Source organism: Xyrauchen texanus, chromosome 13 (assembly GCF_025860055.1).
Source record: "Xyrauchen texanus isolate HMW12.3.18 chromosome 13, RBS_HiC_50CHRs, whole genome shotgun sequence".
NCBI lineage: Eukaryota > Metazoa > Chordata > Actinopteri > Cypriniformes > Catostomidae > Xyrauchen > Xyrauchen texanus.
This window is the reverse complement of record NC_068288.1, coordinates 12823418-12967596: the sequence shown is the minus strand read 5'-3', so window position 1 is coordinate 12967596 and position 144179 is coordinate 12823418. Positions and strand designations below refer to the sequence as shown.

Here is a 144179-nt window from a genome sequence, read left to right as displayed (position 1 = left end):
CTGTTTATTAAAAAGATAGCTGTCGATGGGGCCATATTGAAAAAGGGGATAAAACAAAATATAAAAAAATATATAAAATGTGTTTTCGTACTTATTTGAAGAATGAAAAATGGGCTAATGAAAAACATAATATATAATAACTTGTAAAAGGTACAATGAAATACAACAAATTAAATATGGTAGAGGCTAATGTCAAAAGAAAATATAAACAAGGCATTAATCTACCCATATGCTTCAGCATACATCACCTTAATACATGCTTATATCATTCAGTGCATTTTACGCATTTAACACATGCTTAAATCACTCAAATAACTTTACTCACGTTTAGCCAGGTTTAAGGACATGTATCAAAACAATAGAGATCTCATCACACATGTTCTCATTACACATGATCTCGTATTACAGTTATAACACATATTACAGATATTCAATAAACTGGAAAACACTCTGGGCTACAAATAATTAAATATGATATGATTAATACCAAGTTCACATCTCAGTTCTCACATATATGCACCAGAATGTGGTCAAACTCCACACAAATTAACCCATTTCAAACACTCAATTTTTGACATATGATTCTTGTGAACTAATATTTAAAGCAATATAACAACATTTCGTGTAGGTTTTATATTTACCGAATTAATTCTCAACCAGAGGACAAAACCGGGAGCTCTCCTGCACAGCGTGTAGTCTCACGTCTCTAACAAGCAGACATGTGTTTACACAGCGAGCGTTGCAAACTCATGTGTCGGAAAGCTCTAGTCTTAAAGGGGCCACATCCAATTTATGACCAGAGTTAAATTACATTACATTTTTCCACTTGGCTACAAACACAAAACCTTATTTTTTTTTTATTTCTTTTTTGTATTATTAAAAAAATTAAAAAAGCTAAAATATGGGTTTCAGTGAATGGGGAGCCATTTTAAAATCACTTTCTAAACTTCATTGCCATGACGATGTAATTTCAAAAAACCTAAAACCCTAAAATGACTGTAAAAACGACAATTTAAACAACTTTAGAGCTCAAATAATACATGAGTTGTTACAGATGAATTATTGTAAGTGTTTCAATCAAATTATAAGCTTGTCATTTCTACCTTTTAATCCCGCAAAAAATTGGCCAAATTAACTTCCATTGTAAGTGCTTCACTGTAACCTCGATTTTGGATTCTTCTTTGTTTAAAGAAGAGGATGGGCGAGTCGACATGAATTGTTACGGTAATCAACATTATGCCACGATTTCAAAACGAGTCATTTTTGCAGAGTGGAAACATTAAATGCTCTTTTTGGACTGGAAAAGAAGTTTTGATTTTGTACAAAATATCAAGGAAAATTGTATTCCTCACGTCATGGACCTTTCAAAGAAAATTTTCAGGAGTTTTAAGAAAAGTGCATTAACAAGATTGAGTCAATCTTTTATCTGACGTGCCACTTGTGAACATCTCCTCAAACATGTCTCTGTTATGCCCAAGCATACTTTTTTCAAAAGATGAAGCTCTTGATCTGTTATTAAGTTTAAAAAGAAGGAATGAGGGACAGATTGAAAGAAGAAAGTGAGTACCGTGTAAGGAAAATTATGGAAGATGTTGTTAAGCTGTTACATTAAGCAGAATAAGCTATAGTCATTTATGCTCGGTTTTATATTTAAAGCACTTTGTGCTACATTTCTTCTTGTCATCTTGACATCGGGCTGAGCTGTCAGCTTCTACAGTCAGTTTTTTTTTCTTTTTGCCTCATCTTTCAAAAGTGTTTAAAACATGAAGCTATGTACCCCTTGGCCAACTGAAAATGATTAAACCTCAATTATGTCTCCCTCTTCATTTATGTTTTAAACACTGAATGACCAATTATGTCTCATGTTCAACCACCAGCCAAAATACTGTAGGGGACAGACATTCGGGATTTCTTTCATAGGGTCATGTGTGTGACAACAATCATAATTACATTAATGTTACTGATGATGTTTGTGGCATATCTATATCATTCAAATGATCAGTGACCAACTCAACAGTGTAGACAGAAAGGTGGCACAAGCTTCTGAAATTTATCATATTTAACATTGAAATGCAGGAATATTTGAATGCTTTTATTTTTTGGGTTCTGGCTGACTGGGCCAATATTTGAAATGTCTTTTTGTCTGATTTGTTTTGCTTCAGATCAAAGTTTATAATGTTGTGATTCACCTCAGAGCTGGCTGGTTTGGTTCATGTTGGTTGTTTTATGCAGCAAATCCCAATGGGAAAAAAATTATAGAAAGTAACACTTCCGGAACCAAGATGGCTAAAGAAGTGGGAAGGTACTGTTGCGCTCTATTGCAAAAGTAATGGCATATAATGGCATAATAGCTAATATAATGTGCCACTCAAGCCATTGGTTGAGCCATTGTTGCTATGTCTAACTGGTCGGTATCCTCAAACAAACAGAGTTTTTACAGTGCCACAGAACAACAGTATTTTTACTTTCCAGGGGAATCAAATTTAACATGCAAAAATTACATACATCAACTTTATCGCTTCTCATTGCAGCCAATAATGAGAATAACATGTCTGAAAATATCATGCTTCGACAGAAGCAAGAGAGGGAAGTATCAGACACTCCTGATCTAATTTGACCTCTTCTCTCTCTTTCTCTGTTTGCATATTCAGTGTTTCTGTTGCATGGCAGTGCTTCAGTACAGGGTCATTGACTAAAACAGACACCCAGTTTCACAGCACGCTGTTCTGACAGTTAAGCAGTCACTGTGCGGAGAACACCATTGATTTTCTGTCACAGAAACACACAAACAGAATCATCTCAACACCCTGATGACTGATGGACACTCTCAAGTGCCCAAAGGCTGGTGTGCACAACTATACACCTGTACACACACACACACACACACACACACACAAGGGTACATGCACAGAAATGCATGTGTATTACTTCGCAATCATTTGGTGCCCATATTATGATTTACCATTTTCTCCAGTTTCTGCAAACTGTGTCATGGGGAAGATTCCTTTGTCTACTGAAAACCTCTGAAACACCAAACATATGATAATTTGACATTTTATGCCCGCAATGCAAACTGATCTATATTGACATTTGCCATGAAATGTTACGCAAATATGGGCACAGCCAGACCATCCATATCAATGAAACTGTAGATTCAATTAATTCATTTTCTCATGAATGAGAAGAGATCTTAAACTTAGATGAAATTGTGTAGCTTTTGCCCCTCAAAGCAAATTAAAGGCTGTTAAAATGCTTAATAGCTTGCAATCACCTTCGTAAATTGCCTGTGGGCAAAGGCAACGTGCCAAGATACTTTGATTGAATTATTCTGAAGATCACACTTTTGTTTTAGGGAGCACCTTGAAAAACAGATTGTTGCTTAAGGTAAAAAGAAGTGTTGGAATAAATTAACAGATTCAGGTTGGATGGAAAAAAGGTTAACACATATTTCATATTCAGTACTGTAGGGTTCAATAGTCTGAGACCACTAGAAAAATGCTTATTACGTACAAAATGTAGCAAATTATATAACGAGAATAACGATTTGAGTGTCAACTTTATAGGAAAACATTTACATACAGTACATCAGAAATGTTCGTATTTGGTATGACCATTTGTTCAAAGGAGTTATCGTGGTAAATGTCCAAACTTGCTTTGTGACTTGAAACAGTGCATCTTTGTTTTACGTTATATTCTACGTTTGATTTCAATAATCTATAATGTCTCGGTTACTGTCGTAACCTCCATTCCCCATTGGAGGGAACGAGACGTTGTGTCAATGTAGTGACACTAGGGGTCGATCTCGAGAGCCCGAGATACCAGCCACGGCCTTTTCTCTCTAAGGACTCTCCACAGAATCTTATATTCGACTGGGGCCTTTAAATGCTCATAAAAAAGGCATTATTTTCTGTTCCATTCTTTCGGGGGGAAAGACCCTACGGAGGCCAAACCCTGCCCTGAAGAGGAGGGTAAGAAAGTGGCGAATACATCATATGGGCCTGAGGGTGCACATAGAAGAGGCGCTGCTGTAGGTCCTGCCCTTCATAGGGGAGGAGGTGTACAAACTCAGCGACCGGGGCAGAGAGTAATGTGCCAAGGGAGACGTCTACTGAAGAAAAAGAAAGGGAGACCGTACTGCGGAAGATACTTCACAGGAGAAAGGTGCCACCCACGATCGCATCAGCTCGTCATCCAACTCCGAGAAACAGGGGACTGGATGGAGGGTTCAATCATCAAGCCGCGAGTGCTCAGGGGCTGGTGGAGGGTTCCACTCAAGCCCAACACTCGCGGCGGCCCGGGCAAGAATGGCGGTCAGGCTCCACGTCGGCCTCAGACTGGGCTGCCACACCCCAAGGCAGCAACCCGGTGGAGTCCTCGGCATCTGATATCACCAAGACACTCTCTAATGCAGCAATCGACATCTCATCTGGCTCATGAGTTCCAAAAGAGACATTGGACTGGCACTGATGTGAGCTGCCTGTCTCATCCCAGAACTGGATGGACGCAATTGAGTGTACCGGGGAGTGGGCGGTCCGTGGGGTTACACCCGGCGGAACCGTACCCACTGAAGTCCCCAAATCGCTTTCAGCATCAACCGGGGCGGCCTCGTACCCATAGGTAGAAGGACCAGAGCGGGGGACAGCTGAAGTGGCCTTCCCTCGACAGAAAGAGACATTCATCTTCACTGTGCTTGCTCTAATAGAATACTGTATATACTCTTTTAGAGCGCTGTCGAAGCGCCCTGGGGCATAGTCTGCAGTGGAGTGCAGAGTGGAGAGAAACAATTGGAATGCGCCGAATATCCAACAGCATATGCTCTGAAGAGGTGAATGGTTTTGGTTTTCTCACTCGAAAGGTAAGATATTTTATTGGACCAACAGTTAGCCAGGAAGCTCTCTTTGTGCATTAGTTCATTAGATAGCGTTAGCCACTCTAATGAGGCATGTTATTATGGATTGCGGTACTGCAGTGCTTGATTACATTTTCAAGGAAGGACAATCAAGAAAAATAAAAAAACATTATGGTGGTAATAATGGCAATCTCTATACCAGTGTAACAAGGTTAAAATGGGAAAGGAGGAGGCGGGAACCGGCTGAATGGTCAAAATATTATTTAATGAAACAAAAAGACACACAACACAAATGCACACATGGCAGCTGCGTGTGGCTCTCTCAAACTGCCGCATCCAATAAGTCAAAACAGCAGAAGAAATGCTACTTACCTGCTAATAAGACATATTTTCTTCCTTTCGTTATTTAGGGGGCAGCTATGGCTCAGGTGGTTGAGTAAGTTGTCCACAAATCGCAGTGTTCAAGGATTAATATTTCTGTTTTCCTTTTAACATCACGTGTTGTTCTAAATGCAAAAAGAAACAAATGAAACACGGAATGTAGGCTTTCATCTGCGCAGTTTGACCGAATTAAATTGGGCACGTTTATTCACGTACTCCAGGTAGGGAAGCAGGTATTGCCCCAGTTGAAGGAGTTCAAGTACCTCAGGATCTTGTTCACAAGTCGGGGACAATGGAGCGGCAGGTTGGCCAGAGAATCGGGGCAGCGGGGGCGGTATTGCACTCGCTCTATCGCACCATTGTCACGAAAAGAGAGCTGAGCCGGAAGGCAAAGCTCTCGATCTAACGGTCAATTTTTGTTCCTACCCTCACCTATGGTCATGAAGGCTGGGTCATGACCGAAAGAACTAGGTCGCGAGTACAAGCTTCCTCAGAAGGGTGGCGGGCTTCTCCCTTAGAGATAGGGTGAGGAGCTCAGTCATCCGTGAGGAGCTTGGAGTAGAGCCGCTGCTCCTTTGCGTCGAAAGGAGTCAGTTGAGATGGTTTGGGCATCTGGTAAGGATGACCCTGGCCTCCTCCCTAGGGAGGTGTTTCAGGCACGTCCAGCTGGGAGGAGGCCTCGGGGAAGACCCAGGATTAGGTGGAGAGATTACATCTCCACACTGGCCTGGGAACGCCTCGGGGTCCCCCAGTCAGAGCTGGTTAATGTGGCTCGGGATAGGGAAGTTTGGGGCCCCCTGCTGGAGCAGCTGTCCCCGCGACCCGACTTCGGATAAGCGGTTGAAGATGGATGGATGGATGGATGGACGTTTACTCGCGTGATTAACCGAAAGTGAACTGAACACTGATGAGTGAATGGCTTGCACATGCTCCACGAGTCTGTTGAGTCTAATGCAGTCTCGTCACATTTTAACTTTTTGTTTAGCCTCCCATTCAGCTCATGAAATCACACTGTATGATCATAAGGAAGGATTGTATCAAGATTTAAATTGGAATGCTGGTGTGGAATTTATATAATAAAATAGTCTACACCTCTCTCGCCATTGCTGCCATGCCAGTGATTACCCCTGATTATGCGTGCCATAGGTTGTGACCCCTGGTTTAGGGTAAGGTTGTCTGTTTTGTTCACCTCTTATCTTTTACAACCCTAAATTGTTTAGGCAAAAGTTGTAGGTTTGGGAATTACATTTTACTCATTAAAACATCCACCAAAAATGAATCTTAAAAACCTCATCTGATTACAACATAATTTGACTCGCTTTTGGCGCATCCTGCTGGAAACATTTTACTGGGAAACTGCAGCCAAACGTTTAATACAGCACAACATTTTGGTTTGCAAATATGTTGCCATGGTCATGTCAGTTTCATGAGATCAAGCTGTTAATATTGGAGGCCTTTTTAAAAACTTTCTGAGGAAGTTTGAGTAGGAAATTTCTTTAAAATGACCTTGGTCCAATGCAACCCAAGAAAAAAGAACATAATCATGTCACAATAAGCAGCAAATTGCACAATGAAAACAGGCGTTTAATTAGTGATTATGATTGCTGGGGTGATGAAGGCCAAACACCAGTGGCTAATTACAGAGAGAAAGGAGTCCTGCTGCACTGCACAACAGGAGAGTTTCACAAACCACATGGAGATAACAAGTAAAATCACAATATGCAGATCAGAAGGAGATTACTTAATTAAAAGTGATTTAAAAGTTTTTTGATTAATAAAGTGTTGATTAAGTACAGGAAAGAAACTCAGCGACTCGCAAAGGTTTTGTTATGAGACAGAACTGACCACTGTATGGACCGATTGATTGTCGGCACAAAATGAAAATTCACCATATCTATTTTCTAAATGCATATTATTGATCTTGAACGATTCATCCCTTCATGTTTTTTTTTCATTATTTATATTTTTTGACCTTATAATCTTTAATAAAATATAATAACTCGATCTTCCGGTGTAACGACAGACTTCTCTCTGGGGACATATGCAGGACTTCTCCAATCATTTAGTCTGCTTAAACCCCGCCCCTTTCTTATAAATACCACAACCTTGCGTAGAGTTGAACGAAGTATCAATCGCATGTTGGTGAAAATGGTGTATTTACTTCTGTTGTCCTTCAAAACTATCATTCCTTAACTCAAACGTCCTTGGTTACGCGTCAGCTGGCTTGAATTTACATTTTGAATTAGGAGGAATAACGGCGAATTTGTGGATGTGTTCTAGACATTTCACGCTTGAATTGCTGAGGTGATCACTAATGAAGACAACACCTCGGATTATAATTTAAAATCGCTTTATATAATCATGCCATAGTTTCCTATGTACACTTATCTATAAAATATACCAATTAAACAATAATAATTCAAATTTAGACATTTATCAATCTTCCTTAAATATTCAGACAGAAAACATTGTGTACCAAATACAAATCAACTTGCTGCCCCCTCTTCTATCTTTCCCCCTTCTTCCATTCTGTAGGTCAGGACCAATACAAAGACACAAGATTTATATGTAAAAATATAACAAATAGCATGAAAATAATGAATGCACTTATATGTGTTTGATATCATTTAAGAGGTCTCTTTGCAACTGGTATAATGTTCTCATTCCCATGTTGGTAAAACTAATAGTGACAAAGTTATAAGGTCTTTGCCAAATACTACATTATTCTGGAGGTCTTTCCCTTTCCTTGACCTCCAATTTAAATGATCTCCTGTATGTTAATATGGTTAAATCCCAGAAGTCAAGAACCCATTCACCCCCAAATTCTCATTGTTCAAAGGATGCAATTTATCACACTGTGGTGATATTCCGGTGTAGATTTTAGCTTTTGTGAGAGAGTTTTATGACGTTGGTTCTCACAGAGTTCTTTGACTTTTAACAGAATGCCTTTTGGGCATAGACATCCTGGTGCCAGCCTTACTATATTTTCGAATGCAGTTATCTTGGGATGCACAAAATGTGTGTAACCCGCACACACACACACAAGACGAGACAGTCACAATGTCGGAGGAAAAGCTGCTTTAATAAAAATAAAGCAGGCAAAAGTACATAACAGGGTAAATCCAGAGGGAGAATCGTCGAGGGAAGCATAGGGTCAAAAGCCGGGGAATCAAAGTATAAACAAGGGGCAAATCCAATGAGAATGTTCGAGGGAAGCGAGGTTCAAAGCCGGGGTAATCAGAATAGAGTAGCGGGAAGGCCTAAACAGGGGAGCTAGGGGAACAAGAGAGCTGGCAAGCTAAGGGGTAACGAATCAAGGGGGGGTCAAAACTAGACGAGACTAGCGGGGGGCAAAGACAGGGGAATCTAAATACAATAACCAACCCCCATGCAGCGAATGTGCTGTGGTATTTATAGGGGAAGGTGCAGGTGTAAACAATGAAAGGTGATGAGACGAGTGCAGGTGAAACTAATGTGCAGGAGTGCAGATGATCGCGAGTGCAGGTGGTCATAATGTTCTGGGGATTGGAAGCACGTGATAAACTCAAGGAAGGGAGATTGCCTACGAGCATGTGAGCGAGTAGGAGCAAAGTGGGCATGAGGGCTCGAGCGAGCAAAAAGAGCATGAAAAGCTCGAGGGGGCGGAGTGAGGGAGTGTGCGTGTGTGTGCTAGACGATGCGGGGAGAAGCAGAGGAGCGGGGTTCGTGACAGTACTCCCCCCTCTGAATAGGACGGCTCCTGACAGCCGCGGGAGGTGGTGCAGGATGATCGGGGGACAGACAAAGGGAAGTGAGACAGTCCATGGGCAGTTCAAGGTAAGGTCAGGGGGAACATAGTGGACAGGCGGGTGGTTGGGAGATCTAGGGGGCAGCCATAGGGCAGAGACTGGGTCAGGGGATCTGGAAGGCGACTGGAGGACAGGGACTGGGTCCGGGGGTCTGGAAGGTGACCACCGGACAGGAACAGGGTCAGGAGGCCAGGGAAGAGGCCACAGGACAGGGAGAGTGTCAGGGGCCACCGGACAGGGTCAGGGGGCCAGGGAAGAGCCGTGAAAGGCGGAGCCATGGAGGACTTGGGAGACGGAGCCTTGGAAGATGGAGCCGTGAGAGACTCGGCAGGCGGGGTACTGAGAGGCTGAGGAGGCGGCGCCATGGGGAGCCCAAGAGACAGGGCAGAGGGAGGTGGTGCCGCAGGAGGCTCTAGAGGCGGAGGCCTGGAAGGCTCTGGAGGTGGAGCCGAAGGAGGCTTTAGGGGCGAAGGCCTGGAAGGCTCAGGAGGTGGAGCCAATGACGGTGGCGCCGTGGGCGGCTCCAGCGAGGTAGGCCTGGAAGGCTCTGGAGGTGGAGCCGAAGGAGGCTTTAGGGGCGAAGGCCTGGAAGGCTCAGGAGGTGGAGCCGATGACGGTGGCGCCATGGGAGGCTCTAGCGAGGTAGGCCTGGAAGGCTCTGGAGGTGGAGCCAAGGGAGGTGGCGCCGTGGGAGGTCCCCGAGGCGATGACCTGGCAGGCTCTGTAGTCTCGGGGGGTAGAGCCGTAGCAGGCTCGAGGGGCGGAGCTCTAGAAAGCTCTGGAGTCTTTGGGATCAGAGCCGTGAGAGGCTCGGGAGGTGGAGCCGTGGGAGGCTCTGGAGGGGGAGCCGTAGGAGGCCCGAGAGGCGGAGCCGTAGAAAGCTCTGGAGTCTTTGGGAGCAGAGCCGTGAGAGGCTCGGGAGGTGGAGCCGTGGGAGGCCTGGGAGGCGGAGCCGTAGGAGGCCCGGGAGGCGGAGCCGTAGGAGGCTCGGGTGGCAGAGCCGTAGGAGGCTTGAGAGGCGGAGCCGTAGGAGGCTCGAGAGGCGGAGCCGTAGGAGGCTCGAGAGGCGGAGCCGTAGGAAGCTCTGGAGTCTCTGGGAGTAGAGCCATGAGAGGCTCGAGGAAAAAGGTCGTGGAAGACTCGAGAGGCTCTAGAGGTGGGGCCCTGGAAGGCTCGAGAGGCTCGAGGGGGGGAGCCATGAAAGACTCGAGAGACGAAGCCCTGAGAGGTTTGGAAGGGGGTGGAGCCCTGAAAGACTCGAGAGGAGAAGCCCTGAGAGGCTTGAGAGGGGGAGGAGCCCTGAGAGACTCGAGAGGCGAAGCCGTGAGGGGCTTGAAGGGTGGAGCCATGAAAGACTCGAGGGACGGAGCCCTGAGAGGCTCGAGGGGAGGAGGAGCCCTGAAAGACTCGAGAGGGGAAGCCCTGAGAGGCTTGAGAGGGGGAGGAGCCCTGAGAGACTCGAGAGGCAAAGCCGTGAGAGGCTTGAGGGGTGGAGCCATGAAAGACTCGTGCGGAGAAGCCCTGGGAGGCTTGAGGGGAGGAGGAGCCCTGAAAGACTCGAGAGGGGAAGCCCTGAGAGGCTTGAGAGGGGGAGGAGCCCTGAGAGACTCGAGAGGCGAAGCCGTGAGAAGCTTGAGGGGTGGAGCCATGAAAGACTCATGAGGAGAAGCCCTAGGAGGCTTGAGAGGGGGAGGAGCCCTGAGAGACTCGAGAGGCGAAGCCGTGAGAGACTTGAGGGGTGGAGCCATGAAAGACTCGAGGGGCGGAGCCCTGAGAGGCTCGAGGTGAGGAGGAGCCCTGAAAGACTCGAGAGGCGAAGCCGTGAGAGGCTTGAGGGATGGAGCCATGAAAGACTCGTGAGGCGAAGCCGTGAGAGGCTTGAGGGGTGGAGCCATGAAAGACTCGTGAGAAGCCCTGGGAGGCTTGAGAGGCGGAGCCCGGGGGGGCTCGAGAGGAGGAGCCCGCGCGGGCTCTGAGGGGCGAGCAGAGGCTGGCAGAGCCGTGGAAGACTCTGGGGGCGGAGCAGAACCCGGCAGAGCCGTGGAAGACTCTGGGGGCGGAGCAGAACCCGGCAGAGCCGTGGAAGACTCTGGGGGCGGAGCAGAACCCGGCAGAGCCGTGGAAGACTCTGAGGGAACCTCTGCGGTCTTGAGCACAAGACGAGACTGGGGAGAAGGGGCCCTCTTCCTTCTCTTTCGTCTTCGGCCAACAGGGGATGTGGCCATGGGGATGGTCGAGGCTACAGGCGCTGGTTCTGGGTCGGTCGAGGCTACAGGCGCTGGCTCGCTGACCGTGGCGGACATGGGCGCTGGCTCGCCGGCCGTGGCGGGCATGGGCGCTGGCTCGTTGGCAGTGGCGGGCATGGGCGCCGGCTCGTTGACCGTGGGCGCTGGCTCGTTGGCCGTGGCAGGCATGGGTGTTGACTCGCTGGCCGTGCCAGGCTTCGAGGCTGGGGCCGTGACAGGCTTCGAGACGGGGGCCGTGGTAGGCCTCGAGACGGGGGCCGTGGTGTGGAGAGCTGGTTCAGTGTCTGCCTCCCCCACAGTAAACGAGGAACCAGCGTACAGTAGGGCGAGGTCAATAAACTGAGCCAGGTTGAGAGAGCAGCGACCACCAGGCATGAATGATGAGGTTGGCTCATTCAGTCCAAATTGAAAAATGGTTTTCAGAGCCACCTCATTAAAATTCACCTGGTTGGCCAGGGCACAAAAATCCACAACATAAACCTCCAAGGGTTGACTCCCCTGATGCAACCCCACGAGTCGGGCCGCTGGCTCCATAATGTCGATGGCGGGGTTATGAGTTACACAACCGCTGCCTCGCATAAAAAACCCTTGGTCAGCGTCCGAAGAGCCATAAAACCTCTCCGGGGGTGGAGAGTGCACGGCGCTCAGAAATGCACTGGAGGCATAAACGGGCTCAGGGGCAGACACAGGTGAAATAGGGTGAAACAAATCAGAAAAAGAACATACCTGCTGCCCCTGGGCCGCGAGCACTCGGTCCATTCTCCAAACTGTAGCTCCTCGCGCCGAATGTGACGTGCACCTCCGCTCTAGTGAGCTGAGCGAATCCTTAGCGCGGGGCATTGTGACTGTCAACGGTGGGGTTGGTTATTCTGTAACCCGCACACACACACAAGACGAGACAGTCACCAATGAATAAACTCAAATCCCCACCTCATAATTTTTCTTGTTTTCTTGTTACTTGAAAAATAAGCTTGGAAATAAAAAATTTACCTTTGCTAAGAAATTTATTTATATATTTTTGAGGGGCTCCAGTGGCATTAGAGCTGCACGATTCTGGATGAATTGGGAATCCAAATTTTTTGGCATGGGCAGACATAATCATGTGAGCCTTTGAAGCAGCCAGCTGAAATCAAACAATGCATGGGTACCGAACTGAGTCAAACTTGATCCTTGCGGTCTTTTTTTAGTATTGGTAGCTCTTAAAACAATGCATTGAGCAGAGATTTCATGGTACCCTTAGCGAGTTGTTGCGGCACCCTGCAGTTTGGAACCACTGTGCTAGACTAACGTCTTTGGCCATTACATATCCTTGTTTATTCAGCATCTCGTGCAGGAATTTTTAGATGCCATTTCAAGTTAAAAAGAAATTCACCCTTTAAAAATGCATCTTAAAGAATTTGAATTCCAAAATTACATTTGACCACCTTATAAAGGCATGCCACGGGAACATTCATGTACCTAGCTGAATCGTTGTCATTTAGGAATAAGATTGTGTGGGTGTCTGATTCAAGGTGGCGATCTTTTAACAATTAATCGTGCAGCTCTAAGTGGAATTAATACATCAATGGTGCATTAATGCACAGGCTTATGTGGGCTGAACCGTGTGGGCCAAACTACAGATCAGTATGTGGCTGCGCTACAAGAGTTAGCTGCTACCTGTGAATACGCCGCTGTGGAGTATGAGCTGATCCACGATTAGCTTGTCGAAAAGACGAATTCAACTCGCATCATAGTGCGGCTTCTGCTTGAAATACCACTCAACCTTAAAAAAGCCATGACTGTCATTCGCCAGATCGAAATGTCAATGGTGGAAGCCAAAGCAATGATAGCAACCGCGGACACCGCTGTACAAGCGGTTCAGCGTCATAGTCGGCCTTGATGGGGAAAAGGTAAAGGCAGTGTGATACCGCAGCAACGTGGACATTCCAAAACTACACGTGGACTTAACTGCTACAGATGTGGATCCTAGCAACACACAGCTAACTTTCCAGGATGTCCTGCAAAGGATAATGTGTGCAGGAGCTGAAACAAAAAAGGATATTATGCAAAGGTGTGTTGGGGAAGCAAACTGGTGTGTGAGATTACGGTGCCAGAGGTGACCGTGTTGAACATTGAACATACAGCACGGGACTGTGGAAAAATAATGTGTTTGGTACATATAAGCGTCAACACAGGACAAAAATGTGAGGTTGAGCTAATGGTAGATACAGGCTCAACAGTGTCCATATTTCCCATGACCATTTACACATAAACAGTCGTTCAATCATACTCCGCTCTCACCACTGATGCTCAGCTTAGTTTAGTTTAGTTTTGGGGGAGATGCAATTCAAGTTAAGGGATGTTTCATTCAGTGACCGTTCTACTGTTATGGATATTTATATTGTGCAACGAGGATCAGCTATGCTAGGCAGAGACTTGTTTAATGGACTATGTTTACAACTATGTTATGGCTGTGTCAGCTCAACCCCATGTGCACACACAGCCTCAACTGTAAATTTGGGACAAGAAAACACACTTGGGTTTGCAGTAAGGTTTGTACACCGTGTGAAAATCCATCCTGAGGTCCACCCAGTACAGCAGAAACTGAGGCAGTTACCCTTCACAGTACATGACAAGGTGTCCGAAGAACTACAGAATCTAGTACAACAAGATGTAATAGGTGGTTCCGAGTAGGTCTCTCCAATAGTGGTTACCAGAAGAAAAATAAACTGGAAAATTAGGTTGCGTGTGGACAGTTGTAATTCAATGTAAGTTGTTCAAATGTAAGCAGTGGTAGTGGATGGTTTTCCTCTTCCACACATGGAGGAGATGTTTGCAAAACTGTGTGGAGCAACGTTGTTCTCTACATTAGACCTTGCATGCTGCACAAGGACAGTTGAAATTTAACAATGTTCATTACACATGATGGACTTTTCCAATATAAAAGGTTTCCGAATGGGCTGGATTCAGCCCCAAGCTGCTTTCAGAGGATGATGTCTAAAATCCTTAAGGATCAGCCGGCAGTCCAGTGCTACCTGGACGACATTATGTTGGCAGGAGTGGCAAAAGGGGAACACGACAGGAACCTGAAATCAGTCTTGCAGCATATAGACAAGTCTGGGCTCACACCGAACATGTCAAAGTGCCACATTAGACAATCTGAACTGTCATTCCTGGAACACAATGTCAGCAAAGGGACTACAGCCTGATACTCTGCATATATCGGTGGTGGCAGAAGCACCACCACCTGCTGATGAGGACAGTATTTGTTCATTTCTGGGCCTTACATCATGGTTCACACCAAAATACGCCACTTTGGTGGAGCCACTGCGCCACTTACTATGAGGCTCTAATTCATTCACATGGACCCCTCAGGCTCAGGAGGGTTTTGAGACAGTAAAAGAACTGATTGTGAACAGTGCTGCCCTCATGCTTTTTAACCCAGATCTGCCTACGATAGTGAATACTGATGCATCAGATTATAAAATAGGAGGATTTTCCTATTCCCAGTGTGCCCAATTCCCAATGTGCTCTAGGTACTTGTGGTGGCATAGTGACTCGCCTCAATCGGGGTGGAGGAGGATGAATCTCAGTTGCCTCCGCTTTTAAGATGTCAATCAGTGCATCTTTTCACATGGCTTGTTGAGCGTGTTACTGCGGAGACCTAGGGCTTGTGGAGGCTTGACGCTATTCTCCGCGGTATCTATGCACAACTCACTATGCACCCCACCAAGAGTGAGAACCACATTATAGTGTCCACGAGGAGGTTAACCCAACATGACTCTACTCACCCTAGCAATCGGGCCAATTGGTTGCTTTGGAAGCATGACTGGAGGCACGCCCTGGATTTGAAGTTGCGACTCCAGGTGTGGTAGTCAGCATCTTTACTTGCTGAGTTACCAGGCCCCCCGGAATGTGTTTTGACTCAGTTGCATGCAGACAAAACAGAGAGAACAGTGGCATTTGCATCACGCTTACACACTACAGCAGAAAGGAAATATTCTACTTTGGAGAAAGAAGCATTAGAATGCGTATGGGCAACAGAGAAATGAAGGACGTATTTGTGAGGCCGACATTTCACGTTACAGACGGACCATAGCCTGCTGACCACCCTTTTGTCATCCAAAAGCCAGAGCAGCTATGCGCATAGCAAGATGGTCAGCTGGCGGCTGGTATTCACATACGACATTCAGTATAAGCCAGGATGCAAAAATGTGACCGCAGACTTGTTTGTCTCACCTACCATTGTACTGAATCTAGTCTGGAAAATGATGTTGAGTTGGTTGCACTCACCTCCACCCTCACTGCAGTAACAGGTGCTGAGTTAAAAGCTGGATGCATGTCATGTCCAGTTAAAAAACTAAGCTGTGTGAACTACTTCCAGATGGCCAAAGTCTGCAAAAACACTGAACTATGCCTTAAAATCACACTTTCAAATACGACATTAACTGTCTCTTCAAGATGGCTGCATGGTAAGAGGTACAAACCGCTTCATAGTACTAGAATTCATATTGCTCGCTCATAACACACATCAGGGCATAGTGAAAACAAAAAGGAGTCTGACAGAAATGTACTGGTGGCCTGGCATGGATTAGAAACAGCTGTCAAATCATGCACCACATGCCAATTACATGATAAGTCAGCTGTCACACATAGTACACCACTACAGCCGGTGCCATAGCCTACAAGTACTTGGGAAAAAGTGGGCTTGGATATAATGGGCCCATTTGATACAACACCTGTGGATTGCTGTTTTGTGATCACACTTGTAGACTATTAAAGCAAATGACCTGAGATTACATTTGTTTCACAAGCTACCACTCATACTGTGAAGTAGGGAGGGAAATCCTAAAGACCTGATTTCTGACAATGGAGTACAGTTAACTTCACACAACTTGAAAATGTTCTTACAGGATAGAGGAACTGTGCCCAGGATAGCATCTGTGTATTACCCGAGAGCAAATGGGGAAGTTGAAAGTAGGGATGGGCGGATCGATCCTTAAGTATCGATATTTTCGATACTGCCTTTGTATCAAAAGGATTGATTCTCAAATAAAAGTATCGATACTATCTGTTTGTTTAGCCGCCTATTTCAAATATGTCAGAGCGTCCACAAATTGTCGATAGCGCTGTTGACAGGTTGGCCAGAGCAAATTGTGACGCGCTTGCGACAATTAGTACATGTTCTGTGAATTCCTACTGACCGCCAGAGGCAGTAGGCATATAAAAACTCTGGCGATCATCACTAGGAATTAATGAAGCAGAACGTACAGCGGTTGCACCAGAAACTACCTCAACATCTACCCTAAGGTCTGTGTCAGACTGTGCATCATCAGTGACTCCTCCAATGACCCCATGTACTGATGTACCATGTACAACATCTACAGCTAAAGGAGGCATATGGGGGGATTTTGACTCGCAGGTTCTATCAGCACAACAACAACAATCAGGAAGCAGCGATTCCATAATTGAAATGCGTCGCTATGCTGAGGAAAAAGTAGTTCCCCGAAACCAAGACCCATTAGTTTGGTGGAGAAATCATGAACAAACCTTCCCAGCTCTCAGCAAACTAGCTAAAAAATATCTTGCGGTCACTGCATCATCTGTCCCGTCAGAGAGAATTTTTTCTAAAGCAGGGAGTTGACTAGTCAAAGAAGAAACAGACTAAAGTGGAAAAATGTCAACATTCTATTGTTCCTTAACAAAAACCTATAAATAACACATGAAGATTCCAATTAAAAATTCTGTTCAGGTTCAAGTTTTACAATTAAATCATTTGAAGTGTTCTCAGCCGAACTGTCATCCCTGGTTTGATTTCCAGTGCATTCCAGTCTTTTATCACGGGTTTATTTAATTTAATTTAATTTAATTTTTAAGTTAAAAATTAACTTAATCATTCATAGAAAAAACAGGCTCAAGAGGAAAATGTTAATGTCAACTTGTTTGGAAGAAATGTTGTAAAAGTTTTCAGTGCTTGTTAATAAATGTAAGCAAAACGTTGTCATGTCCATGTTATTTATTATTAATAATGTTGCAATCACAATACTCTATAAAATCACTTACATATAAATAATTCATAAAAGTATCGGTATCGGAATCGGCGATACTTGTCTTCAAAGTACTTGGTATCGGATCGAAAAGAAAATAACTGGTATCGCCCATCCCTAGTTGAAAGGTTCAATCACAGCTTAAAGGACAGCTTACAGTCAGCTTTGCTATAAGGAAAAGCATGGATGGAGTTTACAAAATACTTTTTGCAAGCATAACGTGCAACTCCGCACACCACTACACAGTGCACTCCAGCTGAACTTCTCCATGAATATTCAAATGAATATCGCTGGTCTTCACTTATCGTTTGACTACGTACCACCTTCACCTCTAGAGTTAGGGAAATGTGTTTTTCTACAGATCTCTAGAGGGAGCTCTCAGCTAGAAAGACTGGCAGAAAACATGGTAGGGTAAAGAGAAGGAGTTGATGTCATGCACATGTGGAAGTAGAGTGTGAATTGTTCTAAGCTGTAGTTGTTGCCTGTTTTCTTTATTAAATGAACAACACCACATGCATGTTCATTGAATAACAGTCCACGCACCATTTGGTACACAAATACACACACACACACACACACAATATATACACAATGAAGTGACATTCAAAATCTACTTGGGGTAAAAAAAAAATCTGATGGGGCATGTGGCCAACTGGTGTTTATTTTTGGCCAAAAATAATAGTTTCAATTAAAGCTAGTTTCAACACATGAGTTTTTGCATGTTTGGGAATGCTATTGACTGGTTTGGGTCAACTTGCTCACCGTCAGCACTATTTTCAGCCAACACAGCATTCAGAACTGCTAATGCTATAGCATTTTTTGCCTGATTGAATGGTGATTCATTATGCATCATTAAAAATATGCTCTGCATGCAAAGCAGAGCTCTCTCAAGAGTGTTTCATTTCTGGCTAGTTACATCACACCACAGGTCAAAGGTCATTACAACTATTGTACTAAGAACATTCCAGATAAAAAACAACCTCCTTGGCTATATTTATGTGTTCCTTTGTTTCCCAGGTATCAGTTTTCAAATACATGACACTTGCATTGATCAGGTTGCATTCCAATGTCTATGCATTTATTTAATTTAAAGCGTTAATATAGAGTATTGTGCAAGTCTTAGGTGCATATTATATAATATATATAATATATAATATAATTAAAATAGATATTTTATATATTCTGCTTGTAGTGTATCAGTTTTAGATTTCAACATTCCTATTGCAAATACAATTAGAACAAATTAGAAGAAGAACAGGGTACCCTACAACAGATGGTATGGCCTCCACAGAACCCGGATCTCAACTTCATTGAGTCAGTCTGGGGTTACATGAAGAGACAGAAGCAACTGACACAGTCTAAAAAGATAGAAGAACTGTGAATGTTGAAAAGTTTTCCAAGATGCTCGGAACATTGGCTAGTATCTATCAGAAACCAAGAAAATTATTTGTGCTGTTTTGAAGGCAAAGATTTGTCTTGGCAAATATTGAATTACGCTTGATTTTGTTTGTTGTTGTGTTCCAAAATGGTTCCGATCATAACTCAATGCAAGTTCACGTTGCATTCACAATATTGCCACAAGGGGCGGCATAGCCAACATTGAAGTGAACTGTCTGCTGCTACTAGGGGGGCAGGAATTGGCTGGTTACCAGGGCTGCGTTCCACTTCCAAATTTGTATGCCCTTCCTTTGCAAACTTCCCTCCATCTCACGGACTCGGATGTATGTCATTGCTTACGTTCCGTGAGTGTCCACTATTGGCGGAAGACGTGCAATGGGTTTAACTGGAACACCCTAACCCTCAATCACTTGGAGCACGTTGAAGGCTGATGTCAATTTGTGTGATTTTGCACCTGAGAAAACAACATTTTTGGAGATTGATGCAACCACAGATTTAGACAAGTTGTAATTTCAGAGGCTTATGTATAAATTTCACATGTTTATTTTTATTTTAGCTGAAAGGCGGGACTTCCTTTTCTACATCCGTTGGCTGTTGGGAATGTCAATTTCTCCCATTCATTTTAATAGCAGTTGTCCGTCTCTGCTAAACGTTCTGTGAATTTACCCGGTTGCATGTGAGAATGGGGCAATTGAGGCACTAAATTACATCACTTCAAGTGTGATTGTGTCACTCAAGGCCAGCTAGAAGGCCTCGACCGGGACATATCCTAAAGAGCACACCCACCAAGAACAAATAAATCAATCTGATTGGCTGATGAATCTGACAATCTGACTTTAGTTCCTCATACATTTGCACTGTTGAGGGATTCTGTGGAACTTCTGAAGGCCTGACGGGGTGGAGCTCAAACTCACGAGCTGCTTCAGATTCGGGTATGTGATTTGTGAAACATTCGTCTTGTAAACATCGAGGAATAAATTCTGACTGGATAAACTTTTAGATTTTCTCTATTTGTTTCAACCTCAGGATTCATATTCCTGCTTGGTGTCGGACTCCACAAACTACAGCCTGTGCCAGCCAGACATCACTTCAGTCTTTTAGGATGAACTGATGCCAACTCCAACTGGAAGACATCAGGTACTTCATATGCCATTGTCTGAACCTTGGACTTAGGATGGACCTCACCGAAATTAACTGCTGGTTGAACAGCGATGCACCTCACCGATCTCTGCCTGCATCACCTCGGTCTAATGATGGACTACACTCTTGAAATGGAATATATAGGCTATCAATTGCCAACAAAAGCCTTCATCAGCCAACTAACAAGGACAATTGCATCTATGTGAACTTCTGCAGTTAATCCAGGATGGACTTCAAAGACATAAGTCATTAATCATACAGTTCAAACACAATCTTTGTTTAACACTGACCCTTAACACTTACTTGGTGGTCTGAGCAAATAAGAAGCAGACCTTTATTTTATTCTGAAGGTTATGTAAACAAGCAATGACGAATGACGTAAACCTAACATTTATCGCCAAATTGAAACTGACAGCTCTTATTGTAAAATCATTATTTGTAGGCTTAGCATATAGTGACTCATGTATGTCAAGAAGGTGGTTTGGAAACAAATTAAACTGGATATCCTTTGTAATTCACCAATCAGAGATCCCAGTATCCCAGCAATGGAAATAAGTGACCACCCGCTTGCTACCAGGCGCACAATTCAACCACTGTTGATTCATTTTAAATGACAGTTTCTGTTAATAGGTGTTAATTAAAATGTTTGTGTAATACCATAAAACATGATTCCACTGTTCTTCTTTCCATCTCAGATGCGACTGACCGCAGAGAAGTCACCGCCGCTTCTGGACAGTGCTGATGTATGGCTTCTGCTTTGCATAAAAAAGTCTTAAAAGTGCACTCAGCGATTCCCAAAAGAAACACTGTTGATATTCAAACTCAACTGTCAAAACAAACACACCCCTCCCTTCAGTGATTCTTTGATTTATCATAATCCTTCTTTTTTTTGTTTATATTCATCTGAACTTTTTCTCTTGGTCTGTTTCTCAACCATTTGTCCTCCATGGAGTTTAGAAAGTTCACAGCAGCCAGATTTGCCATCGCTCTTCTAATGAATTTCACTCTCGCTCTGCCCCCACCCCCCATCCTGTGCACGTGCAAGAACCACCCCTATTGCTGATTGGCTGGAGTAGTGTTGTGTGGTTCGGCCCGATCCACTTTGTTTTTGTCCCATTTACAGAGCCAGGGAATTACTGAGTGCACCTTTAACTTGCATCTGTGGATGCTGTGGGGAATGGAGTTGACTGAAAGTTTTACCAAAGTATTCCCAAGCCCATGTCATGATATCCGTTACAGACGCATGACGGTTTTTAAAACAGTGACAGCTGAGTGATTGGAGATCATGCGCATTCAGTAGTGGTTTTCGCCTTTACACACTGAGAAAGGATTCCTTGAATTAACTATATTGTGCACCACAGAGGGTCAAATGCCCAAAATCCTAACCAATTTGTCTTTGGGGAACATTGTTCTCAAAGTGTTGAATTATTTGCTGATGCATCTTTTGACAAGCCTCGACCATCCTTGCTCTTGAAGGACTTGGTTTTTTGGAGCGTGTTGCAATTGTCTGGTTTGAAATTAGTATAATAATAATTCCCAAGGTAAAATATAAAATATGTGTATTTGTAGTGCTTTCAATATAGGGTGAAATGGAGTGATTTGTAAGAATATTTACAAATCACTCCATTTTGTTTTTATTCGCATTTTCCTTACTGTCTCAACTTTTTTGGAATTGGGGTTATACATAGACAAATGAGCTGTTAATCATTGTATAACATTTGTAGGAAGAAAAAAACATTTGTAGATGTTAAAAAGTGCAAGACCATATATAAATGAAAGTTTAATAACAGTTGAATTTACACTAATGATCTGTTGTTCAGCATTATGTAATTTTAGTTGAATTCATTAGTAAACATAAAGCATTATCTCTTATTTCTAGCTATTTGAATGTACCGTATATTAACTAATGATCTGTTAAGCATGATATAATGATTTATTAATGAAAGTTATTATACAGTGTTACCAAATTTGGGAAGGTAGAGTTTACATTGCACAGTAATGTTTTTGTCCTGTGTCATCTTTAAAGTCAAATGATTTTTGTAAATACCATGGTCAAATCCTAAAAGTGAGACCGCTCCATCTTCAGTGTGATTTTAGCCACCAGGTTAATGGCTAGCATCAGGTCTGTGTGTGCAATTCCACAAACCTCCCCTCTCCTCCCCTCTCTTCGGAAAACACCTGAAGACTTACTGAATGTATACCAGACATATATCTGATGTAGAATTAAAAAGACATAATCGATAATAACGATAATGATCGATTCAATAAATTAAGAACAATTTACTGTAACTGTAATTTAATCTAATTACAAATACTTGGTTCTTGTAATCTAATAACATAATCCAGATTACAAGTAATCCATTACTACCCAGAACTGCTGATGATGTAATTGCATGATGACATAAAACAGACTTTGGTTCAACAGCCAATGGAAATAGAGCATGTGGGGTGACGAAACTCAAGGAATGGAGATGGAAAAATGCTCAAAGTGGAGCTAACTTTTAAAGCCATGCACCTCCAGCTCACGTTGCAGTCTCTAGAGGTCATACTGGCCTTGTCTTTCCACCAAGGCCTCACCCAAATGTGTTTGGCCCATGTCTTTCACGATTCAAAACATGGAGGAGCAGCAACAGTATCAGCAACGCTCCTGTACATGTTCATTTACACCTGCCACATGTCTCCTAGAACAGGGAGGAGTGTGTTTTTATTTGTAGCCATTTACAAAATCGGTAAGTGCATCGCACCAAGTATTTTTAGAACCTGTTCAGATTTTAAAAATGGTGTAGTGTGTTTCAGCCTTTAGGACGGGAATCATTATGCTGAATCATGGCTGCAACCAACCGAATTGGCACACATGAAATTACAGTAAAATCTATTTTTCATAAAACTTAATTATTATAATTAATTATGCCCCAAAATTATTAAGCTCACAAAAGTTTGTAACAGAGCAAATTTGTGCATCCACCATAAATCTTAGAGTTAATTTCTTAAAAATGTTGTTTTACTCTAATAACAGCTAGCATCCTAAAAGTGATTTAGAAGTTGAAGTGTGGAGTGGAGGGGGGCCGGGGCCGGTCAGAATATCGCGCGCCCGGTCCCCAATCGGCCTGATGAGGCGCGCGAGGGATAAAGGCGGCCGGTGACGATGGTTCAAGAGAGAGAGAATTACGGGCATGTCCGTCATGTGTGTGTTTATGTTTGTGCTTTTGGTTTGAGTTTAATTAAATATCATTTATTTTGACAAGCCAGTTCTTCCCACCTCCTTGCCCATCCTTTAACTGTTTTACATGAAGTTTGTGCACTTTTAAGATGATCAGCTGCTTGTGGAAGCAGGGGCGAAAATTCCATCAAAATGTTGGGGGGGGACAATAAACATAACAATTCTCAAGGGCAATTTTTGAAGGGGACACCAAGGTTTTTTTTGTTGTTGCCCCGTTTGCATTTGTATTATTTTATTTTTAAACAATTATTTTAAGAATATATCATTATATTATTTACAATACACATATTTTAATTATAATTTAGGGGGGGACAACCCTCAGATAGGGGGTTGTCCCCCGACTCCCACGATTTCCGCCTATGTGTGGAAGTGACAGTATTTGTGATCTGTCTGATAACTGACGCTAAAGAGCACTTCGCCACTCCGGTTCAGGGCCCTTGTCCACAAAGTTAAAACAATCTGTCCACTTACAGTTAGTTAGCTTTTTATCTTCACTTGACAGTAAAATAAAGTGTAGCTATATAACAAACTTCAATGGACCACAGTGGAACACATTTTGGAAAATTGCACTGTTCCTATTGAATTATTTATTACTGAAGTGATGTATATCAGCGGCAGCAGATGGTTACAAAAGTAACAAATGTAAATTTTGTTTTCACATCCATATGTTTTAAGCTCAGTTAGTAAAACTAAAAGCAGCCATTCATTGCCCAAATGTGTGTCTTTCTCTTCATTAAAAGCCTTCTGTTTGTGTAAAAAGAACATACAGAGACAGGTGAGGCATGAAAAACAGATTGTAGGATTCTCAAACTAACAGGATCAACTAAACAACCTGATCTGCTCTCACAGATTTTACGAGGGTACATTTGGTCTTATTCTACAAGCTTTCCGCTTCATGTTGTTTTCATTTATGAATATTTAAATGCAAATGTAAATTAGTTTGTTTCTCAGACAATCCTGCTTTCTAGCATCCCATCTCCCTCTCTCTCAGCATCTGATGAGGGCTGCAGACCTTCCCAAACATTCGCTGCACTCAGGATTGAATTCAACAACAGGATTTTCAAGATTTCCTTTAGCTTTAACGTTTTCTGCCTGTCATTCGATTAGCAAAGGGACAGTTGGGCTCTTCAAACAGAAGTATGTAGATGATTCAGAATTTCAATAATTATTCCTCTGCTTCTTAATAATGCTTTAAGAGTCCATTAAGAGGATATTAGTGTGGTGGAAAAGACCTTTGTGTTTGAAGATTATTCTGAAGATGCCAGGTCTGTGAAGTGGAGTGTTATAATGTGTTCAGAGTGCAGATTCTCTGGGCTTTTCACTTAACACAGATTGCAAAACAAGCACAAGATAAGCCTACATGCTAAATGCCCGATATGCATGCATGACTAAATAGTCCTGTGTAACGGGCAGGGACAGATTATGACTTGCAAAGGCCGTGGGGCCAATTATCTCCAAGGGCCCCCTTGGGGGTGTTCGTTGTTCATGCCCAAAAGTTGTTAAGCAGGGTGGGTGTGCGTGGTAGGGTGGTAGGGTGTTTGTTGTTCATGGCCAAAAGGGTTTTCGAGCGGGGGATCACCAAACTAGATCACACAACCTTAAAGCCCAGGACCCCCCCCCCCACCCCCCACCCGGGCAGTCAAGGGCCCCCTGGTAGTCAAGGGCCCCTGGGCACTGGCCCAATTGGCCCGGTTGGTAATCCATCCCTGGTAACGGGTGAGGGATGGGCAAGGAGAAGGCGGGAACTGGCAGAACAGTCAAAGTAAACTTTAATGACAGACATAAACATAAAATAACATAAATAAATATAAACACACATACTGTACACAGCACGGCCGCATGTGTGTGTCTCTCTCTCTAAAACTGCCATCACTGGATCCCCTTTATATCTCTCCCACTGATTAGGTGACTCAGCGTCGGCCGTGCACCTTCACGGCCTGCCCACGTCCTCCTCGCTCATTCAGATGGAAATAACTTGATGCTCACTCTGGATATTGTGTATATTTGGTGCTAAAGAATGTATTACTGATTGGTTATGTGTGCAAATTGGAAGATATTATTGAATAATTGATACACCACAAGCGAAGTTCTCAGGAATGTCGCTAATTTGGGGATCTTGTTTTGTTTCCACTGAAGGAAAAATCAGATTTTTCCTCAGTTCAGATTTTTTTTGAGTGTCTGTTCAAAATGCAAGATATATATGGCCAGATCAGAAATTACGACGTCTCGTACGGGACACCTTTTATCTTGGGGCCATGTATTTTAGCAGAGAGCGAAACATCCTGTGTTGTAGGCTTTTTTTCCCGTATTAAAGCATTAAAAGGTCAGACGGTGAGATGAGGACCCACGCCCTGCGATGAAACATGACATGTCCTGTATTCACGTGACATTTACAACTTTCTCATAGCCGGTATGAGTTACTGTACCTTACTATCTCTTTGGGTAAGTCAAGCTAATGTCTGTATTATTATAAGAGGTTTGCAGTGCTTTGCCTGCCCAGTAACATATAAATGACATATGGGTGTGTTTCATTCAGAAGTGATGAGCTCTATGCCCTGTATACCTTCCACTGTGAGAGTTTTCTAGGGCTGAAACAAGCTGAACTCACTTTAAAATGTTTTTTATTCTTTTTGTAACGATCCTAATGTAACAATCATTATTGTATTCAAATTGAAGTGGCCAGTGAAGACTTTAATTATGCCGTTCAGAGTGCAGTAAGTTTTCTCATCACTAAACCTTATGACGTTTAACAACTGTCGTGCACCGCAAATGATAAAGAAAAAAACACGTGAAGACACGTTAAGAAAAATCTGATCAAAACTACCTAAGAAAGTGGTTTGGATGAGGTTTGTAAAATCTGATTTCATTTGTTTTTGTCCTGTTCAGACTACAAAAATCTAAACAGATTTGTGTGACAGCGTCCAAAAAATTGGATGTCTTCTGCCTGTGCGAACATAGCCATTGTGATATGTAAGCTATTAAATGAGCCAGTTTAACCTACAGCAGTCATGTCTGCCATAGAAAAAGAAACAATGCTCCGTATGTTAGGCCCTTGCACATTCACTCACTGCATCTCGTTCTTTAAGTGCATGTCACCACTTCAAAAACATATTATTTTCTCGTCAGCAGACAGACGGACACAATTTATATCTCGACATCTACCTCCAACTGAGCCATTAGAAAGGGCAGTGAGTGGGTGAGGAAGAACTGCAGTTAATGCTCCATTTTAAATCTTTAAAAGCTTTGTGTTATGAAACAGTCAAGTGAAGCCCCTTGCTTTTACCTCAGGCTACTTTCTTAAGAGTTATTGGTGAAGAACTTTATTAGATGCTTTAGTTAAAGGTGCTGTAAGCGATTGTTTTATGGAAAGTATGCATAAAAAGTATTTTTCGTACTCCCATAAAGATATTAATGAAATAAGTTTCCTGAGATATCTCTCTGGTCTCAATGACAGCTGTAGCCTTTTAAACAGCAAAGAAAAACGAGACTGCGGACCACGGACATTGACGCTTTTCTCCTGTCAATCATTGTGCTCGTTCTCATAGTGTTATATTTGAAGCGGATCATTGAGGCTGTGATTCATAATATTTGTCAGTTGAGGGCGCTATTGTGCCACTGTTGAATTTAACAGCCACAGGAACAAACAATGCTGCTCTTTTGCTCGGTTTTGGTCTCAAAATTATCTTTGGAGGGTGGGGTTTTGGAATGAGGGGGCGTGGCTAATTCAACTGCTCAGTCACGTGAAAGCTTCAGAACGCTTGCGTACAGCGCCATTGATAATTCTATTAAAGGATTTATGATTTTAAGATTAAAACACAAAAACGATTATGCAAATTAGTCTCTATCTAACTCAAAGGCAATGTGTCCACCAAGGCGTTTTTTTTAATTGTTTGCAATGGGAGCACCACGTATTTAAAAAAGCCAAACTGTCTGCCTGCCCCCCCCCCCACACCCTGGACGATTTTGTTTCTTGTTTTTGTTTCTTGTTTTGTTTGTCTTTTTTTAGGATCGTCTGGAATCCGATCCTTTGAGGGGGGATTCTGTCACGATTCCCTGTGTGTCTGCCCCGTGTTTTCCATGTCACCGTCACCATGGTTCCCGGTCTCCAACATTGTGCAACCAAAGCGCTCTCCAGTGTTCCCAGCTGGGTGCTTTCAGAAGAGCGCCTGGCATTTTCAGCTGCCAAATAAATGCTTTGGTGGACACACGGCCTAAGGACACTCAATTAGTCATATTTACTGATCTAAAACGAACGAACGAATTATTTATTTAATTATTAACTTAACCCTTGGGTGCTGTTCGGGATGTTTTCAGCCACTAGGGGGTGCTGTTGAGTCGTAATTTGGCCATAACTTTCTTCGTGTTTCAGCAAATGGAATGATTTTTGGTGACAGGGCTTCCATCTCCCAGCCCACGCCTGCCTCGGTCTGCGAGCCAGAGCCCACGCCTGTCACTGTGAACGAGCCTGCGCTCACGTCAGCCACGGTGAGCGAGCCTGTGCCCACGTCAGCCACGGTCAACGAGCCTGAGCCCTTTGATTTTTGGTGACAAATCTTATTTTCACACATATTTTAGGAAAATGCTTTGAATATTTTCAAAAACTCAACAGTACACTGTGGGCAAATTCACTACCCTTTCGTTATGTTCGTGGCTGAAAACAGCCATTACTTTAAACTGCTGTAAAAATGTATCAGATAAATATTTTTTCAAAAATGCATGATTGTTTGTGGTTTTCCCTGTTGGGAAGAGGTAAAATTTGTAATTTTTACTGTTGATAACCACGTGGCACCATTAACCCTTTAGATAGGCCTGTGCAAAAAAGAGCTTAGTTTCTGGCTTTTACATGGAGTTATATGGAGAATAATAGCATATTAAAAAATAACGTCTGTGGCCACCGATTGGTCCTCCTTCTGCAAAAATAAAAGAACAAGAAAAGAACAAGTACAGATTTCATAATAAGTATTTTTGAAGCTGCACATGACAATGAGAATAATCATGCAAACATTGTCAAAACACAAACAGTATCTCCTAAATTTATCTCTAACAAGCACATGAATTCAAGTAAATATTAACAGGAATAGGATGCATGTAGTAACAAATGTGTAATGGCACATACCCTGTCTAGATTGTCGACACCTCCCTTGCAGAGGTTGTAATCTGCAATTATCTCTGGCTTCTTTTTTGGTCCCTCTGTCACCACTGCTTTGCTGACAATGAGGTCAATCATCTCCTCTGTGAAAAACAGATTAAACACAGAATCCATGTTCTGGACCCTTGCGATGGCATAGCGCGTCGGCCCTGGAGTCACGCCTCTGGCAGGCTGAAGAAAGGGAGTTGTCTCCACGTTGGTGGAAAACCACACTTCGCCGTTTCTTCCAATCCACCCAGATCCAGGATCCTCCGAATCCTCCTCGCCTTCAGTGGAAGCTAGAGAGGATGATGAGGGTGCCACATCCAAATCAGGATCTGACTCTGCTGAGTCTGTGGTTTCAGAGGGAGAAGACAATACATCCTGCAGCTCGCTGGAGGGGTCAGGCTGCATTATCATCTCTAAAACTTCACTACAAGTCAAGCCCTTTCTCATGTTGCTTGCTGTTCTTCTCACCATCAAATGACCAGCAGGCTTGCATGCAAGTGTTTAAATGCACTTACTTTGTTTTTGATTACTCTGCATTTCTCACCATCAAAAAGCACTTTGTTTTTGTTTACTCCATGTAGTTCTGAGAGCTGAGGTGCATGTTTTGATTTTCTCAGACGCAACAAGGTGAGTTCTCACACTCTCTCTCTCTCTCTCTCTCTCTCTCTCTCTCTCTCTCTCTCTCTCACACACACACACACACACACACACACACTTTAATATGCTATTATTCTCCATATAACTCCATGTAAAAGCGAGAAACTAAGCTTTTTTTTTTGCACAGGCCTATCTAAAGGGTTAATGGTGCCACGTGGTTATCAACAGTAAAAATGACAAATTTTACCTCTTCCCAACAGGGAAAACCACAAACAATCAAAAATGCATGATTATATGGTGTCATGGCTTTGCAATCAAAAAATGTGGTTATAATGGAAGTCAATGGGGCAAAAACAGCCACGTACAGTAAATGAGGGAGAAAAAGTTAAAATCTGATGCTGCACAAAAACTAACAATGCATCGAAACCAATGTTGTTTCTAATCTTTGACATGTCCAAGACTGTGATAAAAGGTAAAAAAAAAATCCAGTCCACAATCACATTTTATATTGAAAATACGTCATTTTGTATGTTTTTTTCCCCAAATCAGTGACATCATTTATGAATTTGGCAATTAAAGAGTTAAACTCCTGATTTTTTTTTTTAAACCTTTAGTAGTTTTGAACAGGACTGAGGTTGATTAATAGATTTATGCAAAAAAATTTGAAATAAATATTTATCTGATACATTTTTACAGCAGTTTAAAGTAGTGGCTGTTTTCAGCCACGAACATAACGAAAGGGTAGTGAATTTGAACAATGCACAAGGGTTAAAACAAATTATTTATTGATGAAAACTAAGTTAATATACATTCAAGTATGCATGTGTGTGTGTGTGTGTGTGTGTGTGTGTGTGTGTGTGTGTGTGTGTGTGTGTGTGTGTGTGTGTGTGTGTGTGTGTGTGTGAAACGGTCCCATGCTCAAGGGAATCAGACAAAGTGGTGCCAAATGTGTCATGACATGGCTCATTACATTCAATTACAGCTTAATTTAAGCTCATTTAAAACCCCTTGATTCATCACAATGTCATAAAAAGTGAACTATTAAAGTACATGACTAACAAAGCAAACAATGTCAATGACCTAAATCAAAATGGTACCCTAAACAGGAGCAGAGGTGTAACGTTCCTGCTAATCATTTAATATAACGCTGAATTTAGGATTAGACCAAATGAATAAACAAACTGCCACTGGGTCGGTCTGAAAGCATCACTAATGTGTTCACTGTTGCGAAAGTGCCTCAGATAAACATCGCCTTAGTAAAATAAAGCTCACATTAATGTGAGAAAAACAAACTGATGACGGTCCAGCTTGGAGCGTATTTTGTTGTGTAAGATTTAGTAAAACTTAGGCAGGTGCTATGGTTCAGTTAGACACCCATTCACCCCACAAACCCTTTTAAACCTTATTAATCTCCACTTAAAGGGCCGTTTCTTGCCATTAGCGGTATAAGCGGCCACTTAGGGCCCCTAAACCACCATGGGGCCCCCCAAAGTATGGTATTTTGTTGTGTAAGACTGAGTAAGACTCAGGCGGGTGTTATGGCTTAGTTAGATAGTTATAGAGGGGACCCCTCGTGGCCAGAGAGAGAAGGGAGAAATTGGAGGAATGTAGTAGGATTTCGCTTAGGGTCGCCATTTGCTTAAAAACGGCCCTGTCCACTTAACACACCTATCTCTAATGGTGGACTTCACTGTTTAAGTACAGCTTTCTATTCTCAAAACATGAATAGATGAATAAAGCTCTTTCCTTACCCACAGTCAAAACTACAAAGACAGGAGACTTCAATTAAAATTCAAAGCGAGCCATGGGAACAAAAGGCCTTAAAACTCAGAACTCTGACAGGTACCACTGGAAGAGTGAGTTAAGCACTATGGACTTAAGTTATCTACACTAGAGAGAAGATAATCACGCCTGACACCCTCTGATCTCCAATCAAAGACAGAGAGTTTGTAAATATCACGATAAAAGGAGATACTCCTGCCAAATCCACACACCCTGAAGCTGTCAGATTAAGTGATTATGTGGAGACATATGCTTAAGAGAAGGGCAGAAAAAGCTGTCTCATCAAAACAGGACAGAGGATCCAAATGAGGACCACTGTACTAAGCTAAATGCTTATAAATTGACTGGCTTTGGAGCTAGCTCATGTGAACTTGATGAAGAAAAGAAAGAAAGATGATGAATAGTGCTGATGCCTCAAAACTAACTGGCTTGATGATCATATTTTGTGTCAAGGGAAACTAAAGAGAAGAATTCTAATGCTCATAGAACTTTATGCACATCTAAGAGCACAGATGCATCAAGTTTGTGCAGAATTTTTTTTTTTTTATAATGGTCAATTGTCTGCACTTATATAGCGCCTTTTTTAACCTTAGAGGTTACCAAAGCGCTTTACACTGTGTCCCATTCACACACCAATGACGGCAGAGCTGCATGCAAGGTGCTAGTCTGCCAATGGGAGCAACTTGGGGTTCAGTGTCTTGCCCAAGGACACTTCTGCATGTGGAGTCGTGTGGGCCGGGAATCAAACCACCAACCCTACGATTAGCAGCCAACCCGCTCTACCACCTAAGCCATAGGCGTCCCACGGCTATAATTTTAAGGTGTTTTGTGTCATTAAGAGAGCCCAGAGCATTACTTGAGGTGTTATAACATCATAATGATGTAAGCCTTAGATACACTTCTGTTTCTCATGTGCATTTAAAATTTGGGAGTTTTTATATAACAGGCCAATGGCTTTAAAAACACATCAATTGTGAAAAATGAGAAAAGACCTCATCTATGAGTAGTTAAACATTCCTAGCTGAAATATCACCACTTTAACCTTTTATTTTATTTATTTATTTATTTTGGTCCCACGTTCATACTCAACACCCTTGAAAGTCCCTTCTATATGAACTGATCCTCACACTCACTTGTGCGATTCCCCAACTGACCATCAGAGTTCAACAATCAACGTCCCCAGTCCATTTTACTTTCTCATTAATACATAAATGACACTGTTGTGTTTACCGTAATGTGTTATCTGGGACGTCCCATGGCCAGTAGTGCTGTTAACCACCAATGCAATTGCATGATTCCCCAGACATAGAGTTTCTTATCTATACACAACCCAGTCTCATGAAAATTCATACATATTTCACGAGTTGGCTCTTTCGTATCAGTGGCGGAGCTAGGGGGTGGCCAATGGGGTGGCCGTGGTGAAATCATCTCTGTACAAATGTACAAACGTAACATGTGCGCACACCAAAGTCACCAAACCCCCCCCCCCCCAAGGTCTGAAGATTAATTTGTTATTGATCAGTTTATTGTTGTCAATACATTCTGAACAGTATATTCCTTGTCCCTGCTGGCTCACAATTATGAGTCTGGGCTGCTATGCATCCAGTGCTACTCTCTATTTCATAGAGAACATAGCCAGCAGAATATTTTTTTTATTTATTTTGTATTTAATTTTTTTCAGATCTTACATGAAAAAGTTTTTAACGAGAACACAGAACTCTATTTTCAAACTGGAATTATGTGCTGTGTCTGACGAGAGTAGGAGTAAAGAGAAAGTCTGTGCACAAAGGAGCCATTAAACCTCTCCTGACCCAATCCACTCTGTGAAAAATCAGCATGTTTACAGAGGGAGGAGGAGGCTGTCACCTCTCTGAATGACATATTATCGGTACAGCAAAGATGCATTGTTTCACATTTAAAAGGTACTCTGTGGTTACTTCTTAAGAAAGAAAAAAATGGCAGACTCCATTTTTCTGTCAGAGTTAATGCTAGTGTGTTTAATACAATAAATTGCTGTTCTGTTGTATCTTGTTACTTTCTTGTATCCTGACTGCAAGGGAAAGTTAAACAGAGTTCTGATGCAAGTTGCCATATAAATTAGCCTGGGATCCTTCCCTGGCTTAATGGTCAAGAATATTAACTGCCATGGTTGAATGCTCTGTCCGAAAGACTTTCACGTCAAATGAACGTGACACCTTCAGGCATTTGGAAATTGCTCCCAAGGATGAACCAGACTTGTGGAGATCCACAATTTTCAATCTTTCAATTTTCCCATGATGTCAAGCAAAGAGCCACTGAATTTGAAGGTAGACCTTAAATACATCCACATGTACACCTCCAATTGATTCAAATTATCCTAACTAATTTGCACTGCACTTTTTTTAGTACTTTTCCACTGCAGTTTAGTGCCGCCTCAACGTGGGTGGGATTATAGGCTGATCTTCATAGTTGCATCGCCCCATCCAGCTCTCAGTGGATCCTCTCCTCGGCTACTAACGAGAGGAATGTCTGCATCTCGTTTATTGACCACGGCGTGGTTTTGCACACAGCCATTTCTTTTAATAATTTGAAAGTCGCATGAACAAATGATACTGTTATCGCTGTTGCTAACTTTAAAACTAGTGGGTTGATGTCTCGTGTTGCAAATCCAGTGACGCTGGTAGTGACGATTCTCTCTGACCAGTCAGCGATCTGCAGGGTTTTGACGTCACATTTAGTATCGGCTCGGCTCGCTTGGAACCTCGACCGAGGTGGTACTAAAAAAGTACCAGGTACTATCCACAATGGAAAAAAACCCAAAAAGTGAGCAGAGTCGAGTTAAGTCGAGCCGTACTGTGCAGTGGAAAAGACCCTTTAGTGTATGTAACCTTCTGACCTCAACTGTACCCCAAATTGTTCTGCATTTTCCCTGGCTGACATAAGACACAGAGGCACTTATTCAATCACTTACAATCACTTCTTAGTGTTTTCCTTTAGTCAAACTGGTCACCCATACAGCCCTGCCAGATTAAATTTGTTTGTACCTGTTTGTAGCTGAAAAATATGTTTAATTTAAACATGAACAACATGAGTATTAAGATCCATTCATTTGACAAGATTCATTTTTTTATTTGATTTATTTTTTAAGTACAGAAAAATCAGGCCACAGTCTGTGCTAATTTTGGCATAAAACTCATCTTGTTTCCTGTATTTTCTTAGATGATTTAATGCACAGTCGTTATGTTCTCCTAAGAGAAAACAGGAACAGTTAACAGTAAGCCCTCTTCGTTAAAAAGGCTGAACCCTTTTCTATTCATGCCCTTGAGGACCCACGATGACCAGCACAATATGTGAACTACTGTATACTATGTGCCTCCAAATACATAAGTTTTTAATCAAAACTTTATTGCTCACTCCCCATTATATTTTAGTCATTTGTAATTAAGGACTAAGGACTATTCCAGCTAATTAGACCTCCAGAAATCAGAAAAATACAAATCAGATAACCACACAGATTTATGCTGTGTTGTGTTATCCCATGAGGACAAGGCCAGTGCTTCAGCATAACATCAAGTACGAAATTCCAAGTCTTGGAATTATCAGAAAAATGCATTACTGTTTAACCGTAATATGCACCTCATTCGTTTTCATAATACAATCGGATCAAAACATTTTCAATGATCTGTGAATATCAAATACAGAACCGATAAAAATTAATAAATGCTTTGTGCAAATTGTAGGCTATATACTTTCTACTTGACCCAATGTTTTTACTCAGGAGTCTCTAGTCAAAACCTTCTATAAGATAATCTGGTTTTTGAAGCTTCGGTTGAGATCTTTATGAGGCAAGACGATAGAGTTTCGGATGATGACCTCTGAAGGAATATTCACATTGCAGCCTAAAAGGAAAGAAAGAAGAGACGTTGGATAAATTGCTGAGTAAATGCAGTAGCACAATGCTGCAAGATGATTGGTTGATATTACATCTTGAAACAACAGCTCCACCTATTGGACAAAATCTACAATCACACCTTATTATATATAACAAGATATCTGTCTATGTTGGCTCTACATTGTAGCAGAAGCAAGAGCTTTGTACCAAGGATGGTGATGGATGGAGTCAGTCCTCCGTCCCTGAACAATGTCTCACTGTCAATCTTGGCAAAAGGGTCATTGGGGTTCGGGTCACTTGGGGTTCCCTCCACTCTTGCCCACTTCCCCACTGAACTGTCCCACCCAACAATACTGTTTAATACACAGCAGTGGTCCTGAAAGAGACAACCAAATATTTCCTTAAGACCATTTTAATTTCAGTTGTCTTTCAAATGTCCGCTTGAATTTGTTGGCAAATTGAACAGTTCATTTCAATGACATTGACCGACTTGTACCTGTAAAATGGCTCCATGTAAAATTATGGATTCTCTCACTCTTACACCTCCGCCAATTGTCACACCTTTCCCAATGGAAACATTAGGACCCAGCTGAAGACAGAAAGAGAATAAGTACAATAAAGAAACACATCTTTAGTTCTGTCAAATCCTTGTGTTTGAGGTTGTCTGTGTTCTTACCACAGCTGAGGGGTCGATATTTGCCGTAGGGTGAATGTAAACATCTCCTGAAGGTGGAACACAACCAAGGTTCAGTGACTTTCTAGCCGTCACAAATGGAATTTATGCAATACAACTTTCTAGTGCTACACTAAGCTGGGTGATATACTGTATCCTAATATGCATAAATTTGTTCAATAAAGACTTTGTGACAGGGCGGCGGGGGGGCCGGGTCGTGATGCTACACACCCAGCCCCTAATCAGGCTGATCAAGCCTCAGAGAGGGATAAAGGCCGACTGGAGTCTGCAGTGCGACAGAGAGAGAGAATGATGGGCAGCTGCCCTGTATGTCTTTGTGTGTGTCTTTTTATTTAATTAAGTATTATTTATATTGTTAAGCCTGTTCTCCTCGGGCATCCTTCTTGCCCATCTAAACCCCCTTAAACTAGTGCCGAAACCGGAAAGGAGGAGGGATGCCCGTCACAGAGTCCTCGACACTGACGTCCACCAAGTGCCGCTCCCCGGCCTGAAGCAACGCCTGGAGTAGTGTAGAGCAGAGGAGGGCAGGGCTGGAATGATGCACACCCCATCCCCAATTGGCCTAATTAGGGGCCGGGTGTGTAGCATTACGACAAACTCTGACTGAAATGCAAATTTAGACCATATTGACAATCCTAGAAAATTTGTATCAGTGGACTCGTTTCTACCAGTACATCACTTCAACCAGTATCTCGCCCAACCATACTAATGTTGATCAAATCTATTTCATGAAATAATCACAGCTTTATACAGGCATACTTAATGAAAAGTAATGCTTCCTGCAGCATATTCCTACCTATTATTTGTGGGGTTCCATCCTGGTTTGTGGCCAGTCTCTCAGGATGTGTCTGATGATACTGTTTGAGGTATAAGCGGCTAGCATATATTGCTGACCTGACAATTACATAATATAATGTCAAAACAGTGGCAGAAAAAGGAGGGTAGAAGATAAAACTGAACAACTGGGGAAAACTAAAGACTGACTGAAAGATGTTCTTTATTCACCCTGCAGACTTGATCTGACTCCAGCAATGCTGGGTTTTATAGACGTAGAGTTTTTTCTGTCCTGCTAGGCTTGTAAAGATGTCCTGTTCCAGACGAATCACCTCTGGCATCTGTCTACCATAGGTGAGCTCTTCTCTGTGGAAATAAAAAATCATGCATTTTTGCACAAACAGGTCAGACTGACCAACTATTACATAAACCTCTAAAGGAAACAAAGTGGTTTAGGAGCTGAACTATGTCAGTGACACTCACTGGAGCTTCTCTTGTTGGTTCGTCTGGAAAACCTTCCCAATATGGCTGAAAATGTCTGGTGTGAATAAATAGATGCCACAGTTGATAATGTCACTTACGAATGTACTGGGTTTCTCGACAAAATGGAGCACCTGAAAGAAAAATTTATTATAAATAGTATCATGTGAATTATTTTGAAGATTAGGTACCATCTAAATGGAAACTATAAAACTAATTAAAGGGGTCATGTCATGAGGAATAAAAATGTCCTTAAACGGTTAGTTCACCCAAAAATGAAAATTTTTAGGTATAAAGGCCGACTGCGGACGGCGGTGCGACAGAGAGAGAACATTTACGGTTAGCTGTCCGTCCTATGTGTGTGTTTGTGTTTTTGTTTGTGTGTTTTTGGTTTAAGTTTTTCATGAAACTATTATTTATATTGTCAAGCCGGTTCTCGCCTCCTCCTTTCCCTTATACCCTCTTTACACTGGTGCCGAAAACCCGGGAAGGAGGAGTTATAGTGGAGTTTTCCACACAGTGGAGTTTTCGCCGCTACCATCCACCCCAACGGAGCAGCCGCAGACAACTGCAGAGGGATGGAGGAGCCCGGCTGCCTGGAAACGGAGGAACGGCCGCCGACCGCGAGGGGAGAAGGGGCTGCTAACAGACCGCCTAGTGTTCTCAGGGCCGTTGCCAGGGGCGGAGGAGTCCCCTACCAGCCGCTGAAACCGCCGACCATGAGTGGGGAGGGGCTCACTGCCGACCGCCGGGAGCGGAAGAACCGCTGCCAGGGGAGGGGGAGACCCCTTCTGTTTCACGAGAACGCGGTGGGGCGTTCCGTCCACCAGGGGCTGGAGGACTGCCTCCGTTCTGCCCAGGGAGGCATGGCTGTTGTTCGTTAGAAGGTGGAGGAGTGGCCAAGGACCAAGCTATGGTGTATCGGAGAACCGGCGAGTAGGAGTTTTTTCTTTCTTTCTCTCTCTTTCTCCCACTGCCGCCCCACGTTGGCCTTTTCCCTCTCTTTTTTTTTTTTTTTTTCTGTTTCTTTGTTGGGGGGTACCGCGCTGTTACAGGGAGTAACCCCCTATTTTTCATTATTGTTTCCCTCCCCCTGTCCCCTTCCTGATTCAGGAAGGCGGGAATGACCTGCCGGCAGATGGGGCATAAGGCACCCCCAGGGAAAGAAGGGGGGGCTCCCCGGCCTGAGAGAACGAGGGAGGAATGTGACTGGATGGAGGACAGGGCTGGGTCATGATTTTACACACCCGGCCCCTTATCAGGCCAATCAAGCCTCAGAGAGGGATAAAGGCCATCTGCAGACGGTGGTGCGACCGAGAGAGAACGTTTACGGTCAGCTGCCCATCCTATGTGTGTGTTTGGTTTAAGTTTTCCATTAAACTATTATTTATATTATCAAGTCAGTTCTCGCCTCCTCCTTTCCCTTATACCCGCTTTACAGAATGGTTTAAAATATTCGGAAGCAAGGTGTTAGATGTGCGTTATGTGTAAACACTGAAATGTAGAGTTTTATAATATCGTAGGGTTGTTTATACTCTTCCGATTGAATTTCAAATATGGATGTATTTGATGGGCTACACGATATTAGCCAATCAGAACAGTGGGCGTTTACATTGAAGTTTAAAAGAGGAGCTGATACCAAAACTGAGCGTTTAGACATAGGGTCAAAGAAAGGGTGGAAAATTATCATTTATTAATACATTATGACTGTTTTGGTGAAAGAAAATACATCACTAACATTATCAGTGGGCCTAAGAAAAGATAATAACACTATTTAAAAAAGAAAAAGAGCATTTCATGACACTTTTAATATACGTGCAATCCCTAAAAAACTATTCTTCCGGCCAAGAAGTGTATCCTTTCAGGACTAAAAACAGAGAACGAATACGAAAAACTTTTTAGCAGAACGTAACCGAAAATGGGAAACAAATTATTTTCAATTGTTCTGGAGAGAAAACGTTATTTTTAAATTCTGGTGACCGGTTATAATTCTGATCATTTGTTCATGAAACCAAAGGCCAAAGAGTTCATTGCAGTCAATTTCACAGTGCATTTCTGGAACTACACCACTTCATGTTGCCTGATGAACATGAACTTTGATCCTGAAACTGCTGCATCACACATTTTGCCTACTTTCCTGTTATGGATGTCACATTCTGTGATTGAAGACCTTTAAATTACTACATACATGTATAGAGTTCATGCACGGTTGATCCAGACACAAGGAAAACATTATTAGAGATAAAAGTCAATTTCTCAGTTGTTTCTTCACTGAATTATTGTTAGATGTGATACATTAATACAGATTTGATGCTGCCGGATTTTTATTGGAAGCAGATCTGTAATTAAAGTTATACTTAACTGTTAATTTACTGTACGCTTGTTATGATTTCTATGCTGATACATACATCACACAGGGGGAAAAAATGTATGCTTATTTTCACTTATTTTGGTGAGGCAAGTGGCTTATTTTGGGCTTGTTTTTCCTGACCAGGTTGCTTGTTTCTCTTGCGAGATAAGGCAACACTGCAACTGGTATTTCACCCACCCCTTAGCACACGTTATTAACCGTTCCTTTATTTTGCTCTTCTAACTGGTTACCATTTGGAAAGGAGGCTGCAGAACTTCTGAACCGGAACATACAAATACAGTTATAGCTCAGAATGAACCAAAATGAAAAATATTTCATTTTTAATCTCTGTGTCCCTCATCAAATGCAGTAAATACTCTGACAGTACGTCATTTTGGATGCATGGTCACACCCATATGTACAAGCATGCATGGAAGCAAATATCTGTATTCTTATTACCTCATTTGTTTGCTGGTTTTCAACAATGCAACCGTAGTTCAAGGATTGCTTTCTATTGGCCTGCAAAAAGTCAGATAGTTTGGATTAAGACTGTTGGAGTAGATTCCCAGATCCTATTATACACTATACCGTATATCCATCCATATTCTCATTCATTAAACTTAAACTCACTGTGGTTCCAAGTATGACACCACAATGACTGTCCCCATGTTGTCGGTGGAACCGGAGCATTTCTTGCAAGGGGAACTCAGAGCATACATCTGCATTCATAAGGAAAAATGCCTTCGTCCCTCCTGACAGGATCTGATCACGAAAATGATAGATCCCACCACCTGTACCCAGGGCAGCAAACTCCTGCAAGTACCTCAGTAAATAAAATAAATGAATAAAATATCTGATTAAAAAAGAAATAGATTCTGCGTTTAAGCCCTGAAATGCTGTGCAAATGCCTCTCATACTGCAATTCTGTTTTTTAATCATACAACAGCACAAAGATCAGATATGTGAATATATCAATATAGCAGCAATCATATTAAATAATAAAGAACAGTCTCCAAATATGCATTAATTTAACATTTCTATTGATCTGAACTGCTCTTGCATCTACCTTATTGAGACTTTAAACTCCTGCTGAGCAGAAGAAATGAAGTGGTTTAGCTCCTCGTTGGGCTGATAAAAACCTATTAGGATGATCTCTTTCACATCAGGAACCTGTTAGAGAGAATAAATAAGTGGCACTGATATTAATGATGGTGAATGATGTGACTCTACATGTGATCTAACAACAATCAAGAGTTCTGTCAATCCAGTGCGTGCTGAGTGACTCCAGTCAGGTCTCCTAAGCAACCAAATTGGCCCGGTTGCTAGGGACGATAGAGTCACATGGGATAACCTCCTCGTGGTGGTGATTAGGGGTTCTCGTTCTCAATGGGGCGTGTGGTGAGTTGTGTGTGGATCGTGGAGAGTAGCATGAGCCTCCACATGCTGTGAGTCTCCGCGGTGTCATGCAAAACGAGTCAAGTGATAAGATGCGCGGATTGACGGTCTCAGAAGTGGAGGCAACTGAGACTTGTCTTCCACCACCCGGATTGAGGCGAGTAACCGTGCCACCACAAGGACCTAAGTAGTGGGAATTGGGCATTCTTAATTGGGGAGAAAATGGGAGAAAAGAAAATTAAAAGTTCAGTCATAGACTTACTTTGGAACATGCTTCTATATGATGCTGCAGCATGGGAACCCCTGCCACAGGAAACAGTGGTTTGGGCACCTCGAATGACAGAGGACGGAACCTGGTACCTGAATACAGGTGAAACAACAGTACACAAACTCATTTTAATAAGATCCGTTTCATGTTAAGATATAAATCTCCATAGCATTTCCCAGGAATTTATTTAGTATTTAAAAAAATTATTAATTAATATTTTAAAAAAAACTTTATGTTGTTGATGAATTTATTTTAGTTTACCTTGTGTTGAATTATTTTTTATTATTATTCATTTCTTGCATATAACACAAACAAGGAACAATTAGCACTGCATGGATGATAAAAGTAATATATATATATATATATATATATATATATATATATATATATATATATATATATAATTTATATCATAAAAATGAAGAAGTATAAAACAAAAACTCAATCAGAAAGACAAACAAGAGATCATAATATTTTATAAATTATTCTTGTTTTTATTTATGATTTTAAGAAAATGCTAAGCTTTATTTTCCAAAAATGAATCTTCAGAATCATAAAGGATCATTTATCTTTAAGTTACAAAGTTGTGTTTAAAATGTACTTAATAATAGCTCCACTTCTACAAGAAAAATAAACGGGGAAATGAGGGCAATCTTGACACACAAGTGGATTGTAAACTCACAAACCGAACTTTTAATGCCCTTTCAAAACTATCTCACAACGTTTTGTCTTGTGTTAAAAGCGGTTACGCTTGTAGCGGTTATGACGTCATTCGCGCCACGTCATCATATTGTAATATTGTCAATAATACAAAACAGATTAATACATATCTTCGTATAATAATAATACAGAATAGTCTTACCTTTTTGAGGGCCCCCAATTAAGATAATCGCTTTAAACATATTCAAATTATGATTCAGTACAATGTTCAAGACGAGGAAATATACAGATTTATTAACGCTGTTTAATTCCCGTCCAATTATTCTTCTTATTATTATTATTACCGTAGCCGATTCAAATAAAACGTTTTATGAAAACGACCGAAACGTTTACGACTGCTTCAAAGTTTGACAGTTTTGTCAAAACTGAGCAGTACATTTGGTTAACGCTGACTTGTTTCATTGAATCCGGTGCCTAAAGCAATGCGGAAGTGTGTACTGTATTCACGCCCATTACCCCGCCCACTGTGACGTGTCTGCTGTTGTTCTGGCCGTCTGTCTGTGTTGATGCTTAGAGGGGAAATGGGGCGGCCTTTGTACAATACTGAGTGCAACAGACGGTCCACTTGTTCCATATTTAGGTCATATGGGCATTAAACAGATTCAATAAAAACTAAAATTCTGTCCACATTATATTTATCTACTGTTGGTGAATAAAAGAAAACACTTCTTAAAGGGATAGTTCACCCAAAAATAAAAATTCTCACATCATTTACTCACCCTCATGCCATCCTAGATGTGTATGACTTTCTTTCTTCTGCAGAACACAAATTAAGATTTTTAGAAGAATATCTCAGCTCTGTAGGTCCATACAATGCAAGTGAATGGTGACTAGAACTTTGAAGGTCCAAAATGGAAATAAAGGCAGCATAAAATTAATTAAAACAACTCTAGTGGTTAAATCCATGTCTTCTGAAGATATATTATAGGTGTGGGTGAAAAACATCAATATTTAAGTCCCTTTTTTTACTGAAAATCTGCACTTCCACTTTTACATTCTGGTGTTGTAGTGACTTTCACATTCAGCCACCTATTGCTTGGAGGTTTATTGTAACAAAGGACTTAAATATTGGTCTGTTTCTTACCTACATCTATTATTTCACTTCAGATCTTTTATGCTGCCTTTATGTCTGTTTTTTGGACCTTTGGAGATCTGGTCACCATTCACATGCGTTGTATGGACCTACAGAGCTGAGATATTCATTTTGGGGTAAACTATCCCTTAAATGCTTTCTCTCTTGAAGGCTACCCCACTTTGGAGTTCACAAGAGGAAAATGTCAAAGAAAACAATTAGACCACTAGATGGCAGGCCTAGTCTTTTGTTCTGGATGTACTATCAACATCTTGTAGTCCAGTCAAGATTCAATGATTCTGTGTGACTTAAAAGTGTTTTATTCAACAATGGCAACTAACTTTATCTGCCGTGTAACAGCCATAACTAAAAAACGTATGCTATAACTCATGAGCCCTTGCATAACCAAGTGTGCGAGCAGCTTGAACAGTATTTATACATTAAAAAAGTTCTACCGTTGAACATTGTGCAGAAGCCCATATTCACGACTGGTTTGAAAGGCGCTGATTGATCTGCAAGTCCAAGTCTCCATGAACATATAAGGTTCTGGTATCAAAAAGAAGATCAGAATGCTTCGTAAGCATTGCCTTCCCCAAATGAGAGCCTCACCATTCTCAGACACAAGCATAGAGCAGTGTTTCTTTGACACTGAGCTGTGTCCTCTCTCCTGTCACACCCACTGATATTTTACTGCATGTTCAGAGTGTTAATGAATGTGTTGCCAGCATACTTGTTCATTCATCAAAGAATGGATGAGAAGTGGAGAGGAACATTTGTTGTGACTTCAAGTCAAGTCAAGTCAAGTGGTTTTTATTGTCGTTTCAACCATATACAGTTAGTACAGTACACAGCAAAACGAGACAACGTTCCTCCAGGACCATGGTGCTACATAAAAACAACAAAGGACCAACATAGGACCACATGAGACTACACAACGAAATAAAATACCTATATAAACTACCTATATAAAGTGCACGTGCAAACATGTGCAAAAAGTACAGGACAGTACAACAAATTACTGACAATGAACAGGACAATAGACAGTGCAGCGCCGACCAGTACTCAGTAGTGCAAAAGATGACAGTTTCTAAAATGTAAACATAACATACTATGAGATAATGTTCTATGCACATAGCAGTTATTGAGGTAGCAGACAGTTATAAAGTGACAGTAATTAAAGTGCAACTCAGGACACGTGTGTGTCAAACCAGTCTCTGAGTATTGAGGAGTCTGATGGCTTGGGGAAGAAGCTGTTACACAGTCTGGCCGTGAGGGCCCGAATGCTTCGGTACCTCTTGCCAGACGGGAGGAGGGTAAAGAGTTTGTGTGAGGGGTGTGTGGGGTCGTCCACAATGCTGGTTGCTTTGTGGATACAGTGTTTTTTGTAAATGTCTTTGATGGAGGGAAGAGAGACCCCAATGATCTTCTCAGCTGTCCTCACTATCCTCTGCAGGGCTTTGCGGTCCGAAGCGGTGCAAGTCCCAAACCAGGCAGTGATGCAGCTGCTCAGGATGCTCTCAATAGTCCCTCTATAGAATGTAGTGAGGATGGGGGTTGGGAGATGTGCTTTCCTCAGCCTTCGAAGAAAGTAGAGACGCTGCTGGGCTTTCTTGGTGATAGAGCTGGTGTTGAGGGACCAGGTGAGGTTCTCCGCCAGGTGAACACCAAGAAATTTGGTGCTCTTGACAATCTCCACAGAGGAGCCGTCGATGTTCAGCGGAGTGTGTTCACCTTGTGCTCTCCTAAAGTCAACAACCATCTCTTTTGTTTTGTCGACATTCAGGGACAGGTTGTTGGCTCTACACCAGTTCGATCAGCCGCTGCACCTCCTCTCTGTATGCTGACTCGTTGTTCTTGCTGATGAGACCCACCACGGTCGGTGTCATCGGCGAACTTGATGATGTGATTCGAGCTGTGCATTGCTGCACAGTCGTGAGTCAGCAGAGTGAACAGCAGTGGACTGAGCACACAGCCCTGGGGGCCCCAGTGCTCAGTGTGGTGGTGGTGGAGATGCTGTTCCCGATCCGGACTGACTGAGGTCTCCCAGTCAGGAAGTCCAGGATCCAGTTGCAGAGGGAGGTGTCCAGGCCCAGCAGGTTCAGCTTTCCAATCAGGTGCTGGGGAATGATTGTGTTGAATGCTGAGCTGAAATCTATGAACAGCATTCGAACGTATGAGTCCTTATTGTCTAGGTGGGTGAGGGCCAGATGGAGGGTTGTGGTGATGGCATCGTCCGTTGAACGGTTTGAGCGATCACGCAAACTGCAGTGGGTCTAGTGAGGGGGCAGCTGGGTCTTAATCTGCCTCATGACGAGCCTCTCGAAGCACTTCATGATGATGGGTGTAAGTCGCGACGGGACGGTAGTCGTTGAGGCAGGACACTGAAGACTTCTTTGGCATGGGGATGATGGTGGTGGCCTTGAAGCACGTTGGAACAATGGCGCTGCTCAGAGAGATGTTGAAGATGTCGGTAAGAACATCTGCTAGCTGGTCTGCACATCCTCTGAGCACTCTGCCAGGAATGTTGTCTGGTCCAGCAGCCTTCCGTGGGTTGACTCTACGTAGAGTTTTCCTCACATCTGCCGTGGTAAGACAGAGCACCTGGTCGTTGGGAGGAGGGGTGGACTTCCTCACCATCACGTCGTTCTGCACTTCAAACCGAGCGTAGAAGTCGTTCAGCGCATCTGGAAGGGAGGCATCTTTGTCACAGACAACTGATGTTGTCCTGTAGTTGGTGATGGCCTGGATGCCCTGCCACATCGCCGCGTGTCACCGCTGTCCTGGAAGTGACTGTGGATTCTCTGGGCGTGTGCGCTTTGCCTCTCTGATTGCCCGTGACAGTTTGGCCCTAGCTGTTCTTAGGGCTGCCTTATCGCCTGCTCTGAAGGCGAGTCTCGGACCTCAGCAGCGTGCGCACCTCCGCAGTCATCCACGGCTTCTGGTTGGAGCGTGTGGTGATGGTCTTGGAGAAAGTGACATCATCAATGCACTTGCTGATGTAGCTGGTCACTGATGCTGTGTATTCCTCCAAGTTGGTAGAATCGCCATATGTTGCAGCCTCCCTGAACATGTGCCAGTCAGTACACTCAAAACAGTCCTGAAGAGCAGAGATGGCTCCTGCTGGCCAGGTTTTCACCTGCTTCTGAAGCGGTTTTGTGCGTCTGACTGGCGGTCTGTATGCTGGAATTAACATAACAGAGATGTGGTCTGAGTAGCCGAGGTGGGGGCGGGGCTCCGCCCGTGCAGCGCCTGGGATGTTTGTGTAAACAAGATCAAGCGTTCAGCCCCTCTCGTTGCAAAGTCCACATACTGATGGAATTTAGGGAGCACTGTCTTGAGATTTGCATGGTTGAAATCTCCGGCGACAATAAACAGTCCGTCGGGGTGAGCGTTCTGCAGTTCGCTCATAGCCCCATACAGTTCACAAGAAGACTTGTGTGCTTTCCTCCAGGGCATCACTGAGACTACCTGTTTTTACAACCCTTGAGAGACTTTGCATTTGTATGAGCATGTTTACAGGAGATTGAAGCATTCTGATAACTTGGGTTGACTGATGCTTTGACAGAAATTTGACAGATTTTATCTGAGATTTTAGATTGGTGTGTATGATCACGACCCGGCCCTGCCACATTCCTCCCTCGTTCTCTCAGGCAGGGGAGCCCCCGGCATGACGTACACCGCCCCCTCTTTCCCTGGGGAGGGGCGTGCCTCTTGCCCCGTCTGCCGGCAGGTCATCCCCATCTACCTGGACGAGGGAGGGGACAAGGGGAGGGAAACTGAAATAATTAAATAGGGTACTTCCTGTAACAGTGCAGTATCCCCCCCCCCCCAAAAAAAAAACACTGTAAAATTTAAATGAGAGGGAAAAGGCAGTGAGAGAGAGAGACACTTACTCGCCAGTTCTCCGATACGCCGTAGCTTGTTCCTCGGCCACTTCTCCACCCTCTAACGGATGATAGCCGCGCCTCTCCGGCCGGATCAGAGGCAGTCCTCCAGCCCCTTGCGGACGGATGCCCCGCCGCGTTCTCAGGGAACAGAAGGGGTCTCCCCCGCCCCTGGCAGCGGTTCTCCCGCTCCAGGCGGTCGGCAGCAAGCCCCTCCCCGCTCGCGGTCGGCGGTCTTAGACCCCGCTGCATCTCAGCGGCTGGTAGGGGACTCCTCTGCCCCTGGCAGCGGCCCTGACCGTTCCAGGCGGTCGGTTAGGAGCCCCTTCTCCCCTCGCGGTCAGCGGCCGTCATCCTCTTCCAGGCGGCCGGGCTCCTCGTCCCCCGGCAGATGGCTGCAGCTGCTCCGTTGGGGGGACGGTAGTGGCGAGAACTCTACCACGGCGTATCCCCCCTCCTTCCCGGATTTCGCCACCAGTATAAAGCAGTCAATGGAAAGGAGGCGGCGAGAACCTGCTTGTCAATATAAATTATATTTTTTATAATAAACTTAAACATACAACAAAACACACACTGACGGACATGTCCGTAAACTATCTCTCTCTCTCCCGCACAATCCTCCACAGTCGGCCTTTATCCCTCTCGGAGGCTTGATTAGCCTGATAAGGGACCGGGTGTGTATGATCACGACCCGGCCCCGCCCTCCACCCTGCCACAGTGTTCCATGTCTGTTTTATGTCTTGTGTCTGGATTCCTGTTTTGTGAATGCACTTGGTTTTGTATTTTCTCCTTTCCTTGTGCATCCGTGTCTGGGAAATGATTATGTTTATGGCCTTAGCTCTTATTAATCTGATAAAAAGTCATGTGTGAAGGCATGTGTTTGTCATCTGGCTGCTCTTTAAGGAAAGATGAATGAACACTGGCATGCTTCAGAAAAACAAAGAATTATTTTGTACATTTAACTAAACTGATGACAATAAATTAAATGGATAAACAGTCATAGATTACAAGTTAGTGGCCTTGTGTGTTTATATCAAATTGTGTTTACTTATAAAGGTTTAATAAAGGCTATGTTATGTGTCCTTTTGGGAAGTTTAAACTGCATTTAGCTCCTTTTAAAATGATTATGCATACATGTTTTATGACTCCATATTAATGATGAGATTTTGGAAGATTTGTAGTTTTAATAATTCATTTCTCACACCACAGGACCATTTAAAATGAACATAGTTTGGGTAAAATGGTGTTTAAATATGATGCTCATTAATAATAGCTATGAACATACTGTATCCATTCAGTATAGTCATGATTCCAACTTTCTTTCTTTACCTTTGAAACTTGGCTTTATTTTGCACAATAAGGAATTTGTTTTTTTAATGATTACATAGTGTATTTGTCTTCTCCCTGGAAAACACTTTAGTAAACCATACAAGGACACGTGAGCCCAGATTCCAAGCCAAGAGAAACGTTTACAGCAGAGTAAAGAAAAGTTTGAGGATAAGAGGTATACGAGTGGCAGTTAAAAATGAGATGCGCTCTCTCTGTTTGCTCCTAATAAGTCTGCTTAACGCTCCTGCAGGGAACGCCAAAGATATACTCCCAAAAAGGAGCATAACATAGGGTCTTTTCATGATGTAGGCTTTAATCATTATTTCATTATTTACAGAATTAACCAAATGAGGATTTTGCTGACAAGCGTTTCAAACCCACACAATAGCATTGAGTTTGATTTAACAGAATGAGGCTCAAATGTGCTATTTGAAACCGGTATTGGCACTTCAGAGCTGTTTCCCCTGATGGTTCATCAGATTATGCAGACCTGCCATTATGACTCATGACGTCACTTCCAATAAGAGTTTAGAGTGCACTACTGTTGGTCTCACATGAAAATCTCATCATTATGGTTGTCTCTAATCCAGGATTGGACTCTCGCAGAATTTAAGGGAGATCCATCCAAAGGTCTTGTGACGTGAGTTTGTAGGAATATTCAAGCTTCAATACAAGTTAAGCTCAAAAATTTATTTTGACATGCCTCTCCTTTTCTTTTATAAAAGTATAAATCTGTGTTCCAGTGAGACACTTTACAATGGAAGTAAATGTGGGCCAATCCGTAAACATTACAATTCTCACAATTTACATGTGTAGCCACAAGATGTAAACAATATGTGTGTAAACATGATTTTAATGTGATCAAATTGCCCACTAACCTTTTATGTGTCAAGTTTTTTATGTGTAAATCCAATTTTACTACTTTGTTACCATGACAATGTTATTATATACACAACATCACTGGGACCCATCATCCAGTCACATGGTTTCTCTTACCACTGCTACGCTGATGATACGCAACTCTACTTGTCTTTCCAGCCCAATGACACCACAGTGACCGCTCAAATCTCTGCCTGTCTGGCAGACATCTCGATCTGGATGAAGGAACACCACCTGCAACTCAACCCTGCCAAGACCGAACTCCTTGTCTTTCCAGCCAACCCTGCTGTTGAACACAACATCACCGTGCAGCTGGGTCCAACTACAGTTTCGCCTTCCAAAACGGTCAGAAATCTAGTGGTAACCATTGATGATGAGCTAAATTTCACAGACCACATCTCAAAGGCCGCAAGATCATGTAGATTTACACTCTACAATATCAGGAAGATAAGACCCTTCCTCTCTGTACATGCCACACAACTGCTTGTTCAGTCACTTGTCATAACTAGACTGGACTACTGTAATGCTCTCATTGCAGGCCTTCCTGCATGTGCTATTAGACCTCTCCAAATGATCCAGAATGCAGCAGCACGTCTGGTCTTTAATGAACCTAAGAGAGCACATGTTACACCACTCTTTGTCTCTCGCCACTGGCTGCCGGTTGATGCACGTACTAAATTCAAGGCCCTGATTCTGGTATACAGAACAGTCACTGGGTCTGTTCCAGCATACCTAAAAAACATTTATGCAGAGCTACATTCCCACCAGAAGCCTGCAGTCAGCTAAGGAACGTCGCCTTGTCGTACCAAAACAAAGAGGCACCAAAACACTTTCCCGGACTTTCAGTTTCATCATACCACGATGGTGGAATGACCTTCCCAACTCAATCCGGGAAGCTGACTCACTCTCTATCTTCAAAAAACGGCTAAAAACACATCTTTTCCAAATGCACTTAACCGGTCACTAAAAAAAAAAAATATATATATATATATTTACAATTCTTGTTGCACTTAAATCTGTTTTGAATGCTATTCTGATGATAGTGAAACTTTGTAGTATGGCACTTTTGGTACCACTGTCTCCTTAAGATGATTCGCTTATGTTTTCCTCTTTTGTAAGTCGCTTTGGATAATAGCGTCTGCCAAATGAATAAATGTAAATGTAAATGTAATGTCAACAAACACTAAAACTTTTAAATTATTTAAACAACATTACAGCTCAAATAATGCATGAGTTTTAACAGTGATAAGCATCGAATTTCTGCCTTTAAACCCTCCAAAAATTGGCCCCATTGACCTCCATTGTAAGTGCCTCACTGTTAGAGTACGAAGAGGAACGATTGTAAATACATTTTTGTGGTAATCAACATTCCACAAATGCTGCCGATGGACCTTCACTTGTACTGAACCTGGCATATTCCTTTAAGGACTATGTTCAAGTCAACAGCAATGGAAAGTTGTTCACCTTTTCCCAAAGCAAAAACAGTACAGGATGAAACTATTTAATCGAGGAGACACTCTCGTGTTGTGTCCACCCACCACACACACACACACACACACACACACACACGCTCAAAAACATGCACAGAGCAGAGGGGTTCATAGCCATATAAGGCCGCCCATGTAACATTTTAACATAAACTCTGGAAGACATGCAACTCTACCCTGGTCGGTGAAATGCATCTTCGAAATTTCCCAATGAGGGGGCCTCGTTTCTTGACAGGTCAAATGGTTAGGCACATCCAAACAAACACCCACGTATAAACCAGAACACTTCTTTTCTGGTATCTTTCCAAGTTCAAAGGGAACAGTGCTTGAAACGTGGAGGAGCCTGAGATTGCCTTTCACCCTGTTCTCCATCTCCCTTCATTTTCCCTTGATTAGAGAAAGTTCAAGAAGAAGGGCCTAGAATGTTATGCCTCTTAATGAACTTAATTCCAAATCAGGAACTTTTAAAGCCTGATCGATGCATGATTTAAGATTTGTATCACTGTTTGAGCCCCTAACATACTGATAATGACTCTGATTTTGATGCTTTCTGTTTCCCTCCTAACTCTGTTCTGCTGAGTTAGGAGGGAAACCATGCACTGGAGGTGTTTCCCTAATATGGCAATGACGATAACCCCATCCCCCCTGTCTCCAATTAACCTATTATAGAATGGAGTCCAAGCTTTTTTACAATCCCCACCCTGACGTATCTTTCTCTTTCCTTCTGTATGTGCTCTCTATTCTGTTTTCTCTCTTTCTCTCCTCCCTCTTTCTTTCTGGTCCAAGGGGGTTGTGACAGGAGTGGGTTGAGTTGGGAGGACAGAGAGTTGCACAGTGACTGGAAGCCACAGTTAGAGCAGGACCACTAAAGAGTCACTGGATCAGTGGGATCTTGAAGGGAAAGAGAGGGTGCCTGTATATATATTTAGAGGCTTGTGAAAGCTCCTTCCCAAAGAGCAAAGAGAGACTGAGGAAAGGCACTTTCCAATATTTGTTATTATTTTACAGAGATTAGCAGAGGTAGACAGATGACAGATTTTAGGGCGGCTCTAAAGCCCAGCTCGGGGCCTAAGCCAGGGTCTGAGATCAAAACCAACACCCCAACAAAGGTCGATTTCAGATCGTTGCTCAACAAGAAAGATGGTTCGTCCAAAGCGCCCGCTGCGACCCCACCCACAAGCAGTGCACCTTCAGATTTCAGGTCTGCCCTAAACAAGAAGAAAGCACCAGAACCAGAGAAGAACGAGAAAAATGAACAGATCTCGAAACCAGTGCCCAAGACACCCCAGAGGGACAAGCAGAGTGAAATCAATGGTGTTAATGGTGGAGTGAGAGACATAAAGGCTAACGCTACAGAGAAAGCAATGACAGCAAAGAAAAGCAGCAGCACCGATGCAGGAGGGCCCAATGAAAAAAAGGAGATAGCTCCTGAGAAATCAAGCCAGGAGAAGAAGAGAAACAATGGAGAGATAGCAGAGACTAACAACAAGGCAAGAACTGTAAATGGAGGAAAGAACAGTGCCGGAAACCCACCTGTGTTCTCACAGCCTCTCGGTGACATCACTGTGGTGGACGGAGAGAGGCTGAGGTTAGAGTGCCAGGTAACCTCTGATCCCCAAGCTGTCATCACCTGGATACTTGATGGGAAAGTGGTGAAGCCATCCAAGTTCATTGTCTTATCACAGGAAGGTACGAGAGGAGATGCATATCCTTTTTGCATGTCGTAGCTAGAATTTTGGAAATGTTGATGTTGATGTCAACTATGAGTTGTATTGGACAAAAATAATGCAAATGTAATTCTCACTCATAAAGCCTCATGTAGCGTAATTGTAGTCAAATGGGGGAGATAGATCATCCAATTTGTTATTAGAATAACACTACTGAAATTAACATTAGATCCACTTTATCAGAAAGAGTTGAGCAGAATTTTACGTTAAGTGAATTGTAGGGCTCGTTTGTGCCACAGAAATCCCTTCCAAACCCTGAAATGTTCATTCTGCATTTTGATTGAGGTCAATGATGACAAAAAATCTAGAGTTCTGGCAAATTTGCCACTCTTGTTATTGACCATAAATGTTTGCCAGAAGTTTGCAGCTCTTCACCGGTAGTGCTGTACCTGCAGCAAACCTTTGGCAACAATGGACAATTGGCGAATTTGTGGCAAGTTTGCATCAAATTTACAGTGAACTGACGATTTTTGCAAGGGCGAACCCTGTTGTTGTGGTCAACTGGAGTGCCCTGTGAGTGTTATCTCAGTTCTTTGGGCTCATTCACAGTAGGTTATTCGATCTGAGGGTTTAAGGTCTCCCTAACCCCTTCCATTGAGATGAGATGTTATGATGATCTGGGTCACAATTAGAAAGTTCTAAAATAGCAGTAGAGGATTCCCTATAGTCTGAATCACATGGGGATGGGGGGTTCCCCACGCTAATGCATTAGCCAGTGCTTGTGTGTTTTGAATGGACCTCTGACAACAAACATGTTATGCAGTTACATGTTTACTAGGAATATTAGAATTTGCTAACAAAGCTGATGCTAACTTTTTGTTCATCACCAGGTGAAAAGTGCTCGCTCACTGTTGACAAGGCTCTACCAGAGGATGAGGGGCGCTACAAATGTAGAGCAGAGAATGCAGACGGTAAAGCAGAGTGTTCTTGTATGGTCATTGTAGAAGGTAAGTGTCCTGTCTCCCAAACTTTCTCCTTGATCTTGAAAACACTTCATTGAGTTGGAGTCCAACAACACCAAATTCCAACTGAACGATAACAGTTATGAATACTTTTTGCAATTCTCTAGATCCGTCCGACCTATCCACAGACAAGAAAAACAGGAAGAGCTCTTCTGCTACTCCCACTACAGAAAGTGAGTAGGAACGCCTGTTGTGGCCTGTTTACAACTTGAGCTGTTACTTCTCTGAGGTTGGATTAAGATCCTTAGTCTAACAGCTCTCGATCTTAAACCACTCTTTGAGGCGAACCCTATCTGTCACCTCTCAGAAATCTTAATTATTCAACATTAATGCCGAGTTGTTGTCCTTAACCCTGCAAGCACATGATCCGCTGGAATAAGAGCTGGACCGTGAGGGCTTTGGCATTGCAGAGAAGCATTTATAGTCCAGTCCTAAATACTTGCACACATCTAATGTACTGTTGCTGATGTCCAGATGTCTCTTTTCAAAAATATCAGTCATATGGGACGATGACCTCAGTGTTAGGACAACAATCAACACTCTGTGTACACAGTCAATAGGGTTGCCTACAGTCCCAGATCATAGAGAATGATGCCGTAATTGATGAAACACAATTGCACTCCATTTTTTATCCCCACGGGACCCATTTTGACTTGTATTTTAGCATCTTTCACCCAAACAGCTGAGAAAGCTTCACTATTTAGCCTATTGCATTTTTTATCCATTTTGGATGGCAATGTGCAATGCATGGCATTAGCAATGCTAACGCCATGCTAAAGCAATTACAAATATTTGAGAGCCAGTGATTGTTGCTAGCTACGTTACACAGATGCTACACTTGACAATGATGGGTGTAATGTTGTGTGACACTTAAAATGTATTGATTTTAACACTGATGCAATGAAGTCATATGTCAATAATTAGACAAAATCAGAGTGATTGCATCTCAAATACATTTTAGCATTTCACTCTGGAAAGCAGTGACTGATTTGTATTGGCCTACACATACATACCATAGCTGTGGGCATTCAGTGAGACTGTAGCATTTAGCAAATCGAAAATGGGAAAGAAGCATATCAGATGAAAGCAGAAGACAAGGCCTAAAATGGTCGATTCTGTGTGGTGAAACACATACACACATCTATTTTCCCCCTCTCCCACTCTCTCTGTTTGGACTGTGTTGGAGTATTAGTTGGGTTTACGTGTTGCATTGTTTCTTGACGGCGATCAAATCTTAAATAAATAATGGAGAGAGAGAGCCACAGCTTCCAGGATTTTGGAGACCCTATATTTAGCAAGCCCGTATAAGGGAAATTCCAGCAAGCAGTGTCCACCCAGGGATGCTGATCTGCAGCGGCAGTCTCCATATAACTCCTGTCAATGCTCACATGTGCCAACAGATAAATACTGAACAGCTATTTCAATTTACACAATGTTTGATATACAGTAGGACTTCTGTCAAACAATGTTGATGAAAGAATTTTTAACAGTAGCGGATGAATGGAGAATGGAGTACATGTTATCCATCTAGCCCTGGGCAGGTACTACAGGTACTAAAGGCTAAAATCAAACTTTGGCTTTTTTTATTATAATTTTTTTATTGTGATTTGACAAATGAAACATTTTGAAATATTTAACATGAATAAATGTGCATATGTCACCAGTCCTATTTGACCTGCCCCCAGCGGGATTCGAATCATTCCCATCAGGGTCACGGCACGCTCCCTCATCAGGGTCACGGGGTGCCGTGACCCTGATGGGATGGGGGGGTATGCCAGATTACCAGTCCAGCCCTGCCGGCGCGGGAGACTGACACGCTAGCAAGCAGGCTAGAAAATCCATGGATCTAGCCTTGGTCGCTAGTGCATCTCTTAAAGGTGTATGCAGTCATTTATTTTCCCTCTTAAAAAAGTTTTACACCTTAAGAAATTAATTATGTTTTGAAGCATATACCTGTATATAAAATCATGAGCACTCACGTCATATCAGTAACCTTATAAAAGCGGTTTTATTCTACATGGGGCGTCACTGTAAGTCCAAGATGACACAAGCAAAAAGTGCATGTTTAAGGCGCGTGAGGTTTACACACTGCACAGCTAACATGTACCAGCTGGCTATTGTCACACATATTAGGCCTAAAACAAAAGTAATATAAACCCCACAGAAAATGTCATAACCTTTATTTTTGTTTTAATGTGATCATTAAACTCAGATGGTCAAACCTTTCTGTCAAAAGGTTGTTTATTTAAAACTTTTATTTTAAAATTTAAGTTTGGTGTAAATGACATGCCTTTGGCCTTTTTTTTATAGACCATAAAATTACATGAAATGTACATGAGATAATTCCTTTACTATGAACAAAATGTCACTTTAAGAAAATGGCCTTTGAAGGTTATTTAAAATCATAAAAATAACTGTTGTTTACACAATAGTTACAATTGTTACATCCATCTGAAATCATTTTATGCTTGTAGTACCGCCACTAAATGCAACTTTCCCTTTCATAAATCAGCCCTCTGTAGTGAATAAATCACTCGCATATGTGACTACGTTTTGCACTAAGCAACATATATATGTCTGTTAAAAGCTAATACAAGTAAATATCAAGATTTCACAGGTCAGTTATTAAGATGTGTAGTGGCGAAGCACAAAAATCAAAAATATTACTGAATAAGAAAATGGTGATTGTGAAGCTGGAATTCAGTCTCGTCTTTTTCAGCGTGTTGTGTCTTGTGAGTACACACGCTGAAAGAAATCTTATTTAGCTGCACTTTTCCACTGAATGTCTGTACACAGACCAGTAACACACACTGTTAAATGGCTGTTGGAAGGCAAAAGGCAAAGGCTTGTAGATTTAAATTTGAGAGCTTGAACATTAAATATTTGCACAAGCAAATGATCTCTTACTATGCACATAAACGTTTTCTTTTGGCTTGTTAAGTGTATTTTGTGGTTAAAGATGCACCCCAATTTCCTTTGATTTCTCTTTTAATATCCCTTCGGTTACTTACAATCAATATGTGATCAAAAAGGTCAAAATTAAACATTAATTCTAATAACACATTGCAAGGATGAGGTAAAAACAACTGCAACTTCTCTCTCGTTAATGTGTGCTGTGCTCATTCTCGCGGGGCTGCCGTTCTCTTAAAGAGACAGTACCAATTAAGTGCTTGTTAATCATGTCAATGTAAAATCAATGTAAATCTCTCAAGCCCGTGTAAAAACATTTAAAAAATGTATTAAGTGTAATTAATGTGTAAATACATAAATATTTAAAGGCACAATTGTATTATGAAATATCTATGCAAGGGCTTGGATAGTAGTTTTATATAATAGCACATAAAGTATCATTCTTATAATGTAATTAAACATTATCTTTATAATATAATGTCATTTTTTTATATAATTATAAAATTATAGCCGAATTGTTTTGTGTGTACTTGTATGTTTATTATTAGGTTCCAACCTTGTAAAAACGTGTATGAAATGTTTTTTATAATATATTATTTCCTTTTTTCTCCCAATTTGGAATGGTCAATTCCCACAAAGTCCACGTGGTTGTGAAGTGATTCGCCTCAATCCGGGTGGCGGAGGAAAAATCCCAGTTGCCTCTTATCACGTGGCTTGTTGAGCGCGTTGCCATGGAGACATATCGTGTGTGGAGGCTTCAGGCTATTCTCCGTGGCATCAACGCACAACTCACCACACGCCCCACTGAGAACGAACCACATTATAGTGACCACGAGGAGGTTACCCCATGTGACTCTACTCTCCCTAACAACCGGGCCAATTTGGTTGCTTAGGAGACCTGGCTGGAGTCACTCAGCACACCCTAGCAATCTCAAGGGGTGTTAGCCAACGTCTTTTACCACTGAGCTACCCTGTGTGTGTGTGTGTGTGTGTGTGTGTGTGTGTGTGTGTGTGTGTGTGTGTGTGTGTGTGTGTGTGTGTGTGTGTGTGTGTGTGTGTGTGTGTGTGCGTGTATTTATCACTTTGTGGGGACCAAATGTCCCCATAAGGATAGTTAAACCAAATTTTGACCTTGTGGGGACATTTGTGGTCCCCATGAGGAAAACAGCTTATAAATCATACTAAATTATGTTTTTGAAAATGTAAAATGCAGAATGTTTTCTGTGAGGGTTAGGTTTAGGGTAGGGTTAGGTTTAGGGATAGAATATAAAGTTTGTACAGTATAAAACCATTATGTCTATGGAAAGTCCCCATAAAACATGGAAACACAACATGTGTGTGTGTGTGTGTGTGTGTGTGTGTGTGTGTGTTTGTGTGTGTGTGTGTGTGTGTGTGTGTGTGAAGAGGTTGTTTTAATATCTTTAGTTTTCAGTTGCATTACGCTTACATGTCGTGAAAAGTATGGCAGGTAAAAACGAATATTTACTCTTTATTTATTTATTCTTTCTCCAACATGTCCATAGAGAGTTGTCAATACGTGCATGGAAAATATAGATTCTGTATTTCTAAACCATACATCAATACATTCTCTATGTGTTCTGCAGATGAAGCCAGAATAAAGAAGAAAGCAGCGCCCACCAAACAGGGTAAGACTTCCTTCCCACTATCCTTTGCATGATCATTCTCAAGCAGGCCGTGTGGATCGAGCTGTCTTGCAGAATTCTGACAGTAGACAGACAAACGTGCTGGTGACCCTACCAGGCATTTTAACTAGCTTAACCAGCTTCATAATAAAAACCACGCTGGTCAACCAGCTTCAGATTTTGCTGGTGAAAAGCATGGCTATGCTAGTCCAACAGCTATACCAGCACCAAACCAGCCTAGACCAGCATGGAAATGTTATAACTCTTCTCCATATAAATGTTGAATATGAATGCCATGCTTCCATGCAGGTTCGTCACCTCAGTTTCTGCAGTTCCCTGGAGATCAGAAGATCAGGGCAGGAGAGAAAGTGGAGCTGTTATGCAACTTTGGTGGGACGGCACCTATAACTTGCACCTGGCTCAAGTTTAAAAAGCCGGTAGGAAGGAATGGAAAGGGACAGAAAGTGTAGAAGATGATATATGGTGAAATGAGAGTCTGAGAATTGCAGTGGAGGTACTGCTACCTACTGTGATTTATGTTAATGAACATTAATGTAAAAAATATTAATAATAAAAAAAATGACCTGTCTGGTAAAAATAATGCTAAAAGGCTGCTTCTAATCCACACCTCACTTTTATCGTGTCGAATACCTTGGAATGAGAGGCGTGTTGGTCTGACTTCCCAAGTTTCCTAAGCTCTTTTGGGTCATTCACTTTGGTTCAGGCCTCTTTCAATTGAACTGTTGTAACATCAATAAAATGGTATGTCTAGCTGAGGTACATGTGGTAACAGTAACTAAATAGTGAACAAACAATTGCAATTTAATTGTAAAAAAATGCTCTGAAATAAGTCCTATTACAGTAAAGTCCTGCACAATATACTAAATAACAAGACTGTCATAGTTTCACACAATGTTAAACTGTTCTGCAAATTTCCCAGTTTACATTCTCTAACTTTAGTTCTCATGGCTGTTTAGATCCAAGCAGGAAGTGGGGGCATTTCCATAGAAACCACAGAGAACCGCAGTCAGCTGACAATCACTGCGAGTGACCAGGATCACTGCGGTTGCTACACGCTGGAGCTGCAGAATAAATTTGGCACCAAGCAGTCCTCGCTCAACCTCACGGTTGTAGGTATGGAAGTAAACAAAGACAGGAAGTCACATACATACATACATACTGTATTTTGGGCATTTTATGATTCTGAGCCTTGAGCTTATGACTGTTCCCATTTCAACCTTAAAATGCCCATGAATGAGACAAACATGGGTTTATTTAGTCAATCAATTTACAGTTAATGAAAGCAGTTTACAGTACACTTAACACAGTGATATCACTCTGGAGGGATCTGATCTGTCACACTTTTGCATTCTATGCCTGACGTGTTTTAGAATCTGAACGCTTTGATCCTAATTTGGCAACTTTATCAAATCTTCCAGAAAAATATTTTTTATATACAGATATATTGTGGTCGTCTCAGATTAAAAAACAGGGTTATGACCCCTTTAAAGTAATATACTGTATATTCAGTGGATAATGTGTAATTATTTGATGCTTACATTCTGCATTCACGGTGCTAATGCTAACACGCTAATACTCACCATCTTTTCGTGTATTTTATACACATAATCTAATCATCTAATTCACATGACGTAGTCTTGGAAAATGTCTCTATTCCAACAATCATACAGATGTAGAGTTAGCAGTAGCTCGGCAACTTTGCAGTCCAATTGTTCACGTTGACTGATCTTTCTAATCAACCAGAAATAATTTTTGCATTCAAAGTAGGTGGTGCACCATTGCCGTAAGTAGGTGTAAAGGAGTTCATTGGGAAGGAGGAGGCAAGAACCGGCATGGCAATATAAATAATATTTTAATGAATAACTTAAACCAAAAGACAAACACACACATGATGTTTGTAAATGATCTCTCTCTCGGCGCACCACCGTCTGCCATCGGCCTTTATCCCTCTCGGAGGCTTAATTAGACTGATAAGGGACCGGGTGTGTATAATCACGACCCGGCCCCGCCCTCCACCCTGCCACATTCCTCCCTCATTCTCTCAGGATGGGGAGCCCCCGGCCTGACGTACACCCCCCCCCTCTCTTTCCCTGGGGGAGGGTGTGCTTTAAGCCTGGTCTGCTGGCAGGTCATCCCCGTCTACCTGGACGAGGGAGGGGACAAAGGGAGGGAAACAGAAATAATTAAAATGGGGGGTACTTCCTGTAACAGTGTAGTTTGTGTACCCCCCAAAAAACAAAAATTTTAATGAGAGGGAAAAGGCCAACGCAGAGTGGCAGTGAGAGAGAGAGAGAGAGAGAGAGAGAGATAAAAAAAAACATACTCGCCGGTTCTCCGATACACCGTCGCATGGTCCTCAATCACTTCTCCACCCTCTAAGGCAGACGACAGCCGCTTCTCCCCGTGCGGACCAGAGTCAGACTCACGACCCCCGGCGGTCAGAACGCCCCTCCGCGTTCTCGGCGACTCGTGGGGACACTCCTCCGCCCCTGGCAGCGGCCCTACAGCTCCAGGTGGTCGGGGAACACTTCCCTCCTCCCCTCACGGACGGCGGTCTTCCTCCGACCCCTCCGCGTTTCTGGGGGATGGCAGGGCTCTCCTCCGCCCCTGGCAGTGGCTCCATCGCTCCAGGCAGTCGGGGAGTCCAGTCCCCACTCGCCTCACGGACGGTCTACTCCCTCCCCCGGTGGATGGCAGCGGCGCTCCCCTGGGTGGACAGCAGTGTCGAGGACTCCGCAACGGGCATCCCTCCTCCTTCCCGGGTTTCGGCACCAGTGTAAAGGAGTTCAATGGGAAGGAGGAGGCAAGAACCGGCTTGGCAATATAAATAATATTTTAGTGAATAACTTAAACCAAAAGACAAACACACACATGATGGACATGTCCGTAAACTATCTCTCTCTCGTCAGACCACCGTCTGCCATCGGCCTTTATCCCTCTCGGAGGCTTAATTAGCCTGATAAGGGACCGGGTGTGTATAATCACAACCCGGCACCGCCCTCCACCCTGCCACAGTAGGTGTTTCACAGCCGGTACAATTTTTGTACAAGCTGTTTCAAACCCCTGCAAAGGTTTGTTCGATTTTAGATGAAATGCCGTCACATCTGTTCTTTCTTTGCATGGTGGTGCTTGTCTGGAATTTGTCACATCTGTTCTGAACTTTTTTTGGAAAACAAACAGATTTCTAGCAAGATCATGTTGCATGTGCAGGCATTAGCATTTTAATATCGTCACCTTCCTAAAATAATAGCCTAAGTCATTTTTTCACTTTTCTCAGAAAACACAAAACAATGAACCAATAATTGAATATATGATATTTATTGATAATCGTTTCTAGATGTTTGATTACAATAAAGCCTATTCAAATCTTTCATAATTAGATCATGTAATGTGGAAAAAATTAGACAAAAACTAGATGAAATATTGTTTAAAAATACAGAAAAGAGTTAACAGAAAGCCTAATGCTAGCTTGACTTAGCTATTTTTCTTGACTAAAATGCTGACTAAAAAGACTAAATAAAAAGACAAAAAACACAATATTTTTATGCATTTATAGTCTATAGTAAACCTCATCACTTACCAGTAGGGGTGAGCCCTGAATCATGGAAATAACTTCAGAGGTTGAGTAGCTTTTCCATCTTCTTGATGCACCTGCCATCTTAAAAAACTTGTAAAATTGTCTCATTGCCTTTTGACTTAGGCAAAATAAAACGGCCTAAGTCACACACTTGACATAGGCCATTATACTATAGGGGTAGAATTGCATGATCTGTTCAACTGAGGATGTGGGCGATTTTACCAAAGGTAGCCAGCATCATGAGGAGATGACTTATGCAAAAAAATCATTTTTGTCAAAAAATGACTTAGGCAATTATTTTAGGAAGGTGACGATATCTTCATGTACACACTGTATGTAAATTTTTTTAACCTTAGAGGTTACCAAAGCACTTTACACTGTGTCCCGTTCACACACACACTCACACTCACACTCACACACCAATTGCGGCAGAGCTGCCATGCAAGGCGCTAGCCTGCCATTGGGAGCAACTTGGGGTTTAGTGTCTTGCCCAAGGACATTTCGGCATGTGGAGTAGAGTGGAACCGCCAACCCGCTCTACCACCTGAGCCACTGCCGCCCCTCATGTACACCCTGTAAGTACATAAACACACGAAGCACATTTACCAGCCTGTGGTGCCCCTATCTTTCAATACATAGACTTGGTATGTACGTAAGTATCTTGACCAGTGCCTATATTAACTATAGCAGTGGTAAGCTGACCTCTCCATTGTAAACCTGTCTCCCAGATAAGCCAGATCCCCCAGCCGGCGTTCCTGCTGCATCTGACATCCGCAAGTCCTCGCTCACCCTCTCCTGGTATGGCCCCACTTATGATGGAGGCAGCATTGTCCAGTCCTACAACCTGGAGTTATGGAACTCAATGGAAAACACATGGCAGGACCTCACCACATGTAACAGCACCTCTTACCACGTCCAGAACCTTCTCGCCGATCGTCAGTATAAGTTCCGCGTTCGAGCTGTTAATATGTATGGTGTTGGAGAGCCCAGTGCAGAATCTGAGCCTATCACAGTAGGGGTGGAGGAGGTTACAGGTTAGAATAAACATCTGATTCTACAAGAGAGTTGAACTGAGAAAATAAGAAAAGATATGAAAACTGTGATGAGCTGTTTTAAATCATATATAATCTTCTCCAGAAAAAAAGGAGGAGGAAGTTGGAGCCACTGTGTCTGAAGATGGTATGTAGTTCAAGCAATGAGCCTATCCATCCTTCCATTTTTATTGTACATTCCCACCACTGATGTACTGAATTCAGAACATTCTAACATGATTCTCAAAAGCTCAGTTTGATAATTCTCCTGTTCAATTCACAGATGAGGAGAAAGAACCAGAGTACCGAGATGTGGCCATTAAAAAAGACTGCAGTGTCAAGGACTTCTATGATATAGAGGACCGCTTAGGAACGTAAGAGACGCATCCATGATATCATCATCGGTACAAAATGTGGGTCTCTTACCATTTCCGATTTACCCATTTTTACTTCTCTATTCCCATTTCTGTCTCATTGTCTTCCCCAACAAGAGGTAAATTTGGTCAGGTCTTCAAACTTGTGGAGAAGACCAACAAAAAGGTGTGGGCAGGGAAGTTCATCAAGGCATTCTCACAAAAGGACAAGGAGAATGTGAGGCAAGAGATCTGGATTATGAACAGCCTCCATCACCCCAAACTGGTGCAGTGTGTGGATGCTTTTGAGGCAAAGACTGATATGGTCATGGTCATGGAGATGTAAGTCCCAAACCTCTAATGTACCTTTCTTTGGTTTGAATTAAAGGGATATTCCGGGTTCAATATGTGTTAACATGATTTAGTGTGATAAGCCAGAATATTCCTTTAAAACTTTTTTGTGAAGGCGATGGGACAGACAGTGGGGTGTGAACAGGGCTGGACTGGGAACAGAAATCGGCCCAGGATTTTACATGGCAACTGGCCCAACTGGGAGTGGGGTGGGGGTGTTTTGCTGTCCTTTTCTGCATATCGTGGCACCGTTTTGTGGTCCGTTCTGCATAACACAGCAGCTCATTGTTGCTTATTGTGGCCCATTCGGCACGTTTCGCGGCCGAACCGGCCCGCTCTGTTTTCCGATGTGCACAAAGGGCCCCTGATCGGCACAAAGGGACATCGGCCCACTGGGAAAATGCCCGGTATGCCAGATTACCAGTCCAGCCCTGGGTGTTGAAAATCTATTTTTTTTTTAATTATTATTAAACCTGAAAATAACAAGAAAGTTTTAGGATTTGGAAAATGTGAAACTCTGAAATTCATACTGATATTTCACATTAATGTTCTGTTTATTTTTCGGTTAAAATGAAAGAAAAAGATATAAAAAAGAAGCTGCAATATTTAAGATTCTGCACTATTTACTGGTCAACAGTCAAATGTAATGGCTTTTTTTTTTTTTTTTGACAATGAACGTTAACTCCTGAACAAAAGTTAAGATGAAGCACAAAAGATGCTCTTTGGAAAATTTCATGATGGGATATCTTGGATCATCAAGTGCCAGCTTGACCAGTTAATGGTGTCATTAAAGCAATTCATTAAGGGTGACTGACCAAATACTAGTACTTCAAATTCTTGTTCATTTTTTCACTTAGATTGTTCATATATTGTATTACAGATTTTTAGAAATCATTATAAAAATGCTATCAGGAAGTGATGATTACATTGGAACACTTTGGTGAAACTAGACTGTGTTCCCCGGTGGCGTAAACAAAGTGTCTTTGAACAGGCAGACATGATTGATAGTTGTTTTTTCAACTCACTTAAATCATTTCAACCAGTTTAGCTTTTTATGGCGAGGAAGGAATGCAAACGCAATCACCCTGTGATAGGAGAAGTGTGTATCACATGTCCTTATATAGCGAGAGGAAGAGAGAGGGAGGGAGGAGAGAGCGCATTGATGCTCTCTGATTCAGCTTGGCAGCCATGATGGAAAATAGCCCAGATTTAAATCTCCTTGACTGTAACAGAATTGTTTAGCACTCAAAGCACAGACGCAATTCATTTGATTGTTCAATGGAAAGTGCACATGCCGTTTTAATGCATTAATGACACGAAGCTGTTCAGTCATGACGCCAATTTGTAGGCGAACCCGGAAGGCTAAATTACCATGAGTTCCCTCGGGAATTTCGAATGCGTTTTTGATTTATGAATAGGTCTGTGGTTACTTGATGAGACTGTGTTTAAAAACCTAAGTTGCTACATACAGCAACCCTTACAAAATGCATACATGCTGCAATTTCGCCATTTGTTATTTTACGCAAATGAGCTTGTTATTCACCGCAAATGTTTGCCAGAATTTTGCAGCTCTTCACCATTACTGGTAAGCTTTGGCGACAATGAAGAGTTTGCCTCAAAGCTCATTTGCATGTGAAAATGAATTAGTGGCAAAGTTGCGGCAAGTCTAGATCGTTTGTATGGGTAAGCACTATGGCTGTCTGATTCATCAAGGACAAAAACTCACACTAACTTTTGGAGGTTCTTACTGTATATAGCCGTTCCCAGCCTCATAGTTCTCTGCCATTCTTTATTTTACTTCCTATTTTAATTTACTATGCTTCACATACTCTCGAAACATCCTACTTATTTTACTTAATGCTTTTTTGCATGTTTGCTGTGTAGCAGTAAATTGCACATATTCAGACATGGTGTCCGATGAGTTAGTGTCACTCACTGATGATGTCATCACGGTTTCCTTTGACTGCAGTATCTCTGGTGGCGAGTTGTTTGAGCGAATCGTCGATGAGGATTTTGAACTGACTGAGAGAGAGGTGATAAAGTACATGCTGCAGATTATAGATGGTGTCCAGTTTATCCACAAGCAAGGCATTGTCCACCTGGACCTCAAACCTGAAAACATCATGTGCGTCAACAAAACAGGAAGCAAGATCAAGCTCATCGACTTTGGTCTTGCCCGAAGACTTGGTAAAACCTGGGCTTACAACTGTAGTAAAACAAATAGGGTATGGCTACCTTGAACAGCTGATCACCTGTTGTGATTTGTCTGTGTTTACAGAGGATTCTGGTACTCTCAAGGTCTTGTTTGGGACCCCGGAGTTTGTTGCTCCTGAAGTGATCAACTACGAGGCCATCAGCTATCCAACAGACATGTGGAGCATTGGCGTCATCTGTTATATTCTGTGAGTGGCACACCAGTGTCTACATCGGTATCAATCCTCCAACTGTTGTTGACTGCTGTGACAAGGAAAGACAAAGTAATCAGTGCTGAGAACTGAGGACATTTAAAGACCCCATGAAAGCCTTTAAAAAAAACAAAAAAAAAACAAAGCCCTCAGATATGTCCCGTCCCAACTTTCAATAAGAAATGAAGTACTTGTCAAGCAATTTCATGGTGTCTTTAAAGGGATAGATCACCCAAAAATGAAAATTCTCTCAAAGAATGTATCTGCTCTGTTGGTGCTCATAATGCAAGTGAATGGTGACCAGAAATAGAAGGTCCAAATATCACATAAAAAAGCCATAAAAGTTATTAATATGACTCCAGTGGTTAAATCCATATCTTCTTAAGCAATATGAAAGGTGTCTTCATGCTGCCTTTTGGCCTTCAAAGTTCTGATCACCATTCACTTGCATTATGAGGACCAACAGAGCTGAAATATTCTTTTCAAATTCTTCATTTGTGTTCTGCAGAAGATAGGAAGTCTAAAAAAGAGAACGAACTATCTGTTTAAGGCCATTCCAAGCCTCATTTTTTCAATGTTGCATGTTAACAAATTTGTTATCTCTTTGAAGTAGTTTATACATATTTAACCCTTAAATGCTCTTATGGGTCAATTTGACCCATTTGAACTTCTAAAACTGATTTACATCAATTTAACTTAAAAATTTCGGCCTGAAACATCCATTTCATTCCTAACATACGCCACAGAGGTGATTTAGATCTGACTGTGTAATTTAATGCATTTATAAACATCACTATACTTTTCCACTGCACGTTACGGTTCGACTCGACTCGCTTTACTTTTCTGAGCTTGCATTTCCACTGCAGTTTAGTGCCATCTCAACATGGGCGGGATTATAGGCTGATCGTCATAGATGCGCCACCTCTACTGCCGTGACATCATCTTAAGCACGCCACAAACTGACCAAAACAATAACATGACCGTTAGCTGTTAGCTACTAGCTCATTGTGCTGCATAAAGCAGTTGTTCATGGTGATTTTACACAAGTGTAACAGTTAAATTGGCCTCGTTGTTTTAGAAGCAGCTTCCAGAAGCTGGTCAACTAAATAAAGTGAAGCTTTCAAGCTGAGTATAGAGTTAACGTAACAAAACGTACCATCCTCCATCGTGGCTGAGTTCGGGGCACTCTCCATCCCATTGCTCACTGGTTTAGATAGCGTCCATTTTACTTTTCCCTGCACTGATGGTAGGTCCGGTGGTAGCCGTGTGCGGCTAACAGCTGAGACACTTCCTGAGAGACTTATCGCTAACGAGAGGACCGTCTGCACCTCGTTTATTGACCGCGGCATGGTTTTGCACATAGCCATTTCTTTTTTCACAATTCGAAAGTCACATGAACAAACGATACTGTTATCGCTGATACTAGTTTTAAAACCAGCGGGTTGATGTCACGTATTGGAAATCCAGTGACACTGTTAGTGACGAATCTCCCTGACCAATCAGTTATCTGCAGGATTTTTACATCACATTTAGTATCGGCTCGGCTCGCTTGGAACCTCGACCGAGGTGGTACTAAAAAAGTATCAGAGTTGAGTCGAGTTGTACCATGCAGTGGAAAGCCCCTTAAGAAGCACTCACAGGTCAGTTTGACCCAGTTCATATACAGTTCAACATTTTATTTATATAGTACATATTTGTGTGTGTGTGTGTGTGTGTGTGTGAGACCTACCCATCCACAAACACACACACACACACACACACACACACACACAAACATACATAAATATGAACTGTATATAAATATATTCTAATGAAAATCTGTAGAATTTACTTTATATAAAATTAGGAAATTGTACATTTGTAAGTTAGTGAAAGGTTAGTTACAGTATTAATGTTCAAACAGCTGTTGGTTGACTACTGAACTGTGATGGAACCAGCCAGATCAATTTGATCCTCTAAGTGTGACGGTGATACTTGAACCGTTTGTGCATTGTGTCTTTCTTATATTTGCATATCTCATTGCATATTTGAATATATATCTCATTAATATGCAATAGCAGTATAAATGATTATAACCTAATACCCTTCTTCTCATTTTTCCTCAGGGTCAGTGGTCTTTCTCCATTCATGGGAGAAAATGACAATGAGACCCTATCTAATGTCACCTCAGCCACATGGGATTTTGAAGACGAGGCATTTGATGAGATTTCGGATCAGGCCAAAGACTTCATCAGCAGTCTTCTTAAGAAGGACATGAGGTAAGCTGACCGCTTAACAGAAAAATGTAATAACGTTTTAAATATGAAACTTTATCTTTTGTATCTCTTGGAATTAGTCACTGTCTACAAATAGTACAAAAATACCAACATTGTGCCAAGCTAATCAAATATCCTTGTGATGGGCAGTTACAAGATGCAAGTGTAACGGGAGCCAGCTGGTGGATAGCTGTACAGTGTGTAAACCTCACTCTCCTGACCTCAAGAGGTGCACTAGCGACTGATGCTAGAGGCTGTAGCCTTTAGCCTCCTTGTTAGAGCACCCGCCTCCCACACCGGAGACATTGGTTCGAGTCCCGTACGGAGCGGGTAGAACAGGAGCGTCACAATGGTGCCGTGACCCAGATGGGAGTGAGGTTTAGGGGGGTGAGTGTAACGGGATCCAGCTGGTAGATAGCTGTGCAGTGTGTAAACCTCACTCTCCTGACCTCAAGAGGTGCACTAGCGACTGATGCTAGAGGCTGTAGTCTTTAGCCTCCTTGTTAGTGCACCCGCCTCCCACGCTGGACACCCCGGTTCGAGTCCTGTTCGGAGCGGGGCGATTAGGACCGGTTACACAAGCACATTTCTTGAAGGCTATATCTAATATATTTGTAGCCATCTATATACTCCTCGTCCTAAAGGTTAAAAAATTAACATATATGCGCATCTACAATTTTCAGTCTTTCTATTCTGAGAAATAGACCAAAAATAGGAAAGAAAAGTATGCTCGGCTAGCCATTTCATGGGTTCTGTAACTACAAAGAACCCAGTGAAGATGTATTATTTTAGATGGAGGAGAGTATCCAGCCAGGTAAATAATCACACACAAATACTTAATGTGAGAAGGGGAATTTAAGGATTGAATTTGGCTTCTGTAAATGCCACTCTGTAGGGCCAGACTGACCTGTGCGCAGTGTTTAGAGCACTCCTGGCTTAAACAGGACACCAGACATATGGAGGCCAAACAGCTGTCCAAAGAGAGGATGAAGAGGTACATCCTGAGACGCCGCTGGCAGGTGAGAGGGACAGTCGATGGATAACATTTGATTTTTCAGTTAAGCAAAGAATTCATATCTTGAAAGAATCATGGGTAAAGAATGGCAAACTGTTTCCTTGGGGACAGAGCTTAGACTTCATGTTTGTGAGGGTCAGGATCTGAGCAAATGTGTGTTTTAACTGTGTAGAAAACAGGGAATGCAGTGCGAGCCATCTCCAGGTTCAGTTCTATGGGAATGTTAGGAGGGATTGGCCCAAAGAAAGGTTCTCCGACTGACGGTAATTTGCCAGTAACCAGTTTTCATATTGTTCATCTGCGTAATGGTGGTGCATTGTAAAAACACAATAAATACCATGTTAATATGTGTTTATTAAGCATCACACATGCCTGTACACCTGCTTATTCATGTGATTATCTAATCAGCCAGTCGTGTGCCAGCAGTATGATGTATAAAATCATTCAGATACGGGTCAAGAGCTTCAGTTAATCTTCAAATCAACCATCAGAATGGAGAATCTCAGTGATTTCGTTTTGTTCTTGGCTGACAGAAGTGGAACTCGATGTGGTCTTCTGCTGTTGTAGCCCATACGCTTCGAGGTTCGACATGTTGTGCATTCTGGGATGCTGTTCTTCTCAACACAATTGTACAGAGCGGTTATCTGAGTTACTGTAGACTTTCTGTCAGCTCAAACCAATCTGGCCATTCTCTGTTGATCTCTCTCATCAACAAGGTGTTTCCATCCACAGAAATGCCACTCACTTGATTTTATTTTGTTTTTGGCTCCAGAGACTGTAGAGATCTAGAGATCTCCCAGGAGATCAATTCATCCACAGTTTGCGTGCGCAAACAATAGCACAAACACTCCCACCCATGCCCATTGGCACAAAAATTCCACTTAGAATTAGCACTCTCACGAAAATTGGATAAGATTTTGCGCACAGTTGTAGCACGTAGCGCTGCACTTTGAAAATAAAGCCCCAGCAGTTACAGAAATACTCAAACCAGCCGTCTGGCACCAACAACGGTCCAAATCGGCCACTGAGATCAAACTGAAATTTTCCCCATTCTGATGGTTGATATGAACATTAACTGAAGCTCCTGACCCACATCTGCATGATTGTATGCATTGCACTGCTGCCACACGATTGGCTGATTAGATAATCGCATGAATAATAAAGTGTACAGGTGTACCCAATAAAGTGCTCACTGAGTGTATGTGCTACCAGTCAAAGGTTTGGACACGCTTGACTCAATTTATGTTTTTTTTTTAATGATTTAAAATTTCGAAGCCAACAATTGTCCTGTGTACATGATAACTCCTTCAATACAGTTTTAAAAGCATCCCAAGTGGATACCTCACATTAAGTTTCCCAGATAATTGTAATCCAGACAAAGTGAAAAAGCTCCTTGAAAAAGCTCAAATACAAGATATTTGTTTTTTGTTTTGTTTTTGAATAATTTGAGTTATTTCATAGCTTTGATAACTTCACTACTACAGTAGTAATTAAAAGCACAGTAGTAGAGGAGGAGTGTCCAAACCTTCCAATGGTACTGTAGATATTTAGTACATATTAAACATCATAAATGTGTGTGTGTGTGTGTGTGTGTGTGTGTGTGTGTGTGTGTGTGTGTGTGTGTGTGTGCGTGCGTGCGTGCGTATGTGTGTTTGTTTGTTTATAAGATGCACCATTCCTCGAGTGTATTGAGGATGAAAACCACACCCCTGTGGCACCTACCTTCTCCTCCGTCATAAGGGATGTGGAAGTGGTGGAAGGCAGTGCTGCCCGCTTCGACTGCAAGATTGAGGGTAAAAATGACATCTTACCTCAAAGACTTTTACATATTACTTTGAGTAATAATTAATTAATATACATTCTCCTATCTCAGCTTACTATGCAGATATAACTATAAATATGCCAACACTGTGGTTCTGTACAATCTTAAAACATTGCTCTATTTTATGGCTCAACCAATGCATCAGTTTGGGGTGGAACTGTTTGTCCAGCCAGTGGAAGATGGAAGGAGTGTTTCGGGAAACCTGTTTGAAAGCAATCATAATTTATGCACTTGTGTTTGGTGATGTTGCATAGTGGCTCAGAAGGGACACAATTCTCTGTAATTCTTCTGCTCATAAAGAAATGTTCTGCTGGGCACAATACAAGTTAAACTCAATCGACAGCATTTGTGGCATAATTTTGACTAGTTCCTCGTTTATTTAAAAAATTAAATAAGCACAAATGACGTATTCAGTAATGCACTTTCAACACTTAGATACACACTGTTTCAAAAGAATAGCCCAAGATGTAAATATTATACTTGTTATCAAAATTTGAGTGTGATAAAATCGCTTACGCTGATTACAGGGTTTTATCAGTGTTACGTCACCATGACAACAAAGTTGTGAAATTGGATATAATTACACAGATAGGCAGTGTTAATCTCACCAATGAAAGCGCTGACGAAAATGTTCATTGACTAAGTTTTTTTGATTTCATCAACGATAACGAAGACGAGACGAAAAATGAAAACAAGATGTTGGGGGCTTAACTACACATAGCCTAAACTACTATGTACTAACATTAAATACATACAAGACTATGTATTTACTGTGTAACTGCGCGTTGTTCTTGCTGTTTCTGAGGTTTAGGTATGGGTAGGTTTAAGAGTAAGGGTAGGGTAGAGTAAGGTTTTGGTGTAAGGTTTGGGTTAGGGTTACGGCTAAATTTAACAGTGTAACATAAAATGTAATTAAATGCAAGTATTTTCAATGTAATTACAATGCAACAACATGTGCATGTATGTACATTATAAGTGCATTGTATCAAATGGTTCAGTACATAGTAGTCAATATAAAGTTGGTCCTTAAGCTTTAATTGTAAATATGTAAATTTCTATAAATCTGCTTGATTTTATATCGAAATCTGGGCCACCCCTAAATGGGCCATACCATTGATATTACCTGAGAGGAAAAAAACGCTCGTTCAAGGATGTGCATTCATTCCGTGCATGGACAGAGTAGAGCGAATGGAAGTGTCTAAAATGATTGTGTACTGTTCAGATGAATGATACATTTACCCTATGTATCTTAACACTGATGATTCTAATGTAAATAATGAAAAATATCCACAAATCTAACAACAAAGCTGAAATAAAAGCGCACATTTCACCTGTCAATCAGACATGCATAGAAGTTGCGATCGTTACTACAGCAACAATAATAGGTTGTGGGTTTTCTCAGGATCATCATTGGCTGGTAGAAAGAAACAAAATTGTAGCACTCTATTTGAAATGAAAATAAGATCAATGTTCTTACATCATACAGAATAACATTATTAAAAATAATGAATTCATAAAATCAAAAAAAATTTGGGTTTAAAATATCCTGATGGCAGTGTTGTAAGAAACATACCTACTCACAAACAGGGGCGGAGCAAGGAGTTATTCAAAGGGGTAGCCAGGCAGGGGCAAGCGATCAGTCTGTGTGTGTTTGGGGGGGTACAATGACACCCGGGACGGAGAGGATTAGCGACCTTGGTGTGCGCACATGTTAAGTTTGTACATTTGTACAGAGATTATTTCACCTCTAAAGAACTAAATTGTGCCAAAAATTACCCCCCAAAAATTATTAAAACAGCAATTGTGGGTGTGTGTGTGGGGTGGCCAATGGGTGGACAAATGTGTGAGTGGGGTGGTCAAGGTGTGGCCAATTGTGTGAGTGGGGTGGCCAGTGGGTGGACAAATGTGTGAGTGGGGTGGTCAAGGTGTGGCCAATTGTGTGAGTGGGGTGGCCAATGGGGTGGCCAGGGGTAGCCAATTGTGTGAGTGGGGAGGCCAATGGGGTGGCCAGGGGTAGCCAATTGTGTGAGTGGGGTGGCCAATGGGTGGCCAGTTGTGTGAGTGGTGTGGACAATGGGGTGGCCAATTGTGTGAGTGGGGTGGCCAATGGGTGGCCAATTGTTTGAGTGTGGTAGGCAATGGGTGGCCAATTGTGTGAGTGGGGTGGCCAATGGGGTGGCCAATTGTTTGAGTGGGGTGGCCAATGGGGTGGTCAATTGTGTGAGTGGGGTGGCCAATGGGTGGCCAATTGTTTGAGTGTGGTAGGCAATGGGTGGACAAATGTGTGAGAGGGGTGGCCAATGGGGTGGCCAATTGTGTGAGTGGGTGGCCAATGGTGGCCAATTGTTTGAGTGTGGTAGGCCAATGTGTGAGTGGGGTGGCCAATGGGTGGCCAAATGTGTGAGTGGGGTGGCCAATGGGTGGGCAATTGTTTGAGTGGGGTGGCCAATGGGTGGCCAATTGTTTGAGTGTGGTAGGCAATGGGTGGACAAATGTGTGAGTGGGGTGGCCAATGGGGTGAGTGGGGTGGCCAGGGGTAGCCAATTGTGTGAGTGGGGTGGCCAATGGGTGGCCAAATGTGTGAGTGGGGTGGCCAATGGGTGGGCAATTGTTTGAGTGGGGTGGCCAATGGGTGGCCAAATGTGTGAGTGGGGTGGCCAATGTGGGTGGCCAGGGGTAGCCAGTTGTGTGAGTGTGGTAGGCCAATGGGTGGACAATTGTGTGAGTGGGGTGGCCAATGGGGTGGCCAATTGTGTGAGTAGGGTGGCCAATGGGGTGGCCAATTGTGTGAGTGGGGTGGCCAATGGGTGGCCAATTGTTTGAGTGTGGTAGGCAATGGGTGGACAAATGTGTGAGTGGGGTGGCCAATGGGGTGGCCAATTGTGTGAGTGGGGAGGCCAATGGGTGGCCAATTGTGTGAGTGGGGTGGCCAATGGGGTGGCCAATTGTGTGAGTGGGGTGGCCAATGGGGTGGCCAATTGTGTGAGTGGGGTGGCCAATGGGTGGCCAATTGTTTGAGTGTGGTAGGCAATGGGTGGACAAATGTGTGAGTGGGGTGGCCAATGGGGTGGCCAATTGTGTGAGTGGGGTGGCCAGTGGGGTGGCCAGGGGTAGCCAATTGTGTGAGTGGGGTGGCCAATGGGTGGCCAAATGTGTGAGTGGGGTGGCCAATGGGTGGGCAATTGTTTGAGTGGGGTGGCCAATGGGTGGCCAATTGTGTGAGTGGGGTGGCCAATGGGGTGGCCAGGGGTAGCCAGTTGTGTGAGTGGGGAGGCCAATGGGTGGCCAATTGTGTGAGTGGGGTGGCCAATGGGGTGGCCAATTGTGTGAGTGGGGTGGCCAATTGTGTGAGTGGGGTGGCCAATGTGTGGACAAATGTGTGAGTGGGGTGGCCAATGGGGTGGCCAATTGTGTGAGTGGGGAGGCCAATGTGTGGCCAATTGTGTGAGTGGGGTGACCAATGGGGTAGCCAATTGTGTGAGTGGGGAGGCCAATGGGTGGCCAATTGTGTGAGTGGGGTGGCCAATGTGTGGGCAATTGTTTGAGTGGAGTGGCCAATGGGGTATTTGTACATACACTAATACAGTTTAATATTAACAAATGCATTACAAAGATATTTATTGTTATTTCTTGAAACCTTATTTGGAATGCATTTTACATATGATAACGTAAATTATATATAATTTTCGTCAGAGTAAAACTGACCAAAATTATTGAATATGGCATGATGAAATATTGCCAATTTTTAAGGACATTTTCATCAAAAGACTAAAACAAAAAACCTGTGGAAAAAATTAGCGCTGCAGTTATGGTTATTATCAAAGTTTTTGGTCTCGCCCCATTCACTTCCATTGCAAGTGCATTAAAGAACATGCAATTTTTGCTTTTGTTTAAAAATATATGAGTGACAAGTAATTAACATTATTGCAAAAATGCTGTTGATTGAACTTCCCTCAGCCTAGAACATTCCTTTTAGTCGTTAGGGTTAATGATTGAAGACCAAGAAGTGTTGTGGTGTCTTCCATTTACACGGCATTTTAATGATTCAGCACACATAGTGATTTACTGTTTTCTGAACATGAAGGCTACCCAGACCCTGAGATTGTGTGGTACAAGGACGACCAGCCTATAAAGGAGACACGCCACTTCCAGATCGACTATGAAGAGGATGGTCACTGTAGCCTGGTGATCTCCGAGGTTTGCCCTGACGATGACGCCAAGTACACCTGCAAAGCCATCAACAGCTTGGGAGAAGCCACCTGCACTGCTGAACTGATGGTGGAGTTTATGCAAGAGGAGGAGGGAGAGGGGGAGGGTGAAGGAGGGGAGGAGGAACAACAGGAGTGAATAATGACGGATGAGGAATGGGGTGAGAAAGAGTTGGAGAAATACCAAACGAACTATGGATATCTTAAACATGTACACACTTCCAATGGTTTATTCTAACAGACACAGACTGTCTTTCACCAATGCAAATGCTTGTACGCCATATTCTTAGCATAGTTTGCAAAGAGCAAAAACTTTTTTGTGTCTGAAACCTCTTTGCCAAGATCAAAGACATTCCAGCTTTTTCCATTCTGCCCAGACAATCACCAAAAGTAAATACAAAACTGAAAACCCTTTGATGTTGGGGTATTTGGACTCCCAAAAAATTCCATCACTTTATTTGACTGATTACATTTAATTAATATCATCCATGTCAGTAACTGTTTGTGTGGCAGTTACGTTTGTGTGCACACTTTAAGTCTGCACTGCAGTCTAGTGGTAACAACATTACAATACTTTTTACACTGAGGTAGTCTAGAATGGTGTTTCAATATTACTATGAATCTTTGAAGATGATTTAAATACTGTTGGAGACCTTACTGTATAAAGATGCTAACTATTTTTAAAATCTATTGAGTTTATTGCTATGCATTAATAGCTATCAGAATTAACGTTAAAGGGACAGTGCACCCAAAATGAAAATTCTCTCATCATTTACTCACCCTCAAGCCATCCCAGACGTGTGTAACAACTTTCTTTCTTCAGCAGAACACAAAGGAAGATTTTCTTAACAATATTTCAGCTCTTTTGCTCCATACAATGCAAGTGAATGGGTGCCAACATTTTGAAGTTCCAAAAATCACATAAGTCAGCATAAAAGTACTCCTATGGTTAAATCAATATCTTCAGAAGTGATATAATAGGTGTGGGTGAGAAACAGATCACTTTCACGTTGTTCTTGTGTTTTTGGTGATTCACATTTGTCATGCATATCGCCCCCTACTGGGCAGGGAGACGAATTTCATGCAAAAAATAACATTAATATCGATCTGTTTCTCACACACATCTATCATATCACTTCTGAAGACATGGGTCAAAACCCTTGAGTCGTATGAATTACTTTTATGCTGCCTTTATGTGCTTTTTGGAGCATAGAAATTTGGCACCCATTCACTTGCATTGTCTGGACCAACAGAGCTGAAATATTCTTCTAAAAATCTTTGTTTGTGTTCATACACATCTGGGATATCGTGAGGGTGAGTAAATGATGAGAGGCTTTTCATTATTGAGAAACTGTCCCTTTAATCCCAAAATATTTAATGTAGTTAATGATTAAAGTGACCAACATCAGTATTTTTTATCGTACACTTGTGAGAAGACCACGATTTTCTGTCATGGCTAGAAAACTGAAGGATAGAATCCTGAATGATCTGTGGTGTTTCCGCTCCGAGTTCAGTTTGCCCTTTTTGAGTGAGCCCGCTTGCATGACGGAGCAATGAGCTGAATTTTGTGCAGCAACCTGCAATACAACCTCTCATGCCATATTTATGACCCCGTACAGGCTTCCTCTCCATTTGAGTGTCTGCACTATTCTCAAAGAATGAATTAGTCATAGAATTTGGACTGAACCCTTTTTTTCTTATCTTTTGACTTCTTCACTTAACATATTATATGACCCTTCACATTCCAACATCCTTGTAGAAGTACCAATTCAGCTAAAGTCTACCTAACAAGAAGAATGTAGAAATTAATGTGTGGAACATGTGATCAAAGAAGTACATCTAATGGGCTCTGAAAGATCATTTAGGTTTATTCAGCAGTTTGCAATGATTATCTGAACACTGGTCATAAAGTGTTACGCTCTCCGTGCCTTTTGTGATATACAGTATTCTGTATCCTGGTACTTGTCAGAATTTCATCCTCAAGGGTAAATATACTGTATATGGATGTTTCTTGAACTCTCACTAGTTTATTTTATGACATTTCCACCACATCTTGAATTCTGCCTTGGGTTTAGGTCCATGGTGGAAATGATACTGTTCATGTTTTAAAGACTCATTTGTCTTGCTAAGACTGATTTTATAGCTAACACTTTATGTATCCTAAATACACACAATACAATTATATTTTCACTCTTTTGCATAATTTGGCAAAAATTACAGCTTGATTGGAAATATTGCCCAATAAAAATATTCTGCTCACCGCTGATATTTACATTGATTTTTCTTCATGTTCTTCAAACGTCATTTGTCTGATATTTCAGCTCAAGAACGCTCTTCGCTGACCCTAGTGCACTAACTTAAAATATCTTTATCGAGAGCAAAATTGTATGGTGTCGTGGAAATGATGCCAAAAGTGTGGGACAGTAGTCATTTTTGGAAAATGGATCATCATGAAATCATTTTCACATAATGAATATTGAAATGGTTTATGTTTATTTCACTCTCTGTGGATGATATAGTTTTTAAACACATAATAATTTGTCATTTAAGATGCATTTCAAGTCATGGTCAAGGCTAAAACAACAAATGTCTATACACAAAATAAATTTGAAGTATCATAAATAAATGATGAAGGCCCAGTAAAAAGTCTCTACATCAGTTTTGAAGTGACTTACATTTAAAAAAAAATAAAAAGGTCAAAATCTGTAAGTTTTAATAATAATAATACAAGGGGTCTGGGTATGTCAGCGAGTATTGCCGCTGACTATCACCCCTGGAGTTGCGAGTTCAAATCCAGTGCGTGCTGAGTGACTCCAGTCAGGTCTCCTAAGCAACCAAATTGGCCCGGTTGCTAGGGAGGGTAGAGTCACATGGGGTAACCTCGTCGTGGTGGTGATTAGTGGTTCTCTCAATGGGGCGTGTGGTGAGTTGTGTGTGGATCGTGGAGAGTAGCATGAGCCTCCACATGCTGTGAGTCTCCGCGGTGTCATGCACAACGAGTCACGTGATCAGATGCGCGGATTGACGGTCTCAGAAGTGGAGGCAACTGACACTTGTCCTCCGCCACCCGAGGTGAGTAACCGCACCACCACAAGGACCTAGTAAGTTGTGGGAATTGGGCATTCCAAAAAGGGATAAAATAAATAAATAATAATAATAATAAACTTGGATCATGTATCACCTGACTAGTTTTTGTTATATTAATTTATTTTGTATTGAATTATTTTTCAGAAGCTCTTTGCCTTGGCATATCATGTACATCTTGTCATAAGTGACATGTGGTAATTTCTCTGTATTTGTTCTTAATTGGGCCTTATTCATGAAACATACGCAGAAAAACCCCCACCTCATTCTTACATTATTAATGTATCAGACTATTTAATTGTATTAGACGATTTACACACAAATTTGTTCTGCTCATGGGAAGTAAAAGCAATAAAAATATGCAATATACATATATACCGCCAGTCAACATTTGGACATACTTGATTGTATTTATGTTTCTTATCATCTTAAAAACCTTTTTATATAAAGGTTTATTCTTAAATGATTGAAATTTGTTTTGTAGACAAATCTAAACTGTATTATTATTAGGGCTGTTGATTTAATGCATTAATTCAGTGCGATTAATTTTACAAAACACAACGCGTTCAAAATTTTTTTTATTATTAATCGCACTGAATTAATGCATTAAAGATTCCTGAGAAATGCTTGTAGTACCACCTGTTTACTCCAGAGGGCAGTAAGTGAAACTTCAGCTGTGTGAGCAACACACATTTTATACAGTGAAGAAACACTTCAGCAGAACAACACAAACATGTATTACATTCTTACGTTCAAAACACTTGAAGGAGCGCAAATCCGAACTAAGAGATCTCAAGATGTGTTTAAAGATTGAGTATTAAACTATATTTAACTTCGACACAGTGACCTAAACATTTTATTTTTATAGCTGAGACGCTACACAAGCATGTCTGACGCAGGTGTACATTGACAGGTCCTTAAACAAGCCCTCATAATAAATCTCTGATTGATAAATTCACTTGTGTAATGGATTGCTGTGAACTGTGTGTCAATGATTGACTCATGATCAATAATATGGTAGTAAACAATACATTGTATGTAAAGCCGCTTTTTGTATCTTATCAATGATTAACTCGTCTGTTAACTATGTATCATTATTTCATCATTATATATTGAATAATTTTTATGTGAGGGGCTTTCTCAGGCAATATTTGTATATGCGATTAAATGTGATTAATCACGATTAATTAATCGGGACACCATGTAATTAATTTGATTAAAATTGTAATCGATTGACAGCCCTAATTATTATTATTATATAAAAAAAAAAAAGTAATAGACCATGACAGGAGGATGGAGTAAAGGCAGTCAACATGTACCCAGCATGAAGTTGCTTAAAAGAGAATGAGTGTGTCAAGCTGTTTTCAAGACAGTGGGGATTTGTTTAACTTTTTGGGTCACTGAGCCACATATTTCCAATACTTCCATTTGAGCTATTTCATATTTTCGACAACAATAACGATTGAGTAGTGTGTCGACACTCTTGACCGATATATACAGAAAATGAAAATAAAAAGTTAAGCTATTTTTCATGGTAAATAGCCTACAAAAGTCTGGGGCGTTACCATCCCAAACTACAAATACCAGCATGCAACAGAACAAAACATTGCCTCCCCCTTGACTCCTCAGCGTGGCTTTTTGGCACTCCCCAGCGGGCGATTGGTGCTGAAAGACTTCATTGTGTCGGGGATTGAATGGGGGAGTGTTTGCGTTTAGTAGAAGTCCTGTGATCATCCACACAGCCTGCCCGAGCCATGCGCGTTATCATGCCGCACACCTCCAGCGGTGCGTTTATTGTGCACGATCCAGATAAATGCGCTGTGCTTCTGAACGCTGCTCAACAGCTCCGGCTCGAGGAATGAACGGAGGGCCGACAGATATGGAGTTACAATGTAAGGATGCTATTGTCGAAGTCTCGCATCTGATACAGAGCTTGCGGGTTTGCATCGATGGAGAAGGCGTGTAGTCGCCAATGAAAATAGTTTCGCTTGCTTTTTGGCTCTTGGTTACATTTTGGAGTTCATTAAATTTTTCGAAAGGATATACCGTCGCTGGGCATCCCCATCGGGTGCAGACAAGAAACATGGGCAACGCAGAGAGTATAGATGCTCAGCTCACAGATTTCAGGGCGAGGGGCAACAAACCCCCCAAACTGCCCATGCCGGATCCTGCCGAACTGGAGGAGAGATTTGCAGTTGCATTGGTAATTTTCACTTTTCGTATTTTGTTGCTATTCCCTGAACTGTATCATGCCCGTCTGATTGTATCATGTGCACAATTAGTATGGAAGCTGGCAGCCCACGCCTCTATGGTGTGTGTGGGGTTGGCAGCGAGCGGTGCTTTGATGCTGTTTGCGCGTGCATGATAGTTGCGGGCGCCTTTATTATTTCATCTATTTTGTAAGTATTCTTTCTTATGGCGGTGATCATTCTTTCATGCATGATTCAAGCAGTCTGTCCTTAATCCAGCCAACGCTGCGTGCTCTGTAGGCCACTGTATTCACTGCATTTGCTTTTAAACAGGGATTGCTGGATTAAACAGCATGAAAAGTCCACGTATTTAAATGCATTAGACACTGTAGCACTACAGTGTCTCTATGGTCTTCCAAGATGTAATTGCACAACCTGTCTGGTAGTGGGACCTGAGATGCATCATTTTGAGAGATTGTCTTGCTGAATTTTTTTGACTAATCACACTTGATTCTGTTCTGTGCTTTTATTTCTCTCTCATTAGAACCCAGCAAAGTCTATTCAAATTGTTAAAGCAGTTTAAGGTGGAACAGAGACCCTAAATTCCCCTCTGAGATCAGTAAGGGGAATCTTTGTCTCTGTTCTGTCTGTATTCTGATTAGACCCATTTCATGTAACTATAATACGTTGATTAGTCTGACAGACTCAAAACCACATTCTCTTGATAAGCTTTGGTTGGGAAGTCCTCAAGGCTCTTTACACAATGTGCTTAGAATGGGTCATCAGTTACTTATCTCCTCCAAACAGACACGTGTCATTTGCTTACATTAGAGACCTGCCCTCAGAGCAGTCAAATCAGTGCATTGAGAATCCAACTCGCAAAGTGTGCAAATCTGCCTAACCGCTGTCTGCTTCATGCTATGTGTGGGCATTTGTGTTTGTGCATGTGAGAGGAGAAATGTTGCGGGGGGGATAGAATGCAAATCATTCAGTGCTACCTCGTTTTCACACATTTGCATCACAAATTCTGCCCCAGTCGTGTTGGTGTTTGCAGCTCAAGTCTCTCCACAAGTTCATGTACGTTTGGTTTCCACTGGAATCAGAGGTTTTCCATCCATCGCCAACCGCTTATCCTGTGTACAGGGTCGCGGGGGGCCGGAGCCTATCCCAGCTAACATTGGGCGAAAGGCGGGGGGGCACCCTGGACAGGTCGCCAGTCCATCGCAGGGCCATCAGAGGTTTTCCTCCCATTAAATGGATAGTTCACCTAATAATGAAAACTCACCCTCATGCCATCCCAGATGTGTTTGACTTTTTATCTTCTGTAGAACACAAATAACAATATTTAGAAGAATATCTCAGCTCTGTAGGTCCATACAATACAAGTGAATTGTGACCTGAACTTTGTAGCAAGTAAATGAGGAATGCAAGTAATACATACGGCTCCAATGATTAAATCCATGTCTTCAGAAGGGATATGATATATGTGGGTTTTTTACTATAAATCTGCACCTTTGACCATCCTGACCAGTTGGTGGCGATATAAAAGAAGAATGTGAATCACCAAAATATAATTGAAGAAAGTGAAAGTGGAGATTTAAAGTAAAAAAAGGACTTCAATATTGTTCTCATTCTCACCCACATCTATCATATCCTTTCTGAAGACTTGGATGTAACCACAAGAGTTGTATGGATTAGTTTTATGCTGTCTTTATATGCTTTTTGGAGCTTCAAAGTTCTGGTCACCATTCACTTAAAAATGAAAGGACACACAGAGCTAAGATATTCTTCTAAAAATCTTCCTTTGTGTTCAGCATATTACGTAAATCATACACATCTGGGATGGCATGATGAATAAATGATAGGAGAATAAAAATAAGTACAGAAAAAAGAAATACCGAACTTTTAAACTAAAATCTGAATGTTGATGCCAAAAAAAGTTCATGCACATATTTCTAACAGGCTCACACTTTTAAAAATGTCATGGGGAATAGGAGGATTAAATGCTGATGATGTGGTACTGTGTAATAATTATTATTAGAGGGGAACACGTGGCTTTTTTGAAGATGTTTGAGCTGTTATTTCGATCAAAGATGGGACAAAGGTTAAAATTATACCCTGCAGGTGATTTCTTTATTTTTGAGCACATTGAAGAAGAAAAATGTATGGTGTCTCAGGAAGTCTCTTAAAGGGTGTTTTCGATGAGCATGTATGTACAGTACAGAATGACTTGACATTCATAAAGTGGATAAATGGATGGAGTGAAAGAAGAATGTTAACTCTCACTCTCTTTCTGCCGAAGAACTCTATGAACCTTCCTCCAGATAAAGTGAGGCTCCTTCGACAATATGACAACGAAAAGAAATGGGAGCTGATCTGCGATCAGGTGAGCTCGACCGTTTACACCCATTCTGCAGAAGCATTACAACCTGCATAGTATTCATGGAAACCCCTGCTATGGTCATTCCAGAGGGCTGATGATTATCTTCAAAGGCACAAAATTATTTGCAGGAATCTCAGAGCTGTTGTATTTTAATTTCTAAGTCCAGTGGTTTACTTTTGATATCTAGTGGCCGCCCAAAACAGTGCCAACTTATTGAACAAAAGTAATAAATAGAGGTGGACCGATGGTGGATTTTGCCAATACTGATAACTGAGGTGGCCAATAACAGATTGATCAGCCGATAGTTTTTAAAATCAATTCATAGAATAAAAGAAAATGATCTAATTCATTCCAGACTATGACGGGCACAGACCAATATTCCAATATTCCAATATGACCTTGGATGCACATATTATGGTTATGAAACGGTTTCGTCTTAAAGGTCTCATACAATAGATTTACATGCATCCAAGGTCAAAAAACACTTTAATTTGCTCGTAATTTAAATTGCTGCATTACCATTTTTTTCCCAGTGTCAGAAACGACTCATTCAATGATCCATTATAAAGGATTCACTCTAAACTCCTCCTTTCAGAGAGCATACTCTGCTCTGATTGGTCAGATGTCCCAGTCTGTTGTGATTGGTCTACCGCTTAGTGTAGTGTTTGAGGGCGAGTCAAAGCTGTTCGCGAGCAGCCAATGAAGACAAGAGGCGGGTTTTTTGTTACCAGATTACGCAGGTTAGTACAGGAAGTAAGTCTGGAATTACTAACGACTCGTTTCAGGTGTTCAGAATCGGTTCTTTCTTTTGGGAGTCAATAACAACATTTGTCCTGCACTTTGTTTGTTGAAACTTTGCAGATTTTTTACATTCACAAACAGATATACAACACACTACATGAAAGGGAATATTTGAAAAAACATAATACAGTAGGTGCTCTTTAAAGGAATATTCTGGGTTCAATACAAGTTGAGCTGAATCGACAGCATTTGTGACAATGTTGATTACCACAAAACATTTTTCGACTCATCCCTCTTTAAAAAAATAATAATAGCAAAAATGGAGGTTACAGTGAGGCACTTACAATGGAAGTCAATGGGGGTACATTTTTGGAGGGTTTAAAGGCAGAAATGTGAAGCTTATAATATTATAAAAGCACTTGCATTAATTCTCCTGTTAAAACTCATGAATTATTTTAGCTGTAAAGTTCATTTTTATTTTTACAGTCATTTCAGGTTTGTTTGTCCCATCGTCATGGTAACGAAGTTGTAAAATTGGCTATAATGTTACACAGAAAAGGAAAGTGATTTAATCACTAAAATCATATTGTATATTGTTTATGACTTGTGGTTAAACTTTTGAAACGGTGAGAATTTGAACCTCCTATTTGGCCCCCATTCACTTCCATTGCCAAGTGCCTCACTGTAACCTTGATTTTTAAAGAAAAGGAGGGAGGAGTTGAAATACATTTTTGTGGTAATCAATATTATGCCACACATGCTGTCGATTCAGCTCAACTTGTATTGAACCCGGAATATTACTTCAACAAAATCCAAGATACTGTTTATTTATTTAACCGTTTATATTAAGAAAAATAAATTGGTGCATTTTGTTGGACTTTTAACTATAAACAAGCCCGAAACACAGGGGACTCTTATTTTGAAACGAGGGAGACCCTGTTACAATGCTCTAATGGCACTTTTCCACTGCACGTTACGGTTCGACTCCACGCTACTCGCTTCACCTTTCTGAGCTTGCATTTCCACTGCAGTTTAGTGCCGCCTCAACGTGGGTGGGATTATAGGCTGATCGTCATAGTTGCGCTGCCTCTACTGCCGTGACATCATCTTAAACACGACACAAACTGACCAAAACAATAACATGACTGCTAGCTGTTAGCTGCTAGCTCATTGTGCTGCATAAAGCAGTTGTTGCATCATGGTGATTTTACACAAGTGTAACAGTTAAATTGGGCTGGTTGTTTTAGAGCCATGCTCATGTTTTATTTTTACTAAATAAAGTGAAGCTTTCAAGCAGAATATAGAATATACATATCCACAGTGGAAAACCCCCCAAAAATGAGCAGAGTCGAGTTGTACCGTGCAGTGGAATAGCCCCATAATATGCATATGTGTGTGTTTTATATTTTATATAAAAAAATTATTTTTCAGATAAACGATTGTTCCAAAAAGCAACTATTGGCAGTGATTAATCGGAAAAAACGATATATAGTAATAAATGTCATTTAATTAAATGTCACATTACAATGAATTGCATAAACACTATAGACCAATCCTTTGGCCACGTCACCACTTATGTCAAACACAGAAGTGGGGGCAAAAACCATGATCAAAAAGAAATCGGATTCCGTTGTTGACGTTATTTCAAGGGCTCTCGTAGACGGCTGTGGCTTCAAGCCATCAACAGAGCTGAATGGACTGAGGAGATCATTTCAACATTTGTAGTGAACATTATAAGATGTTTGTTTTTAACTCATGTCATTATAATAATTGTATAGTTAAGCATACGTTTGTGTCGTACTTTCGTTTAATCATCTAATCTGTCAAATCTAACACCACAGCCAACACTTACTGCGCATGAGGATTGGTCTATAAACCCAATTATTAGCATGACATAGGCTGAATGGGGAAACTGGCACTTTAGAAACACATTATTAGAACAAACCTTGCATAAGAATTAGCCATATTACCAAGAGACAGATGACTTTGCTCCGAAGGTTTTATTGGATGTAAAGCATTTGACGTCAACATCAAAAGATATGGAAGTCACTGTATATTCCACAATATATCCTATATATTTAGGTTTCCTAACTGTACAGCAATTGACCATAAATGGTTCATTGCATTTTTATTATTTGCCGACTTGCGACCAATTTATAGACTGCAACCCGTTTCGTCACTATTTATATTTTTTTGTTGTATTTATATTTGTGTATTTCCTGTAAGCCTGTAAAGAGATCCAACTTGAAGATATGTGGAGATATAAAGGCTTTAAAGTGCATCAACAGCCACCACTGAGTAAACCGATTCTTTATTAACATCCACCCCATCATGGCCACACTGACGTAAAAGAAGACAGCATGGCTGACTGTGAATATGTTTAAGGTGAAAGAGTGTGAAAAGCCCGCCGTCTAAATCAGATCATATCTCCGTGATTGCAAGACGCTTTTAAGACTGAAAATTTCGAAGGGATTGGCTGAAAGTGAGGCTCTATGTGGAGCTGAATGATTGGGAATCACATCAGAGGATAATGCTGAACAGGAAAGAAGGTTTCATGTTGAAGTTGGGGAGGGCTTTGAACTTGCTTCAAGAGGAGTGTTAAATATAAATGATACAAATATAGCATCATTTGTGTGTCTACCAGGAACGGTTCCAAGTAAAGAATCCTCCTCATACATATATCCAGAAGCTCAGAAGCTTTCTGGACCCTGCCGTCACCAGGAAGGTGAGTTCCTATATGTATGCACACCATCTCAATGGCCTTTCATTTGCTCTATTAATAGATCACTGAGATCTAATGGTCTGGACTGCTAACCCAAAAGTTGTTGGTTCAAACGCTGTAACCAGGATCACTATCAATATTGATTTACATATTCGCCTTCACTTCACGTTTGAGTTGTAATTTAACTTGAAGAACAAAACGTGAAAGTCTCTTAAAGGGATAGTTTTCCCAAAAAATGAAAAAAACTGTCATTATTTACTCCCTCTCTACATGCCATCCCAGATGTTTTTGACTTTCTTTCTTCTGCTAAACATAAATTATGATTTTTAGAAGAATATTTCTGCTCTTTCGGTCCATCGGCATGTGAATGGTTGAAACATTTTGAAGCTCCAAAATAAAAGCCTCCAGTGGTTTAATCCATGTGTTCTGAAGTGATATGATAGGTGTGGGGGAGAAACAGATCAATATTGAAGTCATTTTCTTTACTATAAAGTCTCCTCCCTGCTCAGTCAATCTTCACTTTCACTTCCACATTCTTCTTTTGTTTTTGATTATTCACACCCTTCTTGCTTGCACTGGGCAGAGAGAAGAATTTATGACAAAAATGACTTTATATTTATATTGATATGTTTGTGCTTATTTATGTGAATTTTGAAGTTTCAAAATTTTGGCACCCATTCACTTGTATTGTGAAGAGCTGAAAGAAAGTCATACACATCTGGGATGGCAGGAGGGTGAATAAATCATGACAGAAGTTTCATTTTTGGGTGAACTGTCCCTTAAAATAATGTTAATAACAAGTAATTTAACTTATTTTACTCATTAATGGGAAAACTGCTATTCTAAAAACCAATAGTTCATTCTAAGACTAAAGATTGATGATTTATATATTTTTTTTACCAAAAATGATGTCACTTCCTGGGGAATGATGTCATAAGAAATGTACTTTTGTTAGTTCAATGGAGATTACAAATGACTAACCAATTGAAATGGAAAAAATACTTTAAAATAGTGTTTTTTTTTTTCCCTCTCATGTTAATAGTAATTGCGTTGTATCTGGGGACATGGCAAAAATATCAACATCTGCTCAAACCAAAGAATATTTGCATTAAGTTCATGTTATTGTGACACTGTCATACAATACAGTCAAACTAACTAATATGATTTCCTTCTTTTAAAAAGTTTGAACTTAATATTTTATCCAGTATATTAAAGGGTTAATTCACCCCAACATGAAAATTCAATCATTGTTTACTCAACCCTGTGTTGTTATAACCACATATGATTTTCTTTCTTTTTCTAAACACAAAGGAATATATTGTGAAAACATTTTGTGCTCCGTGATGTCACGGTCACGACCTCTTCAAGCTTCAAAAGGACACAAAGGAATATTTCAGAAGTGTAATACATTTTTCCATGAGATTGTTATGAAAGCATACTATGAGGTTTGTTGACAAACAAACTGAAATGTAATTAATTATTTAGTGAAACTGTTGACCAACCGTTGCTCTCCTCTGCTCGTTCATGAGACTGGACAAGACCAACAGTTCACGCAGCCCCCTCACGACATGGGGCGTTCAAGCTGACGCATACTGTAGCTGCCACAGTGATGAGGACAACAGAACACAACACAGCTGCACACAAACCACAGAACAGAACAGTTTGTAACTGAAGAATTGATGCATTTCTATGCCCAGCCTTATTTATTTTGTTAAACGGAGTATTATAAAATCAAACAGTGGAGGCTACAGGCTCACAATGCGATAAAAAATATATATATATTTTCTATGTTAATGATAGTTTTTGTCCAAACCAACCGTGACCAAGCGACAGGACATTCTGTTGATCGCTGGGTTTCTGTTTTCAGCTTTGCGCTGGTAACCCCACCTGCTGTGAACTAGCACCGGTCCACAAACTTTCTCATAACAGTATATCGAAGCCAGCATCTCACTAGCTGGTTAAAAACGTATTTATTTTGGCCAAGAATGTTTCATCTACTGAATGTTTTCGCTGAGGTTTCACTCTCTTCAGGTGGAGTTTTGTCACACACACACACACCGGTTCAGTAAGGGGAAGAGGTGACAGACATTCCCATCTCTCTGTCAAATTAACAAGGTTGGGCACAGAACTGCATCTATTCTTCGACTTCAAACTCTTTAGACATGTTTAGTAAGTTCTGTTCTTTGTTTTGTGTGCAGCTGTGTTGTGTTCTGTTGCCACTATCGCTGTGGCGGACCTGTTTTTAGATAAACAATATGTTTTCACGTGAACGCCCCATGTCGCTGCGTTAACTGTTTCATGAATGCGCAGAGGAGATCAACGGTCGGTCAAGAGTTTCCCTAAATAAAACATTCGATTTAATTTTGTTTCTCACCAAACATCATTGTGTGCTTTCATAACAATCGTGAATCTCATGGAAATTTTTTTAGACTTCTGAATTTTGCTTTTGCAAACTTTTGAATCTTGAAGAGGTGGTCACCATAAACTGCCATTGTGTGACATCACTGAGCACACAATTTTTCACTATATATTCCTTTGTGTTAAGAATGGGGTTGTAACAACACAGGGGTGTGTAAACAATGACTGAATTGTCATTTTTGGGAGAACTAATCCTTTAAGACATGTGATGGGGACATGATGATGTACTGCATAGCAGTAATGCCTCAAGCCATTTTGAATAAAAGTCTAAATGACAAGTTAAGTAGCCTTAGGCAGTTTTGTAAAAGAGTTTTCTGTCTTGTCTATATTTGAGCCTTAAATGAATCTTGAGTGCTTGTGTACATATACTGTATGTGAATGCAAATAAATCAGTTTGAGAGGGAGGGAGTTCATATAACCCAATATGCAGTATGGTAAGAGCAACAGAAGTGAAAAAAGAAATGTAGATAATTCAAATACATTACTGCATTGTTAATAAAGAGAGACCAACCTCTTCACATCCCAGCCAAAATGTATTGCAATGCAACTGAAGAACAAATGAAGTGCTTATTGGTGTCTCGTATTCAATCAGAAACAGACATCTTTTTCTTCTCAGAAATTTAGAAGGCGTGTTCAGGAGTCAACGCAGGTGCTCAGAGAACTTGAGATATCTCTTCGGACCAATCACATCGGGTAAGTCACATGGCCAGTTTGAATCAAACTAATTTGTGTAATAAGGCTTTTCATATGGAAAATGCCTTAAAGTTAGTTATTGTTTTAAGATGTTCTGTTCTTTGCTTAGGTGGGTGAGAGAGTTTCTCAATGAGGAGAATAAGGGTCTTGATGTACTAGTGGAGTACTTGTCCTTTGCCCAGTATGCTGTCACGTAAGTAGTTGTTTTCCTTGCCCATCTTCATTTATCTCCTCTCTGCTCTTATACACACACCGATCAGCCACAGCATTAAAAGCACCTGCCTAATATTGTGTAGGTCCCCCTTGTGCCGCCAAACGACACCAGCCCGCATCTCAGAATAGTATTCAGTGATGATATGCTTCTCGGCACAATTGTACAGAGTGGTTATCTGAGTTACCGTAGACTTTGTCAGTTCGAACCATTCTGGCCATTCTCAGTTGATCTCTCTCATCAACAAGCCGTTTCCAACCACAGAACTGCCGCTCACTGGATGTTTTTTGTTTTTGGCACCATTTGGAGTAAATTCTAGAGACTGTGTGTGTGAAAATCCCAGAAATACTAACACCAGCCCTTCTGACACCAACAATCATGCCACAGTCGAAATAACTGAGATCACATTTTTTCTATGCATACACCGATCTGATACCTGGTTCTGTATCGGCTCCGATACTGACGTTTTTAAACGGATCGGTCCAACGAGCCTGATCCAAATCCGATACTCTGTGTTAGTCATGTTCGTTACTGTCAAGCTCAAAAAATGACATAAAAGAACCAAAAAAACACCATTAAAGTTGTTCATATGACTCGTGCATTTTATTCAAAGCCACTTGAAGACGTGCGATAGCTCTGTGAATCTCAAAGACTGTATTTAATACCGGTAAGTAAATGTATAAAATGCCCGCGCAGCTCCAGTGCGTCAGTGAATGGAGCTGCTCTGTTTACACACACATGCGTGGCTATTTTTAGCCTGCACCCGGAGCACAATATTTGAGCGCTACTCGCGAACAACATCTCAGATGTAGATGCGGAAAAGTTCGGTTTACTTATATTATGCATTTAGAACGGCATAAGAATTTTTGATTTTTTTTGTTTTTATTTATGTTATTTTTTTTATACCAGACTTTGAATAAGAAGTGAATTAAACTACTGTGAGTGTGAACTTGCCTACAAAAAGACACATACAGGACTTCCTGGAGCCAGATGGTTTAAAAGTTAAAGGTGCACGATTGAGATATATTACTAATATAATATATTATTATTATTATTATTATTATTATTATTATTATCCTTTGTTTACAAATTATAATAATATTTAAGTTGTATGGGTTCCAAAAAATAACTGAATGAAAACTGGACTGATATCTTACAACTAAATTGAAAAAAAGAGATCTGAATCCTTTAAAGTCCAGATTATGCAAAAGAAATAACCAGTCCCTCCTGCAGCAAAGCACCCCCACAACATGATGCTGCACCCCCATGCTTCACAGTTGGGATGGTGTTCTTCAGCTTGCATGCCTCACCTTTTTTCCTCCAAATATAACGATGGTCATTATGGCCAAAAAGTTCAATATTTTGTTTCATCAGACCAGAGGACATTTCTCCAGAAAGTAAGATCTTTGTCACCATGTGCACTTGCAAACTGTAGTCTGGCTTTTTTATGGTAGTTTTGGAGCAGTGGATTCTTCCTTGCTGAGCAGCCTTTCAGGTGATGTCCATATAGCACTTGTTTTACTGTGGATATAGATACTTGTCTACCTGTTTCCTCCAGCATCTTCACAAGGTCATTTGCTGTTGTTCTGGGATTGATTTGCACTTTTTGCACCAAACTACATTCATCTCTAGGAGACAGAATGACGTCTCCTTCCTGAGCGCTGTGATGACTGCATGATCTCATGGCGTTTACAATTGCTTACTATTGGATGTACAGATGAACGTGGTACCTTCTGTCATTTGGAAATTGCTCCCAAGGATGAACCAGACTTGTGGAGGTCCACAATTAGTTTTTTCTGAGGTCTTGGATGACTTCTTATGATTTTTCCCATGGTGTCAAGCAAAAAGGCACTGAGTTTGAAGGTAGTTAAAGGTGTACTTAAAATACATCCACTGGTACACCTCCTATCAGAAGCTAATAGGCTAATTGTCTAAAGCTTGACATAATATTCTGGAATTTTCCAAGCTGCTTAAAGGAACAGTTAACTTGGTGTATGTAAACTTCTGACCCACTGGAATTGTGATAGTCAATTAAAAGTGACACAATCAGTCTGTAAACAACTTTTGAAAAAATTACTCATGTCATGCACAAAGTAGATGTCCTAAACAATTTGCCAAAACTATAGTTTGTTAATATGAAATCTGTGGAGGGGTTAAAGAAAATGAGTTTTAATGACTATAAGTGTATGTAAACTTTTGGCTTCAACTTAAAAAAAGAAAAAAACTAAGTGAAAAAAGAATCCAACAATAGTTCCCCACATAGAATTAGTGCGTCAGGATTAAAAGCAGACTATGGGGATTTAACTTAATGCATGGCTTAACAGAAGAGTCTTAAGTCTTGACTTGGAGAGTGTGCCTGTGTAAGTCCTGTGCTTAGGTCCTAGGAAGGCCATTCTGAAGCTTATTTGCCATGTACGAAAATGCACTTCCTCCTCTTGTGGATTTAGTTGTTCTTAAGTTGGCACTACAAACAGATAAAAGCTTTTGTGCCTTTAATGGGTGTGAGGGGTAATAAGGTGATAGGAGATCTCTTAGATTTTGAGTGGCTAGACCAAAAAGAGCTTTATGTGTAATTAACAGCATTCTGTAAATGATACGGATCATAACAGTTTAACAGCGTATAATAGTGTGACGAGGAGGAGGGTGTGACTACACACGCTCAGCCCCGAATTGGGTTAATCAGCTGAGGAGAGGGATAAATGTGGCGAAAAGCAGCAGTTCAGGAGAGAGAGAGCCACATGCAGCTGCCATGTGTGTGTCTTTTTTGTTAAAGTTCTTATTAAATATTATTTTGACTGTTCAGCCGGTTCCCTCCTCTTCCTTTCCCAACCTTAACCTTGCTACATTGGTGCTGAAGAGTGGTGGCTCGGTCCGGTTCTGTGTTTACTACCGGAACGTGAACGCGGTGTCCAAATTTGACGCTTATCCAATGCCGCGAATTAAGGAGTGTTCTCGATCGGTTGGGCGCGGCTCAAATTTTCTTGCCGCTGGACTTAACAAAGGGTTATTGGCAGATACCTTTAACTCCAATATCCCTCTCCTCGGCTGACTAGCCCAATAGGCACGGCGAAACTATCCGGCAATTCCATTTGGTTACTCTAGTGGCACAGAAATAAGACACTTCTTCTTCAACTGTAGAGTGTCACATAACAGTGGAACCATCCAGACAATTATTGTAAAGCTTATTTCTTGAAGCCCAATAGAGAAGTGTATATATATATATATGGCCATATACAGTATGAACATATTAATACAAATAATAGTTCATTTATTTTGACAGACATGTACATATTAAAATTGTACTGCAATTTGGAAAAATATGTTTCATACAGTAACAGAAAACAAGCACTGTTTAAGAAGATGCATATTAAATTTGTGTTGTACTTCCATTTTATCATAATTTAGCAGAAGGAAAATACAAAACAACCATTGAAGTCCTTAATGCAATACACCAACTTGAAAAATTATTCTGGTCTTGAGGAAATGTACAGCTCTTTGTGATCTGCAAACAAATGAAAGTGAATGCCATTTTTCCTAATAATATCACTTAAAGGGAGCATGTAAAAGGAGAACACCAAAGGGCCTAAGACGGAGCCTTGCAGCACGTCGTACTTTCTCATTGTTAATTAAATGTGACCAGAAGGATCTAAACAAGTCCTGTCTACAAATGCCATTACTAAAATATATGATCAGTATCAATAGAAAGTTATTTGCTAACTTGACAAGTGCAGTCTTGGTTCTGTGGTGGGGACTTAAACCTATAACATGCAGCCCATAAACTTTCTATGAACACCATTTTTGACATAAAGAGAAGATCTGAATTATACAATTCACAAGTTCCTGACAATGGGTTAGTGGGCAACGAGTTTTACGGATGCAATAGGCCTAGCCAGTTAAATATAATAAAACACACAGGGAAGTACTAGCCTGGGCTTCTGTAATGTGAAATCTGTCCCTATGTGTGGTAAATGTATGCGTGTGTGTGTGTGTGCACGTGCACAACTTGGTGATGTCCAGAAAGAAGAGACAGGACAAAAAAAGCTCTCAAATCAAACCACTAAACTCCTAATGGCAGCAGCCAAATAAAAGGTTAGACATCATTTACATCAGTAATTGGTTAATACATCATTGGTTCGTGCATGTCTCATGACCAGACGTCAAACCCGTGCCATACTTGCCATATTTGATTTTTGCCATTTAACAATGCTTGATTTAAGAATGAATAACAACTGAAATTGATCTGTTCATCATGAATGACTTGGAATATAGTGCATGAGGCTTCTACTTTGGTTTTATTATATTTGGAATATATTAGTTTTTTTGGAGCTTGACAGTCACTTTCAAGACTAAGAGCAGTGTGAAGATTTTTTTCAGTTTTTTCCATTTGTGCTGAAATAGTTCACCCAAAAGTGAAGATTTTGTCATTATTTACTCCCCCTCATGTTGCCCAGAACCCATATGACATTATTCAGTGAAGCACAAAAGGACTGACAGAATCTGAATCAGTTAATGATGACCATAGGCATTGCTACACCCTATTTAAGGGGGCTTCAGTCCCTCTAAATTTCATCTTAGCCTTCTAATAATCTTTGACTACGCAATCAATGCACAAATCGGTGATCTGGCCATTTTAGCTTTCTTAAACAGTTTAAACACCGGCAGTACTGCACTAGTTTGGAGTGTGACACTGACTGTGTCCTTCCTTGGTTTAACCCGCTGGAGGATTACGGCCATTCACTAAACCAGCCGGTCATTTAACCTCAGACAGGAATGAGCGGGACATATCCGTCACCTCGTTCGAGAACGAGCGAGGAACTTCGGGATCGGTTAACGACTCAGTGCTTTATCAATGGTTTAATGACTCCCTTAAAACACAAAAAAGACATTAAATTGTTGCCACCTACTGGCGTAAAGATGTGATGCACAGACGTGGTCACTAATTGAATTACTAAACAAATATTTTCGGTGAATGGATTCAAAAGACTCGAGTCACAAGTTAATGACTAAGAAACGTCATCTGGAGGTCATTAATTCCAATAATAATAATGACCAAGATAAAGGGACAGTTCACCCAAAAATTTTAATTCTCTCATCATTTACTCTCCCTCATTATATCCCAGATGTGTATGACTTTCTTTCATCTGCAGAACACAAATTATGATTTTTAGATTAATATTTCAGCTCTGTAGGTCCTCACAATGCAAGTGAATGGGTGCCAACATTTTAACGCTTCAAAAAGCACATAAAGGCAGCATAAAATTAATTCATACGTCTCAAGTGTTTTAATCCATATCTTCAGAAGTGATATGGTATGAGTGGATGAGAAACAGATCCTGATTTTTGCTTGAAATTCGCCTCCCTGCCTAGCAGGGGTTGATATGCATAAAGAATGTGAATCACCAAAAGCACCAGAAGAATGTGAAAGTGATTTGATTCGCACCCACACCTATCATAGCCCTTCTGAAGAAATTTATATAATCACAGGAGTCTTATGGATTATTTTTATGCTGAGTTATGTGATTTTTGGAGCTTCAAGATTTTGGCACCCATTCACTTGCATTGTATGGAGCATGGAGAAATTCTCCTAAAAATTTTAATTTTTGCTTCCCGGAAGAAAGTCAGTCATACACATCTAGGATGGCATGAGGATGAGTAAATAATGAGAGTATTCTCATTGTTTGTGTGAACTATCCCTTTCAAGTGACATTTATTGCAGTAATCAGCTTTTGTGGTGTTCGATATAAAGTAACTTTAAACTATAGAAATTATGAAATGATTGATTAAATGTTCTATAATTTTGGTTAATAAGTGTGATTAGTTTGGACAGATGAAACATGTTGCCAATTAATAGACAGAACACTATCTATGCAACAGAGTGGAATATATTAAATGTGCACATCCCCTACAGGAGAGTCAATGGAGACTTGAAAATTGAAATCCTAAAATCACCCCTGGATTAGGTGCAGGTGTGTATTGTTTATGCTTTTAAACTCTCTTATTCCTCTCAGGTTTGATGGAGATGTAATGGAGAGCACCACAGGTGAGGTGTCTGTGGAGACCCCCTGGAGCAGGTCTATAGAAGATCTCCATGGCGATAGTAATCTACCCTCACCAGTCAGCGGCTGCAGCATACCACGATCCACACGGCACTCCTTAAGGTAAAAACACACATACAAACAAAATCACATACATGTTCACTATGAAAATCGCAAGGTACTGTATTTTCACAAGACACCCCTTAATATTGGGATATTTTTATAGGTCGAATACTTTGCCTAGTCGCAGAACTCTGAAGAATTCCCGTCTGGTGTGTAAAAAGGATGATGTTCATGTCTGCGTAATGTGTCTCAGAGCCATTATGAACTACCAGGTAAACGGGTGATATACACCACCTGTCAAGTTTGGACACACTGAATTTATGTTTCTTATTACCTTAAAGGGACAGTTCACACAAAAATGAAAATTCTCTCATCATTTACTCATCATCATGACATCCCAGGTGTGTATGACTTCCTTTCTTCACCAGAACACATTTAAAGAAAAATAGCTCAGAAGGTCCTTAAAATGCAAGTGGATGGTGATCAAACATTCGAAGCTCCAAAAATCACAGATAGTCAGCATAAAGGTCATCCATACGACTCCAGCGGATAAATTGTTGTCTTCTAAAGTGATACGTCACTTTTGGTACGAGAACTATCAATATTCAAGTACTTCTTTAACTCTTAATCATCGCTTCCGGTCAGCAGCGGCATGCGCGTATGATGTAATCGCCTTGGCGTGTGTGACACTGACGGAAGAGCAGCGCTGTTTACAAGTGAGAAGGAGGAACGCTGTTGGTGGTTTTGGTTTTGATCTGTATTTATTTGTTTCTTTACTCCCAGTGGTTTATCCTGGATGTCTCAACTGAGAGGAGAACATGAGATCATGTCTGTAACATGGCAATGTGAATACATCACACAAGAGACGCTTGAACTCCATCCTCTCGTGAAGCTTACCAGAAGCGATGGTGTATGGTTAAAAAGTACTTAAATATTGCTCCTTTTTTTGCACCAAAAGCTATCATGTTACTTTAGAAGACATTAATTTAACCGCTGGAGTCGTATGGGTGACGTTTATGCTGTGTATCTGTGATTTTTGGAGCTTCAAAAGTCTGATCACCATCCACTTGCATTGTAAGGACCTTCTGAGCTGAGATATTCTTCTATATTTCTTTAAATGTGTTCTGGTGAAGAAAGAAAGTCATACACATCTGGGATATCATGAGGGTGAGTAAATTATGAGAGAAATAACATTTTTGGGTGAACTATCCCTTTAAATACCTTCTGTTTTAAACTCTTATTCCTAAAGGGGTTTCATGACACCAGGAATAAAATGTTCCTTGGTCTTTTAAAAAAATAAGAGGTCATTGTACTATAAAAACTGTATGTTTCAGAATTCAAAACTTCCTCCTTACTGCAAAAAGAGTATTTGTTGAAATCAAGCTACCAAAATGACTCGTTCTCTACTTCCTCCATATTGTGATGTCACACTGTGGTAGACATTTGCATCTGACCGCCTCCAGAACAACACATCAACGCCTACTTTAGCTTTTCCCTTTTGTAGCCCCGCCCAGTAGCGGTGAGCAGTGAGAGGCAGTGAGAGCAGGTCAGTCAAAAGCAGAGAGCCAATCAGAACAGTGGGCGTTTTCTGTCAAGTCTTAAAGGAGAAGCAGCACCAAAACAGAGCGTTTCTGACAGAGGGTCAGAATGAGGGGGAAATTGATCATGTTTTACAAATATATGACTACTTTTTGTGCTAAAAACTTGACTCGTGTTATAAGTGAACCTCAAGGAATATATTAAAATATTAAAAAAGGCTTGTCATGACCCCTTTAAATTCTTAAAATTAGTTATGTAGACATATATACATATACATTTTGGTGACTATAATTTTTCTGAAATGTGGGAAATAGCAAGGTGTCCAAACTTTTGTCTGAAAGTGTCTAGGAATAAAAGTCTCCATACATGATTTTCCCTCAGAGTATCCTTAAATTGTTCTTATTTATTTGAATCCTTTTTGTTTGTGTTTCTCTGTCTGTCTCACACACTTCTGTCTTTAGTATGGCTTCAACATGGTCATGTCCCATCCCCATGCTGTCAATGAAATTGCTCTGAGCCTTAACAACAAAAACCCCAGGTAACTACACACACACACACACACACACACACACACACACACACACACACACACACACACACACACACACACACACTCCTTCTCATTACCCTCGTGTTCTGCTGAGATGGACTTGATTGGTTTTATGTTTAGCACCCCAGAGATCCCAATTATGCATGTGTAAAAGTGATTTCAAAGTAACCTTTTTGTTTTGTTACAGTTGTTACGTATCATTGATGCTTTATCTTTCAGTTTACCACAAAGTCCAAATTTTTTAAATGTGACCGGTTTCCATTCTAGGAGTACGCTTGAAACGCTGTCAAGTTGACTATTGGTGTATAAGTGGTTCTAATAAGATTAGGAATAGTTCAGGCATATTTTTTCCAGCTATTAAAATGGTATTGGGGTTTCTATGTGAAGACTTCATCATTGCCCTCAAATGTTTCTCCAGTTTCTGTGTTTAAGCCTCTCAAATGGTTGATCGGAGCTCTCTTACCTGTCAAGGCTTTCATCCAAACCCTTAGCCATTGCATTTGATCAAAGCCCTTTTTTTGGAAGGACCATTCTGGGGTAACTTTATCTATAAATAGATGAATTGTCTGTCACCTGAGCTGATTAAGGTCAATAGGAGATAACTCTTTGTAACAGAGATGGTTCTGGGACTTTTAACTTTTATGAATAGCTCCTTTTATACGTGGGATAATACCTCCTGCAATTTGTCAGCCATAAACCAGTAGGACCATTTGACCTGCCCCTTGGAGATTTCTTGATTGGTTAAGAGTTGTACTTGGAATCCTTAACTTTTTTTGGCATGTTTTATCAGAGCTTGTAGCACGAAGTATTCTGTGCAGGTTTGGTTTCTTGAGATTGTGTCCTTTTGACTTTGTTGTGCAGGACCAAAGCACTCGTCCTGGAGCTGCTGGCCGCTGTGTGTCTGGTCAGAGGAGGACACGAGATTATCCTTGCTGCTTTTGACCATTTTAAAGAGGTAAAGGAAGCATAACCTGTTTTCGATCATTTTAGTGCTGTCAAAGTTAATGTGTTGACACTTTATTTTTAACGTCATTTAAAAAAAACAATTTATTCACAGATTCTGATTTCTACAAGCTGAAACATTCAGAATCCAAAGTGCACTGTATTGCTTGTGTTTTAATAAAATGCCTTTACCGTCTTTGATTTTTTTCAGGTGTGCTCGGAATCCCAAAGGTTTGAGAAATTGATGGAGCACTTTAAAAACGAAGACAACAATATTGATTTCATGGTGGGTCTATATTAGAGCGTTCTCCCCCTCTCCTCTGGAGTGCCTTTTGAACTGACATGGCTTCCTGAGTGTGCTCTGGCTCCGCTACTGATGTCACATCTCATCATCATTTACCTGTTTGTGATTCAGGTGGCGTGCATGCAGTTCATCAATATTGTGGTGCACTCAGTAGAGGACATGAACTTCCGAGTTCATCTTCAGTATGACTTCACCAAGCTCGCTTTGGATGACTATCTAGAGGTATGAAATAAATGAAGTCGTCTTACCGGAGTCCAAAATGGACTTTTTGGCACGGCTGCCAATAACTACGTTTCCATCTAAAGGATTTTTTGCGGGGAAAGTTTTAGCGCATGAAAATAAAGCTGATGGAAACGCAAATTCGCTAAAATTTCACAAGTGTCGGCATAATATTTTTCTATAATCATATTTCTATGTTGATACTTGAAATGTCTCAAATTGGGTTTGGAAACTTTTTGTCGAGAAAATTGGCATTAACACAAAAATGTAGTGTCACATTACAGAATTTATCCCAATCGTTAGCCTGTGTAAATCATGACGACGAGGAATACATCCTTGAAAACCAATTTATTGGATGTGATTATGGATTGATTTTAACGGCATATAGATCCGATCTGCAAACATGACACTTCCAGGAGTGCCAACACAAATATCTTGTATCATGCACCGGTCATCGATAAGTGCAAGGAGGAGAAATAAATTGCCACTGTTTGCGATTCATTTAATCATGGTAGACATCCATTTATTTATAAAATTCTTTTCCACACTATTCAAAAAGATAGACGGCAGACACGGAATTAGCCCACAATACAAAAAACATATTTTCAATTTGTTTTAGCACTTTTGCTAAATTTTGGACCCTGGTTCTTACCTTTCAAAGTATCTAGAGTACAGAATGTTCTTCACACTTACTCAAAAACTGTGTGTTTGTTTACATGTGCACAGAGACTGAAGCACACTGAGAGTGATAAACTCAAAGTGCAGATCCAGGCTTACTTGGATAATCTGTTTGATGTGGGAACGCTTCTAGAGGACGCAGAGACCAAAAACGCTGCCCTGGAACGTGTCGAAGAACTGGAGGAGAGTCTCTCTCACGTGAGCAAAAGCACAGATGCCACACTCTCAATTTGTCTTTCCTAACAGACTCCTCCTCCAAGACATTGACTGTAAATTCAGTTTTTTCTTCAAAGGTGCATTCAGTTATTTTAGTCCTAATTTAAGTCCCCCTCACACTCATTTGAGGCGTCACATCAGTAGTCTAATAAAACTGCAGAACTGGAGAATCTGAATGCTGTAGGAACTTCTCTCAATCATTTCTCATTATATCAATCTCTCACGCATTAATAGATGACGGATAAGCTTTTGGAAACGGAGAATGAGGCCATGTCTAAAATCGTGGAACTTGAGAAGCAGTTGATGCAGAAGAACAAAGAGCTGGACACCGTACGGGTCAGTACAACACCTCTCAAAACCCTGACACTACTTTGAAGATCTATAACTTATCAAGCACTTTATAGTGACTTGCCAACCTACACATCATGATTTAGGACTGTCGTGGTTATGAAATTTGGCTGACAAGTCATTGCAATTATGATGATTGATTGTCTCTTTAAGGGCTTTAGAGATTAATTGTCATATAAACTCTATTTCTCAGGTGTGCTTTTGTCTGAATGTGTGTTTCATGCACCTTATGAAGACATTTTTAAATATTTAAGTTGAAATGTATCAATCAAATAATAAAATAGGGGGTATATTATTTCCTTTTTAAGGCTTTAAAACTTGTGAATGACATGAAAAATTATGTTTTAAAAATTAAAATATTTCTCTTTGGTCAACTTAAGATTTGATCAAGTTCTTTTTGGAATTAATATATTTTATATTATATACTTTTATAATAGTGTATATATATATGTATATATGTATAATGTATATACAACCCCCAATTCCAAAAAAGTCACAAAAATGTGTGATTTTTGTAAATTATATTCACCATTTGCTAGATTGAAAGCACTACAACTAAACATAATATGATGTTTTGTGAAATTTTTTTTTTTTTTTGGAAAATATACAGTAATTTCAAATCACATGATTGCAAAACCCTCCAAAAGTTGAGACGGGCAATTTAAGACTAATAACAATTTGACGAGTTGATGTGAAACAGGAGATGTTAAACAGGCAATCGTGTCATTGTATATAAGGAGTCTCCAAAAACAGCCGAGTCCTTCAAGAGCAAGAATCATTCGAGACTTGTCCATTTGCCATCGGATGCTTCAGCAAATAATCCAGCACTTTGAGAACAATGTTCCCCAAAGACAGATTGGAAGGATTTTGTGCATTTCACCCTCTATAGTGCAAAATATAGTTAAAAGATTCAAGGGTTCTGGTCAAATCTCGGCGTGTAAAGGGCAAGATGAAAACCACTTCTGAATGCACGTGAACTCTGACCCCTCAGACGTCACTGTCTTAATAAAACATCATTCTTCTGTGATGGATATCATGAACATGTGCTTGGAATTACTTTAGTAAACCTTTGTTAGTTAACACCACTCGCCGCTGCATCAGCAGATGTAAGTTAAGACTTTACTATGTAAAGGAGAAGCCGTACATCATCACTGTCCAGAAGCGCTGCCGACTTCTCTGGTCTCGCTCTCATCTTAGATGTAAAGTAGAACAGTGGAACTGTTTTTTGGTCCAATGAGTCCACATTTCAAATATTTTGTGAAAAACACAGCCGTTGTGTTCTCCGGGCCAAAGAGGAAAAGGACCATCCAAGCTGTTATCAGTGTCAGGTCCAAACGCCAGTGTCTGTATGAACCAGGGGTGTGTCAGTGCCCATGGTATGGGTAACACACACATCTGTGAGGGCACCATTAATGCAGACAGATGGGTACAAATTGGAGCAGCATATACTGCCATCCAGCACCGTCTTTTTTCTGGGACGTCCTGGAATTTTCAGTAGGACAACTTCAAACCACATACTGGCCTAATAAGCTGAGAGTGCAGGTGCTAGATTGGCCTGACCATCTCCAGTTGGGAACGTGTGGCGCATTATGAAGCACACCATATGGCAACGAAGACCTTGTACAGTTGTTCAGCTGAAGACCTGAATAATGGATGAATGGGGGAAAATTCCACTTTCTAAACTTTTTTTAAAGCGTGTTTCAATCATCTGATTTGAAATGACTGTACATTTAAAATAAGACAAAACCTTTCACAAGGAAAAACATCATATTATGTTTAGTTGTAGTGCTTTCAATATAGCAAAGGGTGAATATAATTTAGAGTCAGATGGTTATGTAATAATCACGACAGGCTCATCATTGTTAACAATTCACAATTAGACTAGAATAAAACCATTACAACTTGTGTTTTGATCATATTAACCTGCTTGACTGTTTGTTTTGTGTAATTCAGACTGTGTACCGTGACACCAGCTCGCAGGTTCATACGCTCCGACGGATGGTTCGTGAGAAAGATGAGACCATTCAGAGGCAGTCCACGCTTGAGAAGAAGATTCATGAGCTAGAGCGCCGAGGCAGTCTTCAGATCCAGGTGAGGGGTGAGGGAGACGGGGAAGGAGACGTGTCCCCGCTTCCGTCACCTCCTCAGCCCATGGCTCTTTCTCCCTGCCCTGATGCCATGGCCGGAGCCTGTGCCAGTGCATCATACAGCTCTAGCAGCATTTCCCACACTGGCACCCTTCGGGCAATGGCCACTCCTCCTCCCCCTCCACCACCACCACCACCGATGCCAGGTTCCTCTTGTGAGTATCGCTTTCAATGCATCTGATGGCTCCTGGCAGACATTTAATGGAAGCTTGACGAAAATGATTACTTTTTAAATCTAAAAGTTATTAATCTTATAGGTTTCACGTAGTGTGACTCTCTTAATGTGGTCATGTAGCTTAGTATTTAAAGACCTGGACTTGTAGGTAAAAAACATGCAAGGGTTGGTCCATGATCTGTATTATTTGGCACTTGCATAAAGGGACAGTTCACCCAAAAATGAAAACTCTCTCATCATTTACTTACCTTCATATCATCCTAGATGTGTGTGACTTTCTTTCTTCTGCAGAACTCATGATTTCTATGATTTTTAGAAGAATATTTATGCTCTGTTGGTCCATACAATGCAGGTGAATGGGTGCCAAATATTTTATGCTCCAAAAAGCACATAAAGGCAGCATAAATGTAATCCTTACAACTCCAATGTTTAATCCATGTTTTCTTAAGTGATGTGATAAGTGTAGGTGAGAAATAGATAACTATTTAATCACATCCAATAAATATTTGCTAGAAATTCTTCTCCCCGACCACTAGGGAGGTGATATGCATGAAGAATGTGAATCACCAAAACACAAGAAGAAGAATGTTAAAGTTAATGTGGAGGTTGATTGAGCAGGCAGGTGAATTTAGAGTAAAAACTTAAATGGTAACTAAACCCTAAACCAACTTTTTTTAGTTAATGATCTGTAAGAATGGGGCTTCAATAGTACTGGTCATTGATTCAAGTAATTTTTTTGACATCTGTGTATAAAGTGTTTTAATTCTACAATATATGGTGTAAAAACGTCTGAGTGCTGCCCTCTTCAGGTTGAACGGTGGCTACTGCAGTTGAATTTTCCTATTGGCTGTTTGCGGTAGTTCGTGACGTAAGCAGTGAGAGCTGACGTAAGCAGGTTCCAGCTCACCACGCCCTTGGTACGAGCTAGACACTGGCCCCATTCTCCCTTGCGCGGCTGCTTCGCTAGCATCGTCGGATGCTTATCGCGATGCGGGAGTTAAAACCGCAGTTTGAGCCAGCGGCTCGAATTGATATGGCTCCGGCCCTGTGTCCACAGACAATTCACCCTCCTCCACTTCAGGTGAAGGTGGGGGAGAAAAGTCCTCGACTTCAAAAGACCGCTCCGTGGCAAAGCTACTTGCGTCACTCCAGTCACTCTCCATTTTAGAGTCTGACAGCAGCTGTCAATTAATCCGGCACTACGGGTCTCAGGTGCACGCCCCGCTCAGCCCGCCCTCGGTTCGTCCCCTCTATCCCCGCTGGGGTCTGCCCACTTTTCCAGCATTTTTCAAATATTGCTAGTGGGTGGAGTCAGACTCTGAGCAGGGGTTTAGTTACCCTTTAAATATTGATCTGTTTCTCACCCACACCTATCATATCACTTCTGAAGATATGAATTAAACCACTGGAGTCGAATGGATTACTTTTATGATAACCATTGTATGGACCAAAAAAGCTGAGAAATGTTTCTAAAAATCTTCAATTCAAATGAGGAGATAGTTCACCCAAAAATAACAATTAACCATTTAAGTGGGCCTGTCCCTTTAAAAAGTGTACTATAGCATAGGGATGCAATGAAGTTTGAAAAATGAAGAAAAATATTTGTCTGAAAAAGCCATTTATGTTTTATGGAGGGGAGATAGTAAATGGATGATATATTGATGGTAGCAATACTTGAGTTATGCAATATTTAAAAAAATATTATCAAATATAATTAGTATTTTGAATTTCGTGGGTTTTCCAAACAAAGACATTGAAAGAATCGGTTTTGGTTTTGTTTTTGTTTTTGTTTAATTTGGGTGCCTCACTAAGAAAAACACAATGTCCTGAGCAGGCACAACTTGATAAAAGCTTTCTCTTCCATGTAAATTGTGAAAGGTGACTAGCGAAACAACATTTTGTCAGTCGCTCAGTTTCTATTTCTGTGGCGTTACTCTGTGAAATTTAATTGGTACAAAATCCATACGTTTAAGGGGTCATGACATGCCTTTTTTTATTATTTAAAAATGTTCCTTAAAGATTTTTGCACACAAAAGTATCATTTTCTTCTACACATTTCATTTGTTGCTGCTTCCCCTTTAAGACTTGACAGTAAACGCCCACTGTTCTGATTGGCTCTCTGCTTTTGACTGACCTGCTATCTCACTGCCTCTCACTGCTTCTGGGCGGGGCTATGGAAGGGAAAAGCTAAAGTAGGCGTTGATGTGTTGTTTTGGAGGCGGTCAGTTGCAAATGTGTACCACAGTGTGACATCACAATATGGAGGAAGTAGAGAACGAGTCATTTTGGTAGCTTGATTTCAACAAATGCTACAAATGAGTGATCAGGGAAAATGTTCTAAACATCAAGGAAAATTGTATTCCTCATGTCATGACCTCCTTAAACTTCAAGTAGGTTTTGATTGGCTGTGATTGATAAATTACCATTATTTGGCCGTTCTGGTTTAGACCTGCTGTTTAGTTGCTTTGCATAAAAGAGACAACACCCAAAAATTAAATGATCTGCCATTATTTACTTACCTACAGGTCAATCTATACCTGTATGACTTTCCTATTCAGAACATACAATTCTGTGCCATACAAAGACAGATAATGACTTGCTTTAAAGCTTAATAAGTACCCAAAAATATCATAATAGTCCATGCGGCTCATGCATCATACAGTACGTTTAGGGAAATAGAAGGGAAATAGAATCATTTTTCAGTTCAGTCATGACATCTGTCACGCTCATAAGAGCTATGAGAGACGCTCGTTCACATTGGCTTGCGTGTTCATGTGAGAACTTGGCACTTCTTTTGGAGAGCTTGCATTTTTAATTTAAAACAAATGTTGTACATGTTAACATTAGATTATGCGTACATGAACTAACTATGAACAATTGCATTTTCTTACTTGTAACATTTAACCAAGATTAATTATGCAGTAATAAAATAGAGTTTTCTGTTTCATGATACTAATAAACTAATGGGAACAAACAGAAGCTCATTGTAAAGTGTTAATGGCAAGTTCTTGTGTCCCGATCAGCCGACTGAGATATTCATTACATTTGTTTTCCTTTAGTGTTCCATATAAGAGAAAATGTCATAAGGGCTTGAAACGACATGAGTATGACAGAATTTTCCTTTATGGATGATGAATACAGAAGTGCCAAACATGTTGTCTTCAATGAACGGTTGAATTATTTTTGGCCTTTCATCTCTCCTCTCCTCCAGTTCCTAACGGATCTTCAGCAGCCCTCGCACCTCCGCCTCCTCCTCCACCTCCCCCTCCACCTCCACCCCCTCCTGGACATTCATTCGAGATCTCTGCTCCCTTACCCCCACCTCCTTGTGCTCCTCCCCTCCCAGGCAGCGGCACGCCCACTGTTATATTCAACTCTGGTTTGACAGGTATGTTGTGTGTGTGCGTGCGCGTGCGTCATTGGCTACTAACACACTGCAAAGTGTTGGGAGTGACAACCACATGTAAATGCAGTTTCAGTATAAATTAAGCTCAATCAACCACAAACAGGCACTTACAATGAAAGTACATGGGGCTAGTCTATAAAAATGAAAATGCACATTATTTTAAATGTATAGAAACAAGACATAAACATTATGTGTTAGCATGATTTTAGTGTGCCAAAATAGCTTACTAACCTTTTCTTGTTAAAGTTATTTCACGGTAAACGCTATAATATTTTAAAGGCTGTAATGTTGGTTAGTCCCTGACTATATCACTAAAATTATGTTGACTCTTATAATATTTACAGTAAATCACGTTGCTGATCTTTTGATACTATGTGTATTTAGCATTTATGGACTGGCCCCATTTGCTTCCATTTTTGCTTTTTGAAATTAACGAGGGAGTTAAAATTATTTTCTTTGGGAATCCACATCGGTTTCCCTTAACTTGTATTGAACCCGGAACATTCCTTCTAACCTGTTTTTACAATTTTGGAGAAAAGAAATATTAGCTACCAGTTCAGTTTGGTTCAGAATACACTCTGCACACTTTGGGCTCTATTTTCATGCACATTTTCATGTCTTATCCAATTTTTGTAAGAACGCTAATTCTAAGCGTAATTTGGTGGGTAACAAGTGGGTGTAGGTGGGAGTGTTTGCGATAGCTGTGTGTATGCACACAAACTGTGGGTGTATTATATAATAATAAAGTGGCGCAAAGTGCGTTTTGCTATTTGTTTGAGAGATTGGTCGTTGCACTAAGACGTTTAAGACCACATATTCTGTATTCTCGGCGCAAAGTCTAAAATTAGTTGCTGAATTTGCGGTTGAGAAATTACACAAGCAGATGATCTCAAAGAGCTATCGGTCAGTTTTTAATTTGATTCTAGCCATGATGTGTGTGTCAGTAGATCAGTGTGATTAATTATACTTGAAGTGCTGTGAAAAAGTATTTACCCCCTTCCTGGTTTCATCTATTTTTGTGTAGCGTTCATACTAAATAGTTTTAGATCTTCAAACGAGAAATAATATAAAACGTAAGCAACCTGAGTAAATACAAAATACAGTTTTCAAATCTATATATATATATGATTATTATTATTTTTTTTTTTAACAAACAAGTTATCCAACACTTATTTCACTCATATGAAAAACGAACTGCCCCCTTTGACTTAATAACTGGTTGTGCCACCTTTAGCAGCAACAACTGCAACCAAACGATTCCTATAACTGGAGATCAGTCGTGCACAACGTTGTGGGGGAAGTTTTCCCACTCTTCTTTGCAGAACTGCTTTAGTTCAGCCACATCAGAGGGTTCTCAAGCATGAACTTCCTGTTTAAGATCCTGAACAGCATCTCAATCAGGTTAAAGTCAGGACTTTGACTAGGCCACTCCAAAACATTAATTTAGCTTCTTTTGATCCATTCAGAGGTGGACTTACTCCTATGCTGGATCATTGTCTTGCTGCATAATCCAGTTGCTCTTGAGCTTCAACACATGTACTGATGACAGGACGTTCTCCTTTAGGATTTTCTGGTAGAGAGCAGAATTCATGTTTCCCTCCATTAATGCAAGTCACCCTGAAGCAGCAAAGCATCCCGACACCATCACACTGCCAACACCACTGGCGCTTGACCGTCATAACTTATGACGTTCTTTGTGTGTAATTCTGTATTTGATTTACTACAGATGTAACGGGACCCCTGTCTTCCAAACAGTTCCACTTTCGACTCATCAGTCCACAGAACATTCTCCCAAAAGCTTTGAGGATCATCATGGTGTGTTTTGGCAAAATTCAGACGATCTTTAATGTTTTTGGGTTTTCGCCTCGCCACACTTCCATAGATGGCATTTTTGTCCAGTGTCTTTCTGACAGTGGAGTCATGAACAGTGACCTTTATTGATGTGAGAGAGGCCTGCAGTTCCTCAGATGATGTCCTTGGGATTTTTATGACTTCCTGGATGAGTCGTCGCTGTGATCTTGAAGGAATTTTGGAAGGTCGGCCATTTCTGGGAAGGTTCACTACTGTGCCAAGTCTTCTCCATTTGGAGATAATGACTCTCACTGGGGTTCTTTGGAGCCCCAGAAACTTTGAAATAGCTTTGTAACCCTTCCCAGACTGATGTAATTCAATCACTCTCTTTCGGCTTTGGCATATTGTGCTACTGGGTGAGACATTTTAGCCAACTTCATGCTGCTGAAAAAGTTTTATTTAGGTGTTGATGTGATTGAACAGGACTGGCAGTAATCAGGTCTGGTTGTGTCCAGTCCAGCTGAACCCCATTATGAACGCAGTTTCATAGATTTGGGGATTTAGTAACTAAGGGGGCAAATACTTTTTCACACAGGCCCAGTTGGTATTGGATAACTTTTTTGCTTCAATAAACAACGTTATCTTTTAAAAACTGTGTTTTGTGTTTACTCAGATTGCCTTTGTTATATGTTAGATTTTGTTAGAATGTTTTAAGCAATTTAGAGATATACACAAAACAAGAAGAAATCAGGATGGGACAAATACTTTTTCACAGCATTCTTTACCAAATAAATGGTAAATGGTCTGCACTTATATAGCGCCTTTTAACCTTAACGGTATTCAAAGCCCTTTACACTGTGACTCATTCACACACACATTCATAACTTTGGGTTCAGTGTCTTGCCCACGGACACTTCGGCTTGTGGAGTCGTGTGGGCCGGGATTCGAACCACCAATCCTGCGATTAGTGGCCTACAGTCTTGTAAAGCGCCACCTTTTCATGCGTTCATCAGAATAAAAATAATAAAGTCCTTAGAATTTAAGTGCATGTGACCAAATCTATTCACACTTTGTGTGCACTGTATCGCCAACCCACTAACGCCTTCAACTTAGCACATGCTTGCAGAAAAATACCAAAACTTCATGGCCATGCTCACAGACTTTACATGTAAGATGTATCTTATAGTAGAGCGCTTAAGACATAGCAGTCTTAAAATAGGGCCCATTATGCAATTTTGATTAGCGCTACCTGAATTTTTCAGGTGTTAATTTGGTTGTAGAATGTGGTTGTTATTTCCGTAAATAACCAAACGCTGTGTGCACAGAATGGAGTTTAGCGCGTCTATGTGGCCATTATGAATTTGTATGACTTTTTCTTTCTTTTTTCTGACCCAATAATTATTTCCACTCTTCAGCGAAATGTTGATCAATACATAGTGCTTAGAAGCATTTTCTGCCTTTTCTCTCTCTCTTAACTTTTGTGCTTTTATAACCCTATCAATATTGTTTAACACTCTAAACATTTGTTTTATCTTCTCCCTTTCTCTACTGCCCTCAAAGATGGACCAATCAAGCTCTTCTGTAGGTTTCCTGATATTTGTCATGACCTATTATTTACTTTCTGTCATGATCTAGTCATGATTAACACCTTATCCAGTGTTCCTGTATTATTAGTCGTGTAAATGTTTTGGTAGTCACAGGCCTCTTTTCTTACTTTTGCAGCCGTGAAAATTAAAAAGCCAATCAAAACCAAGTTCCGCATGCCAGTGTTCAATTGGGTGGCGCTGAAGCCCAATCAGATCAACGGCACTGTCTTCAATGAAATTGATGATGAGAGGATCCTGGAGGTAATTGTCTACAGCGGAGAACATAGTGTGAAATATGTGATCCATGACACTTCTGCATGTATTACACCGCCATGATCGTCGTCTTCATGATCACGTTCCTGTTTCATTTACTGCTACGTATGAGGAAGATGTCAGATGTTGTTTTTCATTTATTTATTGCTCCATTTTGTTTCAACTGTACATTTTTAGAAGTACATTCTTTAATTGCTGGCTCTAAGATGGTATAAGCAAAGGCAAATGGGATGGGTTAAAAGTGAAAGGGATTCGTGACATCAGCCAAAAAAGATTACAGAGACAATGTAAACCCTAATGTTGTCATTACTGAAAAAAATGACACCATTAAGCTGCGTACACACTGCCAGTGACATCGCGCGAGACCGACACCATCCCATTCATTTTCAATGAGAGCACAGCGACTTCCGGTGACACGAGCTGTCGCAACTGTTGGCGACTAGATGTGGGCGTGTCCAGCGACACGACAAAGTTGAGACAAGTTCAACTTTATTCAAATGAAGAGCGACTTACGGAAGCGACAGCCAATAGGAGAGAAGACGGGAGTGCTCACGTGATCTTTCTCTCTCTCTTGTTTTTAGCGGAAAGTAAAGCGATTTGCTATCAACAGCAATGTAATGACATCCGTGAATGTCATTTATAAACGTTAATAGGCAACCAGTAGTGGGAACGCCCACTAGCGACTTCACCGCCAGCCACTGGCGACCTGCAGCGACAGGTGTGCAAAATTTCATGAACTTTTAAGCATGCCAAGTGCCTCAAAAACACCCAAATATAGGAAGAATGGAATAATAGCAATTAATATGTTGCCATGGCAATAGAATTTAAGAGTATTTAAATGATCAAATATTCCTTTATCAACAGTGTCTTGACATTCTTCTAAAGAATTTTGAAGCACTTCATGTGAACACAAGAGGGCTATTTCAAAGTCTGTTAAAAGTGCCATACTTCCTGCTGCAAGTTGGTGGCGTTTGTTCACCCTCATGTCATCCCAGATGTGTATGACTTTCTTTCTTCTGCTGAACTGGGCATTTGGGCATTTTTCAGCCTCTTTACAGAATTTGCCTACTACATTGAGATTCCCTACTTTTATTGGTCAAGTAGTGACAGCTCACTTTTACTCGACACTGGATTTGACAAAAGGAGTTTTGGCAGATCCCCTTAACGCCAATGTCCCATGAAAAAAGTCCTTCTCCACACCTTTTTTCTTTTACACCAATTCGTGACACTTTTATTCAGTTTGTTTGGGCGCTGGCTACATTTCAGCGCCTTATCTAGTAGTCAGACCACATTCTGCTTATGCCTCTGCCTATCTGGATGATATCATTATATTCAGTAATGATTGGGAGTGGCACATGCAACCTCCGAGGGCTGTTCTGAGGTCGCTGCGATGGGCGGGATTCACGGAAAACCCCAAGAAGTGCACAATTGGATGGGTGGAGTTACGGTATCTGGGTTTCCATTTGGGTCAGGGGCAGGTGCGCACTGCAAAATGATAAGACCGCAGCGATTGTGACCTACCCAAGGCCAAAACGGAGGTGAGAGTGCCTGGGACTGGCTGGCTACTATAGAAGGTTTGTGCCTAATTATTTGGATATCATCAGCCCGCGGACTGATCTCACTAGAAAGGGAGCTCTAGACCCGGTCCAGTTAAAATATTCTTCAAAGAAATCTTAATTTGTGTTCTGAAGAAGAAAGTAATACGCATCTGTAGTAAATCATGAGAACGTTTTGGAGATGCCATTACTCAATTCAATTGAGGACCGTCAACTTATACGGGATTTCAGCGTACAAACATGATTTTGTTTGGTATAATATGCACTGATGATTCGTACACAATAAGAGATATTTAGAAAGTATATAGAGTCGAATTTGATCTCATGTTGATTTTAATGTGATTCATGTTTGGAAAGATAAAAACCCAGCAGTGTTTCAAGAGGTGCTGTGGATTAGAACTTAAATTGGACTTTTGATTTGTAGGATCTGAACGTGGATGAGTTTGAAGAAATGTTTAAGACCAAAGCCCAGGGCCCCGCTGTCGACTTAACGATGCAAAAGCAGAAGGCTCCTCAGAAGGGCCCTAATAAAATGTCACTGCTGGAAGCCAACAGGGCAAAAAACCTCGCCATCACACTCCGCAAGGCAGGGAAAAGTCCGGAAGAGATATGCAAAGCAATCCAGACGTAAGTGCCCACTTTGCTTTTAGGCTTAAGATAAAGATGTACAGTTAACCACAACATATTCTCCCCGAGATGATGTTTACAGCAATACATTAAATAAACAGTATATTACACTGTATCACATATAAAGTAATTTTTTACGACATACGACAAAATAAAGAACCATATTTTAATTAACCAAATTAAGAAATTAGTCTAAATGTTTTTGTCTCCCCCCCTCAGGTTTGACCTGCGTACGATGCCAGTAGATTTTGTGGAGTGTTTGATGCGTTTCATACCAACTGAGGGTGAAGTAAAGATGCTCCGCCAGTATGAGCGGGAACGGCGGCCGATGGACGGGCTCACCGATGAAGACCGCTTCATGATGCTCTTCAGCAAGATTGAGAGGCTGCCACAGCGGATGACCATCACGGCCTTCATGGGCAACTTCAGTGACAGCCTGCAGATGCTCACACCGGTTAGATTGTTGTGTTATGGAGTTGAGGAATAGTTGAACAAAAAGATAGCGACATTGAGTAATATAACACTGCTCTGGATATCTTAATCGATTTTAGAATAATGATCTAATTATTTTGACAAACACTGGTTTGGAATAATGGACAGATTTTGCTCTTATGGAAAGAAATTGGTACTTTTGTTCACCAAAGTGGCATTCAACTGATCACGATGTATATTCAGGACATTAATAACTTGAAAAATGACTATTACATGTAGAAAACAAATTCTGAATTTCTTAAAGATTCCTCATCAAAAAATCCTCTGTGTGCAGCGATGACAGCTTTGCAGATCTTTGGCATTGTAGCAGTCAGTTTGTCTAGATACTCCGGTGACCTTTCACCCCACACTTCCTGTAGCACTTGCCATAGATTTGACTGTCTTGTCGGGCACTTCTCACACACCTTACTGTCTAACTGATCCCACAAAAGCTCAATGGGGTTAAGATCCGTAAAACTCTTTTCCAATTATCTGTTGTCCAATGTCTGTGTTTCTTTGCCCACTCGAATCTTTTCTTTTTGTTTTTCTGTTTCAAAAGTGTCTTTTTCTTTGTAATTCTTCCCATAAGGCCTCCTGAGTCTTCTCTTTACTGTTGTACATGAAACTGGTGTTGAGCGGGTAGAATTCAATGAAGCTGTCAGCGGAGGACATGTGAGGCGTCTATTTCTCAAACTAGAAACTCTGATGTACTTATCCTCTTGTTTAGTTGCACATCTGGTCTTCCACATCTCTTTCTGTCCTTGATAGAGACAGTTGTGCTTTATCTTTGAAGACTGTAGTTACACCTTTGGATGAAATCTGCAGTTTTTTGGCAGTTTCAAGCATTTTACAGCCTTCATTCCTCAAATCAATGATTGACTGACGAGTTTCTGGAGAATTTTGCCATTTTTGACCTAATATTGACCGTAAGACATGTCAGTCTGTTGCACACTGTGGCAACTCAAAAACAAACACAAAGATAACGTTAAGCTTCATTTAACAAACCAAATAGATTTCAATTGTGTTTGATATAATGGAAAGTGATTTTCTAGTATCAAATGATCAGTTTATCATGATTTCTCAAGGATGAGGTGTTGGACTGATGCTGCTGTCCAGATTTGATCAAAAATGACTTTTTTTAAATAGTGATGGTGCTGTTATTTTACATCAGTAATGTCCTGATTATACATGGTGATCAGTTGAATGCCAATTTGGTGAATTAAAGTACCAACTTCCTTTCCAAACAGCAAAATCTGTACATTAATCCAAACTTTTGACTGCCAGTGTATGTATGAATTATATGTCTTTAATGCGTTTGCTTATTTTTGTGTATTTATTTTGTTCACATTTTTATTTCACAGCAACTTCATGCCATCATAGCAGCATCTGTATCCATAAAATCATCTCAGAAGTTGAAGAAAATCTTAGAGGTAAGACACTAACATGAATGTCAGAGAGTCTCTCGCCATCTTAGTCTTGTAATTAATCGGATCCTCCCTGTGATTTCTCTCATCTTAGATCATTTTGGCCCTGGGGAACTATATGAACAGCAGTAAGAGAGGAGCAGTTTATGGATTCAAGCTTCAGAGCTTGGATCTGGTAACTTATTTTACATAACTCTGTGAAGCTGCTTTTTAGACCCTTTTTTCCTGATACATTTATTCAGTTTATTCATTTTATAAAATCATAAATGTTATGCCTTCAGCTGTTGGAGACCAAGTCCACAGACAGAAAGCAGACACTGTTGCACTACATAGCCAATGTTGTGAAGGAGAAATATCCTGTTGTTAGTGTTTTCTACAATGAGCTGCACTATATTGAGAAAGCTGCTGCAGGTAAGCATGCTTCTAAGGCTCCATCAATACCTTCCAAACATATTTTGGATATTTGCTGGATGTATTACAGAGGGTAGTTCTATTTGTAAATGCACTCAAATATTGTATTTACATCCCTTTCTTTTTTTCTTCACATTAAAGGGATAGTTCACCCAAAAATGAAAATTCTCTCCTCATTTACTATACTAATATATATATATATATATATATATATATATATATATATATATATATATATATATATATATATATATATATATATTACTATATCCCAGATGTATATGACTCTCTTCACCAGAACACATTTGAAGAAAAATATCTCAGCAGGTCCTTAAAATGCAAGTGGATGGTGATCAAACGTTTGAAGCTCCAAAGATCACAGACAGTCAAAATAAACATCATCCATATGACTCCAGTGGTTAATTGAATGTCTTTTAAAGCACGTGATCGCTTTTGGTGTAAAAAATGTAAAATCCTGTCAGCTTCCAGTCAGCAGTGGTATTGCGTGTGTTTTGCAATCACCTTGGACCGTGTGACATACATTGAAGAGCAGCACTGCTTACAAGTGAGGAGGAGGAACGCTGTACAGAAGCGTTGTTGGTTTTGGTTTAGATCTGTATTTATCTGTTTCTTTACTCACATTGTTGTGTTTGTGTGCTTATCCTGGATGTCTCAACTGAGAAGAGAACGTGCGATTATGTCTGTATCATGTCAACATGAATACATCACAGGAGAGGCCGCTTGAACTCCACCCTCTTGTGAAGCTTACAGGAAGTGATGTATTAAAGCTAAAAGGTACTTAAATGTTGATATTTATTCGCACCAAAAGCAATCGTTTTGCTTTAGAAGACATTAATTTAACCGCTGGTGTCGTATTGATGACATTTATCCTGACTGTCAGTGATTTTCTGAGCTTCAAAAGTGGGTTCGCCATTCACTTGCATTTTAAGGACCTACTGAGCTGAGCTATTTCTCTATTTTTCTTCAAATACGTTCTGGTGAAGAAAGTAAGTCATACACACCTGAGATATCATGAGGGTGAGTAAATGAGGAGAGAATTTTCCTTTTTGGGTGAACTGTTCCTATAGCAGGACAGTGGTTTTTTTTTTACACCTATTAATTGATATGTTAATGAGATTGTTCACTACAAAAGAGACCCTCATTTTGCTGCAATACCATATAGCTTGCTATCTTTTCTGTGGAACAGTAAAGGAGAAGTTAGGCAGGATGACAGCCTTAGTCTCAATTCACTTTTCATTGTATGGTAAATAAAATATAATAAGTGTCTGGTGACTGAGGCAGTCATTTTGCTTAGCATCTCCTTTTGTGTTCCACAGAAGAAAGTCATACAGGTTTAGAAAAACATAAGCTGTAGTACAACACCAGTTCCAGAACAGTTGGGACAGTGTGCAAAATGAAAATAAAAACAAAAAGGAGTGATTTGTAAATCTGCTTGGAACAGAAGTGGCGCGAGATAGATGCGACACCGGGGATTGGAGCACACGTCGCGTGTGAAGCCGGTGCCACATGCGCCTCGGACCAATACATTTTTACAGCTTATTTGAAATAAGTTATTTTATCGTAATCTTGACCAACCATTTTGGAGATTTCTGGCTTTCTCCATTCAAGTAAATAGGAGCTGCACTGTCATGATGATTATTTACATAGAAAAAATAGCTACCCAAACTGCACAAGAGCGTTCCAAAAACGGCCTCCGAGTGGACTGACTTACCTTGAAAAGGAGACTGTTGAAAGGATCCGGAAATACGTTTGGACCGTTCAAATTCATTTTGTTTACATTCTTGAAATGGTATATATATAACATGATTGCCTCACCTGTTTAGCAACTCAAACTACAGGTACAAAGTTTTGCATACTTTAAAATTGGGGTTGTAAAGTAGGATAGAATTTTCAGTTTTGGGTAAACTATCCCTTTAGGTTTCATTATCAGATTATTGTCCATTAATATGCATTTGAATATGTTTTTTAAAGGTTGATCTCATTAATCCTATGTTGCAGTCTCTCTGGAGAATGTTCTTCTGGATGTGAAGGAGCTACAGAGAGGAATGGATCTGACCAGAAGAGAGTACAGCATGCATGGCCACAATACTCTACTCAAAGACTTCATCCACCATAATGAGGCCAGGCTGAAGAAACTCCTGGATGATGCTAGGATTGCACAGGTAAATAAGAAACATTTATAAGGTGTTGTGTTGTGGTGGTTAAAGATCTGAGCTGGTTGTTGGTTCAAACTCTAGCCATCCATGAATTATCAGCATTGAGTCTTCTTACAGTGTACTAACTGAATTGTAATTGATTAAGCTGATTTAATAAAATACTTGGCTGTTTGGTCATATGACTTGCATGTAATTACAGGATGCCTTTGACGAGGCTGTAAAGTTCTTCGGGGAGAGCGCCAAGACCATGCCACCCTCCATGTTCTTCCCTGTGTTTGTTCGCTTCATCAAGTCCTATAGGGTGAGTCTTTTATACTGCCAGTGCACTATGGAACACCCTCTGGTTCACACACTGCCCGGATCGAATTCCTCTATTTCATTCTCAGCAAGCGGATGAAGAGAATGAGCAGAAGAAGAGGCAGGAGCAGCTGTTGATGGAGAAACTTCTGGAGCAGGAGGCCATGATGGAAGAGCATGACAATCAGCAGGTAGAATGCACTGTAGGAAACATTTAAGAAGTATTGTAGATGTTTGCCGTAAATGCAGCATTGGGGCAACTGCTAATTAACTCTCAAGCTACACATCAAATCTTTTAACCGGTTCATTGAATTCTGAATAACAAGGTGATGATAAACAGGTGAGGCAATGGTGTTATAGTATATAAGGTGCCTGAAAAAAGCCTAGTCCTTCAAGAGCAAGGATGGCTTGCCAATTTCCCAACAGTTGCTAAGAGTTGCCTAACAGGCTAGGGGAGGTGAGTGGTGAATGATTTCCACCTGTGCTTCACAGTGCTGTCTTATGTTCCAGTCAGGAGGGACAGGAGTATACTTGCGTTGGATTGTTCACCCGGCTTCTGCTTCCGCCTTCCCAATCGAGCAAGAAAGATTCCCCACAACAATGTTCCCCAAAGACATATTGGAGGGATTTTGGGAATTTCACCCTTTACAGTACACAATATATGTAGTTAAAGATTCAAGGAATCCAGTAAAATCTCGATGTGTAAAGGGCAAGGCCGAAAATCACTTCTGAATGCGTGTGGTCTTCGATCTCTTAGATGTCACTTTATTAAAAATGGACATGCATCTTTAATGGATATCATGACATAGGCTTGGGATTAATTGGTAACATTTCATCACTCACTGTTCGCTGCTGCATCCACAGATGCAAGTTAAGATTTTACCTCAACTCTGCTGGATCTTTTCAACAATGGAGTCAATGTGGGTCTCCCACTTCAGGTCCTGTGAGATGGTAGTGCCCAGGAACCTGATTGACTCCACTGCTGCCACAGTGCTGTTTAGAATGGTGGGGTGTTCTACTATCATTTCCACTGTTTTGAGTATGTGCTCCAGGTTGTTTTGACTGCACCAGTGAGCCAGCCTTTCAAACTTTCTTCTGTATGCAGACTCACTGTCATCTTCGATGAGGCCGATGCCATCTGCAAACTTCAGGAGCTTGACAGAGGGGTCCTTGGCGGTGCAGTCGCATGGTATACAGGGAGAAGAGTAGTGGGGAGAGCACACATCCCGGGGGGTAATTTAGTCCAGAGAATAGCTGGGATGAAAGCCAAACTCCACAAAAAGGATCCTTGCATATGTCCCTGGTCAGTCCAGATGTGATACAATTCCATGTTGACTGCATCATCCACAGACCTGTTTGCTCGATAAGCAAATTGAAGGGGATCTAGAAATGATCCAATGATGTCCCTCAGGTGGGTCTCTCAAATTACTTCATGACCACAGATTTCAGAGCGACTAGTCTGTAGTCATTAAGTTCTGTGATTTTTGGGGTTCTTTGGGACAGGAATGATTGTGGAGTGTTTGAAGCAGCTGGGAAATTAACATTGCTCCAGTGATCTGTTGAAGATCTGTGTGAAGATAGGGTCCAGCTGGTCAGCACAGGATTTTAGACAAGTGGGTGAAACACCATGTGGTCACTGTTATTTCCTTGTCTTTTGTTTCCAGAAGACCCGGCACATCTCTTCCCAGACCTTAAGTGCAGATTGAGCAGCAGGTGTTGGTGTTGTGTGAAGTGAAGGTCCGAGTGGGTGTGGGGTGAGACACAGGGCCCTTCAAATCTACAGTAAAACATTCAAATCGTCAGCCAGATTTTGATTCCCTACAGTGTTAGGGGATGGTGTCTTGTAGGAGCAATGTCATTCGGGCCTCTTCACACTGATGCAGGGTTGTGTGCTGAAAACTGACATTTCTCCAATTGAGAATGTGTGGTGCATTATGACGTGCAAAGTACAGCAATGAAAGCCCTGTGCTGTTGCGAACCTTTAGACCTCCATAGAGGATTACTGGGGGAAATTCCTCTTTACAAAACGTAACAAAATTGTCTCTATGTCTTGATAAGTGTTATTAGAAGAAATGGTTATATGCGGCAAAAACGCGACTGTCCCAACTTTTTAGAGCGTGTTGCACTCATTTTATTTGAAAAGTGTATATTTTGAATAAACAATTATATTCACTAGGTAAAACATGAGGAAGTGTGGCGTTATTGTTGTGCTTTCAATATAGAAGAGGGTAAATGTAATTTACAAATTACTTTATTATTGGCATTTTGTGTACTGACCCAACTTTTTTGGAATTGGGGTAGTATATTATACAAATATACACTCACTGACCACTTTATTAGGTACACCTTTACACCTCCTTATTCATGCGATTATCTAATCAGCCAATTGTGTGTCAGCAGTGCAATGTATAAAATCATACAGAAACTTGACAGAAGTTCACATCAACCATCAGAATGGAGGAAAATGTGCTCTCAGTGAGTTTTTGGCACCATTCTGAGTAAAATCTTGATACTGTTGTGTGTGAAAATCCCAGGAGATCAGCAGTTACAGAAATACTCAAACCAGCCCATCTGGCACCAACAATCATGCCATGGTCAAAATCACTGAGATGATAAAAAAAATCCCCATTCTGATGGTTGATGTGAACATTAACTGAATCTCCTGACCCACATCTGCATGATTTGTTTTTACATTGCACTGCTGCCATATGATTGGCTGATTTGATATTCGCATGAATAAGTAGGTGCATCTAATACATTATAACTTTGATGTTGGTTATGTTATAATGCATTATCGTCCGTGTGGTAAAACTGTGAAATACGTTAGTATAATGTTTTAGAATGATTTATGAGAAGTTATAACATATTACATTATAATGCATATTATGGGACATTACAAATGCATTATAATAAAGTCAGCAAAAAAGAAACGTCCTCTCACTTTCAACTTTTATTTTTAGCAATCTTAACATGTAAATATTTGTATGAACATAAAAAGATTCAACAACTAAGACTTAGGCTCCAGACAAACAAGTTTCCCTGAACAAAGGGGGGTCCAATGTAACTGTCAGCAACCCTAGCCCTCACCCTCTGATCTAACAGGTCCCAGATGTGCTCATTGGGATTGAGATCCGGGCTCTTCGCTGGCCATGGCAGAACACTGACATTCCTGTTTTGTAGGAATCACGCACAGAACGAGCAGTACGGCTGGTGGCATTGTCATGCTTGAGGGTCATATCAGGATGAGTCTGCAGGAAGGGTACCACATGAGCGAGAAAGATGTCTTCCCTGTAACGCACAGCGTTGAGATTGCCTGCAATGACAACAAGCTCAGTCCAATGATGTTGTGACACACCGCCCCAGCCCATGATGGACCCTCCACCTCCAAATTGATCCCGCTCCAGAGTACAAGCCTCGGAGTAACGCTCATTCCTTTGATGATAATCGCAAGTCCGACCATCACCCCTGAAGAGACAAAACCACAACTTGTCAGTGACGAGCACTTTTTGCCAGTCCTGTCTGGTCCAGTGAAGGTGGGTTTGTGCCAATAGGCGACGATGTTGCCGGTGATGTCTGGTAAGGACCTGCCTTACAACAGTCCTACAAGCCCTCAGTCCAGCCTCTCTCAGTCTATTGCGGACAGTCTGAGTACTGATGGAGGGATTGTGCATTCCTGGTGTAACTCGGGCAGTTGTTGATGCCATCCTGTACCTGTCCTGATCCTGTGCAGGTGTTGTTATATGTGGTCTGCCGCTGCGAGGATGATCAGCTGTCCTTCCTGTCTCCCTGTAGCGCGGTCTCAGGTGTCTCACAGTACGGATATTGCAGTTTATTGCCCTGGCCACATCTACAGTCCTCATGCCTCTATGCAGTATGCCTAAGGCACGTTCACGCAGAAGAGCAGGGACCCTGAGTATCTTTCTTTCGTTTTTCAGAGAGTCATTAGAAGTTTTTATAACTGTGACATTAATTGCCGTCTGTAAGCTGTTAGCGTCTTAACGACCGTTCCACAGGTGCATGGTCATTAATTGTTTATGGTTCATTGAACAAGCATGGAAAACATTGTTTAAACCTTCACAATAAAGATCTGTAAAGTTATTTGGGTTTTTACAAAATTATCTTTAATATAGCAGTGTCCTGAAAAAGGACGTTTCTTTTTTTTGGCTGAGTTTAGATTTATGATGCCTTTTAATATGCGTATAAATATGGGCTTCATAGAAAATGTTACTCTTAGTATTTTGTTGTTGTTTCAACTTTTTGGAGATCCCTAGCATTTACACTGCTTCAAAATTAATAACTTTCAATTTCTTTTTGCATCGTTCCTAAAAACTTTCCTACACAATTCATGTTTTTTTCCTTTCCAACCTGCTCACACAAACACCAGTCACCATCTCACAAGGGTAAGCGGCAGCAGCAGGAGATGATATCTGAATTAAGGAAGAGGCAAGGCAAAGACAGCCGCCACGTCTACGAAGGCAAAGATGGAGCCATTGAGGACATCATTACGGGTAAGAACGCTTCTGAACAAAAACTCAACAGAGATTCATTTGATTTTGCTTTGGACAAATGAATCAATCTCGCTAAGTGTGTTAGCTGTTTTCTTAATAGCAGCAGTAGACAGTTTGCTGTTTTAGTCTTAGGCTGGAAGTTTCTGTCTGATATTATGCTGTCTCTAGTGCTTCTAGCTTTTTTGGTGTTTCTGTGATGTGATTGGCTATTATTTTGCTGCAGTGCTGAAGACCGTCCCCTTTACAGCGCGATCAGCCAAACGTGGCTCGCGGTTCTTCTGTGACCCCACCCTCTCCGAAGACTTCCATTACTAAACTAAATTCTCTCCCCTCAGAAAGGTGCCTTTTAAGTCCGTCTCTTCTTCACTCGCCCCCTAGTCATTCCCTCCATCCTTTTCTTTATCTGTCTCTTATATTATCTATTACGCTTCACTTGCATATAGGGCTTTCAACATGGTATGAAGACGTGTGAATTCTCTGCATAAAAATGCATGCCTTCCTTTCAATACTTCATCCATTCTGCATGGTATTAAGTTAAATGTATTTCCAATGTCCTTTTTCTAATGGAAAATGTTTTTGTTTATTGGCTGGTTTCTTAGACATCTACTCGCACATAAAAACAGACTACTCTTGAACAGTTCCCAATCATTGTGGTGTTCTTTTACAGTTTTAAAGAGATAGTCAACCAAATATAAATGTACTGGAACAGCATTCTTCCTTACATGGAACACAAAAGGGGCTGTTAGGCAGTGTATTAGGCTCTTTTTCCATAAAATGAAAGTGAAAGTATGTGATTGATCATCACAAATTTGTGTCCTGGAAACCCCCTTCAACATATCATAAATATCTAGACTTAAAGGGACAGTTCACCCAAAAAAATGAAAATGATCTCATCATTTACTCACCTTCATGCCATCCCAGATGTGTATGACTTTCTTTGTTCTGCTGAACACAAATGAAGATTTTTAGAAGAATATCTCAGCTCTGTAGGTCCATACAATGCAAGTGAATGGGTGCCAACATTTTGTAGCACCAAAATCCACATAAAGGAAGCATAAATGTAATCCATATGACCCCAGTGGATAAATCCATGTGTTCAGACATGATATAATAGATGTGGGTGAGAAACAGATCAATGTGTAAGTCTTTTTTAATCATACATTTTCCCTCCCCAGTAGGGGGCGATGTGCATGAAGAATGTGAATCACCAAAAACAGAAGGAGAATGTGAAAGTGGAGCTTGACTGAACAGCGAGGAGAATTTGTAGTAAAAAAGGACTTGAGTATTAATCTAGAGTGCTTTTATGTTGCTCTCTTGTGGATTTTAGAACTTCAACATTTGCATTGAATGGACCTACATAAATTAAAAAAAACAAATCAGAAAATCTTAATGTGTGTTTTGCAGAAGTCATGAGGGTGAGTGTGGCAGGGCGGAGGGTAGAGCAGGGTAGTGATCCTACACACCCGGTCCCGTATTAGGCTAATCAAGCCTCCCGAGAGGGATAAAGGTCGACTGCAGAGGATCGTGTGGGAGAGAGACATCGTTTACGGACATGTCCGTCATGTGTGTGTTTGTGTCTTCTGTTTTAGTTTGAAATGCAATTATCATTTATATAAAAAAAAAAAACTCTTACTCGCCAGTTCTCCGATACGCCGTAGCTTGTTCCTCGGCCACTCCTCCACCCTCTATCAGATGACACCCGCGCCTCTCTGGGCGAATCAGAGGCAGACCTCCAGCCCCTGCCGGACGGAACGCCCCGCTGTGTTCTCGGGGAAAAGAAGGGGTCTCCCCCGCCCCTGGCAGCGGTTCTCCCGCTCCAGGCGGTCGGCGGCCATCGTCCTCTTTCAGGTGGCTGGGCCCTTGTCCCCCGGCAGATGTCCGCGGTTGCTCCGTTTGGGTGGACGGTAGTGGCGAGAACTCTACTACGGCGTATCCCTCCCTCCTTCCTGGGTTTCCGGCACCAGTGTAAAGAGATCAATGGAAAGGAGGCGGCGAGAACCGGCTTGACGATATAAATAATATTTTAATGAGAAACTTAAAACAGAAGACACAGACACACACATGACGGACATGTCCGTAAACGATCTCTCTCTCCCGCACGATCCTCTTCAGTCGGCCTTTATCCCTCTCGGGAGGCTTGATTAGCCTAATACGGGACCGGGTGTGTAGGATCACTACCCGGCCCCGCCCTCCGCCCTGCCACAGTGAGTAAATGATGAGAGTATTTTTTTTATTTTCGGGTGAAACTAACCAAACATCCAGACACCAGCCTGTTTTGTACAATCTTCCTTCCATACCAACAGGACCAGACTGTAGATGTGTTCAGTGTCTAACTGTGTACCTGTTTGTCTTCAGACCTGCGCAGTCAACCCTTCCGACGGGCCGACGCCCTGAGGAGGAGTGGGAGGAGGATCTTGGAATCACAACACCTTCAGCTGCTCAACATGGAGATCACCACCTGCTAATCAAGCACGTCTCGCATTGAGGACAGGGGGTGGGCCGATTCCATCAATGAAACAAGAACACAAATAGCACAAAACATCGTCATTAAATTATCTAGGGGACATTTCTGCTTTATTAACTGGCACTGCCTGGGATCAGTTCACTCTGGTTATGATGGACTAAACTGCTCAAAAGATCTCAAATTCTAGACCTGTTGTTGGTTGTAGACTCTACAAATGGACGTTGTGTGGGAAGATGTGGCGTGATGTATCTTGGTGCTGTCTTTTGTGTTGCACACTGTTCAGCTATGAGAGATCATGTATTAAATGCAAGGACGGAACAGATACAGGAAGAACAGAAATGGCGAACATAGCCTTGGTTTGGCCCAATTATGACATTTTGATCACTACCAAACTCCAAGCTGAGCAGCTTTTTCTGAGGGACTTTGGACCATTTACAAAATGCACTTTTTTATTTGTATTTTATTTTTTAACCTTTGAACTTCGATCATCTTAAAACAAAAAAACACGGATGAAGAGCACAAAGGAGATTTGGACATTGACTCTCTGTGGACTGAAACGTCCCATGAAGTGTTGAGAAACGATGTTTATGACTAAACATTCACAGCCAGTATGACTTTGCACGTACATCTCATTTTAAACAAATTTCCTCTCCCACTGGTTTTATCTCATGTGACATTTGTGAGCTGTGGAAAAGAGTTTGCTGTTTTTAAAAAAAACTAAAGATATTTCATTGGATGAAAGAACAAATCTTTTTTTTAATGTACAGATATTTTGCTATGAAATTGAGCCGCTTATTTTTTACATTGTCCTTCCATTGTGGTGCTGTACATATTGTCTAAACAAACCAACATCTCCTGCAATATCACTGAAATCTTCTGAACTTTTATCTTGTTTTAGTGTAACCGTATTATTTAATTTGTGACCTGGATTGCTCTCTCATCACTATAGTTGCATTGGTAAATGTCTGTGGTTGCACGTAACACTTGAAACTTGAAGAGACACTAGTGGCACATGTAACTTTTTTTCTACTTTGGTCTCTTAAAACAAACTGGAATCAGTGGATGTGTGCAAATAAAGCAATGACACCAGCACCATTAAAAAAGCAGTTTTTTGTGTGTTAAATGTGAAATGTAAATGTACTGTAAATTTTTGCAATCATATTTTTCTGATTGGAAAATGAGTTCAATGATAGATGTGATGTTGGATCTGTAATTATTATGACTTAATTTATTCCCCCTATATTTTAGAATAATAGTGAAGTCCAAAACTATGAAACGGAAGTAGAAGAATTCTGTCAAGAATGTTCAGGAAACAAATCCAAACTTCTCAAACTACCCAACCTTGCCCTGCACACTCAGAAACCTTCATGAGGTAGTCACTTGAGAAGCATTTGCAACAGTAATTATTTAAATAAATAAGATTATATTTTTAAGCATTTTAGCTTAGGATGTCTCCTTAGCCGAAAGCAAAAATTATATATATATATATATATATTACTGGATAAAAGAACCTTTGGAGACCCTCTATTCGGGCATTGTTGGTAAAGTGGGACAGATTAAATATTTATCACACGAGCAAGAGTGCGATATGGCCCTACATCAGCACTGCTGTGATTCGGCCACAGGAGTGCCGCAGGTAATCACATCAGTGCTGATTTAGGGTCATATAGCACGATTGCGAGTATGATATTGCTTATATACAACAGTTCAATGAACAAGAACATTTTACAAAATTAGGAAAAACCGAGTACAGTCATAAAAACGCATTTGTGCGTGGAAATACTTTCTTACGTGATGGATCAGAATCTGCCGTTGCTGGTTCAAATGCGTCCAAGCCTTCATTAGTAATTCAAAAAGATCACTTCAGAAATGGTATCAAGGCTTGTGCTGTTTCTAACAAGTCATTGGATAATCAAGGATAGACGGATAGATGAGTGTGTGAGAGAGAGAGAGAGATGGAGTGTGTGCAATCACCTGTTGCCACACCCAATCAGAGATGCTGTCAGCTTTCTGAAGGTCAGCTTTCTCAGTGGAAAATAGATGTCCAAGCGGGGATATTCCTCTATTTCGCAGTAGCCAGAGCACAAGTGTCATTCACTATAGAAACAGCGATGTCCTCCACCATTTGAAACCATATGTATCCCATGTGGAAACTCAGATAAAAGGTAAACATATGAGTTCTGTAATAAATCAGTCTGTTGTGTCTCTCAGCTGTGATGAGCCTTAATCCTGAAGTTTTCAGTTTAAAGCCGTTTAAAACTATTTCCTAGTTTTGGTAATCTATTAGTAATACGAGCAATCACAGAGCAATGACTAACGGATTCACTTCATCAACTGGCTCATATTACACACAAAAATGATCTTTTGCCACCACCTGCTGGCTAACATGTACATTTACATTTATGCATTTGGCAGACGCTTTTATCCAAAGCAACTTACAGAGCACTTATTACAGGGACAATCCCCCCCGGAGCAACCTGGAGTTAAGTGCCTTGCTCAAGGACACAATGGTGGTGGCTGTGGGGCTCGAACAAGCATCCTTCTGATTACCAGATTGCCAGTTATGTGCTTAGACCACTACACCACCAACACTCCATGTAATTTCAAAAATAAAGACAGTAACTTCTAACAGATACACTTTAGTTTAGAACAGCAAGAACACAAGCAGAGTGACACACACAGTGAAGCGTCCGAGTGATGATGCTGTCACACCATCAGTGCTCATGGAACATCTCTCGTCCAATCAGATTCGAGGACTGGAACTAACTGTTGTGTATATATATATATATATATATATATATATATATATATATATATATATATATATATATATACACTCACCTAAAGGATTATTAGGAACACCTGTTCAATTTTTCATTAATGCAATTATCTAATCAACCAATCACATGGCAGTTGCTTCAATGCATTTAGGGGTGTGGTCCTGGTCAAGACAATCTCCTGAACTCCAAACTGAATGTCAGAATGGGAAAGAAAGGTGATTTAAGCAATTTTGAGCGTGGCATGGTTGTTGGTGCCAGACGGGCCGGTCTGAGTATTTCACAATCTGCTCAGTTACTGGGATTTTCACACACAACCATTTCTAGGGTTTACAAAGAATGGTGTGAAAAGGGAAAAACATCCAGTATCGCGGCAGTCCTGTGGGCTGAAAATGCCTTGTTGATGCTAGAGGTCAGAGGAGAATGGGCCGACTGATTCAAGCTGATAGAAGAGCAACTTTGCCTGAAATAACCACTCGTCACAACCGAGGTATGCAGCAAAGCATTTGTGAAGCCACAACACGCACAACCTTGAGGCAGATGGGCTACAACAGCAGAAGACCCCACCGGGTACCACTCATCTCCACTACAAATAGGAAAAAGAGGCTACAATTTGCAAGAGCTCACCAAAATTGGACAGTTGAAGATTGGAAAAATGTTGCCTGGTCTGATGAGTCTCGATTTCTGTTGAGACATTCAGATGGTAGAGTCAGAATTTGGCATGAACAGAATGAGAACATGGATCCATCATGCCTTGTTACCACTGTGCAGGCTGGTGGTGGTGGTGTAATGGTGTGGGGGATGTTTTCTTGGCACACTTTAGGCCCCTTAGTGCCAATTGGGCATCGTTTAAATGCCACGGCCTACCTGAGCATTGTTTCTGACCATGTCCATCCCTTTATGGCCACCATGTACCCATCCTCTGATGGCTACTTCCAGCAGGATAATGCACCATGTCACAAAGCTCGAATCATTTCAAATTGGTTTCTTGAACATGACAATGAGTTCACTGTACTAAAATGGCCCCCACAGTCACCAGATCTCAACCCAATAGAGCATCTTTGGGATGTGGTGGAACGGAGCTTCGTGCCCTGGATGTGCATCCCACAAATCTCCATCAACTGCAAGATGCTATCCTATCAATATGGGCCAACATTTCTAAAGAATGCTTTCAGCACCTTGTTGAATCAATGCCACGTAGAATTAAGGCAGTTCTGAAGGTGAAAGGGGGTCAAACACAGTATTAGTATGTGTTCCTAATAATCCTTTAGGTGAGTGTATATACACACTGCCATTCAAAAGTTTGCTGTCACTTACTCATTCTTTATTATATATATATATATATATTAATTTTTTTTTAACACATGTTTGCATCATAAATCAACATTAACAAACATTTAGTGAACTTTTACTTTTTATATCACTTTAAAAAGATTTGCCTCAGATTTCTGTCATTTTCTTTACCATTGCTTTTCCCACCGGTGGTCATGAAATGAGCTCTGCTGCACGTCCTGATGTAAAATCATCCATTTTAAACCTCAAAATGGGAGTTGTTTACGTCTCAAAGATAAGTTTAGTATGATTTTTAATTATTTACAGAAATACATATGGATACAATAGGGGTCAATCTTAACTGTCCCACTTTATCCACCTTTAACATTTATAATCAAATATATTTAAACTGGATAGCGGCATTAGACATCTTAAATAAAACCAGTAAATGCTTATAAAACACTAAAACTCAGTCTGAAATAAAAACTAACGGAGCTGAAACTAGATAACACTGAGAAAACAAAAACTAAACAATAACAAAGTGTGAAAACTAAACTAAATTGAAATGACAAACAGAATATAAAATAGAAATAAAAACTAAATTAAAAATGCAAAACTATAATAACCCTATAAAAAGAATTTAATGCAAAAATGCAGAGTGCAAATATTGTCCTGTATCTTTAATGTTGATATCTGAAGCTTTATAGACATTGGTGACCTGATACTGCCACAAGATGGTAGCAACCCCCTAGTGAGTGTATGCCTGTGTGGGACCAGCCTGTCCTGGGAAATTGGTAAAATGATACAGGGTAATTTTAAGAACAGTTGCTCATTTCTTTACAGTGTCTGATAAATATACTGCTTATAGCTTTTCTTCTAAAAAACGCATTAAATATAATGATACATCTACATCAGTTGATGTCATGAATTACCATCTCAGTCAGAACAATCTTATTTCAAGTTAGCTGTGGGACCTCTGTTTCACCATAGCTAATAATGGAGTAGATGACACATAGTGATTCATGTGTTAATACTAGGTAAATAGTACGTAAAAATTAGCTTTCTAAAAATACATAGACTATAAAATGAACAACAGCATCACTGTGATGTGCCAAAATATGCAAATAATTTATAAAATGCCAATTGTTTTGATGCCAGGCAAGTGTTAAGATAGTTGTATAAAGGTGTCACTTTTTTATTTAGACATACTAGCCAATAATACAATTCTTTAAATGATCAAAATACTCTTTGAGACTGAAACAGTTCCTAATTGTCAAATGTGTGATCTATTTAAAATGTATATACTGTATAGGGCCCTATTTTAAGAGCGCTAAGCGCAGTGCTAGGCTATGCGATATATCATATGTACAAAATCAGTGAGCCTGTAAGGCCATGTTATGTTATATAGGCAATTCCCTGTCAAGCACCAGTGATACAGTGTATCCGGAAAGTATTCAGAGCGCTTCACTTTTTCCACATTTTGTTATGTTACAAGTGTAACGGGAGCCAGCCTCCTTGTTAGAGCACCCGCCTCCCATGCTGGAGACCTAGGTTCGAGTCCCGTACAGAGCAGGTAGAATATTAGTGTCACATTGGTGCCGTGACCCGGATGGGAGTGAGGTTTAGGGGGTTGAGTGTAACGGGATCCAGATGGTAGATAGCTGTACAGTGTGTAAACCTGTAGCCTTTAGCTGTAGCCTTTAGCCTCCTTGTTAGAGCACCCGCCTCCCACGCCGGAGCCCTAGGTTCGAGTCCCATACGCAGCGGAATAGAACATTAGTGTCACACAGGCTTATTCCTGAAAAACAAAAAAAATCACATGTGCATAAGTATTCACAGCCTTTGCTCAATACTATGTTGAAGCACCTTTGGCACCAATTACAGCCTCAGGTCTTTTTGTGTATGATGCTACAAGCTTGGCACACCTATTTTTGGGCAGTTTCTCCCATTCTTCTTTGCAGGACCTCTCAAGTTCCATCAGGTTGGATGGGGAGCGTCAGTTCACAGCCATTTTCAGATCTCTCCAGAGATGTTCAATCGGGTTTACGTCTGGGCTCTGGCTGGGCCACTCAAGGACATTCACAGAGTTGTCCAGTAGCCACTCCTTTGTTATCTTGGCTGTGTGCTTGGGGTCATTGTCTTGTTGGAAGATGAACCTTCGCCCCAGTCTGAGGTCCAGAGCGCTCTGGAGCAGGTTTTCATCCAGGATGTCTCTGTACATTGCTGCATTCATCTTTCCCTCGATCCTGACTAGTCTCCCAGTTCCTGCCGCTGAAAAACATCCCCACAGCATGATGCTGCCACCACCATGCTTCACTGTAGGGATGGTATTGGCCAGGTGATGAGTGGTGCCTGATTTCCTCCAGACATGACTCTTGCCATTCAGGCCAAAGAGATCAATCTTTGTTTCATCAGACCAGAGAATTTTGTTTCTCATGGTCAGAGTCCTTTAGGTGCCTTTTGGCAAACTCCAGACGGGCTGTCATGTGTCTTTTACTGAGTGGCTTCCGTCTGGACACTCTACCATACAGGCCTGATTGGTGGAGTGCTGCAAAGATGGTTGTTCTTCTGGAAGTTTCTCCTCTCTCCACAGAGAAATGCTGGAGCTCTGTTAGAGTGACCATCGGGTTCTTGGTCACCTCCCTGACTAAGGCCCTTCTCCCCCGATCGCTCAGTTTGGCCAGGCGGCCAACTCTAGGAAGAGTCCTGGTGGTTCCAAATTTCTTCCATTTATGGATGATGGAGGCCACTGTGCACTCCTTTTATATGCATGGAAATGTGTTTCTCACCAGGACTTGAATGTAAGGTCAGTTCAATTATACAGAATGTAAGTATCATTAATCAAATTGATCTATACTGACACAATTAATTGCTAGTATTAACAGAGATTTTTGTTTCATAAAACGGCTACAACAGTGATTGTCAGGGACATTATTTGACGTTCCACTATATTTTCAGAGTTTGGATATGAACTTTATTACCACCTACTGGTGGAAGCTCTGTAGCACAAATGCAGGAACTGATTTTAGACTTTGCATAGAGAATAAAGGTGCTTCTCAATATCTTCGTGTAATGACCAATTTCTCAGGAAAATAGAAAACTGCGCTTCGCACAACTTGATTAACATACAGTACAGCCACAGTTTAGCCACAATGACCCACAGATAGCGCAACACTCCCACCCACCTCCACTCTGTGCTTTTTAAAATAAATAATTGCCCTTAGAAATAGCACGGTCACAAAAATAAAGCTCATAGAATCTTAAATGATGGAAAGTGGAAAGCATCACATTTTTAACCACTTTAATATAACAATTGGGTACTATAGACCTCATTCACAGCAGCTCTATCTTTGATTTTTAATGAGAATGACAACGAGGTTGTGAGGGATAGACAATGGCTCTACAATGGGCTGTACTGCAGTTCAAAGTGTTTTTGGATCGTTCCGCAGACAAAACATTGAAAAAATATCCTTCTAAGAACATTCAGTAAACAACAAATCTCCAGACAACATGAGTTGTGGAAAATCAGATGTGGTCTAGGAGCTTTTCACAGCTTTAAACCTTTAAAAAATTAAGTTGTTCCATGTCGTTTTAAACATGCAATTCTACATCCTTTGTTAAAAAAAAACTAAAAAAAATCCTTTTTTGGATCCGGCAATACACAACAATTACAGACCCATCTCCAAACTGCCTTTTATTTCCAACACATTTCAGTCCGGTTTCAGACACTTGCACAGCACTGAATCTGTATTGTTTAAGATCACTAATGATATTTTGCTCTACATGGATTCAAGTTCACCATGTCGCGTTTTATTAAATCTCAGTGCTGTGTTCGACACAATCGACCATATTCTCCTCAATCGTCTAGAATATATGGTTGGCATCCATGGGATGACCCTCCAGTGGTTTTCCTCCTATTAAAAAGAAAGGAAATCTTCTACTCCTGCTCATTTAAAATGTGGTGTCCCTCAAGGGTCAGTCTTAGGACCCTTGTTATTTTCACTGTATATGCTTCCTCTGAGCTCTATTTTTAATAAATACAGCATATCTTTTAACAGTTATGCTGATGATTCCCATGCAGTCACAGAACGTAAACATTTTGCAATATCACACAAAAACTAGAACCAGTAAAGTTCTTTTGCCTTTAAGAAATGGAACGTTTTGCATGCTACCTCTTAACATTATTGTAAAGGCGTTAATGGAAAGGAGGAGGCGAGAAACAGCTTGACAATATAAATACTATTTTATTATGAACTGAAACAGCTGTCCGTAAATCTCTCTCTCTCTCTCTCACACTGCTGTCTTCAGTCAGCCTTTATCCCTCTTGAGGGCTAATAAACCTGAACGCCCTCCACCCTGCCACATTCCTCTCACATTCTCTTTCCCTGGGGAGGGGCGTGACTTTTGCCCTGTCTGCCGGTAGGTCATCCCCATCTACCTGGATGAAAAAAAAAGTGTGGCACCTACACGCCGTAATGGCAAAAAGAATAAAGAGAGGGAAAGACCAACACAGAGTGGCAGTGGTAGAGAGTGAGAGAAAGAAAAAAACACTTACTCGTCGCTTCTCCTATACGCCGTAGCTTGGTCCTCGGCCACTCCTCCACCCTCTAATGGACAACAGTCGCACCTCCCCGGGCTGATCGGAGGCAGTCTTCTGGCCCCTGGCGGACAGAATGCCCCATCGAGTTCTCTGGGAAACAGAAGGTGTCTCCTCCTCCCCTGACAGCGGTTCTCCCGCTCCAGGCACTTGGCTGGGAGCCCCTCCCCGCTCGCGGTCAGCAGTCGTCACAACCCTGGCGCATTTAGCGTCTGGTAGTGGTCTCCACCACCCCTGGCAGCGGCCCTGACAGCTCCAGGCAGTAGGCTATGAGCCCCTTCTCCCTTTGTGGTAGGCGGTCATTCGTCCGCTCTCAGTCGGCCGGGCTCCTCTGTCCCCGGCAGATGGACGAGAACCAGCTTGACAATATAAATAATATTTTAATTATATACTGAACCAAAAAGACAAACACACACACACAGGTGTCGGACAGCTTTCCGTAAATATCTCTCTCTCTCTCTCTCTCTCTTGCCATCTTCAGTCAGCCTTTATCCCTCTTGAGGGTGTGCGGAATCACGGGCCGGCCCCACCCTCCACCCTGCCACAATTATGTTCTTGTTGAATGACGTCCATTACATTCAATTGCAGGGTCGTATTGCACGGGTAAACAATTATGATTGGACAACATGGTTACGGTCACACACAACAGTCTCTAGAATTTACTCAGAATGGTGCCAAAAACAAAAAACATCCAGTGAGCGGCAGTTCTGTGGATGGAAACGCCTTGTTGATGAGAGGTCAATGGAGAATGGTCAGACTGGTTTGAACTGACAAAGTTTATGGTAACTCAGATAACCACTCTGTACAATTGTGCTGAGAAGAATACAACAAGGCATCTGCAGAACTGCCGCTCACTGGATGTTTTTGTTTTTGGCACCGTTCTGAGTAAATTCTTGAGACTGTTGTGTGTGAAAAACCCAGAAGATCAGCAGTTACAGAAATACTCAAACCAGCCCGTCTGATACCAACAATCATGCCACGGTCGAAATAACTGAGATCAGATTTTTCCCCATTCTGATGGTTGATGTGAACATTAACTGAAGCTCCTGACCAACATCTGCATGATTTTTTACATTGCACTGCTGTCACATGATTGGCTGATTAGATAAGTGTGTGTGTGTGTGTGTGTGTGTGTGTGTGTGTGTGTGTGTGTGTGTGTGTGTGTGTGTGTGTGTGTGTGTGTGTGTGTGTGTAAATCTCAAACTGCATGAGTACTTCATTATTCGATCACTTTAGGCTAATTGTTCAGACTCTCCCGTTATCTTGCAAGTGAGTTCTTCTGCAACATTTGCGACAGTCATCCTTCTGATCTTGTGAATGATATTAATTTAGATCAGTGCTTGTTTGATGACATTAATCTATGACTGCCTTTACAAGTAGCTCTAATTTCCACAGACAGTTCTGCTCAACACTATAATACTCTGAGAAAGTAGAAGAGATGTTAGAACATGTTTTCAAGGCTCTTCCTCTGTTCTGAGGTTGTTCCCCCATTGTTCCTATTTTGTTTTGAGCTGTCAGTACTTGAGAAGCTTGTCAGCTGGTAATATAGAAAATTGTTGTCTTTTTTTTTGCTCTTTGTGCTTGTTGGGCTCGCCCGGGCTCGGAGGAGAACAGAAAAGCAATTTTCTTGTAATTGGTTTTCAACTTCAAGCCTGAATACTAGCACCAAGCAGAACATTCAAAAGCTGCCCCAGAATTGGCCCGCAGGGATTTTGTGTTGCTCTAACCCATATCAAATATGTCTAAATGTCTTGAACTTTTAGAAATGGGTGTGATTTATAGATGCTTTTGTTTGGTGTTAAAAACCAGATCTCTGGTTTATTTGGCTTATTTTTGTTGTCCTCACAACACTGAAACCTTGTTTGGCAGAAATCATTAGCATGTTTTCAGAGTTTGCTGCTGAACTACACGAAAGTACTGCATGTTCATTTATCTTTCATTACATTTATCTTTTACCATGGTTATTTCGTTGATAATTGTTAAGTGTCTGCTCCCTCAAAAAGGAATGTCCTGCACCCACATAATGCAAATAAATAATTTAGGATTAGCAGATCCATCATTTCAGCACCACTAAAACTGTATTCCATCTCTATGGTAACTAAGTAAATTAAATGGCAATGTGTAAAATTAGTGTAGGTGCAGGATGACATGTTGCTATGAGAGCATTAGAGAGCAGTACTCGAGTCAACAGTACACTGATCCGAGGACAGCACCTCTTGAATCAACAGTACACTGATCCGAGGACAGCAGTTCTTGAGTCAACAGTACACTGATCCGAGGACAGCACCTCTTGAATCAACAGTACATTGAGTCAATCACAGCAGTCCCCGCATCAACAGTACACTGATCCGAGGACAGCAGTTCTCGAGTCAGCAGTACATTTACATTTATGGATTTGGCAGATGCTTTTATCCAAAGCGACTTACAGAGCACTTATTACAGGGACAGTCCCCCCGGAGCAACCTGGAGTTAAGTGCCTTGCTCAAGGATACAATGGTGGTGGCTGGGGGGTTCGAACCAGTGTCCTTCTGATTGTCAGATTACCAGTTATGCGCTTAGACCACTACACCACCACCACTCCACCAATTGAGTCAACACTCCACTGCAGCTCTCGAGTCAACAGTACACTGATCCGGGGACAGCAGTTCTCGAGTCAACAGTACACTGATCTGAGGACAGCAGCTCTTGAGTCAACAGTACATTGAGTCAATCACAGCAGTTCTCGAGTCAACAGTACACTGATCCGAGGACAGCAGTTCTCGAGTCAACAGTACACTGATCCGAGGACAGTAGCTCTTAAGTCAGCAGTACATTGAGTCGATCACAGCAGTTCTCGAGTCAACAGTACACTGATCTGAGGACAGCAGCTCTTGAGTCAACAGTACATTCAGTCGATCAGAGCAGTTCTTGAGTCAACAGTACATTGACCTGAGGACAGCAGCTTTTCAGTCAACAGTACATTGACTCGATCAGAGCAGTTCTCGGGTCAACAGTACACTGATCCGAGGACAGCAGCTCTCGAGTCAACAGTACACTAATCTGAGGACAGAAGTTCTCGAGTCAACAGTACACTGATCCGAGGACAGCAGCTCTTGAGTCAACAGTACACTTATTCGAGGACAGCAGTTCTCGAGTCAGCAGAACACTGATCCGAGGACAGCAGTTCTCGAGTCAACAGTACACTGATCCGAGGACAGTAGCTCTTGAGTCAGCAGTACATTGAGTCAATCACAGCAGTTCTCGAGTCAACAGTACACTGATCTGAGGACAGCAGCTCTTGAGTCAACAGTACATTCAGTCGATCAGAGCAGTTCTCGAGTCAACAGTACACTGATCCGAGGACAGCAGCTCTCGAGTCAACAGTACACTGATCCGAGGACAGCACCTCTTGAATCAACAGTACATTGAGTCAATCACAGCAGTCCTCGCATCAACAGTACACTGATCCGAGGACAGCAGTTCTCGAGTCAACAGAACACTGATCCGAGGACAGCAGTTCTCGAGTCAACAGCGCATTGACCTGAGGACAGCAGCTTTTGAGTCAGCAGTACATTCAGTCGATCAGAGCAGTTCTCGAGTCACCAGTACACTAATCCGAGGACAGCAGCTCTCGAGTCAACAGTACACTGATCCGAGGACAGCAGCTCTTGAGTCAACAGTACACTGATCCGAGGACAGCAGTTCTCGAGTCAACAGCGCATTGATCCGAGGACAGCAGCTCTTGAGTCAACAGTACACTGATCTGAGGACAGCAGCTCTTGAGTCAACAGTACACTGATCCGAGGACAGCAGCTCTTGAGTCAACAGTACACTGATCCGAGGACAGCAGCTCTCGAGTCAACAGTACACTGATCCAAGGACAGCAGCTCTTGAGTCAACAGTACACTAATCCGAGGACAGCAGCTCTCGAGTCAACAGTACACTGATCCGAGGACAGCAGCTCTTGAGTCAACAGTACACTGATCTGAGGACAGCAGCTCTCGCTTCAAAGGTACATTGAGTCGATCATCACCAGTACACTGAACTGAGAATTGCCTCTTTCGGACACAATACTGAGAACTGCTGATCTGTGAGCACTGGGGAACCGTGGACTTGAATATAGGGACGAAACATTTCAGTCGAGAGATGTAAATGCAATTTACTGTTAAGTATTGTGCATGCAGATTATATCTGAAGTTGTAATGAGCTGGATCATGAGGTGATGAATACTAGTTTAATCACTTTCTATGCTTTAAACATGTGTAGAAATTCCACGTTTGTATATCAGTGTCTGTATTGGGTGCTTTAGGTGCAAAACCTTAATGTAAGATGTGTTATAAGATCACTAAATGAAACACTGATGACAATAAACACCCTTATTATTATAACTTAATTAAATACAATTTTATAATCAGCAATATGCACTTACAAATGGCTTTATTTAAAGTGTTTGTGTGTATTCTACAATGCTGGTGTATTAGCATTATATAAAGTGACATCATTACGTGATGATATATATGAACTGGTGAATCATTATTTTTTAATCTGTCCATTAAAACTAACCATCCGAAAGAACAAGTATGCGGAAAAGTATCAGACTTCCTATCTCTACCAGCTGGTGGGATGCTCCAATACAGCCCGGAAAGATTTGTCAGATGGTTTTTGCAAGTTGTATACTGCACAACATCACAATGGCATCAGAGAGTTTCTTTAGCTTATGGCTGTGGATTATAACACATTTGTAAGCAGAGAGAGAGATTTTTTTCTCTCTCTCCCACTGCCGCTCCGTGTTGGCCTTTCCCTCGCTTAAAATGTTTTTGTTAATTTGGCACGATCGCCGTTATGTCGTGTAGGTGCCACATTTTTTTTGTTTCCCTCCCCTTGTCCCCTTTCTCATCCCGGTAGATGGGGTTGACCTGCCGGCAGACGGGGCACGCCCCTCCCCAGGGAAGGGGGTGGTATAAGTCATGCAGGGGTCTTCTTAGAACGGGTCTCTTCACGCGACTCAGCGGTGCTGACCGCACAGAGAAATGACAGTTTATACTTATTTACATGAGGTGTTTCCTCATTATCTGATCTTTAATAAAGGATGCATCAAAGATGTCTCTCTTTTCTGTTCACGTCAATCCAACTTTTATTCACAAAAACAAACTCTCTTCTTTTAATAAAGCTGCCTGTTGCCTATTTTCTTAATAATAAGAAACACACAGTGACACATACTGTATATTATGATTCAATACCTTGCGAGCCATCATGTTATAATCTAGCTGCAGTGAGTTTGCTTGTGAGGGACGCCCCAGAGTGTGCATCAGCTGAGTGCAGTTTCAATCTCTCTCTCCCTTAGAACGGGTCTCTTCACACGACTCAGCGGCGCTGACCGCACGCAGAAATGCCAGTTTATACTTATTTACATGAGGTGTTTCCTCATTATTTGAACTTTAATAAAGGATGCATTAAAGATCTAACACCAGGGTGTTTCCTTTAAAGACGCTCAACATGCAAGTTTTGCTTAAGTGGAACGGCAACTCAGTTCACAACAAGAGTGCTTCTGTATTTACTGGTTTTGTATTTTTGTATAATTCTCTCATTCTTTGCGATCTACATCACCTGACGCTGTTTGGAAAGTTTGGTGTGCGTCTGTGAGTTGTTGTCACAAGTATATGTGTGTATTCACGTGTTGTGAATCTGCTGGAAATTTGTTGTGAAAACTTTTCCTGTACATATAAGCAAAATGTACGCAGTTATTAGTGAATGAGGCCCATTGTCTCTTTTAATATTATTTTTGTTTTTTTACAGTCAATTCTTGATCAAAAATGAAAAACAATAATTAATTCTAATCAGACACAGCACAGATGTGATAAAGAAACTGAGCAATTTCTTGTTAACGTGAGCTGAACTGAAAAACCTGTCAATTAAACGCTCACTCAGACTGAACTGTTTTCTCAAAGAGAGGATTATTTTAGGATTTTAAAACAGGATTATTTTAGCGCTTGTCAAAAAAATTATGTAAACTCTGAGTACACCATCAGAGTAACACATGTGAAATGTAACTAAACTACATTAAATATAACACAGAACACCCCAATGTGCATAGCTGATATTAAAAATAAGAAGACACATCTATTCCCATAAAATGAAATGTAATGGGTCATGCAGGGAATTCTGGGAACGCCAGATTACTGTTTTTACTGTAATATTAACAATAATTTACCGTAAATAGTACATGTATTCTCTTGTGAAACAGGATAAAAAAATGTAACCGTTACTTATACGGGAAAATCAATGTAACACTTATTACAGGGACAATCCCCCCGGAGCAACCTGGAGTTAAGTGCCTTGCTCAAGGACACAATGGTGGTGACTGTGGGGCTCCAACCAGCAACCTTCTGATTACCGGATTACCAGTTATGTGCTTAGACCACTACACCACCACCACTTAGTAAAACTAAATATATTGTCTTTTTAATGCATATTTTATGGTAACTACTCGTTAACTAATTTAAGTTTTTACTGTAGCATTTTTACAGTCTTTTACCATTAAAATTGCAGGAAAAAAAAACTTTAAGGTACTGTAAGATTTACAACTGTGGTATGTATGGTCTCAGAGAAATATGAAAACCAAAATGTCCTTTTTATATATATATATATATATACCTCTGGTCAAAGATTTAGGGTCACTTACTCATTATAATTATTATTATTATTATTATTATTATTATTATTATTATTATTATTATTATTCACATTTTAGAATAATAGTAAAGTCATCACAACTATGGAATAATAGAAATGGAACTATGGGAATTATTTTGTGACTAAACAAATCCAAATAAATCAAAACTGTGTTATGTTTTAGCATCTTCAAAGTAGTAATTTTAGTTTTGTAATGAAATAAATTGATATGTTGGCACAATTATATTTTTGTCTAATTTCAAACATTTTTTAAGTTTTTAAGATCATGAGAAACATTTCAGTCAAGTGACCCCAAACTCTTGCACGCCAGTGAATATATATATATATATATATATATATATATATATATATATATATATATATATATATATATATATATATATACTGTAAGTATTACACTCGTGCCACGTTGGAACTATATGAAATCTCATATGTGAAAGTTCTCTTACTTCTATAAAGTTCTTCAAAATAAAAAAATTGGTGCTGGAAAAAGTACTTGAAAGTCCTTGATTTTCATTCAATGGTGCCACACATACAGTACATTTGAGACAGTGAAGGGACCAACAAAGACAAATGAACTCTTGAGAAAGGCAGTCCTATTTGTATCTCTGTGTGAGTGTTGCTTTATGAATCCATAAGCCAGCCTCTGATTGGCTGTTTGGGGGGAACGTTATTGATTGTGTCTGGAGGCTTGTCGCTTCAACCCAAGGTCACTCCATCACTGCATAAGTTGGCAATCTAATCATGATGTCTGTCCTAAACCCAACTTACACAGCCAGCTCAGAGCGCAAACAGGCTATCGACCAGCTAGCAGCCAGATGGGGTGGTATTGACTGACCCCTGCCCTGGCTTCACAGAACTGTGACTGGGTCTGCTTGTTCTCTCACACTTGCATTACTCCACATAGCACCACAAAACAGCAGTGCTGTCGGCATTCTCTCAATGTCAGTTTGTTGTGTTTGTCACATTGCTGATCTGATATTTTGTCTCTTCCAGTTTTATCCTTAAATGACTCCAATAGCCTACTTATTGAACCTTTTCTCATTATTTGTTTCCAAGACCTGATATGCATGCACATATTTTTATAATGCACCCATCGTCACTTTGTTTCCATAGAAACGCAACCTTTCAAGCAGTGGGTACATATGCTCGCAGTCAGTTGTTTGTTAACTCAGTGGTCAACAGATAAGCTTTACGTTATCTGTTTCCGTTGTAGGACAGGTTGATCACAGCACAAAAATGTATTTGCTGAATTAACAGGCTAATAGAAATGAGTTTAGTCGCTTTTGGTGCTTTGGGTTTTTAGTCATGTCATTCCCCGATTAGATTTAAGGTTGGTAAATTATATAAATGGATGGTCTTAATTACAATCTGTTTCCGAACTCTCTCACTCATGGATACACTGGTAAATATCTAGCTCCTTAATGTTCTGCGTCAAGGCTGTTGTTGGTCTAAAGTGTGTCATTAAGTTGGTTTCTCATTTCCTGTGAGTTAGATGAACCTTGTGTTTCCTTGCTTGAAAAAAACAAACAAACAAACAGAAGTTGATAAAGCCTGTTTGCATATATCTGCTCAGGGCTCAAGGATGACCCGCTGGATCTGGCACGGTATGAGAGTTTCGGGCCAGTTGAACTCTTGCTACTGCTGGGTTGTAAAAGATCTTAAATTTTTTGACCATTAAACATTGTAAATAATTTTATATATTTTTTTTAAGAATTCTGCTGATCAAGAACTAACAATATAGATTTTCTAGTGAATTCGTTCAATAATGTACAGGGGGCCTGGGTAGCTCAGTGGTAAAAGATGCTGGCTACCACCCCTGGGGTTCATTAGTTTGAATCCAGGGCGTGCTGAGTGAATCCAGCCAGGTCTCCTAAGCAACCAAATTGGCCCGGTTGCTCGGGAGGGTAGAGTCACATGGGGTAACCTCCTCGTGTTCGCTATAATGTGGTTCGTTCTTGGTGGGGTGCATGGTGAGTTGTGCGTGGATGCTGCAGAGAATAGCGTGAAGCCTCCACATGCGCTATGTCTCCGTGGCAACGTGCTCAACAAGGAGGCAACTGAGATTCGTCCTCTGCCTCCCAGATTGAGGCGAGTCAATATGCCACCTCAAGGATTTAAAAGAACATTGGGAATTGAGCATTCCAAAAGGGGGACATTTTTTTATAAATACTGTACAATCCGAGTAGCCTAAATCACTTGCATTTGAGGCCAAATTTTGCGTTATTCAACTGAAAATGTCTGTGATTACTGTTGTTGGTTAGCATTAGCTGTCTGTGATTTGTAGTTAGTTAGCATTAGCTGTCTGTGATTACTGTAGTTGGTTAGCATTAGCTGTCTGTGATTACTGTTGTTGGTTAGCATTAGCTGTCTGTGATTACTGAAGTTAGTAGCATTAGCTTTCTGTGATTACTGTAGTTGGTTAGCATTAGCTGTCTGTGATTACTGTAGTTGGTTAGCATTAGCTTTCTGTGATTACTGTAGTTGGTTAGCATTAGCTGTCTGTGATTACTGTTGTTGGTTAGCATTAGCTGTCTGTGATTACTGAAGTTAGTAGCATTAGCTTTCTGTGATTACTGTAGTTGGTTAGCATTAGCTGTCTGTGATTACTGTAGTTGGTTAGCATTAGCTGTCTGTGATTACTGTAGTTAGTTAGCATTAGCTGTCAGTGATTACTGTAGCTGGTTAGCATTAGCTGTCTGTGATTACTGTTGTTGAATAGCATTAGCTGTCAGTGATTACTGTAGTTGGTTAGCATTAGCTGTCTGTGATTACTGTTGTTGAATAGCATTAGCTGTCTGTGATTACTGTAGTTAGTTAGCATTAGCTTTCTGTGATTACTGTAGTTGGTTAGCATTAGCTGTCTGTGATTACTGTAGTTGGTTAGCATTAGCTGTCTGTGATTACTGTAGCTGGTTAGCATTAGCTGTCTGTGATTACCGTTGTTGGTTAGCATTAGCTCATTCAGTCATTCAGTTGAACTTCAAGCGTCACTGAGCTGCACTGTGAACATCAACAAGAGCAGCTCCTGTCCAGAAAAGCACATGACGCGCTTCTCTAACGAAAATATAAACGAACAAATATAAAGTTTGATAGTGAATGCAGATCACTCCGGCTTCACTTTAAACAATCGTGTAATGGCAAATGTTCCTAGTCATAGCAGGTTCAGACATGCAGTGTTAATGACACACAGTGACACAGAAGAGACGCACGCTTTATTACTGTGGAGTGATACAATGATGAAAATAAAGAAAAGGTTTTGCTTTATGAGAAATAAGGTCTCAGGACTTTAATCAAAGAGCATTAAAATAATTTGTGAAAGTGAAGAAATTTGGATATTAACATTTTAATAAAAAAACATTTTTGGATGGAGGACAACCGGATCAAGACCCTGTCATGGCCAGCCCAATCTCCAGACCTGAACCCCATTGAAAACATCTGGAATGTGATCAAGAGGAAGATGTACGGCCACAAGCCACCAAATAAAGCCGAGCTGCTTGAATATTTGGCATGAAGTCACCCAACTGTAATGTGAAAGACTGGCAGAGAACATGCCAAGACGCATGAAACCTGTGATTGAAAATCAGGATTATTCCAGCAAATATTGATTTCTGAACTCTGAAAACATCAGTATTGTGCTGTTTAAAAATGAATATGAACTTTTTCTTTGCATTATTCCAGGTCTGAAAACACGGCATCTTTGTTGTTATTTTGACCAGTTGTCATTTTCAAAATGGTAAAGATTGCTGTGAAAAAGTATTTGTCCCATCCTGATTTCTTCTTGTTTTGTGTATATCTATACAAACATTCTAACAAAATCTAACATAAAACAAAGGCAATCTGAGTAAACACAAAACACAGTTTTTATATTATAATGTTGTTTATTGAAGCAAAAAAGTTATCCAATACCAACTGGGCATGTGTGAAAAAGTATTTAAATACTTAGATTTGGGGATTTAATAACTATGAAACTGCGTTCATAATGGGGTTCAGCTGGACTGGACACACCCAGACCTGATTACTGCCAGTCCTGTTCAATCAAATCATCTTCTAAATAAAACTTTTTCAGCAGCATGAAGTTGGCTAAAATGTCTCACCCAGTAGCACACTATGCCAAAGCCGAAAGAAATTCCATTGATTGAAATACATCAGTTTGGGAAGGGTTACAAAGCTATTTGAAAGGCTCTGGGAGTCAGTGAGAGTCATTATTTCCAAATGGAGAAGACTTGGCACAGTAGTAAACTTTCCCAGAAGTGTCCGACCTTCCAAAATTCCTCCAAGATCACAGCGACGACTCATCCAGGAAGTCATAAAAAAGCCAAGGACAACATCCAAGGAACTGCAGGCCTCTCTCACATCAATAAAGGTCACTGTTCATGACTCCACTGTCAGAAAGACACTGGACTAAAATGCCATCTATGGAAGCAACACAATGATCCAAAGCATAGGAATAAGTCCACCTCTGAATGGCTCAAAAGAAGCTAAATTCAAGTTTTTGAGTGGCCTAGTCAAAGTCCTGAGTTAAACCCGATTGAGCTGTTGAGCAGGACCAGAAATGGTCAATTCATACTCAAAACACTTCAATGTGACTGAACTAAAGCAGTTCTGCAAAGAAGAGTGGGCCAGAATTCCACCACAGCATTGTGAAAGACTGATCTCCAGTTATAGGAAGCTATATGTATTGGAATATATATATAGAGAGAGAGGGCAGATATGACATTTTATGTTTGAGTTATAACAACTTCCTGTTTCATGGCGAAACATCAAACTTTGTGTGCGTTCAAAGAAATCTCAATTTAGCATCGCCAAGTCCTTTAGACTGACTGAATATGATGTTGATCTGATTTAGGAGGAGCTCCTTCAAGTGCGAGGCCTGGAAATGGCAAAAACTGAGCAAAAATTGAAGAGAAAAATCAGAATGGCTGACTTCCTTTTGGGTTTAGGGTATGGGTCCAAGAGACTTTTTTGTACTTGTTACATATGCCTACCAATTTTCTTACGTGTAGGTGAAACGTGGCGTGAGGGCTGCTTTGTTGAAATGTTGTAGGTGGCGCTATCGAGACATTGTGCCACACCTAATTCTGAAACCTGAAACCAGAAATGTACATCTGAAATATCACCTTTCTAGTAAGTAATCTAGTAGGACCTTTGATATTAGGGCAAAAATCTTATTCTTGATGATAATTTTTGTATTGTTTTCTTTTAAAAATATCTAAAAATCCTTATAGAAGATCAATTTTATTGATCTTGTTTTAGAAACAACACTGCATAAGATATTTGGGTTTTTCAGAGAATGTATTTTTAACACGTGTATTTTGAGTTTTATAGTCAAAACAATTGAAAAAATCTACCAGTGCTGAAGAAGTAATCCAAAGTATTTAGATTACATTATTTATATATATATATATATATATATATATATATATATATATATATATATATTTACTGATTTCTTAAGGTGTAAGAAGCACACATGCACCTTAAGAAATGTGATAATTTATACTGTATGACAATTAATCTTGAAAGTAATCGTCATAGCCTTAAAACATACAATTAAATGTCATAATCGCAATTGTTTGTTTGACAAATAATCGTCTTAAAATTTTGCTAATGGCAACATACTGTAAAATGGTACCAAAATTAGCAGCAAGATGATATTGTACCATTTTAATATTTTTGTTTTTGCAATATTTCGTAAGTGCTGGTATACTGTGCGACCCTACTGCATATTTCATCGTTTTGCAGCAAAAGTGTTTATGAATCTTTAACTGTCAAGGAGTTACATTTACAGCTGTGACATTTCTATCTAATCTTGTTGTTGTTGTTGTTGTTGTTGTAAAGTGAAAACCTGCTGCTATAATGAAAATGTCCCAGGGGAACCTAATATAATTTCATGCCCATTTAGTTGAGATTCAGAAATAACCAAGTGCAGCCCATTGAGAGCCCATTTGAGTTTTTTAGAGCTTTTAATGAACAATTAAACATTTATTCGTTCATTTTACATTCAGTCAGGAATCTGTAAACTATGGAGTTATCGCTTAAACATTATACAAGCGTAAGTCTTTTCAGCAGATTTGGGCTGATCGACAGCTGCTGAACCTACTTCTCTAAAAGCATGTTCAAATCAACCATTGAAATGAATCCAAGTGTTAACATGGGACATCTG

The 144179-nt window shown here is 41.0% G+C and overlaps 3 protein-coding genes across 6 annotated transcripts; 2 read left to right on the top strand and 1 right to left on the bottom strand.

Moving 5' to 3' along the window:
- Window positions 1-33656: 33656 nt before the first annotated feature.
- gmppab (GDP-mannose pyrophosphorylase Ab) lies at window positions 33657-41545 on the bottom strand. Its single transcript, XM_052140845.1, has 12 exons — window positions 41259-41545; window positions 40391-40488; window positions 39800-39903; window positions 39364-39556; window positions 39193-39252; window positions 36387-36517; window positions 36135-36269; window positions 35926-36023; window positions 35112-35158; window positions 34932-35024; window positions 34643-34811; window positions 33657-34442 (listed from the first exon to the last, which is right to left on the bottom strand). The coding sequence occupies exons 1-12, from the start codon at window positions 41296-41298 to the stop codon at window positions 34342-34344; spliced, it is 1269 nt and encodes a 422-aa protein (XP_051996805.1). The 5' UTR covers window positions 41299-41545; the 3' UTR covers window positions 33657-34341.
- Window positions 41546-50612: 9067 nt separating this feature from the next.
- On the top strand, window positions 50613-76660 carry LOC127654190 (myosin light chain kinase, smooth muscle-like). The gene is made up of 17 exons (XM_052141259.1): window positions 50613-51456; window positions 52325-52441; window positions 52564-52629; window positions 56971-57012; window positions 57319-57446; window positions 57987-58143; window positions 61336-61641; window positions 61745-61786; window positions 61922-62012; window positions 62130-62333; window positions 64312-64529; window positions 64621-64744; window positions 66853-67005; window positions 67898-68021; window positions 68190-68280; window positions 69685-69810; window positions 73924-76660. Exons 1-17 carry the CDS (start codon window positions 50796-50798, stop codon window positions 74184-74186), a joined length of 2913 nt encoding a protein of 970 aa, XP_051997219.1. The 5' UTR covers window positions 50613-50795; the 3' UTR covers window positions 74187-76660.
- A 2144-nt stretch (window positions 76661-78804) lies between these two features.
- LOC127654015 (formin-like protein 2) lies at window positions 78805-123779 on the top strand. Of its 4 annotated transcripts, XM_052140933.1 has the most exons (28): window positions 78805-79334; window positions 81623-81706; window positions 85089-85169; window positions 88201-88277; window positions 88387-88470; window positions 94497-94646; window positions 94750-94858; window positions 96587-96663; window positions 97537-97630; window positions 97829-97903; window positions 98033-98143; window positions 98867-99016; window positions 99269-99370; window positions 101336-101684; window positions 104916-105092; window positions 108462-108482; window positions 108624-108748; window positions 110741-110943; window positions 111163-111397; window positions 112776-112844; window positions 112933-113013; window positions 113120-113249; window positions 115269-115432; window positions 115626-115727; window positions 115813-115914; window positions 120108-120231; window positions 120455-120570; window positions 122587-123779. In XM_052140933.1, the coding sequence occupies exons 1-27, from the start codon at window positions 79104-79106 to the stop codon at window positions 120544-120546; spliced, it is 3399 nt and encodes a 1132-aa protein (XP_051996893.1). In that variant the 5' UTR covers window positions 78805-79103; the 3' UTR covers window positions 120547-120570; window positions 122587-123779. The 4 variants fall into 4 exon arrangements, with proteins under 4 accessions (XP_051996893.1, XP_051996895.1, XP_051996891.1 ...); XM_052140935.1 differs by lacking the exon at window positions 108462-108482; XM_052140931.1 differs by lacking the exon at window positions 120455-120570.
- The last annotated feature ends 20400 nt before the right edge of the window (window positions 123780-144179 follow it).

Excerpts from the sequence above, each read along its gene's own strand:
- gmppab (XM_052140845.1), bottom strand. The coding sequence starts at position 41,298 with ATGTTTAAAGCGATTATCTTAATTGGGGGCCCTCAAAAAG. Across the intron at positions 39,557-39,799 it reads GAGTTTAAAGTCTCAATAAG|GTACTTGCAGGAGTTTGCTG; the intron begins GTAGATGCAAGA and ends TTATTTACTGAG. Across the intron at positions 36,518-39,192 it reads AAAACCAGCAAACAAATGAG|GTGCTCCATTTTGTCGAGAA; the intron begins GTAATAAGAATA and ends TTTTTCTTTCAG.
- LOC127654190 (XM_052141259.1), top strand. The coding sequence starts at position 50,796 with ATGACAGATTTTAGGGCGGCTCTAAAGCCCAGCTCGGGGCCTAAGCCA. Across the intron at positions 52,442-52,563 it reads TTGTATGGTCATTGTAGAAG|ATCCGTCCGACCTATCCACA; the intron begins GTAAGTGTCCTG and ends GCAATTCTCTAG. Across the intron at positions 68,022-68,189 it reads TCCTGAGACGCCGCTGGCAG|AAAACAGGGAATGCAGTGCG; the intron begins GTGAGAGGGACA and ends TTAACTGTGTAG.
- LOC127654015 (XM_052140931.1), top strand. The coding sequence starts at position 79,104 with ATGAAAATAGTTTCGCTTGCTTTTTGGCTCTTGGTTACATTTTGGAGT. Across the intron at positions 99,017-99,268 it reads TGGAGGAGAGTCTCTCTCAC|ATGACGGATAAGCTTTTGGA; the intron begins GTGAGCAAAAGC and ends ACGCATTAATAG. Across the intron at positions 99,371-101,335 it reads AAGAGCTGGACACCGTACGG|ACTGTGTACCGTGACACCAG; the intron begins GTCAGTACAACA and ends TGTGTAATTCAG.